Source organism: Barbatula barbatula (assembly GCF_947034865.1).
Source record: "Barbatula barbatula genome assembly, chromosome: 14".
In the NCBI taxonomy this organism is placed as follows: domain Eukaryota; kingdom Metazoa; phylum Chordata; class Actinopteri; order Cypriniformes; family Nemacheilidae; genus Barbatula; species Barbatula barbatula.
The window spans coordinates 7,392,779-7,511,894 of NC_136777.1; the positions used below are offsets into that span (position 1 = coordinate 7,392,779).

Here is a 119,116-nt window from a genome sequence, read left to right on the forward strand (position 1 = left end):
ACCAACCACAAAGCGGAAGTTCACATTTCGCGTTATTGTGAAATGTAAACGGCTTGCCGCATCGTGCACTCGGGTCGTGTAACAACAACAACAAACCAGCTTCACCGATTCCGGAGCAACACACAAAATATTTATTATATTAATCTAGTAGAGTTATTGCAGTGGATTTTCGGTGCTTTGAAGACCATTTATCATTTGCCTTCAATGAAGTGACTGCTTAGCAACGTCGAGAGCGCAAACTCCCGAGCACTTTAAAAAATACAGAGAAAGCGAAGTGGCTCGCGTTCCACGCGTTTTGTTTTTGCTCGTAAAATTTGAACAGCCCCATAAAAGAAACGATTTTAAGAATAAAATGGTAAGTCTCCAACTAAGCGATGCCAAAAGGGAGGCTGCTGGCTTACGCAGAACGTAAAAGTCATATCCAGCTTGTTTACAACCTCCAGATAATTACGTCTGAACTTACGAGCCAGACTTGTGATAATTGCTGTTGTTTTCTTCGACTTTTTTTCTCTCTCTTCTCCATTTATTTGCTGCGATTTAGTTAAGCCCACCGCGGAGTGTTTCAGGCGTGTAATGAATGGTTCCTCTGTGTCACTACGCAGTCACCAAAGAGACGCCAGCCGAGTGTGCGCATACAAAGGACAATGACGAAAACAAACACATGCAGGCCCGTCGCGACAAGGCAAGCAAACCAAGCAATTGCTTGGGGCCCCGAGCTGGCCGGGGGCCCCGAGCTGGCCTGGGGCCCAAAGACAACAACTGGTTAAGAATAAAACGCAACGACAAACTGAGCGCCCCTTTGACAGTCAATGCAGTAAAGTGCAATGACACTTTTATTGGGATCCCCCTCAAGGGGCCCCTTTCGTGATCTCTGCTGCCGGCAAAAACAAAACCTCCGTCGGCAGTCATGAAGCGGAATTATGCTTCAGGATCCCAAAAAAGAAAGAAGAGAAAGGAAGAGGAGGATAAGAATAAACAAGATAGTGGTAAGTGATAAATTACACTGGATAAAATAGCTCTTCTTGTCTTGGTGTCATTTTGCAGCAGGTAGGCTTGCAAAAATATGTTAGCTAACGTTACCTGTAACCTGCCTGACGGCAAATGCTGCTTGTAACGAACAGTTAGTGCAACTTCGGACGGAATATGGTTACATACTACTGTAATATGTTTTTTAACGGGATAAGGAAGATGCAGATCTGTTCCAGAATCACTGTTTATCGTATTTAATGACATGACATTGCTATAGCTTTGTAATAGGTTTTGATGAAAGTGGCATAACGTTAGCATGCTATACTAACTATTCCACCGTGATGATCTATTTACCAAATGCGGGTGTTAGGAAAACCACACAATAAATTCCGTGCATCAAACATTAGCTTGGGATGTTTTTAAGCATTAGTAACCCTTAACAAAGTGTTAGGAATATCTGGTCGTCTATCTATGTAATGTTTATAGATATTTTAAAATGGTTTCTTAAAGGTTTACAAAAAATGTTTAATCATTACCCGATACCTAATATATTATATGATAGATATAATGTGTGTTACAATAAACTGTTAATTTACAGCACTACTAATAATTAGTAAACATATAATTATAATTTCATTGTTTGTTAACAGTAAAAAGACTGTTTGCTAACAGTTAAATGACAGTAAACTAAAGATTAATTAACTATCAATTTACCATCTATTAATGATTGTTATTATTAAGTGTTACCATCTTTTCTTTCTCCCTCAAGGTGCTTTGCTTAAATTTCTCAGCCCTCAGGCTCTTCCTAAGGAGACCTCCACTGATGAAGGTAGAGTGAATTTCTCTCACTGAGCTGAGCTGTTAATAGTGACCTCTTTCAATATGCTAACAGTGAAATGGTAAAACGTACTTCACAGGTAATTTCAGATTTTTTTTTTCAATTATTTTCCCAGCTACACCATCAACTTCATCCTCAACATCAGATGCATCACTTCTCAGTGCTGATGTTTCCTCTATAGCACAAGGTACCACCACAAGCTCTAGAATTACAGCTGATATCCTGCACAGCCCAGAGTTTAAACTGATAAGTGTGTGCTGTCATATTGTTAGAAAAACAACAGTGCAAATCACTATTGAATTCCCACCAAACTGTGTAAATAGAGAAAGGCCAAGAAAGGCTCACAGGACTGGCACTTACGTCAATTGAGCGCGATGTTCGCCAGTCTTTGGACATGGAGGACATTGTCATTGCCTTTGCAGAAAACAAGGCTCGCAAACAGCAGTTTTAGATAATTTGCACGTTTGTGAGAACTGAAAAATGTTAGTGTGTGTGTGTTTTTAAGTATGTTGGATTTAGTTATTGTGCACTTTTTTAATGTATATTTGATTTTATGGTACAGTGGTGTTTTTTGCAAATGGTCAATTGTTGAAAATGTTAAAATGTTATGCACATTATATGCAACAGCAGTATTTGCACTGTAATTTTATTTTATTTATGCACTGTTTATGCAACAGCAGTTTATGCACTGTAAACCTTTTTTATTTATATAAAGTGTGGTTGAACTTAAACTTTATGGCTATGCTGGGGTTCCTGTAGGCTTTGCGTGTGTGCGGGCGGGGCGGGGAGTTGGGGGGGCCTCCATGTCCATTTTGCTTGGGGCCCCCAAATTCCTTCAAACGGCCCTGAACACATGTACCAGCTGCACTGCAGATCCCCAGCCCGCGTCCATTCACATCTTTCAAACACCTGCGGTCACACGCTTGTTGCGAACTGAATCCACAGACCTTTAGATTCTCTGATAGTTCACTTTACACAGGACGCGAGCTGAATTGTCAGTGCAAGTAAAGTTCAAAAAGATTGACTTACTAATTTGAACCCTTGAATGGGTTTTAAATATGTTTATCTCTTCCTTTTTGTTATTGAATGGTTTAGTTGAAATAAAGCATTGTTTTTAAAGTTAAATCTTATTTTACAGCACATGTTGGATGGCGGTCCTTCCTGCTGTTAATCAAACACATGACTACATGAGCACGCAGGTGAAACACTATTACTTACTGAACAGCCTCCCAGTCAACACCTGCTCTGCTGACCGCCCGTAGAAAAGAACATAGCAGTCATCTGCTTTTCCAATCACTCACCTCTTCTATTCACCCTCAGGTCCTTTCCGTCCGTATAAGTGAAGTTCCAGCTGTACGTATCCGAGACGTCTTGTGTTTAGGTCTCCGGTTGCTCTCAAAGATCCATTGCTGTCCCATTATGAACTTATCCTTCGCTCTCTATAATTCACTGCAGATTTATAATGTTCACAGGAAAGCGTCCTTTTATTCCTGTCACATGCATCTTGTGAGGGAGACGTCTGATTTCATTTCACTCCCGAGGAAAGATCGTAGTATTCTCACATGTGTCTCAGAATTTGAGAAGAGAGTTTCAAAAAAAGATGTCCAAAATGTCTCAATCTGGGCCAAGCTTTGCTTCAATACAGAAGTCTGCCGTGAAACGTGACCCTGCCTGTGAACATCCAGCTAAAGTCATTTTCTGTGATTTATTGTATTCTGCATAAAATCATCAGACATAATGTAAAGAACATTCTGTGAAAATATTACCTTGATATCTTTAACATTGACTGAGTAAGGCCATGACAAAGATTGAAATTATAGTGGTTAAAATCAAACTTTGATGGTTGTTATCTCAGAATTAGATTATGAGACTTTATTCTGGATTTCACAGATGTGTTTTTCATCAAATTATTTGAATATTAAACCTGTAAAAAATCTCTGTAGAAATGACAGTATTACAACTAGCTGCATAACTACAGCAAAAAAAATACAGTGTACATATGCTATCTACAATATAGCTCCATACACATACTAAATGTCAACTAAACACTGCAAAAAGAATTGTCTTTGAATTTTTTCTTCAGAACACATAAGTGTAGTTAAACTTAGATATTTTTTATAATGTTCTTAACTGGCCCCCCTTCAAAGACTTGATGGGCGCCAGTGCTGTTTGGTTACTTTCTACAAAATGTATTTTCTTGTGTTCTGCAGAAGAAAGAACGTCATAAAGGTAATAACAGGTTGAGTAAATGATGAAAAATCTGGTTATTTTGTCACTTAAAGAAACCTTGAGCTATAAAATGTCTGAGCAATAAGATGCTTTTTGAGAATTACTTTGGCACATCAAATTATAATAGAATTTATATGTATTTACCCGAGCATTAGCAACACTTCCAGTGTAATTCTGTGTGGAACAGTAAGTTTGTGGCCATTATATGCGTGCTGTTTTAAAAAAAAAATTAACAAAAAATGTTATGTCTGCGCTATGCTGTTAACCCAAGACTTGGTGGATTTACAAGGAGCCCATGAGATCATTTCTACACTTTCCACACTCTTATAAATCACAGACTCTCTCTAAATACACAGCTCCAAATGACTTTACCACAACAATACGCCCACTCCAGCTCTTTTACCCACAAATGAATATTGACTGTCCTTCTGCACTTCAGTTCAGTGACAATGACGGCCGCTCTGGATGTACAATAAAACTGAAGGAAGAGCTCACATTACAGCCTATACTAATTCCTTAAATGTGTTCAAATATCCGCAGGTTTCACGTGATCTACGACCGGAATACGTCAGATATCAACCACATCCTCTGCTTGTTTCCTTCAGAAAGTAAATCAGGCCTGCATGTCTTCGGCAAAAGGAGTTATTAAACAGCCTGTAACTGTTGTCGATAAACACAGAATAGCTATTGTATGGTCACGTTGCAGTAAAAAAAGCTAAAATATTTGCACAGTAAAACCAATGATGATGGTTTGTCAGCAACTACAAAATAACAAAAACAAAGTAATCGTTGTCATAAATTCCATTCGACCAACACATTATGTTTACTATCAGCCACAGTGGCATTGTTGCTCTTTAGTAATTGAAAACATTCAGAGAACACGTTGAAGAAAACACAAGCGATAATGAAATCCAGATGGGTCCGTTATGTTGCAAAACACGGCTGAATTCGCATCATCTAGGGAAAGAGTGCTTCATTTTCAGCACATAAAGGCGCATAGCTTCTGAACAAACAGCGCTTGTTAAATTAATGTTATTGGGGAACATCCCTCCTGATGTGAAATTACCTCTCATTTGTGGTTTAGAAAAACCTAAAGACAGCTTAAGCCACGACTACCAACATGGCCTAAGCCAAACTTTTCTAATCGTCTTTTCACCCCTCAATGTTTGCATTTTAAGTCTTTCCTGCTCTTGTACAAGGTCAAATAGCTTTCCATGCTGTCAGAAGAAGCCGTGTGGGAGGTGCTATTTACTTTGCAGTAAAAGCTGAGGAGGGACACTCTGGGTGCCGTTGGTTTGGCTGTAAAGATGCTGTTTTTGTTTCTTCGACTGAAAATATCAACTGTATCAGGATGTGTGCAGATCGAGAGCAGGGTGACCTTGAGGTGTCTGACTGCTTCAGTCTGCATTAAAATCAATATTTAAAATGATAGTTCACCCAAAAATAAAAATTCTGTCTCCATTTACTCATCCTCTTGTCATTTCAAACCTGTATGATTTTCTTTCTTCGTCAGAAAAAAAAATATTTTGAAGAATGTTGTTAACTGCCCCTATTCCCTTGCATTGCCTTTGTGTCCAATAGTGAATGGGTGATGGCACTGTTCGGTTACCAACTTTCTTCAAAATATCTCCTTTCGTGTTCTGAGGAAGAAAGAAAAAGGTTTGAAATAAAAAGAGATATAATTTGGGGGAAATATCACTTTATTTTGAATAAGAAGATAATTGTGAGACATGCTGTGGATTAATGTGCTATTTTTATTTGTAAAAATAGTTACAGTGATAGATTACATGTGTGATACATCGAAGATCATAACTGTGCTTACACAACTAGCTTATACAGTAATTAGCTCTCAAGTACAAAGTTTACAGTAATACAATGACAGGATCGTCTTTTTACAAAGCCTGTGAAAAAATCATACAAATAAATAACATTAAGTGCGATAAGACGGTTTACCATCTCTGATGTGCTCCGATAGTCTAAAATAAACAGTTTAAGACATTCATGTGCTGCAAATCATTGTGCTGTAGGTTTGTGGCAAAACAGTGAGGAATACTAAAATATCACAAAATATTGGTCCATCGCCATTGTTAATACATTCACGCGTTTGTTGCTCAATATATTGACAGCAGATCCTTACAGCAACGATCTATTACATGTGCTGTATATACAAATACTTGATGTGCCATCCAAAGTCAAAATACTGGTTTCAGAGGGACTCTGTCTAAACAAGCACAGCTTCACAAACAGCAGAGGAAAAAGGCTGTGGTTTGTCATCTCTCCACATCACAGCCATATCTTTGGGTTTCCTCTTCCCATTCTGTTCTCGGTCAATGTGGAGGTAAGACAGCTTGCTTTAATCAGAGCGAGTGCAGATAAAGAGAGCTGAGCCGTGAGCTGCCCACAACCAGAAATTAAAAGGCACTTTACTAAAATTGATTTGAGAATGTCTACCAGCTGGTTCTCCGACGAGTGTAAAAAGCATTTATAAATGAAATACAGCAACTAAAATGAGATATATCAAGTTGATATGATACTGGAAGAAATTGACAAAATGTGTATATTTAGGTTTGCGTAATAGCCTATAGTATTCAAAGCATACATTTTGTCATTTATGCACGTGGTTTGAGGATACATCTACGGTATTAATTTGATGGAATGACTTATATGCATCATTTATCTTAACAAAAACAAAACTTAACCACACATCCAAGGCAAAACGACTATGACTCTGTAAAGGCTATTATATCAGCATTGTTAAGAGTGACAAAAAGATATACAAAAATATAAATCAGACATTGCACAATTAATGAATACGTCTTGCCTATTGCTTATATATTCAATACTTGACTATGGAACAAGTGGTCATACTACTGTCTATCAGACACACACAAAATCAGATTGTTGTTTTCTTCATGAGGAAGCCATTGTAAGACTTTAAGGCTTCATACATGAAGAGGTTTCAGATTGCCAGTGGTTACCATGAAGAAGTGAGATGCTTTGCAAAACTTCCAGCCAGACTTTGTAACAAAAAAGGTACTGTTCCTGAAATCAGAGAAGAATAGTATTCAAAATCCTCTTTAGATTCATCCGTGCATTCAGAAAGTAACCCAGAAAATCAATGCAGAGCAAAGGAGCTTTTCTCAACCACATTTTAGATGAGAATTACTCTGATTACTGTTTGGCTTCTGGACCCAGGACATGATATTGTGACCTAATCCATTACCATAATCATTAATCATATGCATAGAAACAAAAACATTATTATTAATATTACAAAGAACAACTTGTTGTTATAGGTTTCTGAATGCTTCTTAAATGTAAATAGTTCTAGACTCACTGCAGCCAATAACTCACATAATCCGGCCAAAACCACATTCATTCTTTCAACCATATAATTAATAATGCATTCTTGGGATATAATTTTATTCCAATGTTTCATGCTTGAGGTTGAGAGAAAGTCACAAAACCTGTTCATGTTGGCCAGAGTTTGTCTAGAATCTACCAATTGGCCTGTGATTAGCACAAGACTGGCAGGTTTCCTACTTGTCCATGGGCTGAGAGATCATGTGACTTTGTGCACATGATGTGCATCATCACATTAAATAGCCCCACTAAACATTTCTGTATGTACTCACTTTGGTCTGAATCATCCCATGTCGCTGAAGTCTCATCTCCTTTACGATATCACTCACATTAATCTACAGGCACAAAACAGAATTGCACACATTAAGGTGATCTTAAATAACATTATTTTCTTATGTTGCTCATGTTTTCAGATAAACACAGATTAGCTGTGATTCTGGGAGCATTTAAGTTAAGAACTCATTGACTTACACTCAGATCTTTCTCAATGAGACTGAGGATGACGTCAGTGCAGATGAGGACTCCAGCTCGACCAATGCCTGCACTGCAGTGGACCGTGATTGGCCCTTTACAGTGTACGGCTCTCATGTAGCGAATGAAACGCACCAGCTGCTCGGAGGAGTGAGGTGTGCCATGGTCAGGCCATGTGGTGAACTTCAGATGCTTCACTAAATGAATGTCTCCACTCTGGAAAAGACAATAATTTTATCATTATATTAATATTTATTTTAAGCATAGATATTGCTATAATATTTCCGCAGTGTTTAAAAAATCTATTTGACCTGACAGTGCCATTTAAGAGTAAAGATTTTTAAGGTCCTACTTTGGTTTACGGAGTGTCAAACAACAAGTTTATGTACATACACGGTGTGAAAACACTTACATTTTACACTATCAGTAAATATATTTTTGGACAAGACGCATTAATTCCTTCAGGTAAAGGCTCCTAACCTTCTTTTCCACCATCTTGATTATCTTAATGTGGAAATATCCGAGCATCTGGTAGTTGTCCAGGATGAGCTGGTAACGCTCAGTTTCTTTGGGAACACTGAGCTTCTCGGGCCAATACTTGTGGCACTTGACACGGCCGCGTTCCACCTCCTGAGTCATCATAGCGATAACATCAGACTTGTTCTCCCACACCATCTGCCAGAAGTTATCCTGTGTGCCAGGCAGAGGGCCCTGAGAGGAGATGTAGAGGAACTCTTCTGTGCCCACCTTCATACGAATGTAGCTGGCATTGATGTAGTCTTTGTTTTCTCCCACAGGAACGCGTGTCTTATCGTCTGCTTGTTTGAATAGAGAAAGAAAGATAGAAACAAACATTGGATCAATAATATCTGCAATACATTAACATTTGGCAGACACAATATTAATCATAATGTACAGAATCACACCTTGAAATATCAAGCTGTTTACTTGCATGTAGCATATGTTGGTATATTTCACCTTCAACAAGCATGTTGTATTATTAGTACAGCAAACTAGGGCTGTAACCATAATGGAATTTGGCTGACGATTTATTGTCTATTAAATAATTGCTATTAATGACAATTTATTTATTCAACTAAGAAAATCTATACTTTAGAAATGTGAGAAATGTGTAAACAACTAATATTATTCTGTGTAGATGCAGCAAGTCTGGAAACAAAAACATCAACACAAAACTTTCAAAGCTAATACAAATTAAATGATGCAGAAAAGTAATTTGAATGTAACAAAGTGCAGATCAAGGACGGTGATGTAAAATGTAGCAGATACTGCAGATCACCCTTGTTTTCTAAGGATTTACATTCAATGCGGTAATCTCATAATAATAATTGTGATGATGTCAAATAATTGCGATGAGATGATAATTTAATAATTGTGACAGCCCTGTTTGAAAGCCAGTAAATAATTGTATATGCGGCCTCTCCTCCTGTAATGATTTGAGTGCCAACATTGTAAGAATGTTAATGCTTTTCCTTATGGAGTAGAAGGAACACATGGTCCCAAACACAACAAATATGATAATAAAAATCCAAACATTTGCGTAAAAAAATTAGAAGTTATAAACCCTTTACAATAAGGTTGTCATATTACATCAACTTCTGTTAACAGATACTTTCGATTATAAAAACACTAAATTATTAAATTAACATGAACATAGACTAACATCAACAATTTAATTTCATGAAATATCATAAAATTAGTAATTAGAAATGAGTATATTGAAATGAATATGAACTTGGATAAATGCTTCTAAAGTATTGGAAGTTCATGTTAACCAATGTTAACAAATACAACCTTATTGTGAAGTGTTACCAAATCGGTGGGGTAAGAAAAAATTTGTTTTTTTCCTTTTAAATGTTTTACCCTATTGGCAGATATTTTTCTGGTTTAAGGCATAAACTAATTTACTATTATTAGAATTGTCAGAAGACTTTTAGCTTAAAATAAGACTAAAATAAGACTTGAGTTAAAAATCTTGTGTTAAAAATCTTGTGTTATTTTTATTACTAAATAAACATATATTGGTTCATGAATATTTAGATATTTGTACTGGAAAAAAGACCAAAAAACAGATTAAGAAAATCCTTTTTTGCACGGTATAATTTTTAGACCATTAGATGCATCAAGCACAGGTGAAACCACTGAACCCACAGAAATAATAAAAAAAGAATTCCCCAATTTGTCCTTTTGTAACCTGTTTACATGCATGCCCGTGAATCAGCGAGTCGTGTACAATAAAAGAACATGAGAGATTGTTGTTGTATTGTCTCGAGAGGACAGACTCCACGGTGTCTCTCACACGCTAGTAGTGCCTGTAACTCTCAGCAAGGGGCCTTCTTGCAAAAACATGTTCAACAGTTCGGAAGAGGAAAGAGTTTAAAAACTGAGCAAACAGAGAGAAGAGAAAACAGAGGGGGCACATGTGGAGGAGGAAGCGTACGTTATTGGGAGTAGGTACGTTCGTGCAGAGTGGACTCCACAATGGGTGGCATCAGGCTTTCCGGAGGAGGTTGCGGCCCTTGAACTGCATCCAGCAATAACAGTGGTTAAATCCCAGGGGCCTCACACTTTTCAATCCTGGACCCTTTATTCAGGGAACAGAAGCCCAATGAGCTGCCGTGATAATAAACAAACACTCCAGGCCAAGCTAGGGCAGTCTGCCTCCCGCAAACACATGAAGAACTGTATTGTGCCCTCTTCTACACACACACACCCTCTCTTTAATGCAAATACAGCCCAGTCTCCATATACAAACCAACGTAAAAAAAAAATTAAATCACACACTCGCCTGTGACCCCTCACACGAAGGGATGTTTCCCATTACTAGTGAAAGGGGATCGGTGAGTCACACATCTCCTGTTTGACTTTTGCAGCATTATAGGTTATATTTGAAACAGAGAGGCCAAACACACACCACACGGCAGCAAAAACTGGATACCGTAGCCGCAGTGTGAAAACGGCACCACATGGGTGAGGAGGCCCGGAAAGCCGCAAAGAGGTGCCGGATAGAGTGTGAAAAAGCGAGTCAAACATACATCCACACTGGCGCTGTTATCTAACACCCGTCTCTGGTAGGACACCCGGGAGTAAAAAATAACGGATTGGTTGTGTTTCATTTAATTGCTGTGTCATGTGTTCCTCTGTTTACTGGTAAATGTATACAGCGTTTAATCTACTTCTCATGTATATTAGGTACGGAAAGTAATCAGACCCCCTTAAATGTTTCACACTTTGTTATATTGCAGCCATTTGCTTAAATCATTTAAGTTCATTTTTTTCTCATTAATGTACACACAGCACCCCATATTGACAGAAAAAGACAGAATTGTTGACATTTTTGCAGATTTATTAAAAAAGGAAAATTGAAATATCACATGGTCCTAAATATTCAGACCCCTTTCTGAGACACTCATATATTTAACTCCGGTGCTGTCCATTTCTTCTGATCATCCCTTAGATGGTTCTACACCTTTATTTGAGTCCAGCTGTGTTTGATTATACTGATTGGACTTGATTGGAAAAGCCACACACCTGTCTATATAGGACCTTACAGCTCACAGTGCATGTCAGAGCAAATGAGAATCATGAGGTCAAAGGAACTGCCCGAAGAGCTCAGAGACAGAATTGTGGCAAGGCACAGATCTTGCCAAGGTTACAAAAACATTTCTGCTGCACTTAAGGTTCCTAAGAGCACAGTGGCCTCCATAATCCTTAAATGGAAGACGTTTGGGACGACCAGAACCCTTCCTAGAGCTGGCCGTCCGGCCAAACTGAGCTATTGGGGGAGAAGAGCCTTGGTAAGAGAGGTAAAGAAGAACCCAAAGATAACTGTGGCCGAGCTACAGAGGTGCAGTCGGGAGATGGGAGAAAGTTGTAGAAAGTCAACCATTACTGCAGCCTTCCACCAGTCAGGGCTTTTGTGGCAGAGTGCCCCGACGGAAGCCTCTCCTAAGTGCAAGACCCATAAAAGCCTGCATGGAGTTTGCTAAAAAAACAACTGAAGGACTCAAAGATGGTGAGAAATAAAATTTTCTGGTCTGATGAGACCAAGATAGATCTTTTTGGCCTTAATTCTAAGCTGTATGTGTTGAGAAAACCAGGCACTGCTCATCCCCTGTCCAATACAGTCCCAACAGTGAAGCATGGTGGTGGCAGCATCATGCTGTGGGGGTGTTTTTCAGCTGCAGGGCAAGAGAACTGGTTGCAATTGAGGGAAAGATGAATGCGGCCAAGTACAATCCTGGACGAAAACCTTCTCCAGAGTGCTCAAGAGCTCAGACTGGCCCGACGGTTCACTTCACAACAACTCCGTGACTGTTCTTGAATGGCCCAGCGAGAGCCCTGACAAACCCAATTGTGCATCTTTGGAGAGACCTGAAAATGGCTGTCCACCAACGTTTATCATTCAACCTGACAGAACTGGAGAGGATCTGCAAGGAAGAATGGCAGAGGATCCCCAAATCCAGGTGTGAAAACTTGTTGCATCTTTCCCAAAAAGACTCATGGCTGTATTAGATCAAAAGGGTGCTTCTACTAAATACTGAGCAAAGGGTCTGAATGCTTGGGACCATGTGATATTTCAGGTTTTCATTTTTAATAAATCTGAGAAAAAAAATAAACTTGAATGATTTTAGCAAATGAGTGAAAAATGTAAGTGGGTCTGAATACTTTCCGTACCCACTGTATGTTGTCTATAACAATATCTGTTGTTGTGCACTGAAAAAATGCTACTACTCAATTCAAATATATATAAATCAATACATTCCTTTAAGGAACTGTTCACGCCAAAATTCTCCCACTATGGTAGTCAATGGTGACCAAGATCTGTTTGGGTACAAGCATTCTTCCAAATATCTTTCTCTGTTTCCATCAAAACAAAGAAATGGAAACAGATTTGCACTTAAGAGTGTTTTTTTGAAAAAATTAGAATTTTTGCTGTTCCTTTAACAGTACTGTTCCTTTTTATACGGTGACATCATGGTAAACAGGAAATCACAGTAAAATTACACTAATTTGGTTGTATTATTACCGAACGATTTCACAGCAAAATTCTGAATAGGCTACAGTATTTCATTGTAAGAAATCCTGGCAATTTTTGACGGTGTGGTCTGCGGTTTCCAAATGATGTGAAAATGCAGAGCGCAAAAATCCTTTTTATGAGGCTTACAAACTGTAAAATGGCAATAAAAATCCCAACAATGAGAACAACTGTGGAATGAAATGAATAAATGAAAGGTTTTGTGTTGCATTACAGAAGCAGATGTACTTACAGGGCAGGATATCTCTATATCTGTTCTTCTCACGATTTTCAGGGGCTTTTCCAACCAGACAGTTGTCTGAGGGTTTCAAATGCTCTAAAGCCTGTTGGACGAAAAGTAATACAAATTCTCCCACACTTGAAACATTTCACATGCATTATAAACATGACAACAGCAAAGAGCATTTTGTTACGATTAAATAAAAACACCACACAAAATGAATCAGTGGTTGGATATGCAGCATTTGAATACATTCAAATGTTTTCAGTCTAATGAAGATACATACAGTAGACTTGGACCATAAATATACCATAAATTCCTTGATCAGATCTTGCTTTTCCAGCTGTTCGAGAGACTGGATGAGGGCTTTGACCCTGGAGCCAGAGTACCGGCCATTCTTAGGAGGAGATATCACTGCAAGATGGGCAAGCTCCTCTTCTGACACGATCACTTCGCCTTAATGTTAAAAAGTTATCATATGCAATTATAAAATGATGATATCACTATCAAATTAAAAAACGCACAAACTAAGGAATAAATGTTTAACATGCCATTGTAATTTATTTTACATTACTATACATACATTTAATATCATTATAATAATATATACTGCACTTTCATGTACCTGTATGAGGGAGGGTCTCCAGGGGCGACGGCAGAGGCGCGCTGTCATCATCATCCCCATCATCGTCTTCCTCATCACTGCTCCAGCCGTCTGACTGGCTATGCTTTTTCATGGCAGAATTTTCCAGATGCTGCTTCTGGGGGTCTGTCCTGAAGGGGGTACGGGGCAGGAATGAGCAGAGACCTTGACCACATTGCTACGTTCCGGGGCCTGTAATCATGCAAGGCTGATTTTCCTGAGATTTTTCCACCTAAAATGTAAAAAAGCTGCTAATTGCAAGTGCTACGTACTACAACAAATGCGGCTTATAGGTCGACCTGACTAGAAACTAAAGGGGTGATGTTTGTCAGGTTGGTCGTGAATTTCAATAATGACTCTATAGCGCCTCCCTGTGGTGATGTCTTTTGAAAGCTATATAAAAAAAATCTAATAAACAAAGAAAATTTGATATTACACAATGGAGTAGAAACAATCCTCGATTGAAATTGACTTTAAATTAATTACGGATTATTCAAGTGCTGCTGTCGGTGGCCACTGGATAAGGCAGCAGGACTGACACAAATGCAATCATTCAATGACACTCACCTTTCCTGTAACATGTCTGTAACTGATGGGCAACACCTCTGACATGTAGTTGTACAGTTTTGACTGTCCTATAGGAAAACAAAAACAAGAGCGAGAGTGTGCGTGAGAGAAAGAGAGTGTGCGAGAGAAAGAGAGAAAGAAGAGAGAGGCGATGAGTTAACTTAGAGGAAACAGGTGAAAGCTAAAGTTAAGCTAAACTGAAAGCAATAGTAGGCGTTGCCAATAAATTGTATGGTAAACCTTTACATGCTGGAACACGTTTACATTTTTTATGTCTAGTGTGCTGTGTCAGGAGAAGGTTTTATTTTACTTTAATAAGTAACTATTACAAAATTTGTATCATTGAAAGAAATGGTTAGAATGGTTTTAATACCTGCTCACATTCTCCTCCGCGACATTCTGAGGTTTGGAAAGACACGCGATCTGTGTGTGCTGTAACATCTGCAAATGAGACATGAAAAGAGATATTCATGTTTAAATGGTGTTCTATGACCTTTATCAATGACAACTTCCTTGTTAGGGTTGGATAATATTGATTAAAATAAATGTGATAACTTGCTACACAATGAAATATAGAATACCCAATATCATAATAATCATCGCAATGAAAAATAAACATATATATTTATATACATACATGTATATTTTATATACTTTTTTAAGCTGAAAATAACATAAATGTTTCATATTCTCTCTCAGGAAAGAAATCATCATTCCCACATCTTAATGTTAACTGTTGGATTACATATTCTGACAAAAATTGTTAGACATTTCAATAGAATGTTCAGCCCTATATCTTGGTCAACCAATTTATGGCTTTTAGATGGTGGTACGGAAACAATATCTAGAATGAAGCGTGACCAGTGGCTGATATAACACTGATAAGAAAATATAATTGAATGGTAAAAATGTTTTATTTAAAACTTAACAAATACGAATTAATCATATCATTAGACATATCACCAGTTTGTTAATTTGTGTATATATTAACCACATACTTTATCAACTTCTTTGTGTCTTCCACTGTTTTATCTTTCTAGTGATGTGTTCAAAATGACAAAACACCTGACTCTAGATTTGCTGACCTGTAGATTTAGTCGTAGTTAATTTCTGAGAAGTCTCAGTGGGTGAGCTCGATCCAGAACAGGTTGACATGGGCAGGATGTCCCTACATACCGTCATCTGAACGGTGCCCTCTGCTTTCCTCAAAATATCTGCCACTTCACATTGGCCCAGTCCTGACACAATGACGTCATTCACCTACAAAACATAAGAACACCTGCTTGATTATATGGTGTCTTTAAAGCAGTCCATCAAGACGAAAAACAACACATACTGTACCTCCAAAAGGATGTCTCCCACTCGCAGACGCCCATCATGCTCGGCCACCCCTCCGCAACAAATATCCTTCACTCTGAGAACGCTCCCATTGACTCCGCCAACCAGAGCAAAACCCAGCTCACCTCTCTCTGGCTTGGTGAACTCTACCTGGATAATGCAGCTCTATAGAACAAAGGGAAGATCAGAGAAAATAATACAGATAATATAGAATAATAAATTAGATGACTTCCCATGATATCAGCCTAAGTTTAGGGAGAGCGACAGTTACCTCCTGCTCTGATGTCACAGACAGCCTCTTCCTGAATCGCATGGCACCCTCAGCAGCAGGTTTATCTATAAATGGCATAAGAGAGAGAGAGAGAGAGAGAGAGAGAGATTATGCTTTTGTTCAAAAAATCATAAAGGATGACAAAATCGCCCAAATTAAAATCAGTCCTCCTAAACAAAACTTCAAAGAGCACAAAACACATCCCAAACTCACGACTTTCCCCCTCCTTCGCTTCCATTTTGAGGCCAGTTGTGTCGCTGACCTGCTCCTTGCTACTGTAGGTAAACTATGCGCGGCTTTTCAAGCTCTTTAGGACCTCCTGGCCAGCGGTCTCCTAGCAACCCGGATGCCCTCTAGATGAGCTGGCCTTTATTGTCAGACACAAGGAAAAGGCACTTTGATCGGCCAGAGGAGGCCGTGTCACTCGCTAATAATTAATCCTGCACCCGTTGCCCTCTGAGCGGGACATACCGCGTCTGTCGACACATGCAGCTAATGCCACAACTCACAGACAACAGACACGTAGAAACAAAGTCTTTACCTTCTGTAGAGACTGCTTCCACATCAGGTGAGCTGAGATCATGCAGGTGAGGGAAGAGCATCTTCTCCTGCCATTCAAACAAACCTGGAGAAATAGTTAGTAAAATATTGAGCGACTAATACCTTGCTATTGTTGAACTTTATTTACAACAAAATCCCCCCAAAACATTTTTTAATGCCGTTTTGTTTCTCCTCTGCTTTACCTCTATTTCTGCTTTTAGAATGATAAATGCCTTTTAAAGGGACAGTTCATCCCAAAATGAAAATTCTGTCGTCATTTACTCACCCTCAGATTGTTGCAAACCTGTAAAAAATAGTTTGTCAGAATTGTCAGTAACCAAACAGATCTCATCCCCGATTTACTGCCATAGTGGGGAAAATAAATACTATGGGAGTCGATGAGGGACGAGATCAGTTTGGTTACTGACATTCTTCCAAATATCTTCCTTTCTCTTTAGAAGAACAAATAAATTTTTACAGGTTTGGAACAATCAGAGGGTGAGAAAATGACAGAATTTTCATTTTTTGGTGAACTATCCCTTTAAGTTGCTTTGAATAAAAGTGTCTGATACAGTGAATGAATAAATAAAGTGGTCAAGTGAGCAAGTCATTTTTTCTCCATTTAATACAATACGAACAGCAAATGTAACATCCAGTCATTCCAGCACTATACTGACACATGTTCCGTATTATTCAGGCCCTGACAGCGATGGCTAAGCTGTCTAATAAGGGTTGACACTGCTTAAACCGCATCAAAGCCAAGTGAAGCATGCAGTGAAAGGCCGGGCTGCTGCTGACCACCACTCGAGCATTTCTGTCAGTTTAGACCAGACTGAAACACATCGATCACCACCACCCTCTGCAGCACAGCCTGAGCCTTCACACACCCTGAGAAAACACACGCCACAGACAGCCAGAGATGTTGCCCATGGGAAGGTTAAAGACTCTATAAATGACTCATAATAGCAAGAGACACACAAACCTGTAAGACATTTTTCTTTTGAAGAACAAAATATATTTTGAAGAACGCTGGAAACAATTGGCCCCTATTGACTTCCGTTGTATGGCCACAAAACATCCCATTCATTTGTGTTTCACAGAAGAAAGATTTTCCAGATTTTAAACAATGTGAGGGTGAATAAATATTGACTTTTTTATTTAATTTGTATTATTATTTATTTTGTCAGTAAGTAACTGTGCAGGATTTATTTTACAACATGATTCAGCCAATAGATGCTTTCATCGTACACACCCAACTTCTCCAAAGTTAACTTCCGGTTTGTGTTTGGTTATGACAAAACCATTATTTTACATCTAATTTCAATGAATATAAATGAATATTATTATTATTTGTTGTCTATCAATTTATGTTTATGTTGTTGCCAGTGAAACCATAGGAAGACACGGACAGTCATTTCTGTAATTCAGGAGAAAGAACTTCCATAATGGTCCCAATAAAAAAACATACCACTCTATTTACCTTTAGGTATCACAGGTTGATCATCTCTGGAACAAGGAAAAAAAACATTTTATTTGAGAAAATATTTCTTACTTTATAAGGTATTAACCTAAATAAATCCACTCTCACCTCATGGCTTTTAAAGTGACTCTGCGTGGAGCACCCTCACACACTTTTACTGCATCTTCCAGTGTCATTCCCAGGGTGCATCTCCCACAGATGTAAACAATCTTGTCATTGGGCTGGATGCTGCCCTCCCCACAAGCAGGTGAGTTTGGCACCACCTCCAGGACATAAATTCCCTGCCACTTACTGCCAATGCCGCCTGTGAGCTTGATACCTGCACAGGTAAAAGATCTATATTAGTTTTAATTCAAAAGACACCATAGCTAGAAATAAATACCTGAATAAATAAACAAATATTATAAAACTTTTCATAATAAGTTTAAGCCCTTATGTGAGTGATGCTTATTGTGATTGATAAAAGCCCTCTGTCTCATCCAATACACAGCATTTCCTCACCTAGCTGACCGGATGGAGTTTTGGATATGACAATGTCCTGAAGCGTGTCAGGAGGTGGGGGAGGCAGCAGATTTTGCACAGCTCTGCCCAGCACCATGTGCAGTCTTTTAGAGGAGGACCTGAGAATGCTAATAGCCATCTCATCCGTCACATTAGTCACATAGTGGCCGTTTACCTGCAAAACGTAAGATCAATTCATTCTAAACACTTTTGTCGTTTTGCCAAATAAGTGCAATAGTGGAAACTCAGAAGCTGTACCATGACAAGTCTGTCTCCTGCTCTCAGTCTGCCGTCTGACTTGGCTGGATTATCCAGGACACCCTGGATGTAATAGCAGTTGTCCAGTTTACTCCTGGTAATGGTAAAACCAAAACTGCCACACCACGATTTGGTGAGCGAGACAGTCAGTTCGAACTCCTTCATCATATCCTACGACACAATTATTTTGTGACATTGAAACATTATTCAGTATTGCCTTTTTTAAAGACACATTCTACAGACCTACACAACCTGTCTTACTTTTGAGGGATCTTCATCGTCTTCATCTTCATCGTCCCAGCCATTGTTGCCGGTTGAGAGAGCAGTGGACTGGGCAGGTGGTTTAGGTTCTGGTGGAGAGTGTCTTGGAGGTACTTCTTGGTAGGGTGGAGGTGTGCTTTGTGATGATGGAGAAAAGGGTGGTGGAGGAAGCAGATGTTTGAAGACGGGTAATGTGCTGGTGATGGACAAGTATTCCTCACTGGATACGACTCTTAGACCATTGGTTATGAACCCTGCTATGCTATCATCTATACCTTCATGGGTGTGACTGGAAACAGATAACAAGACATACAAATATATTTAATGTATTTACTATATATTTAAAATATATTTACTATACTAGCACAGGGGAAAACCATGTGAGGATTAATACCTGGTAATATTTTTTGACTTTTCCTGATTGGCTGTTATGACTGCTTCAGGAGTGGCCGGAGACGGCTGTGAGGCTGTGTCGATGGTTGTAACAGCCGATGGGGTTGAGAGCGAGGATTTGTTATCATGCTCCTCCTCCACCATGGCAGAAGGTTTGGTTTCTCCGGCTTCACTTGAGGATGTTAGGGAAGGTGGTGATGGAGGGGTCGATGTAGATTTATCCTTCGGCTCATTATCTTGGCTCTCTTGAGTCGCTGGGATCTCTTGGGTTTTCTCTGGAGATGCAGCTTTCTTTGGAGCCATCTCTATTGCTCTCTTCTTGAGGAGTTCACTAAAGTCTGGGGCGACAGACCTCGATTGTAGGTCTAAAGACTTGGATCTCAGTGCACGGTTTGGAGGCGCTGCAAGATTCTGTCAAAGAGGGATGTGTGTTTTATGAGGTTTTTAAATACGAAAAAGACGTTACTAAAAACAGTATTATGTCGAGAACGTAAAAAAATAAATGTTACCTGTGAAGTGTCAATATCTCCCCGTTCATGTGGGGGTCTGCAAACTGACAGCCTAACCTCAGATGGAAATTTCTGGAGGAGGTGCAGAACTTCCTGTGGTATCAGAAATACATGTGTATCAGCAAGGATTGAATTTAACGGAAAAATTTGGAGATTTTAGCGGCATCTAGCGGTGAGATTGCAAATTGCAACCAACTGCTCTCCACCCCTTCCTTTTGAAGCACTACAGTGGCTGCACAGAACTAAGAAGCTGTGGCGTTTTCACTTCTCTACCAAAGGACATAACATATATACGAAACACATTCTGTAGAGCAGTTTGTCCTTTTAGGGCTACTGTAGATACAACATGGAGAATTCCATGCAAGAGGACCTGTGGTGTATGTAGATAGAAATAGCTAATTCTAAGGTAATATAAACACAACGCTTCATAATGTAAGGTCTTTACAATTTATACCGAACACGTATTACCTCATAGGACAGGCCTCTAACAGATTCTCCATTGATAGCCAGGATAACATCTCCCTCCTTTAGAAGCCCACAATCCCCTGCAGGCTGACCAGGAAAAAGGCGCTTAATATGTACCATGCTGCCCTCATCAGGACACAACGACGAAATGACAAAACTGAAGCCCAGGCCACCCGAACTCCTCTGAAGAATCACCTCCCGGGTGTTTTCTGTCACACAGACAAGACAAGAAACACTCTGATATCTTCTGTTATTATTATACATTTTTAATGCACTTGTTTTATTAATTTCTATATATTTGTTATAAATGTTAGACACTTTTTATTATTTATGTCTATATTATTTATAGTACTATCATTTTGTACTGGTATTCGGTAAGGTTTAAAATTGAAAAATTGTGAAAAGCTTTGTTAGGTAAAAAAAACCCATCTTAGATTCTGAAATCATCATGTGGACAAGATCTATATTTGGCTTGATCTTTGAGATATGCGCGTCTGGCGGTTAGCAGAGGTTTGCTGTCAGATTCACTTGAAATGTTTTCTAGAAGACTCTCTCCCCCTCTCCGCGCTCAGTCTCACCATTTGACACAAAGCTGAAGTCCTTGGCCCGGACAGACAAGGGCGTTTCCATGGCGACATGTCTCCTTCGGGGGGTGGGTGTGCTCTGTGTGCTGAGGGGTGAAGGGGATCTCTCTCTTTCTAACGTGGACGAGGCACTAGAAGTGTCCAGTACAACCGGAGGCTCTCTCTCTAGAAGCAGACTCACAACCTGAAATTAAAATCCATTCACACAGAAATGAATAAATGCATGTATGACAAGAACAAGGATCTGGGATGCAGTCATGTCTGGAATAATGATCTAATGCGTATGGGTAGAAATTTACAGTGTTGTTACAGTGTGTCAGTATGGCGACGCACAGCTCTGCGTCATATCCCAGAAAATCTCATTAGCCCCGACAAAAATAACAACCAGCACGCATTGTTTTTCTTAACTTGGTCCTTGAGATTTCTTGAAAGCTGAATAGACAGAAGGGTTGCATTTAAAGTGTCACAAACTAAACACATTATACACCTCTAGAGTATATAAATCACACTACATTGTGTATCTACTGTGGATATATTATGTGTATATTTTGTATATACTACATTGTTCAATTATGTAAATATTTGGTTTTTATGTGTATGTTCTGTACAATGTCCATTCTCTACTATGTGTATACCTTTGTGCATATTATTGTATTATGAATATTTTTATGTACACTGTCTTTAGACAGTTTCCTACTAACAAAACATCAGTAAACAACTTCGCAGACATGAGGATGAGTAAAAGCCCATTTCAATTTTTTTGTGAACTGTGCCTTTAAATGACTGTGACAGTACCTCTCCTGTTCTCTTCAGGCATTCTACCGCCTGCCTGTGGGTGACGCCACGCAGGTTACAGCCGTCCACCTCCAGCAGCCTGTCACCTGTCACACACACCACATCATCAAGAACTGTCAACATCAATTATGAGTCACGTCCAATCGGGATGTTACATATTCATGCTCATTTGCATGTCTGCATCACATTTAAACTGGAACAATGAGTCATTTGTTATGTCATAACCGGATGACAAATACTTACAGAACACACTCACAAATCTCAAATATACTGTACTGATTAATCAGATTTCAAAACTTTAAAACAGTATTTTGAACGTTTCTGGCAATAATCTTTACCGATCTGTATTCCTCCATCTTGATCTGCGGCTCCTCCAGGCATCACATTCTTGATATAAATTCCTCCATGACGTACATTGGTGTTGATTCCTCCCTAAAACCACCAACAGTCAATAGTTTCATGAACCGTGATTGAAAATACAAACAAATAAAGAGAAACTCACAGCGACGCTGATTCCCAAACTGCCGTTGATCTTTCTGAGCTCGATGTAGATGACATCACCTGGCTTCATGTTAAAAGTATTGGACAGCTCATCCTGTGTAAAAAGAACAAACAAGTTATTTTGCTTCGGTCAGGTGTTAACTAGTAAACTGTAAAGTGCAGTAAGTCACACCTGAATGTCCAAGATGCGCACCACAGGTACATGTAGCCTTTTTCCCATTTTGGGAGCCATGATGTTGGAAAGGGTCTCTTCCAGTTCCTCCATAACAGGCCTGTACTCTGCATTCAGGGTGCTTTGGGAGTCAAAGCCTCTTTCCAGCATCATCCCCAGATTGCATGTAGCCAAAGAGGTCTTGCTATCCCGAAAGTCCTCTATCATTAATACATATTTGATTTAGCTGTCAATTAGACTTCACATATTTTTTAGATCCATTGATCAAGACGTACGTTTGGGTTGGGACACTATGAGCTCCACTTCATCTGGACTGTTCTGCAGTATGGAAGCCGCTGTATTAAACGTCACTCCCTCTAGACTGATCTTATTCAGAGAGATCAATCGACCACCTGAATATTCACAAGAGAGAGTGAGTCATTTGTCCTTTGGTGTAAAAAAAGAGAAGAGGGTCAAGGTTTACCTGGTCTGATTCTGCCATCTTTATCGGCTGGTCCGTCAGGAACGATGGATGCGATGAAAACTCCAAGATCTAATTTTCCTGTGTTGTCCTCCCCGACTATTACAAAACCTTCACAGGAACAGTGAACAGTTTCAAGACAATCAAAATATGCTAAACCGTTTTTATATTGGAAATTGATTTACTTACCACAACCAAGCTTGGGATCTTTTTTAAGAGTAACACATATGATTTCTCTGTCTGGAGTTGTTTTTGTGGGAGTGTCCACTGCAACCAATAAAACAATAAAATACTTAAAATTGAATACGTAAAATTACATTATTTTTAAACAAAAGAAACTATTAAAACAAAATTTAAATACTTCAATTCTCAAATTTAATTCTCAAAAAACCCAAATTGCATTACTTAATACAACCCGAATTCCGGAAAGGTTGGGACGTTTTATAAATTTGAATAAAAAGAATACTAAAGGAATTTCAAATCACAGTCGTCTGAGGGTCCGAAGACCACGGGCATCCAATAATGGTCTCCGGCCCTTACGCACAGAGATTTCTCCAGTTTCTCTGAATCTTTTGATGATGTTGTGCACTGTAGATGATGAGATTTGCAATGCCTTTGCAATATGACGTTGAGGAACATTGTTTTTAAAGTATTCCATAATCTTTTTACGCAGTCTATCACAGATTGGAGAGCCTCTGCCCATCTTAACTTCTGAGAGACTCTGCTTCTCTAAGACATCCCTTTTATAGCTAATCATGTTACAGAACTGATATCAATGAACCTATATAGTCACTAGATGTTCTCCCAGCTGAATCTTTTCAAAACTGCTTTAACTTTTTTGAGACCTGTGGCCCGCATTACATTTTAAAGAGCTAATTTAGTGGATAAAAGTGTAAAATTTCTCATTTGAAACATTTGCTATGTTATCTATGTTCTATTGTGAATAAAATATTGGCCCATGTGATTTGAAATTCCTTTAGTTTTCGTATTATTCAAATTTAAAAAAACGTCCCAACTTATCCGAAATTCGGGTTGTAAGTAACCAATTACAGTAATATTTGGCGGACAGATTTATCCAAAGTGACTTCAAGGTATTTTATACACTTTTTACTTAGAATTTTTTTCATACATTTTATAGTAACGTATATGTACCTCTTATAGAAGAAGTGGTAGAATTAGCTTCAGAGTCCTGCTTCTGCAGAGAGACGTTGGACATGATGCGATAGATTGGAGAACTGAAAGTGTCCAGCGGGCTGCGGAAAGAAAAGATCAACCCAACGAGCCTTTAATATGGCTGTCAGACCTTGCATTGCAATTTCACGTGCAGAGCAGTTTATTGTCAGACCTGGTGCTTTGGCTCTGGTCTTTTAGTTCACTCAGACCACTCTGTTCAGGAACGTAATTGTCGGTCTGTTGTCGTATCCGGACTTCGATCTTCGCCGACAGGTCGTCGCAGGACCTGCTCATGGTGTCGTTTGGCAAGGCATTCAAACCAACATTATTGAGCATGATCTCAGAGCAAGAGAGCCTCTTTATCTGATTGTGCCGGGCTCGGCATATTGACGTGTATTTTGCAACGTTGTCATCTAGGGTGAAATATAATAGACTTTATAAACAGTCCAAGAATAAACTCCAAGAAATTCTGTTTATTTCAATCATATAATCATATAAATTAATGACACAACCTTTTTCATGAGTTTGCGGAATTGATTTTAAGGAAATAAGTTAATTTTTCGAGCCAATCAACATTTGCAATGTGAAAAACTTTATACCTTTATAATGATTATATTGTTCAATTATGGTAATGATACATAATGTAATGTAATAATTTATTATTAAATATTATTATTATTTCATTTCAATAATTGAATTAGAAAAAAACAAAAGCCACCTGAGGCCAAACAGTAGGCAAGTTGTCGAGAGGTCATCTCACTGTGAAACTTGTGCTGGCTTGAGCAGAGGTTCAGCAGATATTGTGCGATCTTTGAGCTCTCTGTCACAAACGAATGCTTCTTACCACTCGGACTACACTCAATGGTGAGTTTTCTTCTCTGTGGAAAAGTCAGTGGAACATATGTCAACCTTATACAATGAGATAACTTACCAAAACACACCCCACTTAAACAAACATACAATATACTGTGCACAAACACAAGTGTAAACTTACACTCGTTGAAAGACTGTCCGTCTCCGACCAATTAAATTTGCGGCTTAATATACGACAATTGCTCTTCACTTCGTAGACCATAATTCCTTTGGCACAAATACCCAATATCAGCTCTCCAATAACAGGTTTCCTTTCACGGGCTACTCGGTGAAAGAGGACCCCATACTCCGGTAGCTGCTGGGCAATCTAATAAAGCACAAAAAACATTGACTGTGAAAACATCAGCTGTTTGCTGGTTTTAGAAAAGCACTTTTAAGCCGAGCACCATGATTGGCTTACAGTTTGTCCAACTAAGACCAGAAAACAAGCACAGGCAAGCTTAAACTATTTTTTATAACAAGTCAAATATACCTTTAGAAACTCCATCTCTGCCTCCTCTGGAAGCATCTGGGCATTATTGGCATGCAACCTTGGCAACTCGTCTCTTAAACAGGGCAAGGGCACTTTCTCTATAACTCTCCTAGAGATGTACTGCTCCATCTGGAAATAGTTCTTCCCATAAACCTGGAAACATGATTGTGATTAAAAGAGTATACTGTATGTCTAGCGAGAAGTGAGAAGCTCACAATAATATCTGACTCACATCGGACATGTAATCTCCAAACTCAGCCTGCAGTGCCAGCGCAGCGAGAAACAAAGCCATCTCTTCATTACAATACACTCTGTCCTCCAGTATATCCCTCCTCAGCTGGAGATAGTATTGGTGACGTGTGAGTCTATGCCTTTATTGAAGAAAACAAACAAAATATTAGAGATACTGTCCATGCAACTGACAATCAAAATTTTTTCCATCAAATACTGTAATATAGCAAACGGCAGTACATACAATATGTAGGAAATGTCATCAGGGAAAAATTTGACACGGAGAAATAGGGTAAATGTTGCAGAAGACAATTTCTTCCAGGAATCTGGTGCAACTTTTGAGACTTTTGTCTCTTGGTCCAAAAAGAAATATTCACCATCTACAATAGAAAAACGCAAATCAATGTTTTAATCATCTATGAGGATCATTGCAAAGACAATGATTCTTTCACAAACTGTAAAAACTACATTAAAATCCTTAATTTCAGAGATATAAAGACAAGAATCGTATAAATATATAAACGTTTAAATATATTAAAACAAATCCATTACAATAGTGATTCACAAATGCAAGAAGTTTGAAAACCAACTAGTGATTCATATTATGTGAACATGAATGAACAGTTAATAATAATTATAATTAAAAAATTATAATTTCACCATATTGTTATTCAGAGATGAAGCTTGGACTACAAATTCAGGTCCTAAAAAAGACTGCGTACCATCAATGAAAGCAAGGCCGAAGTAAAAGTGCTCCACAAGGTTCGCATGAGCCACAACCATGTCAAAGACATCTCTACCACGAGACTTGATGTCACATTTTACCACCACACACTGCTCATTCGGCATGATCACGTTAACTTCTCTTTGAGACACAACTGACTTGCCCTTCTTTGACTGTATCGATCGGGAGAAAAACAAAGGGACAAAAAAGAGAACGTGCAACTTTGTATTGTGTGTTGCATATATAATACTGAAGTGAAAATTCTACACAATGTTATTATATACATATATTATAAATGCTAAAAACTACCACAATAGATCCAGGCAGCTCCAAAACAATTTGAGGTTCATCTGTCATTCTGCCAAACTCAGGTCCAAGACTCTAAAATAAAGACATGAGGATAGATGACCAACAACTAAACAAGTGTATTATATATAGCACATCCAACAGTGTAGTAAATGTGGAACTGACTAAACATCAGACACTGAGCACATACCTTGGCTTGCCTTTGAGAGAGGTTGACGGCAGAGTCACTCACAGTAATGCAGGGACTGGAAAGTCGGGCTTCACTTTTATTGGGAACACTGAGGTACGAACTCCGTGACAGCCAACAACTTGTGCTTCGCCTGTGTTGAAGTCCTGGTTGAATTCTGGGATACCAAAGCATTGATTCCCCCTCATCACAGAATGACATATTGTACAGCCGGAAACCTCTTTCAAAAGAACACAACAAAACTGCTAACCTGTTAGGCGAATCCTGGTAGGTTGCGGTCTGACTAGGTCTGCTTCTGAGAGACCAGGATTTCTGGTGACGGAACACGTCTGGAAAAACAAAAGTGGAAATGACACAATGAGTCTATAATGTTTAGCGAAACAGAATTCACTGAATATGAAACCAAATTCCCACCTTGCTTCAGCTCAGAGTCCAGAGAAAGTCTGCGTGTCTCTCCTGTAGCTAAGCTCCCCTCCGTATAACCGGGATACGGTCCGCGCTTACCTGCCCAACAATAAAACCTCATCACTACCCTGACGTTCACTATATTGTATCCGTACAGAAATCCATCTGGAAAGCATCCAAAGCAAACAGCGCTGCAGTCTTTATTAAGGTTTCGCATGTACTGTAAGCATCAATGCAAGGAGACCAATTACTACTTTTTGTAATCCCATGTTGGGTTTAAGTTAAACCCTTAATCCTATTGCGCACACTATTTTACAAGAACAGCGACGCTTTCTTACGCACACGATGGCCAAACCTACAGGGTATTACCAATTTGAGTTTCAGGATAAACATGTTAAAACAAGGAATATGTCTGGATTTGTAGTTAAAAGGTTTAGTGAAGGAAACAGTTTAGGTCAGAAGGGTGACATAGCTGAACACGTGCGCTTGTTATGCAAAGGATGTGTGACGTGCATGTGACACACTGAAGTGCTTTTATACAAACGTGTTACATCAGCTTCTGTGCATATTTATCAAAAGAGCTGCCTAACATGCAGTAGCTCATTTTAATTATTCAAAGATCCATTGTGTAATTTTTGGAGGATCCATTGACAGAAATACATTATGATATAAATAACTATGTCTTCAGAGGTGTATAAAGACTTTACATAATAAATCGTTAGAATGAGCTATTTCTATCTACATACAACATGGGGCCCCTTGAATGGAATTCGGTATGTTGTTCCTAGAGCTATACGGACAAACTGCTACAGAAAGCGTGTTTTGTAAATACGTTATCTCCTTTGGCAATGAAGGGAAAACGCGACGACATCTTTGTTCTGTGAGAGCCGCCGTAGTGCTTCAAAAGAAAGGGCTGGAGTGAGCCGTTGGTTGCAATTCACAACCTCACCTCTAGATGCCGCTAAAATCTCCACAAAATCTCTTTCCAGTCAAACTCAATTTCAGAGATGTTGCAAGCATATTCATTTACAGTTTACTTTATTTATTTAACAACACTTTAAGCGTTCCTACCGTGAAGTCTTTCTCTGATCATCTGACTCTTGCCACTCAACAGCACAACGTTGTCAGTTAAAGCAGCTCGGTCCACCTGGAAATTAAGATCTTGTGATATCAAATTTGATCATTTTGTTAAATAGCTAGTCTTTGCAGTTTAAATGGGTCTCACAGAATCTTGAAAGACGTCCTCCACCAGCTGTTTGATGACTTTATTTGGAGGAGGCAGGAGAGAGGCTTTGTGGTGTGATTCACATGCCTCCAGGATGGAGTTCAGGTTTGCTCGCCGGTGGGCCATGTCCTCACACATGCTCAGGAGAAGGCAGTTCAGAGAGTCACTTAGCTGAATGGGCTGAACAGGCAGATAAATCATTTTAAGCATATTGTCGGAAACTGGTTTATATGATTGATCCATGATGGTAATTATTTAACTGACCTGGTTTTGAGGAAGATGATAATCCACTGACCAATAGAGAGTCATACCAAGAGAATAAACAATTATCTAAAGGAAATAAAACACATAAAAATCCTTATTATGAAGTAGTTAAGGAATTGTTTGTTGACATTAATATTTTTTTGCATTTAAAGTAATTAATGATGTAGATATCACTCTTGTCCTTCTGAAACCTGAAATCTCCATATTTCATGATTTTTATTTTTAAATCAATATTATTAGTCTCCCATTATGGTTGTCACTGGGTTTTGCAAACATCTAACTTCGACTAATTTGGACATTTGTATAGTTGACATGCACAAAGTTTAGTTCTTTTTATGTAAAAAACCATTTGAGAACAGCAAACTCTAAATACCTGAATGTAACTAATGTAAGTTACATTTATACTGAATTAAAAAGTACAATGTCCTAATAATACATGAGGCCTTAAGTCCTAATGTACATGAAATAATAATAAATTCCGTATTTTTCTAATGCATCAAATTAAATAAATAAAAAATGTATACTTTTTTTTCGACCTATGCTGTGACAAATGTAAAATCTCTTTGAAGAACAGCACAATCTGGAGTAAATCACTGTCAATAGGCAACATGGTACTGAATCATTTACATGAGCAAGCTAAGTATCCCACATGATGGCGCTGGAAAGAAAACTGACCTTCTCCATAGCTAGCTTGGTTGAGATAGCCCGGCCTTGCAGCATTTCTGGGGCTGTGAAGGCACAAACCTCATCTGTCATCGCACAGTTCTTAAACGCCAGCGTGCCAGTCGCTGACAAGAGCAGTGATCCAGGAGTTATAATGTTGCAGATATTGTGACCTAGAAAAACACAATCATTCAATATTGCATGGACAGCACTCCAGCACCAAACAACATACAGCAAGGGTCAGTGTTTTACCTTTGTAGGAAAGGTCCACGAGTGATTCTGACGAGCCCAGCAGGAGGGACCAGACCTCGTCCTCCTCCAGCGGTCCTCCTCTGGCTTCCAGCACTTCGGCGAGGGTCACAAACGTGCTGCTCATCCTGCAGAGTCGCAAGACAGACACCTGATAAGGAGACACACACAAGCAAGCTGGCTAATGGAGGAGGAGGGACGGCTGGAAATAAAATACTTAAAGATGGTGCATAAACAAACCTGATCACCAGGGATGCTGACCTTGTGACTAATGATTCATGACAATCGTGTCATAGATTTACACAGGGCATGTTATACATCAAATATAAAGTCTTTCTTAACTTTTTAGTCAATATCATGTACCAATTGTTGGACTTTAAAGGTTGCTGTACACAAAATGTATTTTTGTTTTTGGGCATAATATTTTAAGAATCACTGAACTAAAATTCATACTTGACTGAATTCCTTTTTTTTATATTATCATTGCAATCAGATTTGATTCCACATTTATTTAAAGGGACAGTTCACTCACCCTCAGATTGTTCCAAACCTGTATACATACCTTTGTTCGTTTAAACACAAAGGAAGATATTTGGAATACTGTCAGTAACCAAACAGATCTCATCCCCCATTGACTTCCATAGCATTTATTCTCGCTACTATGGCAGTCAATAGGAGATGAGATCTGTTTGGTTACTGACATTCTTGAAAATATCTTCTTTTGTGTTTAGCAGAACAAAGACATTCGTAGATGTTTGGAACAATCTGAGGGTGAGTAAATGATGACAGAATTTACATTTTTGGGTGAACTGTCCCTTTAATTGTAAATGTATAATACACATATTTTCAAAGATTTCAGACAGATGTTTAAGACAGATATTTAATATATAGTATAGTATCATAATTCATATCTAATCAAATTCATCTTTGCCCTCTTACACAATACATGTGCTTAAAAGAAACAGTTTATGGAAGCAGAAGGGGTGCAGAATAAAAATTTTCATTTTGCACCAAGTGTTGGACATATGGTATGGAAAAAACATTTTAAATACAGAAATGCATTGGATATTTCGAATATTACTTTCGAAGCAGAACAACTGTTCTGTTTGTATCTGGTGTTGCTAACTGTAATTACTTGACATGGAAACAAGGGGGAGCCATTCGTTTTCCAGTCTTCATCGCTTGATAAAAAATTCTACACTTATTTATTTATTTTATGTACCTATATAAGACAAATGTAGAGGTTTTTAAATAAATATGTATAAGGCAATAGAATATTAACTCCATTTGTACAGTTGCTTGTATTTAGGGATTTCATCTGACTGTAATGTTAACATTAAGTACATGAGTTTTATTGTCTATGAATTATTGTTAAAGAAAAGCTGTATAAAAGAATTGTTTATCTGGTATAATAATAAGGGAATAATCAGATGTCCATAAGAAAATGCCAGGACTTGGACAGCAGTCAAGGTATTTCCACTGACTGTGCAAGTAAATCTGCCAGGAGATGCCACCTAGCCTATGTCATGCATTAATACTTAAGTGTCATTATTTATTGCAAGGGGACCTTTATTGTCTCAAGGGAAATAATATTTTGGTGTAAAATGTTACAAGTGAGAATATTTTTAGGTTTCTCTTTGACTCACATCAAGGTTTTTAAGCATCCCAAAATAGAATTAACAGCCTGGAAAACAAACCAAATGCTTAAATGGCTATATAAGTGACTGCAGGTAATTCATACTGAGAATATTCTTGCTTGTTTTGATTTGGCTTAGTTGCCAGATCCAGGTATTTGTGCCCTTGTCTTTTTATACAGGGATTACACAATCTAGTTAATTAGAAGTGAACAGACTGACTTAACACCTGTATCAGCATGACACAGTAAAACTTGTTGACAGCAATAATCTAAATGTAAGAATATATAACATCAGTTTATTATTAAAAGTGTAGATTGTTAACGCAACAGATAGAAGCCCAAACATGGACTAGAAGAATCGTCTTTAGTAATAAGCTTGTACTTCAAAGAGGGTTAATCGGGAACCTGAGGTTGTGTATACATTGGTCCACCATTACAGAAAGCTTTGAGTTGCTTTTTGCGGATTGGTAAAAAAGAAAATGTTTAATTTGGGCTCAGCCAATCGCAAGAGCACAAATGGCAATTCTTAACACCACTTAACATTTCACAAATTGTAAACATTTATGCATTGCTTCTAATATAATCCACCTGCAGCATAGATTAAAGGCAAACTACAATCACAACCATAAATGTCCATCAATCTAAGCGAGCAGATATCTACCTCTACATATCTTTGAATAACCATGCAATATGTTTGCCGTATTATTGTCAATAAGTAGTATAAGCCTACATTTTATCGGCCAAAACATTCTCTGGGAACTGAACCCATCACAATATCAGTTTTCACATGTACTGATGAGATTTGTTTGTTATTTTTAATGCTATGCCAATTTCTGTAGACATTTTTGTGATTAGAAGGGATAAACTAAATGAATATATTAGGTTTTACCAGGAATTTTAAGACAGAGAAAGAGAGAATTGATATCACTGTATATAAACTATATAGTGCAGTGACAATACAGGAAGCTGTTTAACAGACATACAAGACAAAAAGACAAATCCTCCCATTTCCACAATAATCAAAACCGAAGACATTCATATAAACATAGCCACTGTTTACAAATACTTAATAAAAAGCAACAATATTTGAAACATCTATTTTGTAATATTTATCTTTTGGCTTTGTATATTAGGGGCCACCCTTACTAAATAACTCAGATGTAGGCTACTGTACATACAGTATACCAATCACAGCTCAACAAGGCACTTTATAAAACATTAACCAACATTTTCATAGAATCAGCATCAATTTTACCTTTTAGCATTCGCTGTGTGTAAATCCTGATCTTCTCTGTCTCCAAGTCCACACACTGTAATTCAGTGTCTCATTCACTAACGTTACATGTTTCATTTACCTCCCGTTACCAAGCGTTGCATGTGACCCAGCGATGCACAGACATAGGCCTGTTGTACAACCACTCAAACTACTCCCATGTCTGCTCGCTAAGACGCCACTGATGCCCGTGCGGCATCGACACTTTTTATAAATTGAAGAACTATTCTTGGACAACAGCTCAAGAGCTCAAGTGGATTGACGGGTCATTAGGAAGTCTTCGTTTTTCCTCAAATTGTAAGCGCGAGGTGATCCCCTTACGCAGTCAGTATCCGCTCAAAACACACGCTGCTAGATGATGCTGCTGCGTCTCATCCATGTCGTTTAGACTTTCTCCGAGCCTAGTCAAATAATTTACAATGACACCCTGTTAACGATTCATATATTCAAGTTACCTTAAGCAAAATAGATGACAGTGCTGGTTAATACCACGATTTGGTGAAATCTGTTTTAACAGGAAATCACGTAATAAAAATAAAATGTCTATATTTAGCCACCAAGATTAAAACGTGTCATCATATAAACATTTTCAAACGGTGTACAACAAATCTAGCTGATTTATTCAGCTGTGTATATCGCACTTTGCCTGTAGATACATGGAAGAAATAACGCTCCTATGAATAGACTGGTGTGATGGCACGGAAGCGCGTGTGTGGGGGTTTGGTGACGTAGAGCGCATGTCGTCCGCTCCGCAGTGCACGCGAGGCCTGCCCTGCTGCCAGAACGCGCTTTCAAAACGCTGGTGTCATGTTGTCGAAACCATTAGCCGAATAAGCGCTAATATTAACCGATAGATCTTTCAACGTTTCATTTCTGAACAGTCCGGGTACATAACTGGCAAATAGGATACAGGGAGTGCTGTTTATATTTCAATCGCGGCTGGTAAGTAAGCGTTTTAAGGTGCTTTTATAGCGTGGTATTGTTTCGCGTGGGGGAGGGCGTTTGCATACATCACAGCTGATTTTCTTTCCGTTGAATCAATAATGTCACAACGGCGCTGTTTTTGCGGTTCCGCCGTACAATGCGGATCTTTAATGTAGCGATTGATAAATGAATACGGGCTCTGTGGGTTACGTGAGATTGGATACGGTGTTATTTGTCAAACCGCTCGTATGGCCAGGCACCACTGTACTGTAAGTTGTACTTTTAATGTGAAACCTGGTAAGAATGTAAGGAGGTGTATTGTAATGTGATAATATGGCGATCGTCTATATAATATGAATCTTTGTGGTTATATAAACACAGTGTTTATATGCCAGGTTTTTGATTGTTATTGGGTGGCGTCTTATAGGCCTGTAATTTTTGTATCAAATCGTGACTGTATGTATGCTGAATGAGCAATAATATGAACGATTTTGGGGTTTACTTTGTAATAAACAGCTTATTTTCTCATTATATTTACCTTCTATAGAAGTCAAATTCTATAGTTTCTACTGTCTGAATTACAATCCTTTAGATTGCTTCAGGTATACGATTTTTTATTAGTATTGCAATGCACATCTGGTCAAGCCTTCTCTGCCCCAGCGTACGATTTACTACTATTAATATAAGTTTAAACTTCCCAATGGTTAACAGAAACCAACTTGGTTTCATGTTGTAGCCGTTATCAAGATCTAAATAAGATGAAAACCTGTCACTTGACTAACTGGTTTGATGGGCCGCATGCCAGATTGTGGCAGAATCTCTCATAAAGTCTCTCTGTTGCCATGGATTCAAAATTCCATTGGTTCATTCATACATGTTCAGATATAGTTAGCGACACTTTCTGTTATTGTAGTCTCTGTTGTTCTACATGTCAGAAAAATACTGTCCCTGCCCTGATCCAATAGGCTGAAACAATATTTCATCCGGAATGTTGGAAACGCTTTTGTGTTGAACTGGGTCATGCTGTTGTTATTGCTTTTTCGTTAAAAGCCATTATGATCATGGACATCTTGTGCATCTACAGATGCTTGGTGGTGCTTGGTTCTAACCGCTGTATGCTCTATTTATTTTCTTCTTTCGTGACGCAGAGATAAAGCCAAAAAAAGCTTGCGGCCCACTCAGTGCTGCCCTTTCACTTTATCCTGCTGTGGGCAAAAATATCCCCAAAATGATGACATCACAACTGCAAACATTCCTCTGCAATGTAATAGCTTTGTTCGTTTTGTTGCTTGTGGTCTAGGTTTGTAAAAGTCTGCCTCGTTCGGATGCTCAGATACCGACTTCACCATGAACAAAAATAAGCGAGAGAAAGAGTTCCACAGCGTAGATGTCGGCGATTCCACATTCACGGTGTTGAAGCGGTATCAGAATCTAAGACCAGTTGGCTCAGGTGCTCAAGGAATAGTCTGGTATGTTCTGGAGCTCAGATTTAACCCCTGATCAAATCAAGGATGTAACGCAGTCATAACGTCTTCTCATATGTTCATTGCATCCTTTTCTCTTGTAGCTCAGCGTACGACCACAACCTCGAACGAAATGTGGGTATAAAGAAACTTAGCCGACCCTTTCAGAATCAGACCCATGCCAAAAGAGCTTTCAGAGAGCTGGTGCTTATGAAATGTGTCAACCATAAAAACGTAAGTCTGTCTATCATAACATGTGATGCTTGCAGTGAAGCCTTCACCACAGATTCAGCTGGGAATAACCGTTCTAATCCATATCCTTCTGTTTTTGCATTTCCAGATTATAGGCCTCTTAAATGTTTTCACACCACAGAAAACATTAGAAGAATTTCAAGATGTGTAAGTATCCTAAAATACAACAGGCACTGTGAGATATAATGGTTTTGGTCTGCAAAAAGGGTCCCGACTAAACACCCCCTCCATCTCTTTCCCTTCTGTCACATCCAACCGCATGCACGCACACGCACACACCCTCCCCTTTCCCTCTCTGCCCCCTCCCCATCACACCCTCCTTCTGCCCCTCCTCTTCCCTCCCCATCCCCAACAACAGTTACCTAGTAATGGAGCTGATGGACGCCAACCTCTGCCAAGTCATTCAGATGGAGCTGGACCACGAGCGGCTGTCCTATCTGCTGTACCAGATGCTGTGCGGAATCAAGCACCTCCACTCGGCGGGAATCATCCACAGGGTCGGTGCTCTTTAGCCAAAAGCCTCTCGTCCTATACAAAAACACTGCCACACGCAGCCAAGGTTGCACTGACGGAGAATAGCTTTATAATCAGTTAAGGTGAGGGAGGGGGTGGGGTTTCAATCCCCTGGGTTTATTGCAAAAAGCCAGACCTCTGCCTGGCTGACTGCAGCTGCGGCTGTCGACTGCATTGCGCTGTTGAGTCAGGGACGTGTGGAGAGGCGACAGCAGAGAAACGATCAACTGATCCTCAATAAACATCACACTCCTGCAGTCCCGCATGACCTTATTCATCCTCCGATTTATTAGATTGTTGTTTGTTGTAATATTATAAGAGAGATGTCACTTTATTGATCGTTTAGTTTTTGTTTTATTGCACAAGGTCATTATAAGCAGCGACCTTGGGATGCATTAGTTTTATTCCTACTTGTGCATATCCACGCGTTACATGAATAAAAATGTTGTCATTCTTAGAGGTCGACCGATTGGGCCGATTTTTGGGATTTTTTTTAATTAGTCGTCATCGGCAGGCAGGGGGTCGCTGTAAGCAGCTAAGCGTTGTTGTGGAACACGCGACACTGCCTCTTGCGGGCAAAACACTAGCTGCGTTTCGTAAGGCTTCGTCCTTGTGTCCTCCAGAGGCATCATCATCTAAAGGATGCAGTATTTGGAGGATTCTCAACTGGCAGAAAGGGAAAGAGGAAGCACTACGTTGCTATGACAACGCATTGCACTGGCACACCTGTCACATTAATTCAAATGACTTCTACATGATTTTAAGAAGCAAAATGTTGGTTACTTTCTAACCTTAACAATCCCAAAAGAGTTCAACAAATGTAACATTACGGTTTTAAAACATTTAAAAATCACTAAACCTGTAAACCAATTAACTACATACGCCTGTTAAGATAAAAAAAAGTGACACAAATTGTAAACTGTTAACATTTAAACACCACATATTTGATTGAATGTGCAGCTGCTGCAGTTTATTCAAATAACAGACGTTGGCCGACGCAAATAATTGTGGATTATATCTAGCAACGAAGGATACACCTCACGTGTCCTCCAAATTCTTGTGAAAGTAGGTCGCATTAGAAGGGTGCATACTAGGAGTAGGAGTGTCCTACCTGCTTTTATGAAACCAGACAGCCTCACTGCAATGTCCCCCTCTACCTGCTAACTTTTTAACTACTTATAACTTCACAAGAAAACTGTAAAGGCCATTGCACATGGAGTCCGAAATTTGTGTCTGACATTTCCGCAAGTTAAAACAAATACTGTTTCTGTTCCAGATAATTTCACTCCCTCTGAGTGAGATGGAGAAACTCACACTCTGGAGCCATGCCTTGTTAAATGACGAAGCTTCTGGCTAAAACATGCACGTTAACTTTCATACATGAATGTGTCTTGTGGGTCGGACTCTGTTTATACTTCGATCTTTCTATCAAATGGACGAAATAAGTGCACACAATTTACAAATGAACGCGAACAGGGTAGATAAACATACAGAGAGAAGTGTTTTTTTCTGCTCTGACAGGGTTGAGACACGCTAAACAATGTAAGTATGTGTTAGAAATCTGTAATGGACACTTCCTTGGTACGTTTTCGACATTAAACCAAACTTTTAAGTCTTCAAAGTTTAAACCCTGATTTGTTGTTTCTGGTTATGTCCATTGGCGATCTTTTGTGGCTGTTTAAACGCATTCTACCACGAGAGCGTCTACTTTCATGTCAGGCTTTCTACTGTCCTATAAAATAGAAAAAGGCTAAAAGCTAAATATAACTAAAAACGCAGTTATGAGCAGCAGGCTGTGTAACATGAGAGATAATTTTATTTTTGTTTTCACTTAGACTATGACCATTTGACTAATAGCAATGTCTGCCAACAAACATAAACAAAAAGCATGCTTAAGAACAGTTTGAGAAGGTGCTTAAAACACTTAGGCTGCGTCCAAAAAACCCCACTTGCGCTCTTTGCACTTGACCACTTGACGAGTTTCATGACGTATTTCCGTGTTTTCCGGCCAAGTGTTCTAGTGGGCGTAAAGATCCCAAGTGAGCATGTAGTATTTCTAACCCGTTGGGTTTAGGGTTAGGTAACACTACATTTTACTAGGAAATTATATTAAATTATATAGTCAAGTCAGATTTATTTTTATAGCGGTTTATTTGTATTGTATCAAAGTAGCTGTACCCCAAAAATGCAAAAACAAAAGAAAATCACATGTTAGCCAAACAGAATAAATAGATATAACCTTGAAGCGTAGTTGTATAACTTAGAAAGCTTTCCGCAAAATCTTCCGAGACCTGGGCAAAAAGTGATTATATCCAGAACGTGATGCATGATGCGATACACTTACCCTGAATAGCGCTTGGAAGCGGGATTCAAGATAGTGTGGGTTTAGTGTGCTTTAAGGGCACAAATAATGGCACTGACATATTTTAATATGTGTCAGGGAAAGTTATTTCAGTTTAGACAGCTCAAACATTAATTTTAGTCTGGGACTAGTCTTAAGCCTTGTCTGGGATACTTGGTGCTTTATGATTTTAAAAAATGATTGAATGAGCAAATCTTTTCTTTTGTTGTATAAGGGAGTTCGCTCTTCATATACACATTATATGTATTATTTGTATACCTCTTTATTTATCTTCAAAAATAGAGTAAAACCATTGGAATGCAGATACCATTTCAGACCCTGAAACTATATCTACATTTTAGATGAATGTTTAATGAATCAGCACCATAAGTGATACTAAAAATGTTTTTTTCTTTCGCTGACTTCTAAGAGCGCTTTTCCACCATCGCGCCGAACCGTTCTAAGCACAGTCTAAAACACTTACGGTTATGTTTCGACTTGAGCCTGGTTCGACACAGCACGATTACAAGCTGTTCTCAGCTAAGAAGGTTTTGGCACGGTTAGGTGCTAATGAATGCCCGCAGAGGCATTATAGCTCAGTCTCTTGTGTGGCAACGCGTGAAGCATTTGTGTTACATTGTAAAACTTTCCGTTATCAGCCCTGCAGCGGAATATAAAACCATTTACGTACCGGCTGGCATCGATCGGCACGGAGTGGATCGAGTAAGCAACGAGAACGATTCGGCGCTATGGTGCAAAAGCGCTCGAAGACTCTTACGCAGTTTGAAACAGGACATCATTTGAGTTGACACGAATTTTGAAATTTGCATGAAAACCCTAATACTGACTCAAAATCTAACGCTAACACTCCGTCATATGTTTCTGTAGGATCTGAAACCCAGTAATATTGTGGTGAAGTCAGACTGTACCCTGAAGATCTTGGATTTTGGTCTGGCCCGGACAGCGGCCACAGGTTTGCTGATGACACCATATGTGGTGACCCGCTACTACAGAGCCCCCGAAGTCATCCTGGGAATGGGATATCAAGCCAATGGTCAGTGCTGCTGACAAGCTGCAGAATGCCTAGTTGGCACGTCCATTGCATGTTTAATGTCAAATATCATTCTCATGTTGCAGGTTTCATTTCACACTTTTATAGATCGCTTTTTGTGATGCTTTCCTTATAACAACAGCTTTGTGGTTTCCGTACTAACTTTTGTTTTGAAGTAATCTAAATGTTTTTCCTTTCTGATGACTTGCCCTTGACTTGATGTGGTCTTTGAGTTATTTTTCAGCCCAAAGCGTGATGAAGTGCTTATGCAATCCTTTAAAAATACTAACACCCCCTGGCTTCCTGCTTAACCATTTTCTCTCTTTTTCTCTACTGCACGCGATTAGTGGACATTTGGTCTGTGGGCTGCATTTTGGCAGAAATGGTCCGTCACAAAATCCTTTTTCCTGGGAGAGACTGTATCCTTGAGTCGAACCCTTGGATGATTTGTTGTCATTTTAAATGACATCATTTTGTTCACAGAGAAGAGACGTGCAGCATATTATGGCCAATTGGCCACAGTACATGTTCCGGATTCTCAGTATGGCTTAAATCAGTATGAATGTTGTGTTCATCCAAAAATCAGCTTTTTATTTATGCAATTTAATGTATGAGCTTATCTTTTTTTTGTAGTCATACAAATATGTTTGAGGAGGCTTGATGGTGTTTAATACATGTTGTGTAGTAAACAATCCCACAAGCCCTGCATTTTAATTTAGACATCAGCTGTCAATACTCATCTCTTTAATTATTTAAAAAATAATGAATATCGCATGGTATAAATTATAAGAGCTATTTATTCCCCATGTTTCATCTTACTCTAAATAGATTTCATTGCCTCAAAATCAGTAAGATGAGCCACAACACTAGCGTAAATGGCCACGTTTCTGGTTTATTGGAGTATTTGTGTTACATCTGTGCTTCATCTTCCTCGACTGCTCTCTTTCATCGCACACATTTCTGAAAGCGCACAGGTCTGACGTTCCCTGCCAAACATGTCAGATTCTGCATGACGCTCGTCACTTACGCACCATCTGAGTTCTGCTTCATTTTGTCTTTGGTTTATCATTCCGTCTCTCTGTTTGCATGCTAATTTCACTTTCATTTCATTTTTCAGTGGATGTGTGGTCTGTTGGCTGTATCATGGCTGAAATGGTCAGAGGTAGTGTGTTGTTTCCAGGTACAGATCGTATCCTTACATGTGCCTTTTTGGTTTGTTTACCATCCATTCCATTATCATCATTTCTCGGTTACATTATTTTCAGTGTTACACCGTGACAGGTTCTTAATCAGTGTTTAGAACATTTTAGACATTTTTCTTAACCCTTCAATGCTTGAAGATATTGATCAGTGGAACAAAGTCATAGAGCAGCTCGGAACGCCGACCCAGGACTTTATGATGAAACTTAACCAGTCCGTCCGGACGTACGTGGAGAACAGGCCACGGTACACTGGATACAGCTTTGAAAAGCTGTTCCCAGACGTTCTGTTCCCTGCTGATTCAGAACACAACAAACTGAAAGGTATACCGCTTTTGTATTTGTTTTTGTACCCAAATGTGCAGGTGTGTAATACACTTTTATGTGAAACTTATATGTATAAATACATTTACACAAAAAACTATAATTTACAATTCCAGTGCATTTCCAGTGAAAGAGACTGAATAATTTACTGAGGTTGAGGTTACATTTCAGACTTGAGAACAACAAAGCACTATTATACGCATTCTGGGTGTGATTTGTGTTGTAGCGAGCCAGGCGCGGGATTTGCTGTCTAAAATGCTGGTGATAGACGCATCTAAACGGATCTCTGTAGATGTGGCTCTGCAGCACCCCTACATTAACGTGTGGTACGACCCAACTGAAGTGGAAGCGGTAAGCCCATGCGTTGGCACGCAGAAATGTTTTCTTGACCGTTTGTACTTCTGGATGCTTTTCAAAAAGTTAATGATCTGATATTAAGTCACTGGTATATTTAATTTTACTCTGTTTGTCTGAAAAACATATACAACACAACCACTGTTCATTTGAGTATAGTTATATGTGATGATGTTTCTCTGCAGCCACCTCCTCTGGTCTTAGACAAACAGCTGGATGAGAGAGAGCACACGGTGGATGAATGGAAAGGTTCGTCCACTTCGCCACAAAGTTCACTGAAGGAAATTTGATGCAAAGGAAAGTGCCAGGGACGGATAACAAACACGCAGTCGAAATCTTGCCTGCTTGTCACCTGATTGAATAGCGTTAATAGGCCCCTCGGCGTGTCTGACGGCAGTTGCTTAAATTAGAACGATTGATATTTCTTTCAACTCATTGAGGGGGAATGTGTGCCGTTCAACTTAACTCTTGCCAGTTTCCATGACAGGTTTTTAATCTATCAATCCAGTGTTAGAGAATAACTATAAGTAGTAAAGCTTTGTTTTTCGGTAGTGTGACACGGATGTTTAATGGCTGTTTGTTAGCTTGTTTTTTGTTAGAATATTTTTAGCTTGACAGTGATTAGACGTAAAAAAGAAAAAGTATGAGTTGACATGTAGTTCACTGCTATGAAGCGGTTTCTCATTCTTATGCAATAATTTCTTTTTGTCTTCATCAGAGCTGATCTATAAAGAAGTGGTGGAATGGGAAGAAAGGCTGAAGAATGGTGTTGTTCGAGGTCAGCCCTCCCCTCTAGGTTAGTTAAAGAAGTTTCTCTCTGTCTTATATATATGAATTCACTGGCGGAAAGCTGTAATCCATAACTGTTGTCTCTATATCGCATCTCTGTTAGAAAAAAAATAGCAGTTTACTTAATGGACATATCTTTTGTTGGCTTGAGGTCAAATGATGAAATTTTCAACAAAATTGCACCTGACAGTTTCATTTATAAATAATTATTTTGGGCTTACTGTTGCGAATAAGACTAAGAAAAAGAGACATCAACATTGTTTTATATAAACTGTACACTGTCTGGGTTAGCGTTCGCTTTTAGACAGAAAGCGTTTTTTGTTCCAACACTTTAATATTTGCATGGGCAATTTATAACACACCAAAGACACAGAAAACACGTATTCATTTAACCAACAGTTCTGAAACACCATTGACTGCCATAGTAGGAAAACATTTAATCGTAGCCAAAAATTCCACAGAACTGTTTGTTTCCTACATTCCTCAAAATATATTTTTTTTGTGTTCAACAAAACCAAAAAAATACAAAAAATGTTTTCCTACTATGGCAGTTAATGGTGCTTCAGAACTGTTGGTTGCTTACATTATTCCAAAATATCTCTCTTTGTGTTCAACCGAACAAAGAAAGGTATAAATCCTTTGAGTAATTCATGACAGAATTTTCATTTTTAGGTGGAGTATCCCTTTAAAGGTACAGCTTGTAACAATTTTGCAGTGAAATATCCAAAACCCACTAGGCCAGTGTTATACACTTTGATCAGCTGAGTACTTGCAAAATCTCAAATGTTTCCAACTGCTTCGTACTAAATCGTGAGGAAATCACCATTGTAAACAGTGATACCGGCTGTGCAGTCGCCTGTCAATGCGTCATATTCGCATTACCCTTTGTTACCGCCTTTACTGACGTAGAAACCGCATGACAACAGTGTCGTGGACAAATGCGGAAGTAGTATTTTGCGTCTAGCAAGCCAATATCTTGTTTTTTCGAGCAGTCACTTATTTATGGACCACAATTATATGCAACATTTATAAAACGTTTACTTTACCTCATCCGTTAACATGATTTCTCGTTCCCGTCTAATCGATGGCCATCAGTGGTGTAGTGGAGGAAAACAGTTCCCATCATTCCACGCTCGCTCACAGCGTCACCAAGCTACGCCATTGTTGTGGTTTTGATCATGCGCCCTCTAGCAGCATTTTATTACAAACTGTTGCTTTAATTAAAAGTGACTCAAAATTAGCTGTCTTCAGAAAAGTACAGACAGACTGTGTTGTTTTAACACAACAGTTTTTAAGAGTGTACTTGCCCAAAAGTATTTGTATTATATGTTTGTTTTAAACAAACATTAAAGTCCCAGTGAAATAAAAAATTACAATGTCTATTTTTTCATTAAATATTGCAGCGTTTATTGTAAATAGTTTGTCAATGTTGGTCATTGTCTTTTGAAAATTTGTGTGCCCTCATAATCTTTTGTTAAACTCTGAAAATGCAGTTCCTTCCTCTAATGACCATCCATCTTAAATGACGTATGTAAGACTGCTTGGCCGGAGCATCAGTTTACTCCTCCCCTTCAACTGTCGGTCTGCTGCTGATTCCATTTCAAAATGCAACGGCTGTTTTTAGATCAAATCGCAGATTTAAAGCCACGCCCACAATTTTTTTCAATTTCACTCAAAAATAGTAAAAAAAGATAATTAAAAACAATCGCAACTTGTTGCCAGTTCACGGGGACTATAAAAAATGCAGCTGTGTTGTCAAAAAATTATCATCATCATTTACTCGCCTTCAAGTTCTGATGAACACAGAGAAAGATATTTGGAAGAATGCTTGTAACCAAACAGTTTTTGCCACCATTGACAACCATAGTAGGAAAAATTACAATAGTAGACAAAAGTGCCCCCGAACTGTTTGCTTTCCTGCGTTCTTCAAAATATCTTATTTTGTGTTCAACAGAACAAAGAATTTTCTAAAGCCATTTTCCTTCTATAGTTGTCAATAGTGGCCAAGAACTGTTTGGTTATAAGCATTCTTCCAAATATCTTTCTCTGTGTTCATCAGAATAAAGAAATGTATACAGATTCGGAACAACTAGAAGGTGAGTAAATTACAGAATTTTCTTTTTTGGGTGAACTGTTCCTTTATAGATTTCTCTACAATCGAGATCATGATTTAAACTGCACTGAAATGCAGGGCTGAGAATTACTGATATATAAAGGCTGTGCTCCCATCTTACATGCAGCTACACGTAATGTAATCTAACTGAATGTTGTGTTTCACATAGCACAGGTGCAGCAGTGATCAACGGCTCACCCCAGCCCTCCTCTTCTTCCTCCATCAATGATATCTCGTCCATGTCCACAGAGCCGACCGTGACCTCGGACACAGACAGCAGCCTGGAGGCTTCGGCAGGACCTCTGAGCTGCTGCAGATGACTATCACCTTCACCTGGAGTTGCACTCTGTGTGGCATGGTATCAGATTTAGGCCTGTCTAATTCTCGGTTTGGATGTGGCTTTTTGAGTTCTGTTCTAGATGCTGTAAATTATTATACAATTGTATCTTTTTAGCAGCAAATCCCCTAACTGGCTTTACTGAGATATTCAGAGCTCCTTAACAAATCTTTTCTTTTTATAAGCTACAGCTAGAGTATTTTGTCATGTGGTCGTAGAGTGATTTAGGAAGGTAATCTGTAAGAATAAATTGTGAATATATTTTCTCAAATTAATTTATTTTACAATTTAGTTTCTTCCTGGTCATTTTGGTTATTTTCTGAGACATCTGCGAAATCATTTGAATGAAGTTTAAATTGGACATATTGCAGACGACTGCTGTCAGAATAGTACAGTTATGTGAGTACAACTTGCTCAAGGTGGCTTTTTCTGGGTCAGTGTTATCATCATTGTGCATAGCACATTTTATTTACATTTTAATTTGGATATTAATGACAGTCAACATCGAAAATATTTTTATATGTGCGTTGATTTACTTTGCCAGATTATTTTTTATGAATAGTTTTGCTGCTGGCTAATTTTCTGGTGGACTGTGAAATGTGTGGACTTGTGTTTCTTGTTCTAAATGTTATCCAGGAGATCAGCACATTTTTCCTTCATTATTTCACTTTACCCCTTCAAAATCTGCAAACAGAACGAACACTGAGCAAAAATACTACATAGTGATAGCAATATTCCATTCGGCGTTTTTCTCTTCTTACCCTGAACAGATAATGCGAGCAGTTTTTTCTGTGATGCTTGGGTCATAAATTGTTAAAGCTGATAGAACAAATGTTTTTTCCCCATTGGTGTGAACACAGGTTAATTTCTAGCATATTCCATTAGTCATTTAAGCTACTGATTATTTTATTTTTGTAAAACAGTAGAGTGAGCTACATTTGGAAATAGTATATTCCAGATAGTTCTTGGTTTCTTTTCCAGGTTAAGGATAAATGGCACATAATGTGCTATACATGAACGTGACCTGTTGTTTTGGGGATTGACCTACAGTTTGTGTGTGCATTGTGACTTGTGATTTGAAATACTGCAGAGCTCAACTCAATGTTTGATAAAAGATGAAGATATATCAGTGGTGTGGGGCTTTTGAATGTGAATGGTTAAGAATGTTGAAAAGGCCTGACGTTGTGGACTAGAACATGGGAACCTGAGTGTTATTGACACGTGGGGTCTGGCCCTTTTATTTACCTGTGCACGGGGGAAAAATTGAGTATTTCGCAATTACTTTATATTGGTGGCTTTTTGTTGAAGTGCTCTTAACCGTGTCAATGACATTGAGACCTACATATATTTGTCTGGGAGTTACTGCACCTGCAAAAAGAGCAATGTTTCTCAAGCTGATACATTTTAATGACCATTTCAGAGTCGAGTCTGAACTACCTCACGTTGACACCATGAAAGCCCACGTTGTATTACTGTAATATTATTTTAGTTTTATTTATTTATTCAGAAGATGTGGTTGTCGGCTGATATGTTGGGAATATTTAAGTGTCTGTATAGTTTGTAAGAGAGATTCTGTGAAAATTTGTATGATTGTGTGTGTTTATGCACACCTCAAAATGAGTTTTCTTGTTGCCACTAGACCTTTTTTCTTGTTCCAGCTGATGTATTATATAGCTGAAAAATGAACCATTTTATTTCAGACTCGACTATGTGAAAACATTATTCTGTCCATATTTTGCTTTTTCCAGAAAAAGATGATCGAATTATAAAGTGGGGAGAATGTGTGGGCAAAATCTTGCATGACCTGCTTCGCATTTGATTCTTGAGTCCAAATCACTGTACATGAGTTATAAGATCATGGTGCTTGGGGGGGTTTATTAGCCTTCACAAAGTGATGCAGTTGTTTTTATATTAGGGTTAGTCGATTACCATCTCATTATATTTGACTGGAATTCAACTGTTTTCATCGTAACAACTGGAAAAATATAAATAAACAGTTGAAAATGGGTTTGGGTGTTGTGTCGTAATTTGTTTTGTCAGTGGGAATTTTGCTGCTTTCAACATATTCCTATAATTCAATTGTTAGGGTTAACCAATATCATGATTTTTAAAGATCATTATTTTCATCATAAACAGAACATTGCACAGTTTCGATAGCAATCGTGAATTTATTACATTACTGCTAGTCAGTCTTCATATGAGATGTCAATACCCACTTTCTGAAGAGCTCTACTTTGGCACTTTCTGCATACAGTAATCATTCAATGGGAAAAAAGATCATATGCATTCTTAAAAAAACGACTATAGTAACATTCAAGTATACGTCAGCCTTGGTTTCATCATCTACAACATAAGACACTCGTTCATTGAGTGTTTAGAAAACACCACCTGAGAAATAGTTCTAGGTTTACTTTAATAAGCTTAAATAAATAATAGACTTGGCAATCTTGCAGCTGAAATCTTTTCTTTTTTCATTTTATAAAGTTGATTTGAAAGATTGAATAACTTTCAGAGGTTTTTCCATTATACACGGGAAGTTCTCACTTCCTTCAAAAAGATCGTAATCTATAGTGCACTTTTTACCTACAATAAAGGGATTTGCTCCGTAATGATTAGTCTAAATGAGCCAATGACTTAGTTGTTTCTGTAGTGTCAGGCACGGTGTGATAGGATGCAGACTGTATGGTGACTGATATTACATGGTATAGATGTATTAAATAAAAGGAGATTGTGTTAGAGTGTTATCAAGAGTTCATGTGCAGGATTTCTTACACCATGCATTAACAGGATATTCAGTGCTATTGGAATTACCTGTCATTGTGAGAGGCAAAAACAGTCAGGTCAGGAAAATCATGCTTTGGTTTTATCTGTGAATGTAAGATTATTTTTGTAAAAACGGCAAGTAAGTGAACCTCACCTTAAAGGAAAAGTTCACCCCAAAATGACAATGTTCTCATTATTTACTCACCCTCCTGATAAGAGCAGTTTTACACACTTTGTAGTAACAGAATGTTCAGATGAAATATTTCGAAAAGTGAAACCGCTACACACGATAACAGCTGATCGAGTCACCGCAACAAAACATCACAAAATGACCTCTGAATACTCATGATGCACGAGCAGAGAGATTTCAAAATCTATCTACAACAAACACAGATTCTCTGTGTTCAAGCAGGTCAGTTTTTGTTCGTCCTTGTTCCCAAGGTAAGATCTCCTAAAGTGGAGAAGAACTCCTCCATCTCATTCTGAAGCAGGCGGTTTCGGTTCTCCGCGTCTACACGAGCCCGCCCAGAGTTGCGGAGTTTAATTTCCAACATGCGATTCTTTTTCTTCTCTTGGTCCAACTCCTCCTCCAGTCTGTCCATGTGGTTACGCAGAGCTGCACTTGACTCCTCTAGCCTTAGAAGAATACATTATATTAATCATATTATAAATCAAGTCAAAACATACAAGAAATGAAAAAGAACTTGACTATAAATATAAAAAAGCTCAGATCATTAATATGGACTTATTGTTGACATATTTTTATGTAAAAATAGCTTTCAAGCTGCTTAAAGGGATAACCCACCAAAAATTACCCATCCTAAATTAACAGCAAGTTTTAATTTTCATTAAACTAAGACTGGAGGAAGTTTTGTTAAGATGCGATTCTTAACAAAAGAGACAAAGTTACAAACTGCATCATAAAAAAGCTTCACTTTTAACCCTTGTGTAGTGTTTGTAAATATTTTTGTTTGCTTAATGAAATAACGAATTGCTTAAGTTTTATGTTTATTATATTATGTTTATGTGGGTTTATTAGATGTTTTTAAAACAGTAGACATTTTCCAGATCCCCAGCAGACAAATGTACATGTGCTATCTGCGTAACGAAAACATAAACACCACACAAGGGTTAACTTGATGTAGAGGCATTTTGAACTGGCATTTTAGAATAAACTATAATTACTCTACAGAATATGGAGACTTGATAAAAATGTATTATTTATAATGTACAGTCTAGTTTTAAACTTACTTTCGTATTCGTAATTCGTAGCTGATCCTCTGTTTCTTCAGCTCATCCTTCAGCTCAGTCGTCACACTTTTAAGTGCTGTCGTTCTGTTGTCAGTCTCTCCCGTGACGTTCAAGGCACCTTCTGCGTTTCCGTTCTCGCTGCAGCCCGTACTGCTCACACACATCTCCAACGCTTCACTGCTATCTGTGACCTCTGAACTCCTCTGTTCACCCAGTCCTTGGACAGACCCTCCCACCGACCACTCGGCCTTCACGGAGCTCAGGCCTGAGGGGTCACTACTCACAGAGTCGGCCACTAAAATCTCACAGGAGGATGTGGACCAGGGCGTGCTGGCCACACTTGGTACACTGAAACTGGAAGAGGTCACATTGTCGTAGGTGGACAGTCGGTGTGAGAGGGTCGAGTCCTTCCCCATACGTTCTCCTGAAGACGTTCTCCGATGGCTCCGCAGAGAGGAAAGCCCATTCATCAACCAGTTACCAGCAGTGGGCAGGCTGGATACGTCCACTGACGAGCCCCCCATTTTCGCCGTCTGGGCACGTGTGCCCCCGCCCTTGAAGGAGTATTTCCAGGAGGGGAGGGACTTTGCCTGCTTACTGGGGCTTACTGTCAATCCAGATTTTCCCTGAGGTGTCATCTTGGCAGTGTTGAGGGCACCTACAGTAACATCCAAAGATATGGCACTGCCACAGTCGCTCTCCTCCGTTTTGGATGTCTGGCTTGAGCGGTTGAGGATCTCGTCCTCAGAGATCCACTGTGCCATGTTGCGCTGGCCCTGCGGACCACTTCCTGTCTGCTCTGAGGACACGTCTCCCACCGCCCCCGCGTACAGTCGCTCGTGTTCGCTGATTAACACTGTCATCAGTTGCTGGACCTGAGAGGTTCCTGACAAGAGATACAAATATTTACAACTTTCTATCAAATTCTATGTACTTTAAAAAATAAGCGTTTTGTATATAATTTATGAGGAATCGGTTATGAGGAACGAGCATCATAAACATCACTTGTGAAACTAAGCCCTTGTATTCACCTTCCATCATTGATACGGGATCCTCCACCTTAGGTCGGAGGATATTTGGTCCAAAAACTGTTGCAAGATTCTGAACACTCATCTTGTTCTCAGCTGAGTGTGACTGCACCTCATCTAAAAATCTAAAACACAGTAAATACACATTCATCATTCATTTCAGATCATACGGAAGATTACAAAACAGAAATATTATTTGGATACTATTAATTCACTTACTTGCCAATGTACTTTAATAAATTATAATTAGCCTGAGGCAGAGTGTTCACCTGCTTCACAAGCTCATTGAGTCCCTTCAGAAGACACACATGCAATGCAACACATTAGAAATCCAGAAAGCAAGATTTTCTAAAAGGAACAGTTATCCAAAAACAAGTATACTTTCATAATTTACGTACCCTCATCTTTTTTCTGCAGAGCACGAAAGAAGATGTTTTGAACAATGTTGACAACCAAACAACTTTGTCCCGCATTGACTTCCATTGAATGGACACAAAACCACTGAGACATTTCTCAAAATATCTTCTTTTGTGTTCAACAAAATAAAGAGTCAAATATAGGTTGAATGACATTAGGATGAATAAATGATTAAAAAGTCAGTAAACTTCTTATCTTTTGTGATAAGAAACGATATTATTAAAATGTACATCACCCCTCAATGAAAGAACATCACCAGACTCACCAGTTCTTCATCTTTAATCAGAAGCTGTGCACAGGTTAGAAAGTCCTCATATTTATTAAAAGGGATCACTGGCTCGGGCAGCTCCCTGAGGTAGAGCTTCAAGAGGGACGCTACCGTATGGACATCTGTGTTACTGCAAGAGGTCACACACAGGTTAACAGATCCGGCACACAAACCGATAAAATGTTTTCGAATGAATGAGAACCCCATGGCTCTGTGGGCCTACGAGTTTGACCAGCATCAAACTAGCACCTATTTAAACCAATACGTCCCGACACAGAATGCTGGACTTACAAACACTGCAGAGATTACGTTTTACTGTTTTATCAACTTTCAATGAGCGCTCACAAAGCTGTGTGTCTTTTCGTACCTGTCAAACAGAGGTTTATCCCCACAGTCAAATGCATCCTGGAGATCCTTGACAAGATTGGCTTGCCCCGGCATCCTAAACAGACCCTCCTCTTTCAGGCCCTGTTCTCTTATGAAGTCCACACACTGCTCCACCAGCAGCGGGGCCAGCCGGGGTCCAAACTTCCTCTCAAATTGTACTGTATCCTCCAGGTGCTGGCCGAAGATACCTACAGCAACAGAAGCAACACAGCAGACATACTGAGAGACGGATCAAATGTAAAACATAGAGCTCTAACATCCGGAAACACAATGACATTGAGTTACAAATGCAAGGTTGGTTTGTAAGGTTATCTTTTTTACGTATAGACGCATGCTTGCTTATTCGATGAGTTCGATTTTATCGACAAAGGAAATCAAGCGAGTATGCATAGAGAAGCCTATCCATATTTTTGAGGTACCTCCTCCGAAGGGAGCCCAAATGACACGTCTGATGGCTTTGACCCAATCCTCCATGTCATTCTGAGAGTTTGCCATGAGCAGGAAAGCCTCATGGCTGAGGGCCGATCTGTCCTTCTCTCCTGTGCTGCCTATGGAGAAAGAAAAAGAATAAATAATGTCAATAGCTACGATGGCATGGTGTCGCTTTGAGTCCCTGATGCTTTAAATGACAAACAAATACCAAAACAAGAATAATTGTATTTTATCCATTTTTATGGCTACTGCAGATAATGTTAGGACCTAGCATGACCTATTATGGCATGACCTATTATGGACCTATTATTATTATGAATAATATCAGCAAAAGAACAACTCCGTTCAACTACAATAACTTTATTACGCACCAGTTCACATTCAATTTTACTTGTTACTTATTTTATGTATTTATGGGATCTTTTTGAGCACATAATGCTATAAAACACAGCTCTTTGCTGCTCATTTTGGCTTTATAGATATTGTTACGAACTTTTAAAAAATGTACTTTAATAAAAAAATATGGTTTCTATAGCGGCAACAACATAAATAAACAAAAATATAAAATTACAGTTGAGTAGCATTTATGCATTTAATACAAAAGATATACATAAAATATTTATATAAATTCATATTCATATAAATAATAAGCAAACACAAACCGGAAGATACATTTGCCCCACATTTCTGCAAATTTTAATGAATATGTATTTTTTAAGTTAATAAAAGGCATTTCTTTAATACTTACCATGTGTCAAATTTGTATGTACTGCATGCTCTTGTTTTGCAACTCCAAAATATGATTTTAATGATATTAATATGAATATGAAATAAAGCCACTTTTGTTAACACACCACTAGATGGCGCCAAAGTAACTGTAAAATCTCACGTGCTCTGAGCAGGTCGTGTATGACATCATCCTTCTGCCAGACATTTACCATAAAGACATAAGTGAACTCCTAAACGTCATAACTAAACTGAAATGTAGCATTACACCGGCATATGTCACGATGCGAGCTTACTCTAAAAAAAGTGTTTTTTATTACTCTGTTAGGCTATTGTAATGTTTATACAGAGATTAAAAACAGTATGCTAACATTAAATTCCTAACATTATGAAACCCATTGCCCATTTTCCTTTCTTCCTCAAACAGTCCTCCCTCTCCACCTCCCTGAAATATCTTCAGCATAAGTCCGGTTTAGCCTAGTTTTTGTGGATGGATGGTTCCATTATCTGTCTGGAATCTGGTAGTCCCAGGGGCCAGAATAAACCGGGTATTGTCAGGTATCTAGTGTCTGGGTAACATGGCACACACAGATCTCCCACAGGAGCTTTGACTCTATCTGCATGACTGAAGTAAAGTGAGGGTGGATGATGAATTGCCTCCATTTTTGTGCCCGGCAGATGACCTGTCTCATTTGTAAAAGCAATAATCAATAATGTGACTTTCTTTTCTTTTCTTTGTAGATGTGTGAACCTTTTCAGGATACTAATTTTTCATTAGTATTTGCAGATAGAATAACGCAATATTCTGTTGTATGTACAGTATAAACATTTCTGGAAATGCTGAGTTGGCTCTTACTTGCATGAATTGCTAAAGAACTACATCGGGCTTGCTTTGTTCAAACATATCACTGGCACCAATGCAGAAGGCTATTACTGTACCACTAAAAGAGAACTGACACTTATTTAACAAATGATGCATTGCGTGTAAGTTGATCAGCCCTCAGATTTGGTTCATGCTCACTTCCCCAAGACTCCGGGGATCAGCAGGTGCCTGCATTTGATTATTTTCAACTCCTACAAGGCCAAAGTGAAGGTCAAAAAATTATCTCTCCATATCCACAACACGCTCTCATGTCTTCCAGTTCGGAATTCCAAGAGATTCAGATGGCCTTGCTAGACTTTATCTGTTGCCACCCAACCACCCAACAGATCAACATTCACCCAACACGCATATCTCCACTAAACACAATGATTTTACTATGACATTCAGCATATTTTCATGGGAAGGTCGTGGCTATGAACTATTTATAACAGGAAGGACTGAACATTGATGTGCATATTTAACATTCCACTGATGGTAAGACCCAAACAATGTCATGCTTCGCAGCCCATCCTTTAATACATGATGCATTGTTGAAGATAATGCAAGTGCTTTGGAGTCTGTGCTCTTGAAGAAGTCTTGCTCTGGTATAAACAGACATTTCAATGAAAATGTATAACACAGAGTATTTCAATCATTAACATTTAACACTAAAATACATCCTTTTGTTACACTTTATAATAAATCTCCTATTGGATATCTTAAAAACACTGTACTTATTATCATTTTAATATATCAGCAGTGGCTGCAGAGAGAAAGTGGAGGTACAGTGTGTGGTATGGGAGGACATCCAGCACGCAGGCCCTCTGGCTTTCAGATCAAGACGATGATCCAGCATTTTGTAGACACACTTGCCTTTCTGCCTGGAAAATGTCTGCACCTAACGGCAGCAAATCTGAATGCAGAACAATGTGCTTTATATTATATACAGTGTATTTTATGTTTATTATATAAAACTTTTCTTTACAGCATTTAGAGCATAAAGCAGAACATTATGTTGAATTATGTTCAATGCTTACCAGATCATTCAATTTGGTCATATCTAGCAAAGCACTTGTTTAACACAATGCATGTCAATTGAGTTCTTGCAGAGACATTTGCACTTAAAATCTCTATTTCTCTCAATCAATATTCTGCAAACATCTGCTGTTAGTAAATCCAGCCCCTCTGGTTTAGTTCAATGAGCCAACAGACAGAAGGTGGCCTGTGGTGAGCCTCAATTTCCCGATGATACCCCATGAGTCCAACCCACATAAAATCAACTGACCCTCAATAGCTTTTCTATCATCTGACAACCATTAGCTCTTCCTGTGTGTCATAGTCCACTCACTTTAATATCACAGAGAATAGACGCTGTATTAAAGAGCCTAATGTCCTAACATAGTGCTTCAATATATCAACCAAAGTACTGGTCACAATGCTAAGAGAAACACATGTGGCTTAACATTTACCTTAAAAGGGCCTCACAAATTGTGTTTGTGATTATATATGTAATCATCGCATATTTCTTGGGAAAAGGTTGTGCAAGTAACTTAGACATATTTTATTTACGACTGACAACCAGAAAGTAAGCATTACTTTTTGTTTGAACTTTAAAGGGATAGTTCACCCCAAAATTATAACTCTGTCATCATTTACTGATCCTTGCGTTGTTTTAAATTTGTATTTACATTTACATTTAGTCATTTAGCAGACACTTTTATCCAAAGCGACTTACAGATGAGGAAACATTGGAAGCAATTATAACAACATAAGTTCATCAAAACTAGTCCATTAAAGCCTAGCACAGATTTACTGCAAATGTATAGATATCTCTATTCTGTTTAACCAAAAAAAGATGATATTTTGAAGAATGTGTGAAACCAAGTAGTTCTGGGGCACCATTGACAACCATTGTAGCATTATCCCAACTATCCCTTTAAGCAATGCATCTACGGCATACACCTTTCAGCATAACTCAAAAATTACAGGCCTTTCTATTCATGCAAGTCTACCTCACTCATCACAGCCCATTCCAAAAATATACGGCTCATAAAGCCACAGCCTCCCAGTTTCATGCATTTGACACTCCAGATGTTACACTCCACACAAACATTAGCCGCATGGATCCAAAATACATTTACATTAAAACAAACCATCACTCCTCACACAAATCTCCTATACCGACCGCTTCTATACCAACTACATAACTATACGACTCACCAAACACTATTTGGAAAGTGTGTTCTTACCCTTAGCACGAACAGATCTGTGCTCCTGCAACTTGCAGCAACTGAGCCCCATGTTGGCACACGCGAGCCAAAGAGGGCAGTTCTACAGCTGTGCCATGCTAGTTACATCTCTGGCCCTCCTGGAAGGTGAATATGCAACACAGTTGTGTGTCGGCAGCATTTGAAGGCAGTTGAGAGAGCAAAATGGAGAGAAAATATAGTGGCAAACAGAAAAACAGGACATAGAAAGTTTGCTTGTAAGAGAGAGAGAGAAATAAAGGAAATGTGAAAGTTTGGAGAGAAAGAGAACGCAAAGAACCCAACAGTACCATCATAGCCACAAACCCCGAAAAAATAACTTCTTCTCCTGCTTCATTCATTCATTCAAAAAAGAAGTTGTTGTGCTCCTTTTTTCAACCTTCTTTCTTTCTTCTCCGCCCCCTTGGTCTATCTGACTCGCCCTCGCTCACCCTCATGAGCGCAGCCACCACAGTGCTCATCTTTGCCAAACACTGCAAACATCCCCCAAACACAAACAGACCCAGCTAATCAATCTGTGTGTGTGTGCGCGTGCGTGTGTGTGTAGTTGGGGGTTGATGTGACTTCGTGTGGAGGACTGGTTTAACATTTCTGCCTGATGCACAAACCTCTGCATGCTGCCTGGATCTTTCCCCCTATTAAATCCAAGCTTATTAATTAAACCGTTCCCTCTTTGAAGACATTTTTTCAGACCACAATGATCTGATGTGTGTGTATATGTGTGTGATACGCGCGTTTTATTGCAGACTGCCAGAAGGCTTTAGAGCAGAGCTTTTAATGTACCGTACTGCTGCCTCTACAAAGTAGGCTTCGGCTTCTCCAGCGTGCTGTTAGCTGTAAGGACATGCTCAAATCAGACCGCCGCAGTGCAACTCCACTCAAGTCTCTGGTCTTGCTTTTGTGTCAAGAATGGACATAAATAGAGCCATTGTTTGGGTGACTGAAGTGAAATCATTTGTGACAAGCAGGATTCATTTGATGCTGATGACTAAAAAGTAATATGGTTATATGGTCATATGGCAAGAACTAGTTTCCACAGTCTTTACAGAGTATGTCGGGGTCAGTTGTGGCCTGGGGGTTAGAGTAAGAAGGTTGCAGGTTCAAATCTCAGTGCCAGCAGGTCATGACTGAAGTGCCCTTGAGCAAGGCACCTTACCCCTGATTGCTCTGCAGTAATGTGTCACTGTAAAAAAACTACTTGTAAGTCGCTTCGGATAAAAGCGTCTGCCAAATAAGTAAATGTCTAATGGTTTAGATCTTAAGAAAAGAATACAGACACCTTGACCCTGAATGCCAAGTGGATCCACGTGTCTTCAGCTTGAATTTTTACGTTCTACTCTGATTGCCGTAGCAGCAGCTTGTGATATTTACTTGTTGTAAATGCAAGAATTCCCTCATCAGTTAATTTACGACAAAGAGGGAGGTGAGCCTGAACGTTGCTAGGCATCTAAGTAAAACATTCTTGTAAACTAAAAGAAAAATGAAAGCATGTCATTATGCCATCACGAGCGATACCAAATACCATCTCTTTCTTACTTTTTTATAATGCGGGTGAGTAATTCGTAACAGAATTTTCATTTTCGGGTGAACTATCACTTTAATGACTTCCATTATTGAATTTGACTCTTCCCACAGTCACAGCTAACCTTTATGTTTCCTCTCAGAGGACAGCACATGCCCTCTTGTGATAGACTCGAGTAATGAGGAACCAGTGTTTCATTAGTATTAATATGCAGGCTCTGGCCTAGAGCAGTGCATTGGTTATTTGCTTATTTTCACGGTATCTTCCTTATTGAATGACAAGTAAAGCACAACAGTGAAGATAATATATACAACATGCTGAGATTATGCACTGAAAGCACAAACCTAGTATTGACTCGATCAGAAAGCAGAAGATTCAGCTATTATCTCTTACCTGGAACTATCTCAAAGAGATGTCGCCCTGTTTCTTCAGGATTGGCTGTCAGCTCATTGACTTGACTGCCCTGCAGTGGGATACATCCCTGGAAGAGAAAAAGAAGGGGATGTAGAATTTAGACAGATGATGGGAGCCTTCAAGGTCAATCGCGGCATGATATACTGTAACACAACGATGGGAATAATTTTTTTTCCCTAATAAGTTTTAAAACAGAGATGACCACACACATGTACTGTGATACAAAAAATAATAATATCTATTGTAGAGATTGTTTTTGTACATTTTATGTCAGTTTAATCGTATAGCGTGAGCTGCCAACAGGTCAACTGTCAACATATATAATGTTTAAAAAAATAGTTTCTTAAATGTACAGTTCACTCAAAAATGAAACCCATTCACTTCTATTGTATAGACGCTAAACCAAAGCAAGTCAACAGGTACCGACTATTGGGTACAGCCAACATTCTTCAAAATATCTTCTTTTGTGTTCTGCAGAAGAAAGAAAGTCAAACAGGTTTAAAATGACAGAGGGAGAGTAAATGATGACATCATTTAAATTTTTGAGTGAATTATGACTTTAATTATGTCAAAATTATTATTAGCACCGTATGATTACTGGAGACGAATTTTCCATTAAGCTATTGTAATTTGATAATTGATTCGTGCTAGCGATCAGCACCTTAGGGAGCTCACTTTGGGACGGATAAGACAGTGTGAAATGATAGTTCTCTGCTGTGCATGGCCCTATTTTACGCTGTATTCAGCAATGCTGAGTCATGCACAATTAGACCCAACCACTGTCAAATCATAAATTATGCACTGGACTCTTTTAGCTTATCCTTTACTTCACCGCCCCAGCATTGACATAGCAACGCTGCAGAATCTCATCTGTGAACAGAAATTCCTCTCTGCTATTCAGCTTCAGCTAAATGAAATTTCAGAGGGTATGCATTGATAAGGGGAGATGCTTATGGAGTGCAAGCCGAGCACATTTCTGCAGCTCAGATTGAATTAAGATGGGATGGAGGTGGGGCAGAGGAAGAGCAGAGTTTACAGGAGTATGATAGGGATGGATGTGCCGAGGTCACCAGTACCCTGAGGAGAGTCGTGCCGCAGTATAGCAGCGCTGGGGTCGTAGGTCATCTGCTCTGTATCTGCTAAATGCTTTGACTTACACTACAGCCAATACAGGGCAGGCTGTTATCAGATTAGACTGTCAGGCTAACAGCATGCTGATGTCATCCTGGTGTAATGGAGACAGTAAATATATCCACATACTGTACATCCGCACAGCGATGACCCTTCCACTGATACAGGTAGAGCTCTGGGGGGGGGTTTTGGGGTTTAGGGGTGAACTTCTGAAATGATTAGTTATCTCTCTGTCAATGCTTTTAACTCTAAGAGAAATAACATATTGATTTTTCAGAGGTAGCGACATTGATCATACTTGAGATAAAATGTCAAGGTCTTTTAGGATTTGTTTCTTCTATTTATTTAAAAATCAACAGTCAATTTTTACAGAAACAAACCTCAGTGATGGCATGAAGTCATAAAGAAAAACATATTCCATCATATATTTATATTTGAAGTGATCATAAAAATACAAATCAGTATTGTGTTGTTTAAAAATGAATATGAACCTGTGTTGTTTGCAGTGTTCAAGAAGTTTCCGGTGTCAATTTTCTGCAAATAAATACAACTAAAATCAACAGGTTCATATATAGAGAATTTTACTGTTAGTTTTCTTTTTCATGTGTATAATGTCCAAAAAATTTAAATTGTATGAAATAAAACTATTTTAGAAACACGGTCAAAAACCAGTATTTTTGCAGTATATTCTAGCACCCCAGCTGCCGGAAATTTTCATTTTTTTACAGGATTTTTTACAGTCTGTTTTTTAAATATGGTCAAAAGCTTTTTAGAGAGAAAAAATATGTAATTTTACAGCTGCCAGAATTTTTTTAACAATGAATATTTTATTTGGAATTTGGGAGAGATATTGTCCCTACAACACAGAATGAAATAAAAAAGTTATTAAAATGTAAATCATATTGGAGTTGTCTCTTATTATTCTGTATAAATATTCTGGGCTTTTTCAGTCCTTGTCTATTCCCCATTCCAAGTTTACACTGTACCTGTGGTTTGGTTTCTTCTTCATCTTTGTAAAAGTACAGCTGGTCTGATCGGAGCACGAACCAGCGCAGTTGCCAGTTCTTCATGATGCTGCGTTGTTTTTTAAGCCAGCCGGCTTTCAGCGCTCTCTCCTGGAGGCTAGGGGACGACGGCCTACTGGAGGCACGGGAGAGCTCCCCCATGACCATGCTCTTAGACCTAGCTGGAAACGTAAACATAAACACATGCATTTGTGTTGGAGACCATTTAATGTTACATGCAGTACACATTTTCACCATTCTCCAGTTTGGACATGTATACTTGAAAATAAAATGCCTAGACTTAATGTGTTCAGTAACACTAGCAATTTCCCCACCGCAGAAGAAGGCAAGATGCAGCATGCAGACTTTATGCCAGGCTCTTTTGCAATGGCATTGTAATAATGCAAAGGCAATTTCTTTTGGCAAAGCTATGAAATGAAATTCTCCCACGTTGGCCAGGGATAACCACAAACCACAGTAAAGTGGATCAGACAGGGCAGCTGCTGGAGAGGTATGTCTCATGCCTACTAAAGCCCAGTGTCACAAGCAGCTGCGCTGTGGGCCGGAAGGGAAAAATCAATCCTATATTTCCTGTCTGCCGAGAGCAGCAGGAGAGCCGTAAACATGAGCGTGCACTCCCAGCGTTCCCAAGTATTGATTTGATCAGTATTTCTCTGGATTTCGCTCTGAAATTGACTTTTTCAACACCTCCCTCTATCTCTCTCCCATCCCACTGATCAAATTTGCCAAGTCATGTCTGATGTTTCTCAAGCCTCCATCTATAATGGCCACATCATTTCTATTCTGTAGTACATTTTAATAAACAGAATAGAACATTAACCTCTTCTGCTGCTTATTTTTGACCCGAATTTAAAAGAGTGCCCCACCCTCATACATGCGAGTAAATTGATAAAAAGGTCTCATTTTACAAATACCCGTAAATGTTAACACTTTGACAATATTGACAATTATTATGTTACTGTAAAGTGGAAAATCTGTGAACTATACAGTCATATTCTGGAGAGTGAGAGCTTTCATATAATAAATCTGTTGTCTGTTGTAAACATGAAAATAGTATTATTTGTGTGTTCTTTTATGTAACATAAATGTGATAAATGTGTAACTATAGTGAGAAAGCCGATGTGATGATGCAATATTGGACCCACCGGTGGCAGAGTAAAACAAGTCTGAAGATTAAAACGTTAGTTTTTTAAGATATCACAATAAAGGGAACAGAGGTTTTGTAATTCAATATTATTTGTTTTGAGATTTGTTTCGAGATTATTGTCATTTATCTGGTTCCTGCGCAAAAAGGAGGAATTTATTTGAAAATAGATGGAGAGAAAATACATCAGTATAAAGTTGACACCCTGATGTGAGCTACAATTTACAACCTCTAACTCGAGCTCTTTATTTACACATATTTTACAAGATACGCATTTTCAAAAAGTGTCAAAAGAACTGCATGACAGGAATGGCTGAGCTATTGTGCTCCACCTATATCAGTGTAAGAGCTGCACACACTGGCACTCTGATTCAATCACTGTAAGTAATGGAAGCCTCATCAGTGTTAATGTGCACCTCAAAGCCTCATGGGGAGAGTGAGAGTGTACAGATGGAAAGAGAAGGCCTCAGTCATTTGAACACAGTGTCTCTAGGGACACAGAGAATAATGTTTCTCCTTATTACCCATAAACCGACCAGCATGCAGGTTGCAGGAGGAGTGTAGGGGGTGCAGCATCAGAATTCGCCTTTGTTTTTGCACCAATGACAAGATGACAATCGGGATGCGAATAAATATTATTTACCCATACTGTATGAATATTCTTTTAAAATTAAAATTGTTTATTATATTTTTCAACAAATATGAATTTGGGTTGATGAAGGTAAAGTAAATTTAGAATTACACACACATTTCTATTTGGTCCATCTGATTCGGTGCAAATCCTCTCTGAGCGCTGTTGCTGATGAGAACATATCAGAAAATATTAAAAATTAATATCAACTATTAATCTAAGCCTGTAACAATCAGGCTACTTAAAATAGCCTTGTAATAAAGAGAATCAGATTAATGGTTCAATACAGAGCATGTCATCATTTTATGAGGACACCTTGACTATGATAAACAGAATTATAATGAATCTTTTGCAGCTTTTGGTTGGTTTGGATTGCTCATTTTTGCTTTAAGAATAATCCTTTTCAAAACGCCAAGGATTTCAATCCACACCATAAAGTTTCTTTTGCGGATTATAACCAAAAAATAACGCATCTTTTTAAATAAAGGAAAATGTGATTTTAAAAAGGTATTGCCAAGAATGTGTACTACATCAACAAGTGTGCATTGCATTAAAGTATACGTGTAAAATGTTAAAGGACACTTCATAGAAAGACACACAGTTAACTTCCAGGTAATAATACAAAATCGGACAGGCACATGTCTCTCCAGTTCATGATCAGACATTGAAACATATCTGTGGCCCAGGAGCCTGCAAATTACACCCAGCGGGGTCTCAGATCCGATACGTGCTATTTTATCTCCAATAGAGTCTAAAAGCACAGTGAATTAAAAACCCCCATCAAATGTGCCAAGATCCATTCGTGGGGTGACAAATGCAGCGAGCAGCAGACAGACAGTGCTCTTCAAATGCTCTTGTTGGCTTTATGTTGCACAGCAGGACAAAAATCAATCTGCAAATAGCTTTTTACAACAAGACGCTATGGCTGCTGAAGCTGATAAGCCTCCATTGTACATTGAGATGGGACATATTTAAAACAACCATGTAATGCATACATTCTTAAATAGTTCACTGAAAAATTAAAATTTCTTATAATTTGTTCACCCAATGTCTTTACAAACATTTATGACTTTCTTTCTTCTGCAGAACACAACATAAGATATTTGTGTTCCACAAAAGAAAGGGTTATACAGGTTTTGAAATAATAAATTATGACAGAATAAAAGCTCCTTTATGCACAAAGTATTGATATAGATTCTAAATGTACAGTATATACCCCCTCAATAGTACAGTATAGATTCATGTGCAAGCTATTGTCAAGTCTTTTCCGACATGAAGGTGGAACTATATTTGACATTAGCCATTATGATTTATTACCCAATAGGTCCCTTGATTCTAAGTGTCGAAACTACAATTCATCATGGACCAAGAATAGAACATAAGCGCAGTTCAGATATTATACAGACCGTAGGTACATAAAAATCAACGGACCACACCTAAAGCCATTCTGCATTAAATATGATATTAAAAAGCAACGAGAAATCACATCACGAGACAAGAACAGTGTGCATCAATGTTCTTCTGTATCCCATCAGATCCGACCAGCACTGAATCTTTGCTTCCTGTTTAAAGAGCGTGTGATCTGTGACACACAGACCACCTACACTCATTAACCACTAATCAAGCTGAAACATGTTACTAAGCGACCGCCCAGTGTTGGATCACCGCCACGGAGGCTGGGAGGTACACTGTCCACAGCATCCCAACATCCAGCGCTCCTGGCTGAGTGAAAGCCGGTAGGTGCAGCTGAACTAACAGAAGAGGATGGGAGAGGCAGATGGATGATGTGTGTAAAAAAATCTGCAGAAAGAATAAAAGTGCTTACCTCTCCTCGTCTGCCTTATCTTGGGGCTTAGCATGGTGTTCATGACTGGATAACACTGTCCTCCATCCACATGTTGGGATCTTTACACTCTCCCTGAGCCTCGCCCTGTTGCACCTCTTCCGCCTGCTCTGGACAGCATCTCCCTCCCTCTCTCTCTCTCTCTCTCTCTCTCATGTCCCACTGGCCCACTGCACCGAGCGGCAGGCTTCCCGGGGCCCCTCCCACCCTTATCATGCAGAGGCAGCTGGAAGAGAGAGACCTCTTGCACGCGCTCAGATCCACCCTTACCCACAATGCATTATTTATCCCACACCACCCAAATTAATTCCACTCTGGGCCAGCCATTAAAGGCCTGAATGATTACTCTCAATAATTCAGCGAAGCAGAAACAGAAGGTCTTATGACCCCCTCTCTCCCCCCACCTAATTGGCTCTTTAGTCTGGTAAATGTATATACATGTGCTTGTGTGCATATGCATCTCCCTCTTGCTCGCTCTGTTCTGCCTTTAACAGATCCCCAAGTTATTTTCAGAAATAAAACAGTTTGTCATTCATCATCTTGCATTTATTATTATCAACATTGATTGAATTCATAATGCCATTTTAAGCCTACACTCACAGAAAGACATTTTTGTGTTACGCTTTTTATGTGTTATGATGTCATTTTGTGTTGATTGTGAGTAACTGCTAAGAACAAATGGGACAACACTATTTGAGTTAAAAGTGAAATGTGTTGTCCTTAACTAATGAACCGAAGAGAGCGCATGTAACTCCGGTCTTCATCAGGTTACACTGGCTCCCTGTTGCCGCCCGCATAAAGTTCAAAGCTTTGCTCCTGGCCTACAAGACCAACACCGGATCTGCTCCATCGTATCTCCACTCGCTAATGCAGATCTATGTTTCTGCCAGATCACTGCGGTCTGCAAAGGAACAACGACTAGTGGTACCATCCCAAAAAGGAAAAAAGTCACTCTCCCGTACCTTCACTGGATCTGTTCCACATTGGTGGAATGATCTACCAGCTGCTACAAGATCAGCAGACTCGGTTGCCATCTTTAAAAAACATCTAAAAACGCATCTCTTCCGTCAACACGTCGCTGATTGATTTTTCCTAATTGTCTTCCCTTTCCTTCTTTATAAAAAAAACCTCACTAACCTCACTATTCTTAGCTTTTTATACTGTGCCAGGCTTTAATGGACTAGTTTTGATGCACTTATGTATTTCGTTGCCTATGTTGTTATAATTGCTTCCAATGTTTCCTCATCTGTAAGTCGCTTTGGATAAAAGCGTCTGCTAAATGACTAAATGTAAATGTAAATGTAACTAGAAATGGAGGCTTGTTAAAGTGACAGTGCACCAAAAATGTAAATTCCTCTAATAATTTACTCACCCTCTTGTCATTTCAAACCTTTGTGACAAAAGATGATATGATGAAGAATGTTGGTAATTGATCAATAGCCGGACCCATTCGCTTCTATTGTATGGACACAAAACCAATGCTACCGCCATTGCTTGGTTACCAACATTCTTCAAAATATCTTCTTTTGTGTTCAGTAGTAGAAAGAAAGCAATACAGGTACAATATTTGTATAACATGAAATATTGGTAACACTTTACAATAGGACCTCATTCATTAACATTAGTTTCTTTGCAGCATTTTTTATTGTCTCTTCTTGTTAGTTTATAAAAATGGATCCCCAACTATTAGACACTGACTAATGTTTTATTTGATATATATATTTTATTACATTTTGAGATCAAAAAAGATTATAAAATGTTGTAGAGGTTATGTTCATTGTTAGTTCATGTAATTAAATAGTGTCATTACACTGCTCGTTGGAATGCTTGATTCTGATCGGCCAGTCGCGACATTTCCAGGTTCGTTATTCTGAGATTAAAACAGCAAATACATTTTTAACAAACGGTAGGCCGGATGCACCAAATAATTTTTGACAGTTTTTTTTACAAATTAAATATAAATATGTCTTTTAATAACATATATGACATAAAATTTACAAATGATGAATCCAAATAGCCTGTTCGTGACATTTGAACATCGTTTCTTACCGTATAACCGAAGTGGAAGGTCTGCATTCTGTAAAAATGAACTAGTAAAATATTTCAAATTCACATTTCATGTCTAGTTTTTTTCTCATGTGGCAAGTAGCCATATAATGAGCGGGATAATGTACAAGCAGCTGTCTGATATCAGGAAATAAGCCCCTTCAGTGTGGTATGCTGCCTGTACATTATCCCTTACTTAGCGACATGTTTTTACAGAATTCTTTTTTTGTTTCTTCATGTTACTTTATAAAAATTGTTCCCTAACTATTGTGTACAAATGCATGTTTTATTTTATACGTATTTTATAAAATTTTAGGATCGATAAAGCTATTAAATGTTGTAGAGGTTGTGTTCCTGGTTAGTTCATGTAATTGAATAACAAATGAAAACATATTGAAGTATCAGAAAAACTTTCATTGTGTTTCACAGACTAACTTCTACTGTGCATTCAGACAGTATAAAGAATGAACACATCTGTCCAAGCAAGATGACTAAATAAAAAAAAGAAATAGTTACATAATTACCCATCGACCTCCATCGGCTCTTTGGTAGTGAGTATTTATTCATCAGGCTTTTCAATGTTTTCTTCCTGTGTGTAAAATGTGAACCTAACTGCCTCAAGCTTCTGTAAATGTAAAAGAACAACCACAATAAAGAGTGTAAAGTTCAACAATGTGAAATCAAGCTGGAGACTCCCACTCAATGTCTTGTGAGGGGGGGGGGGGTGATTCTGTTAGGGCAGAATGCAGTAAATGAATCTAATAAAGCCACATCTTAAAGAAAAATGTGTTCACATCATCAGAATTGACAAGAGTGGCTATTCCAGTGCAAATGGTGTCATTTGTTCCTCTTGCACAAACACTGATAAGTCTATATTTTTTACACTTGTTAAAGTCTCAAAATATCCGTTCTGATGGGTAATTTGCTAATATGTTTAAAAAAGACAAGATGGTTGGTTGCTTCACAGACACATCTAAGGAAGTGATGACTATTGATGCAGAAGTGAAAACAAAAGTGTTGAAGTCTGCAAGTGTCAATTATTCTGTCCATATATATATATCCTAGCTCAATGTCATCCTAGACAAACTGGTTCGTGTAAGATACCCAAGAGATTTTAAAGCGTTACTCAGTGCATCCTTGCCCACCACCATTACACACAGCTGTATGATTCACCGTATTGCACTGAATACACTTCAGATATTCAGCCAAAAATGAAAATTCTCTCATCATTTATTTATTCTCAGATTGTTCCAAATCTATATACATTTCTTTGTTCTGCAAAACACAAAGGAAGATACACGGAAGAATGTCAGTGACTAAACTGATTTCATCCCTCATGTACTTCCATATAGTAAAAATAAATACTATGGGTGTCAGTGGGAATCGGATCTGTTTGGTTACTGACATTCATCCAAATATTTTCCTTTGTGTTTAGCAGAAGTTAACAAAGGTTTGGGATAATTTGAGGATGTGTAAATGTTGATAGAATGAATTTTTTTTTGTGGAATAGAGGCTATTCTTCCCTGTACATTTCTTATAAGGTAATCGAAATTTTAAGATGTTGTCATCTACATTGAATCAATATTTTGAATGACCCACAAATAACCTTTAAAACAGGGGTGAAAAGTTACAAAAGCACATAAATGCATTTTTCCACTGCCATACAGACAATGATTTTGCTCTGCAGATTTTCCCACTGAATGGTATTGCTGCAGAAAACATCAATGGAAAATTAGAAGACTAAACCAGTGTGGCAGATGATTAATGACAGACGCCCATCTTAAAGGCAGGGCTGGGACTGCAGCATTCTAGTGCAGTCAGAAGTGAAGACGCAATCCCACTGCATTATCTGAAGAATATTACAATTGTAATAACAAATAAAAATGATATTACAAAATTGAAACTTGTAAGCTTTTGTTGTGTACTTGATGGTTTGATTTTCTTATGTGGAACAAAAAAATAACATATTTTGAGAATAGTCTCTTGAGAATTCTGTCCATTCAATGGAAATCAATAAGGTTACCAATGTTTATTACAATATCTTTTAGCGAACAATTCCTTTAAACTGCTGAGGTTTTACTTTAACTTGACTTAAGGCCATTGCACATTGAGTCCAAAATTTGCACATGTTAAAAAATAAATACGACCTCACGGTGTGTCAATCACATTTACACACTTCCTCCAATATTTCCGTCCCTCATAAAAAGAATTTGGACTGGGTTCGATTTTCTGCGTTTTCGCAACCATAGCAAACATTTTGAGGGGTGTTTTGACAATTCGGAGACACCGTACAAACGAGCAGCAAATACGAAAAAAGCATACAAGAATTTCGGTTCAACTTTGAAATCTAAATGTAAAAGTAAACCAAGAAAACGTGTGAATTTATACAAAAAGATTTTATTTATATTTGGTCTTTAATAATAAATAGTAATACAAATACAATTTTACATCAAAAATGATGTAGAATATAAAACTGTAAGTACAAATAAAAGGGCGAAACATCATTAGGATTACATTAGAATTCAATATATCTTGTCAATCAAAGGCATGACGCAGATACTGTCAACAGTGTTGTATCTATCAAGTTGTATCAAACCTCATTATTCCAGCAATTAAAAGAAGTTTGTAAATTAAAGTCACTTAATCTTAAAAGCTATATGTTAAAGGACTGAAAACGTTGCTGGCTTTGTTTCCCCTCAAGAAGAAAATAAATCAATATCGCCAAGCGGTGTCTTTTGGGAGGGCATTTCTGGTTGTACCTGAAGTAGGTGGTTGTTCCCATGGAAATCGCATCAAGCTGTTCACCTAGCAACCAGCTCACCCATATAAGCGAGAGGATGTCGAGCAAAGTCAACAGAAGGACCCAGGCCTCTCTCCCAACCACTGAACCCCAGTCGGAGCGCTGCAGGACTGACAGCTTCAGGTGGAGATAAAACCCAGCACTGAAGATAAAGATGAGGTTCGCCATTATCATGGCCATGATGAAGAAGATGAAGAGACGGTGGTTGTCCCGTCCCACACACTGATTGAGGAAGAGGCAGTGGTGGTCGTAGTCTTTAATGCACACATCACACAAACGGCAGTGTTTGCAGTTGTCCACTTGGACCAGCTGGAAGTACATGACTCGTGTATTTTAGAAATTCGAATAATGTTTGTTATTCAATGGACTTGAATTGTAGACTATAAATAAGTAAAAACAAAGAAAAGCAAATGATAATTCATGAGACCAAACGAATCAAACTAGTGCTGTGACTACTTTACTTTTCAGCAAATGTATTAACACCCAAAGCTGGGTAAAGAAGTGCTCACCTCACAGTAAATACAGAACCTGTTCGGGCTCTCTTTGGCTTCTAGTAAGTCTGTTATGCTGGAAAACCGGGCATCGGTCTCAGCTTTGTTGAGTTGTCCCGGGTTCTGATGCAAAACCTTCCAAAAAAGTCCAATAAGCACACAGAAATGGAAAAGCGCGATGTTTAAAAGGGTATGAGCTGGCCACAAACGTAAGCAGTTAAGGGCAAATCTGAATATAACAATATCTAATGGAACCTTCAAAGTGATTTTAAATAGATGATGTAAGCATTTAGCAAAGGATATTGGGTAAAATTTTATAGATAAAACAGACTGCAGAATGAATAATGCCGGCAGTCAGTGTTCCGAGGTAAATGGGGTTTGGTAACCTACAGGCCGAATAAAAACAGACAAAACGGACATTACTTCATCAGTGACAACATTATTTACATTGTCGTTTAAGCAACACAATCTCCATACATGCGGTCCAAACTATCTAACCTCTGAAAGCTGCTCAGTCTGTGGTATTGTGAAAGAATGACTTTAGCCATAAAAGGAAACAGTAGTGCAGAGAAGATGCCGCCATAGTCCCCCAGAGTTGTAGATATAATGAGAACCGCTGCCCCACTGAGAGATGGCAACATCAGCATCCAGAAGTACATCACTGCAGTAAAAAAATGTTTATAATGAATTCTACAGCCGGTGAATATCATTATACAGTAAACAAAACGAAACACAGGTACCATATGAGTCTTTAGGTATCACATCCTTTTGTCGTCTGCTGAATTGCGTCAACATCCTATAGAGTTGCTGATGTCTATTTCAATACAATAAAAAGGACATGAAATACACATGATATCATTGTGTTTTAAAGCAATTCTATTATTTCCAGTACAAAAAGAAACTATAAAATAACATCAGGGTAGAGAGAAACAACTGTAATAGATGACACACACGGAATCAAAACAGATACATCTAGACTTACTTTTTTACATGGCACCATCCAACCGTTTGGTACATCTACACATCTAGGAATTATGTGATATGGGACTGCTCATCCAGGCTATTTTCCTACTTAAACTGACCATTCTACAACTATCCTGGAGTGGGCAATATACTAAAGTAAAAACCTTGAGAACTAGAGCCTTTACATTTTCCATTGGTTCTCTACAGACCTAAAAGTATTCCCGCGACTACAGAGATCTAGTGGTGTGAGGCCAGTGTGGTTTTTCATGTGTAAAATGTGGAGTCCAGCACTCTTCATCAGTATCCAGCACACCTCAATCATGCCTTTCTCTGCAGCCACGTGAAGCGCTGTTGCACCCTTGTGGTCAACTGCCTCAGGAGTGCATCTCTGGGAAAAGATTTAGAGAAACAAAAAGCTGATTTAGACATAACACAGGTTTCAATACTGTCTACCATGGCGAGGAAAAACTGCTCTAATTTATTTTCTCTGCTGAACACAAAAGGAGATATTTTGAAGAATGTACGAAAGCAAACAGTTCTGGGGCACTTTTGACAACAATTGTCATTTTTCTTACTATGGTAGTCAATGGGGTCAAAGAACTGTTTGGTTAAAAGCATTCGTCCAAATATATTTCTCGGTGTTCATCCGAACAAAGATATGTATACAGATGTAGAATGTGCTCTCGCAGGTGAGTAAATGAAGACAGATTTTTCATTTTTGTGTGAACTGTCCCTTTAATACCAAGTCTGACAGTTACTGTCAGTGACCCCATGGACCATGAACATTGTGCATGCAGTACATATTGTAAATTCAAGAATACTACTATTACAGTATTTATTGTTTTGAGAGAGAACAAAATCAAAAGCCCCTTCATTTCTGAGCCAGGGATATTTTTCTCCACTGTACATTATGAGAAAAGCATGCAAATATATGTCAAATAAAAGCTTACATCTGCCCTCAGGAGATACTGGACGACGTCAGTATTGCCTGTGGAAGCTGCCAAGTGCAATGGAGTGACTTGATAATAATCGGCATCAGAAAAACTGTACAGTCCAGTCTCCCACAGATACTGCATGGCAACACTGATAGGGAGCAATAGACACAAAGAAGAATGCATTCCTGACAATATTCTGAAGTATGCAGCAAACAACTAAATAGAATAATTATTTTGAACAATCCTTGTTTCAGTGTGCTCTGCTTTAATACACAACATGGTTACTTACACACTTCCACCACTGACTGCATGAAGAAGGCATGTTTTCCCTTGCTCATCCACTAGCTTTGGGTCTGCGCCATGTTGCATCATTTTGTGCATGATATAGATATTTCCATTTCTGTTGGTACAACAAGTCCTAAGCACTTTCTGAATTTAAAGCAATGATGCTTTACATTAAATTTACAGACATAAGTTTCTAGTACCTGCAGGCGAAGTGAAAAGGAGTCTGGCCGGCATCACAAGGAATGTTTGGATCAGCACCGCCGTTTAGCAGAAGCTCGGCCATCGGACGGTTTCCATGGAGAGCAGCAAAATGGAGGGCTGTAAAACCTCCCCATCCTGGAAAAAAAATAACTTCAATGCATTTAAACCTAGATATTATTTCTCAGTTCTGGGAAAAGTTTTAAGACTAACTAACAACGAAGGTGAGCATAAACATGCATTTAAAGGTCATGTTTACAGAAAACAATGCATATCAATGTATTTAGAGCTCAAAGTTAAAAGTTTCACAGCAATGTACTATATTGCCTGGCGATTTACCAAAATACAACTATAGTTACTACACAGTAATTGTTATTACTATAAAATAACAGTATGTGTACATAATGCAAACTATTGTGTCCTTTTCAAAAAGTGTAATGCGCATATTTCTGTAACTTTTACTACATTTTATGATAATGGTGACTTTGCATTTCATTCACAGCAGGACACTAGTGGAACATTTGTCATCAACCATAAGAAGACTAAGTGCAGTTCCCATGAAAAAGCCATAGAGGGAACAGGAATGGAAAAGTGCATTACAACTTGTAATAATAATAATACGAAGAAAATGTAGGCTTTTCTTTAATCGATAGTACTCGTTAATATAAAATAAAGAAAACGATAGGCGGGTGAAAAAATATAGGATCGGAAAGGTGAAAGGTTAACAGAAGACCACGGACAGCATGTTTCTTTATGGCTACTGCTAGTGTAACATAACAACCTCCACTGGGACAAAGCACAAGTACACTCACCTTTTTCCTTTAGGAGTCCCCGATCATGTTGTAATAAATGGGAAACTCTATCGATTTCACCGCGTTGAATCGATTCAAATAAACAGCTTCCTGCAGCAGAGCCTTGCAGCATTTTGCCACCAGGTATTTTCCGCCTTCTTCGTTCGGACTAGAGGAAAATGGGCAAATTGAGAAACTCATTATTTAGAAACATATGTCTGTCTTCTATTTGTTTGCATAGCGGAAGCATTTACGTCAACTATATCACTCCGCTATATCAGCAAATGAGTAATCCGATGAGAGCGAATCTGACAACACGCCAAGATGGAGATTTCTCCGCCTCCGTAAGTAGATTGGGTTGTTGTTTAACCATGAACTGGAGCGATAATATATTGTCCTCCAGAGGGCGCCTGGCGGCCCAGAAGCCGTCGACATTTTTAATAATGTTGTAGTACTCGAGACCGGTCTTGGTCTTGGTCTTGGTCTTGGTCTTGGTCTTGGTCTTGGTCTTGGTCTTGGTCTTGGTCTTGGTCTTGGTCTTGGTCTTGGTCTTGGTCTCGAGACCAATTTTGATGGTCTCGTTCTTGGTCTCGAGATTTTATTTCAAGACCACAACTGTGGGAATCACACTAAGTTGCTGGTGCATTTTATCTGATTTATGTGTTAACATTATTCATGTGATTGCTTTTAAAGCCAAGTTTTACACCCATTCACCACTTGTTCCTTGTTTGATTCGTCTGTTACTTTTGTTACTGCTGGTAAGAGAATAATGGAGGATTGTCTTAAAGAAATCTTGTCAACAAAATGAATACACACGAAGACGCACAATATCCGAGATGTGGTTGCAAAAAAGGTACTTTATTTTATAACATCTGATGTGATGTTGATTTTGTTTAGTTATTCAATAAACCTTGAGTTAATAAGTTGAGTTAATTGGCTAGTTCCAAACAAATCAAGAACAAATCTGACTTTTGTGCATTGACGTTTTTGTGTATTATGGATCTTTTGAATGAATTTTGGGAGGGCTGGTCTCAGGCTGCCTTGGTCTTGTCTTGGTCTCGGCCCCTCAAAGTCTTGGTCTCGACACCCTTTGGTCTCGGTCTAATCTTGGTCTTTGTGGTCTTGACTAAATATACACATATTTTACTGGGTATGCAAGTAACCATAGCAACTCACTCTCCAAGCAGGTTATGTTCCAGTGTTAGTTAATTTAAAGGAAACGTTACTAAGCTTCAGATGTTGTCTGCGCATGTGTGCGCTTTTAATGACGTCAAGTAGGCATGGAAGCACAGATTACATAATATATTACAATTATACAGCAATATTACAATTACATTTCCAATCTCACCCATTGCAATTCAGCAAACTTTATTTAACTCAGAAACAAAAGAACACAAAAATCACCACAGTGGTCCTTGGGGAGACGTAGAACAAGAACCTGGTGGAGTTTGCAGAAAACTATTTGATTTTATATTTATGTGAATTTTTTAAATATGTCTGTATAGAGAGACCTATTTTTTATTTGGCGTGGAATTATTAAAGAATGTAACAAGTAAACAACATGAAAATTTCATATAAAAACCTCCATAGTGTATAATTTAATGCAAATTTTATTGACATATGATTCTGAATCATAATACAACTTTCCCACTGAATGATTATCTTACAGCAAAGGTAAAAAAAGTTAGACACACCTATTGTTAAGCCTGACGTCACACCATGTATGAAAGGCCAGGTACCGTTTATGGATCCAAATGCTCTGATTGCATGGACGAACCTTAAAGAGTAACGTTCTGGGAACCAAAAACTAACGTTCGGGGAACGTTCTGGGAACCAAAGATATTAGCTGTGCTACACCTGTTTGAAATGTGGAAACCATCTATGCGACATTTGATCTGTCGGATGCCTATTGCGCGAGTATTTTATTCTTTGTTTAATTCATTTATTGTGTTATTTTGGATTTTTGTTTCCGCGAGCAAGATGTGCTATCTTAAAATCACCACACGGTGTCGCCATTGTTCAATATTGAATGGTCTCAATTTAAACGCCAGCCTGCACCGACACCATTTACGTACTTTCATAACCTCTTTTATGATTGGTTGATCGAAAATGCGAGTTTTTGATATAAAGACTCTAATATTTAAATCTGCGTAACGTGACCCAACTGCCAGCACACACACACCGTCATTACCCCCCTTCGCCAAACACACACAATCTTTATTCTGCTTCTTTCTTTAAATAGGAAGTGAGGCACATGACCAGACGCAGCTGATGTCAGAGTTTCAAAGTCATGTGCAAAGTTCAGACAGCCAGTGCAGAGAGGCATGTCTCAGCCGGTTACTCACTGAGTGCTGTGACATGGAAAGCAAGAGGAAAGCCTTATAAACAACCATAAATCTGAACATGCAAGCCCCGTCAAAGACAAGATGCCGCCCACCAAACAACAGGTATGTTTCCGACTGGCCGATCTGGTAACACTGATCTGTTTCAATTATTGTATTTCTTTATTTTGTGGCTTTGGTTATAGTGTTGCCTGTGGTGTTTTTTCTTTTCTTTCACATGCATTTACACAAGCTCGTTCCGTCTTACACTTCAACACAACGAAGATAAACAAGGAAGATTGACTTCATTTTGTGAATTATGATTTATTTCCCCTTAAACTCTTTCGTTCCTAATTCACTTTATGTTTAAAGTGAACATGTTTTAACATCTAAAGCGTTTAGAATCTTAACCACAACAAGACTGTGTTGAAGTGTTTATATTCATGAGCTGTATTTAGACACTGTGCTGAATGAAGACACTGGCAGGAATGTGCAATGCAGAAATGTAATTTCTTCAGGAATGTGAATAGTCCTTCCTGTTGCAAAACAAGCTTGTGCATTGACATCACAAGATCACGTTAACGTTGAATGTGAACATCAAATTATTTAGGGTGGAAAAAGATCTGAATAGGCAGATAAATGTATGCATTGAAAATGTGAATTGCGTGATGTATTTGCATCATTATCGTGTAAATTAATCTTTTATTATGAAAATTAGCAGTTTGTGGATTTCTTTGCACAGAAGACACATAATCGACATCCCTGTTAAAGTCTTTGTCCTTAAAAATAATGTCTGGTTGTATCATTGAGTGAAGTGATGCTGGTGTATTAATATAATACATTTCTTCAAGGAGTCAGGTAGAGACATGGAAAGAATCACCAAGGATAATGGAGAACTCAGCGCTTCAGGGGAGAGTTCAGACAGCGTAGACCTGACAACAAGTCAAATTCACAGCATGGCAGACGGGATCCTGAAAGCAAATGTTGATCCACTCGTGGTTCTCAGAGATCGGCTATCTCAGCTTGGAACAACATCCCTACAGTCACCAGAACAAAGAGAACAAGAGCTCAATGGACTCATGCTGCTCTTAATCCAGGTAACAGACCAGAACTACTACACTGTTAATTTACATACCACCAGTGGTTATTTTTAACTTATTATTAACATTTCAGACATTTTAGTCTTAAAGGGACAGTTCACACAAAAATGACAATTCTGTGACCCTGAAGTTGTTCCAAACTTCTGCGGAACACAAAGAAAGATATTTAGATATTTGGAAGAATGTTTGTAACCAAATAGTTCTTGGCCACTGTTGACTATCATAGTAAGGAAACAACTACTATGGTAGTCAATAGTGCCCCAGAACTGTTTGGTTGCAAACATTCTTGCACATATCTTCTTTTGTGTTAAACATATCAAATAAATGTAAACAGGTTTGGAATAACTTGAGAGTGAGTAAATGATGACAATTTTAATTTTTGTGTGAACTATCCCTTTAAATGCAGAAATGAAAGCAGACATTTCTATTCACATTTTAGCTTTTTCACAGCAGCCAGTCTGTACAGGAATACATTGCCCGAAAAATGTCCTACGAAACCTTTTGCGCCACATATTAAACTCAAATATTACATTTCCTGTGTCTAAGTTCCAGCAGCTCTGTCCTGAGAGTACTATTGATCTGTTTTGGGACTGTTTTGACAAACATTCATGACCTACTAAGCTGTAATCACACTCACAGACTTAGTGTGTGTGTTCTGGAGTTTACACACGTGTGACTGATTATCACTCCTGCAATCCCATTGGTATTTGACCAACTACAAAATAAAGACTAACACCCCACATTCACTTAGAAAAGTCATGGACTGAAGCATGGAATGTTGGATGAAATACTTTCGTAGTTTATTGAAATGTATTTTTCACATGTTTCTATGAAAACCTTATTTCTGTTGAATGCCCATTTTGTCATGTTCTCATATTTTGTTCTGAATCTTTGATATTATTCAAGCAGAAATGACACTCTTCATTTTTATTAGGTCTCAGAGAGTGACTGCACCCTTGGTGATCTGGACCTCCAGGGTTTGGCCCTGGAAGTCGGAGAAGCCTTTGTCTGTCATGTACAACAGAGTGTGTCAGAAAAGCCTGCAGGTACCCGCATGAACCATACCGATGGTTAATGAATATAGTTTATTTGGGAATCAGTTGCATTAGCAGTGTTTTCTAGGTCAAAGAAAATGTGAACAGAGAGATTCTGTTGGCTTTTTAAGGGAAGTAGCTCACTTCTTCATTTTGCAGTTATGTGGTAAACAATGCAATAAATTGCACTTTTGAATGCATTCAGATTTATATTTAGCCTACCGATTGGAAAAGGTTTGATTTGATTTTGATATTTAGTTTATTTCTTATTCTGAGATTGTAAAAGAAAATGCTGGATGTGAGAGTTTGTGGCATCTGAAACTTTCAGCTGTCTGTTGCGTGCTCGTGAGAGGTCTATAGCTGTATCTGTAACTTTGTCTGTTGGTTTTGTGCTCCAGAGGAAGCCCGATTTGAATTGGAGCAGTTCTTTCAGATGTCAGAGGTCAACACCAACAAAGGATGGCTTCTAACAAAATCAATATGTCTCTTGTCCAACAGAGACCTTGTAAGTTGCCAAATTATTTATCATTCATGCAGTCAGCTTCCAGTGGAGTTAATTTTACTCTCTCCAGAAGTAATGTCATGAAAGACTTTAAAGAACAGTTCATCCAAAAACAAAGATTACGTCATCATTTGCTCACCTTTGAGTTCAAAAATATATTTGGAAGAATGCTTGAATCCAAACCGTTCTTGGCCTCCATTGACTACCATAGTAGGAACATTTTCAGTTGAACACAATAGTTCTGGGGCACGTTTTACTACCACTGTAATTTGGCCTACCACAGATTTGGAACAACTTGAGGGGGAGTAAATGATAACAGAAATTACATTTTTGGGTGAACTGTCCCTTTATGGGAACTAGATACTATGACAGCAATGTTGGAACATTGACAACATTACTGTAAAACATTTTAATTTGACCGCTCAACCATTAAACATAGTGTTTTGGCTCATAACTAGACATTTAAAATCATTCAAATAGGCGAAGACAGAGAAGCATCTGCTGTGTGGTTATATTATATACTTTTTTTTACAGGAGGTTGATGCTATGATCATGACAGGTGTACCTGCTGCTTTAGTCAAGTGCCTGTATCTTTTTGTGGCTTTACCTCCCGGAAAGGTGAAATGTAACTCTCCAGATGACATGGAAGTCAAATGCTCCTTTCAGGACACTCTTATTCAGGTATTTACAGGTTGTGCTAATAACAGCTGGGATGAATGTGTTCCTGATTTTCTTTTCATTCACATGTTTTAGCTTGAATAGCTGGAAAATTAGCTAAATGGATTTAGTCATTTAATATCAAAGCATTCAAAATTAGTGTATAAATGAGAAATACATTTGTGTTAGGCTCAAAACACAAAGATGTTAAAGATAAGTTTGTGTTTACACTCTTCTCAGGCGATCTTGCAGCTGTGCAGGCGGGTATGTTTTGTAGACGTTCTGGTGGAGACGCAGGAGCTCTCAAATGTGATGATCTCTTTGTCCCTCCTGTGGGATCAGTGCAGCCCCTCATGGAGACGACAGGCGTCTCGTGTGCTCAGAGCAGTGTCTGCTGCACAAGCTCCTAACACTGTACCTGCACTGCAAGGTCCACAACTTTCATTCATTCATTCAGTTTTTGAGGGACTGTTGGTAATAATAATTACATTTGTCAGTAAGCAGATTATTTCCAGATATTTTGACCGAAGAGGACCCGACTGTAAACATGTAGATTAAAGTGGTCGTAACTCAGACAGTTTCTGCATATCTCATGTTAATCTTTCAGAATAGTATCGCACCCTTCATATATCGGTAGAGTCTTTTTTGATCCCATTTATAAACGACACATGCAGCTGTACCATAATTTTCCGAAAACATACGACACGTGTGGTTGGTTGGAGGTTGATGGGGTAGGCGGAGCTTAAGAATGTGCGGACCCATTGCAGACTTCAGTTTCACTCACCTTCTATCAGTTTCAAATGATATCCAAATCCAGCGTTATATCCACCGATTATATAACATTCATCACCCAAATGCAGTGAACAAACAAACACATGAACTCGGCGAACGTAGTGCTCTTCACTTGCACATGCTCCTTCTCCCGCTCTCCTTGGTTGACGCGTGATTATGCCATATGCTTTTCCGGGAGAGTTGTCCAATAAGGGACTAAGAAAAGTTGTTACAAAACGGATTTTCATGTTCGAAAAAAACTTTCCGAAACATATACGAACGCTGTGGGAGTGTATCGAGCACAGAAATACCACGTCATACGTCCAACTCTGTTTTTTTACCATTTTAAAGGGATATTTCACCCAAAACTGAAAATTCTGTCATTATTTGTTGCAAACGTGTCAACATTTCTTTGTTCTGATGAACACAGAGAAAGATATTTGAAAGAATGCTTATAGCCAAAGATAAAAAAACACCCATTGACTCACATAGTAGGAAAACATTTCGAAGAATGTAGGACAGCAAACAGTTCATACTTTTGACTACAATTGTTTTTTTCCTACTTTTCCTAACTTTTTCATTTTTGGTTGAAGTATACCTTTAAGGATGAGAAGCCAGCACGTTTAACTTTGTAAAAAGTCAGAATACATGAAACACTGTTGCATCCCCCCTTTAATGATATAACATTTGGTTTCACATGATACTTGTTTAATGCACTCAGCTGTTCCAGACCTCATTACATAACATTGTTTTTAGCTGGGGATCGGCTCTTTCAAATTGGACATAATCTTATTCCATGTCTAAAAGTTTCATTCAGGACATGCCAGAGTCAATTAGAACACATTTACACACTAATATAGGGTATTTTGAACAAAGTTTAACATGGATAATGTTCTATTAATCTCTACAGTGTACAGCGCATTGCATGAGTTGTTTTTTAAATAGATTCTTGTTTCTCTCTTTAGCTAGTAATTGCATGAAGATCTGCATCCAGAACATGCATAACATCCGTGATAAGGTCTCTGGGCATGTTCTAGCTGAGGTGGTCGTGAGTGTTTTCAGCTTTGTGAAGGACTCTTATTCAGTCAACCCTGCTCTTTTCGAGGAGTTTGAGAGCAATGATGCCTATGAGATCCTACAAGCTGCCTTGTCACGGTAAATTCATGTATTTTTTAGACCATTTTTACAATAAATAGGGAGTATGATTATTTAAGTATTGCTCAAATTTAAGATACAAGTGTCTCACACTGAAAGCTTAAACGCCTCTGATGGCTTGGGTGCATGTAGGTGGATTACTACCACCATCATGGAAACTATATGCTTAAAATGATCTTCGGTACTTTCTGTTCCCTTTTGTAACTCAGTTTTCGCTGTGTTCCTACACTTTCTCACATCAAGTGTCACTGCTTAAGTTTTCCAGCTATGATGTATTCGGCTAGAATTCTTTTGTTTTTACTTTAGGTTCTTAGTTTTCTTGTAATATTTTTAGTATTCATGTGAATAGTTTAAGTTTTTCATGTAAATTTTAGATTAGTAATATGTAACAGTTTGTATTTTTACGTTTTATTTACGTTTTAGTTATATATTTATTGTAGTTTATTTTTTATCATTTTAGTGCCTTAACTTAAACTTACCACACTTATAATAATAATAATAATTTTCTTTAAAGTTTAAAAGAATACATTTTTTATTTATACCTGGTTGTCTCTTTTTTTCATAATGTGTTTTTTATTTGAGCGGCTGCTTTGTAACAGTTCAATATGGCAAAACGCTATAGACTGTTTTATCGGACGCACGTGCGCTTGACTCCCAGTTAACTTCTGTATTTTATTTGGCTAGTGTCTAATAATAGAACTATTTATATTTAATTTAATTTATGTTAATATTAATTTGTGTTATTATTTCACTTTATAATAATTGCATTAAATAAACGACTTAGTTGCATGTTTATTTTATTAAATAAACAATTTGTTGAATGGTTCCCGTAGTTCGGTCGCATTAAAAAAAACAATGGTAAATTGACATCTAGCCGTTGAGCTTGGTATCGGAGTGTAAATTCAAAAATTTCGAGAGACAAGTTTAGCCAAGTAACGGTTCTTCATGGTTTCTTTTGATTGATATTAGACACAGGCACTCTATTGTTTGTGAATGTGTACCGGAAGTTCAGTTGGGGTCACAAAAGTGCGCATGCGGAGTAACCTTTGTTTATGTGTTGTTAAGATGAAACCGTCTGTATAGAACTAAACTTGAATTGATTAAATTGACCGAAATGTTTAAATAGTTTAAGTTTAACAACGTCAATAACCTGATTTGTGAATGTCATCTTTACCAAATAATATTTTAAAAACTCTTGTCCTGTAATCCTAAACGACTGATAAAGTCATGAATAGTGTTAACGTGTGGAAACATCGCTAGAACTTATGGCACTGTCTAAGCTAGGCCTGTGTTCTGTATTGTGTTTATAACAGTGTCTATAATGCTGTGAGTTATTTAGGCTGTTATCTAACGTTTAAATATTAGCATAAAATGCCACAAACTTAAAACAAAGTATTTTTGTATTTTGCAGCTGTGAAGAGGAAGTGATAGAGGAGCCATTCCTGGCCATTCAAGACCTTTTAGGCCTCATCGCATCATTTACTCTTTTTGGCAAGGCTGAGTTAAAAGTGGCCATATGTGTTAATAACCCTCAACCGCCTGGTTTTAGGTTCGACCCCGCCCTTACTAAAGGTAAACCTACACGACAGACTTTGAGTGCCACACTGCATCTCTGCACTGCCACCTCAAGTTAACGCCACAGAAAAGGCAATTATGTCCAGGATGATGAAGTGTAGCTCTCCTCACTAACCCAGTTAAGACACCCTGCATCCATTCTCCTCATCCGCATTACAATCCTCCATTCATCACCACCAGAGCACCTCACTCCTGAGAGAGAAACGCTTTTATAGCCTTATTTCATTTGGCCTTGATGTGATTTTAATTTTCTGTGATTCAATCTTATTACCCTATGCAGCTATATTTATTTACCATAAACATCAGTGTGTTTTTGTCCGAGGAGCCAATCGGTCTTTAATGTTTTGGCATAGATCTAAATGCGGTTTACTCTCACTCTCAGTTTGAGTCGGTGGAAGTCAGAATAACTCAATACAGATGTAGAACTAGGTATTTGCATGAGACCTTGTGTTGTTCATAATGTCATGATATGAATAATGTACTTTGTGAAAGATGGTTACAAATATCACATGAGAACTATTCTATGAATGTCAAGTCAATGTAAATGCAAAATTATATAACTGGAAAAAAATGCACATTTTTTATTCCTCATTAATACAATGGGAGAATTTTTCATGTTTTTATAATTGTATTATTTTCTACTTTTTGCTAAGATATTTTTCAATTTAATTAAAAAATAATAATTGAAATAACTCTTTATTAAATGTATAATTTTTTTTCTGTCATAACACAAGTGCCTTAATCTCCAGGTTCATCTGTTAAAAACCTCACAGCCTTTAAAATCATCCAGTCCTGCTTTCTGCACTCCAGCAACACCGTGATCTGCAGCCAAATCCTTCGCACCATCCAGATGATCTGGTCTTGGGAAAAGGCAAACTTCTTCCTGTTGGAGTGGTCTCTACAGTCTCTGGCTCAACTGGCTGAATCCATCTGGCAGAAATCTCCTCCCGTTCACCTCATTTTCTTTGAACTGCTTGAGACGGTCATCTTCCAGCTCTCTTATATCCCACATGAGACCATCAAAAAGGTGCAGGCAGTGCTGAAGCAGGGCTGTTCAGAGGCCTTCAGCATCACAGCTCTGGAGTGTTTCTACAGACTCATCATGAATGGTGGATTGTTGTCAGATGTCCTGAGTGATGGTGGACTGATGGAGCAACTGTTGTCTGAGCTTAAAAGAAGAGCTAAGATTCTCAGAAAGGCTGGTGTTGCTGGTGAGGTTTACACTATATCGACACATTACGGTAGCAGGTACACTGAGATGCATAATTTGATCTGAGACTTATGTGTTTACAGTAAACGAAGAGGACACTGATGACCATGAGAGGAGGTTGACCACCAACATTCTGGATGTAGTTTCAGCTCTTGCCATGCAGTCGATCAGAAACACTGGTTTGTTGAATTAGTTGTTATTATTTGTCATTCGTCTTTTTGTGCTGGTTTTGATGGGAAATCTGTGGAATGGATCTATAAAAAAGGTTGAATTTGTTTAAAAAGCAAAAAGTGCTACATTCTGATTGGGGGCTTGAAAAATAAAATGATAACATACACAATAAACATGTGAATTAAAGGCATTCTAATGCTGTGTTTTACTCAAAACGCAAGTTTAACATTAAAGTTTAAAAAAGAGAATGAACCACAATGATAAACTATTTACAATAAACGCTGCAATGTTTCATGAAAAAAACCAGGCATTGTAATTTTTTATTTCACTGGGACTTTAAACTTTGCAGTTAAAGGAGCAATGTGGAGATTTTAGAGAGTGAGGTTGTGAACTGCAACCAATGACTCACTCTTTCGCAACACTATGGCGGTTTTCACAGGACAAAGATGTCGTCATGTTTTCGCTTCTTGCCAAGGGGATAACGTATTTATGAAACGTGTTCTGTTGAGCAGTTTGTTTGTTTAGGGCTACTGTAGAAACAACATGGTGAATTCAATGCAAAGGTTTTAAAAAGCTCATTCAAATATAATATAACTGCAAATGTTTATTTTCTGTTATTCTGATGCTTTTAATCACATGTACCACTTAAACCAAAGAACAGGACACAGCTAACTTGTCACATCTGATTGTTCTAACAGTGCTCATCCGGGATTTGGGGATGATTCCCTATGTGAAGATCTTCATAGACGTCGAGCAGTTCCGCAGTCCCACTCTGTGCATTCTGGAGCAGCTCTCAGAGGTGAATCCAGAGGAATACATGAGCACGGCCATCGGAGCTCTCTGCTCGTCCACGGAGAGTGAAATCAAACTCAAACGGGACCTCCTGCAGGTACAAACGACATCATCTTTAGATAAGCTTCTTCCTTATCAGACGTGTACTTTATCTGTATTTCTGTTCTTTTGCCATTTGAATACTTTTTTTACTTTTCGGAGTCACAGTTCTTTTCAAGCAAACTGATTTTAAAATAAAAGCCACAGTTGCAAGGCACGATGGGAATATAATTACAAGGTCTTCTGCTAAAACTAAGCTATGTGTTCATGTGGTCCCTACCTGTCCGTAAATGCAGCTTCCGTTCCTAATTCTAACAAATTATAGCCTGTTTAAAGCATAATGAGCCAGTGAATTTATTACATCAGCTTTTGGGAGCCCGATTGCATTATAGCCAAATTCAGATTGATTTGCTAATATACACTTAGCTGTTAACTCAAGCTTCATTCGATTACGCCTGTAGCCGTGTGGTGCGACACTGAGAAAATTATGAGCAATATCAGATCAGAGAATGTGAGAGAAATCCAATTACGCATAACTACATTATTCAGTTACTGTACACGTCCATTTTTTAGATTCAAGCACAGGAATACTAACCTGCAGACCATTAAAGTGTAACTGGGTTATGGTTGCTTGCAATTGGATTCGCCCCTAGCACTCTGCGAAATGTGTCAAAGCCATTCTGATTACTTCTATTGGTGCTAATTAGGTTTGGGCTTCATTTTATGACACATTAGCTGTTTGATGTATTAGCATGCTTTATTGAATAAGGGCTAATGCATTTTGTGCCAGACTCTTTGAAACGGGACGCCCCTCCTTTCTCCTTTTTGGGGTGACGCATAATTTCTGAAGTGAACAGATAAGCATCTATGGTTTCCTACGAAGTCACGTGATGGAAAACTGAAAAATTAAGTTTTTAATTCTTTTGAGACTGAGAAGTTGCATAGTGGCGCTTGTAAAATTCTTATCTTTGCATCTTGCCTCACAGTCTATTATGAAAGTTCTGGAGAACCCGAATACTTGGAATGCCTTCCGCACCGCAGGGGGCTTCACCGGCCTTCTCTCTATTGTTGTGGACATGGAGGGAGTCCTGCTGGAACAGCCGAAGGGAGTATGGGCCTCGCTCAGTCGACAGAGCATCGTAGACCTGCTCCTCCTCACCTTACACACCATCACCCTCGCCGTGCATGTGAATTCGGTTAACAGCCACTTCTTCAACACCACCGGTCTCTGTGAGAAGTTGGGTGAGGCTCTGTTGCAGCTTGGCTGTTTTCAGAAAGCGGTCCGTGTAGAAACAGATAAAGTCGACTCGCACTGCAGGAGTTTCCAGCAGTTTGTGCAAATGGCGGAGAGGCCGGAACCTCAGCTGCCACCACCTTTACTAGACTGTGTGAAGCTGCTGGGATTCCTGGAGCAGTTTGCTACCGGTGTGAGCCTGGTTGCAGATTCATGTGCAGGCCCGCAGGATAATAATGAGAGGGATGAGAGTCAGATCACAGTGGCGGGTCAAATGGAAGCGGGGGTGTCCAATGAGGACGAGACCAGTGTGTCTGTATATACAGAGTCTGGACGGTAGGTACTTAAGATGAGTGTATTTTTTGCCTAAATGTAGAATAAGTGTGTTAAACACAAATTCCACTTTTCCAGGGTTTATTGTGACCTCCCGATTCTTCATCCTGGAGCTGTTAAACTCCTCATGACTCTCCTGCCTAGTATTTATTGTCCTAGTGACCCTCATGTGAGTTTGAAACATTATATGTCATATCTTAATCATTTTAAAAAAACAGTTCACCCAACAGACCCATCGAGTTGTTCCAAATCTGTATATATTTCTTTATTTGGTTGAACACAGAGAAAGATATTTAGAAGAATGTAACCACTACCATAGTGGGAAAAATGACAATGGAGGTCAAAAGTGCCACAGAACGGTTCGCTCTCCTACATTCTTCAAAATATCTTCTTTTGTTTCTATCAGAACAAATAGATTTATACAGATTTGGAACAACTTGAGGGTGAGTAAATGAAGTCAGAATATTAGTTTAATATTTTACACACTTCATACATAATATGTTTTGATATGTACTTTGTAAATAATTGTCATCCCAGCTAACAGAGAACTTTGGCTAACGTTCTCTAAAAAGTTCTACATTTATTTTGCTGTGTTAAGAGCTTTTAGCAGTGACATTAATGTTTTTATAGCGTTTGAGCAACATTATTTTATCCGTTGTTAGTGGAACATAAAAAAAAAAAATAACGTTAAAATAACTTAACGGGAATGTTAGTAAAACGTTATTTGAACATATTTTTAGTTTTAGAAAACATAAGCAAGTGTTCATTTGGTCTGTGCGTGTATTACAATGTATGGCATTTCTTTCTTGTAGTTGTCTGAGGAGCTGCAGTTGTCTGTAGCTCATCATGTTCAGACTTTAGTGAAGTCAGAGAGAAACAGACAGATCATGTGTGAGTTTGGTCTGCTGTCCACACTGCTGACTCACTGCAAACACATCCTCATTGACAAAACCAGCTCACTTTACCTGCCTGTAGTTCGGATCCTGGAGAAACTCGCTTCACAGGCCATGGATCACAAGGACCTCAGGTGTGCATGAGTTTGTTGTTGACATACTTAATAGAAAGTTCAATAATAAAAATTGTTAAATACTGTATATGTACGTTTTTATACTCTTAAATCGTACCATAACAATTGTGTGCTTTATCTCAGGCAGTTCCTGTGTCTTGGAGATCCTCTGATGTGTAGTGGAAACAATCAGCTTTCAGTCTCCTGTGAAGAGGCCCCTTGCACACGTATGCTTCTGTTCTTTCTGGCTTTTTTTGCTTACTTCCGGTTTCAAAATCATTATTTTGAAGATTGAAATATGCCTGTCGATGACATGTTCTGCTATCGATTACACAGACAAGAAAAAAGAAACCGAAGAGGATGAAAACAAACCTTCTGAAAAGACATTGAAACGAAGTTTTAGCCTATTGAAAACATCTTCAGGCAGCGGGACAGTAGTTCCTCTTCACAGAATCATAAGCCTCGTCTCCATCACTTCACCACGGAGCTTTCGACCGCACAATGTCTCCATTACTCCTTCTTTTGTGGAGTTTGACATGACAGACAGTGGCTATGGGTGATACACATTTGTCCTTTTCAGAGATTATTTACTTTTAAAGGTCCAGTGTGTGTTTTTTTGGAGGACCTATTGACAGAAATGCATTATGATATATATAACTATGTCTTCAGAGGTGTTTAAAGACCTTACATAATGAAGCGGTATGTTTTCATTATCTTAGAATGAGCTATGTCTATCTACATAAACCTCGGGTCCCCTTACACGTAATTCACCATGTTGTTTCTACAGTAGCCCTAAACGGACAAACTTCATAAATACGTTATCTCTTTCGTAAATACGTTATCTCTTTCGTAAATACGTTATCTTCAGCCAAAATGTGCCGACATCTACGATTTGTGTCAGCCACCGTAGTGCTTTGAAAGGGAAGGGTTGAGTGAGCCGTTGGTTGCAATTTGGAACCTCGCCGCTAGATGCCGCTAAACTTCACACACTGGACCACATTCATGATTTTTTAGTTTTCTGGATTGTCTATTCCTTTAAAGCTGTCCTATTTAATGAGTGAGAACTGTTCTCCCTCACAGGTGTCTGTTTCTGCCATCTCTTGCTACAGTGAAGGGTGTCAGTGCAGACTTTATCTCCACTGGCGGCTTGGGCACCGGTAAGATACATTCAGCAACATTTGCTGCTTTTATGTGCTTTTAAATCACAAAACATTGAAATTAGACATATTGAACATTTCACATTGGAATGATGTATGATAAACTCCCCCAGAAGTCACTTCTTAACATAAAACTATACCTAAACATTCACATCTTGTTTACTCCACAGACTGCAGAGGTTTTCCTCCTTCAGCCGGCCTGTCGTTCTCCTGTTGGTTCATGATCTGTAGGTTCAGCTCGGCTTGTGATTCTCACCCTGTGCGTCTGCTCACCATTGTACGGCACATGTCTCGTGCTGAGCAGCAGTTCAGCTGTCTGTCTATCAGTATATCTGCCACTGACGGCTGCTTGGTGATCTCCACTGAAGAGGAAGCTTATCAGTTTTTGGGTAAATGTGATTTTTACATTAAAGTGAGCTTTATGGAATATGTATCAGTGCATTAATAGGTTGGTTTACACTTATAGACTAGTTTAGACATGGAGTGTGTCATTTATTTGTATCTTTTGTTGGACAGATATGATGGAACCGGAGGTACAGTCTCCCAGTACGCTGTCTTCCTCAGTGCGGTTTAAATGTTCCCAACACTTACTATCTGCTCAGTGGAACCATCTTTGTCTGGTGATGGCCAAAGGAGTCAAGAAGAGCTGTTTGGTCACGGTTTATATAAATGGAGCAGCAATCGGAACAGCGAGGGTTGGTAGTAGTTCGCGCAAAAGTTTTCGTCTGCATTTATTTACCGTCATGTGTTTCCAAATTCTCACATGTCATATGTGAGAACCAATAGTATTTCACATGTGTTGATCTCTTTAAGCTTTCATAAATATTGTGCACATGTCATTTGGACTACTTTTAGGAATAACTGTCAAACTATACATGGCTGTGTGTCTTTCTTTGCAGATGAAATATATTCAGCCATTTCCTGGTCCGTGCATCTCAATGGATCCCTCTGCAGTCATTGACGTGTGTGGCATTATTGGTACTCCATCAATATGGAAACAGCACGCTGCTCTGGTCTGGCGGGTCGGCCCTACATACTTTTTCGAGGAAGTGTTGAATTCTGAATATGTGGAGACCATATATGAACAGGGCACCAACTACATTGGAAACTACCTTGCTCTTGATGTTCAAGGTGAAAAGTTCACCTCTCTCTGTCTTGTATGGAAATGCTCAACGCAGAAAGTTGTGGAAACGATTTTTTGTCTTTTTTATCAGATGGGAAGGCAGATGATGTGACGTCGCGTATTAGAATCGTCACTCCGGAGAGAATTTCCTTTGCCATAAATCCAGCGGTATCCACCATCACAACAGTTGCAGATATAAGAGACCAATACAATGAAGTGGATTGTCGCATTATAGCTAAAGAGGTACAGTTACAATTACATTTTAATGATTTACTTAAAGGTACACTTAGAAGTTATTTGTTTATTTGCATTGATCTCTAAAAAGTTTGTAGAAATGTGTATTTCCCAGTAATTTATTAAGAATTTTGGTAATTATTATTTGGATGGTCATGTGATCATGCTGGTCATCACAAGATGACCTGCTTCATATACTGTAAAGTAAAACGTTTTTTATTAGTCAACTGATATTTCATGATTCAAAACTTGTTTTTTTCTTTATATATACACAATAGAAAAAAAATACTCACTGCACCTTTTTAACTTGTGATTTTTATATTGGACTGTTATCTTGATTTTGTATGTTTTAATAACTTATTTCTTCATACACAGATGGGGATTACATCACGTGATAACTGTACTCCCATCTTCTTGGCCCATAACATCAGTCAGAACCTCAGCGGAACTGCTCGGTCAATTGGGGCAGCCCTGGTTGGTTGTTTTGGTAAAAGACATAAATCCACTAACTATTATTTTCAAGCGCCTTCTCCAAGTCACAACACTGACTGCAGCATCTGTAGTGTTACTTCTGTCGGGCTAATTTTACACCACCTTGACTTCCAGGAGTAAGAACTTTCAAGTCATGCAGTGCTGCTAGTAGCATGCAGTATGTTGGTGGACCTGCTGCCGTTCTGAGCTTGGTGGCGATGGCCTCAGACGATGAATCATTGTATGCTGCTGTCAAAGTTCTTCTCTCTGTTTTGAAAACAAACTCTGTGATGGAGCAGGAGATGAAACGAACCAATGGCTATAAGGTACTGATGTCTAATGCACTTCATCATAGATTGCCATGCATGAAATCCAAGCTTGACTTGTTTTTTGTTGTCAGCTATTGTCCTTCTTGTTGAAGATGAAGTCTCAGATGATCAGTAGTCGAATCTTTAACCTTATTCTGGCCATTGTGGGAAGAATGGAGCTGGGCAGTGATGCTTTTCACATCCCGAACATCAGAGCCTTCCAGGACGTCCTCTGTGACTTTGAGGTCAGTTTTAGATTGGTGTGATAGTCAGTCTTTCCTTACATAATGTAAAACATTAAGTGCAAATTTTATTTAATTGTGTACTTGGAGATGGTTGGTTATTTTTCTTTTTTTCGTAGGTGTGGCAGAAAACTCCAGAAAATCTCGACCTTCGTGTTTTAAACCATTTAGCTGATCTTCTGAAGTCATCAAGGTATGAAATACTGATGTGTTGAGTCATTGTGATGTTTTTTGTTGGGTGTTGGGTAAAGTGAAGTGAAACTCATGGTCCGCTTCCTGTTATTCAGTCATGAATAAACCTTGTTAAAGGAATCAAACTTGACTGTGATGATACATCTGTCTCTTCTTAGTGGGAGTCAACAGAATGCTGAGGTAATGCACAGACTTAACGTGATGGGCAAACTTCTGATCGTGCTGCATGACTCTAGTGTGACCCGTAGGAAGGTGTTAATCATCTGTAGCATCATTAGATCCCTTCTTGAGGAACATTTCAACATAACAGACATCAAAAGGCATGACAGCTCTTCTATTAGATACCCTATGTTTAAAGGGATAGTTCACACAAAAATTGAAATTCTGTCATCCTGTAGTTTTTCAAACATGTACAAATTTCTTTGCTCGGGTTGAACTCAAAAGAAGATATTCTGAGGAATTCAGGAAAACAAACAGTTCTTTGAATGCCCCAGAATTTTCAGTTACTAGCATTCTTCCAGATATATTTCTCTGTGTTCAACCAAACAAAGAAATGTATACAGTTTTGGAACAACTTGAGGGTGAGTAATTCATGACAGAATTGTAATTTTAAAGAAGAAAAGTTTATTTCCGTATGCTAATCCCATGGTCTAATGTAATCTTTTGACATAAAAGTGTATTATGCAAGGAAAACACTAGCTACTGTATATATATATATATATTTATAACTCAAAACTCTGTTATTGAAACTGACATGCAAAAATGCACAGGTTGGAAAATTGTTTTAGTAAACAAAATTATGCTTGTGTTAAGTGCCAAGAAACTGAGGGAAAACCTCATTATGGGCCTTAGGGAGAAAAAAAATGATTCATAAATGTACGATATGATGCATTGTTATTAATAGCATTTTTTGGCTTTTGTTTCTTATTTAGGCTTGGACTCTTCATAGTTCATAGTCTTTTGCCTCCCACTTTAAATGAAAATGAGACTTTCTCCGATTTGGATTTCAATGATCAGTCACAAGGTACTCATATTTAATAATTTAGTTGCAGAGATGAGCTATATTCTCAAGTCATTGTTTATTTCTCAGAAAATCACTTTTTTGCTGAGGATAAAAATATTTGAATGACTTTGAAATGTAGGCTGGAGTCAGACACCTGGAAGATCGGTTTGGATCAGGAATCAGTTGCTCTCTATGCTGTCTTCCCTGATCATCTCAAACACGTCTCTGTTTAGCAAGTGAGTAAAGTTTATTAAAGAAATGACGCAAGGTTCATGTCATCTCAGTGACAGAAATGCATGTATTCTGGTATTCTAATACATTATGTTGTTTCAATGGCAGTAACCTTGAAGATGTGTTCTTCGCACTGGGCTCCGACTGGTTCCTCCTCTTCTTACAGGCCCACATCCACACCAGCACAGTGCTGCTGGCTCTCACACTGCTCACTCACTTCCTGTCGTATCCAAACATCCTGGCCACGTTCAAGGAGGCTGTTTCACCAGGAACATTAGTGGGGACCATGGAGATGCCTACAAGTATCACAGGTATGTCCAAAATGATGCAGATAAGATGCATTAGATTTAAAATCCTGTTGCATGACGTTTTAAAAACAACTTGTTGTTGCTTTCCATAGATAATTTAAGATCTCACTCATGGTCATATGAGTGTTTAAGCTGCATTTGCCCAGGGTTTGACATTCTGCAGAAGCTTCTCATTACTCATATTCACCTGCCTCAGATTTACGGGTCTCTCGCTGCAATGCTTTTTGGAAAATCAGACTTTCAGGTTTCTATTGAGCAGGTATCCGCATTATTTTCCCTAATTTGTTTTTGTGGCCATGTATATTTATTTATATGAACTTCCTGTGAAATGATTCAGCTGTCATGGATGAGATGCATTTGGGTTTGTAATAACTTTTCGATGGCAGGAATCTGTTGACGTGATGCTTCAGAGTCTGATTGAAAGCTGCAGTGATGGAGCCGATGGGGCTAAATTGTGTGCAGATGCAGCTTGTGTTCTATTAGAACTGATCAAAGTTATCATTACTAGGGTAAGTGTTTTAGTTCAGAGGTTGTTAATATTTAAAAGGCGTTATAGTTGGGTAGATTTGTGGCTGGATCTGAATAACAATACCAAGTTATTTTTAACATTTATAAATGATATTTATTTAGTAAAATATGTTACAATAGTTGTAAAAGTGTAAATAGGAATAGCACAACTTAGTTTTCAGAAATATTCTGGATGATACCCAAATAGATGCTTTTTTATTCTGTCATTGATTCCATTTTATTTACATTTAACAGGTAAAAATTCAAGTTCTTTAAAAATATTATCCAAGTCACCTGCATATTTATATTGTATACAAGTTTCTGTTTGTGCATTTCACTGGAAAAATATTTTTTCAAATTTACATTTAAATATATTTATGTAATCTGGAGGATGATATACTGAATTAGATGTATTTTTTAGATGACAGGAAGATTATCACCGTTAATTCAAACAGTTATGTGCACTTATTGCAAACAGGTTGCATAATCATGTAAGCTGTGTCTGTTACAAAAGCCATTGATGCAAGGCCAGTAAAACCAATTTCCTCAGTCTATGTGTCATTGTATTTTTCCATAAGCCTGTAACAGGGTGTACAAATGGCTGGGAAGTCCAGTACCCCGGTAGCGTGATGCAGTTCCTCTGCCTGGTGCACAGTCTGTTTCCTGAAGATCCCCTCTGGACCTCCCCTGATTTTCTCACTTCACTGGCCAGTGCTGTTTTCCCCTTTGAAACTTCTGAGGTGAATCTTTTAGGGGCTCCACCTAACATTTGTTTTGCCATATACCCAAGAGACGTTTTATTACCCCGCTAGACATGTGGTGTAAGAGTTTACAGAAGTGATATTATGCATTTTATCTTCTCATAGAGCTCTACAGGTGTTAAGGACACCAAAGAGATTGGTCATGTGGAGGAACCTCTCTTGCTCCGGTCCTCCCACCCGGGCAGGAAGCAGGTGTGTGACTTCATCCGCATCCTCTTGATGGACAGCCTTATTAACATCTCTGCAAAAGACGGTTTACATCCTTTAATACAGCTACTAGAGGTGAGCAAAAAAGTTTAAGTAATAAATTCATTTTAAGTGACACTTGCCAGTTTTCCCGCAATGCCATTCATTTACAGTTGCTTATATTCTGTGACTGGTTACAGGGGGTTGCTAACTAAAAAAAGTGTTTCTATAATATTATTTCCTCTTAATTTACTTCATGTTTCTTTATTGTAAATCTACAGGTTTTTTCGCATGTTTACTCATTTGTCAGGCAAACATTTTATAATTCTTTAATGAGCTGCTTTTTGCTCTATTAAGCATTCTTAATAAAAGCAAACACTACCAAACATCATTATATGAATTTGTAAAAATTAATTGAATTCCATATTGTTTATAATTTGCAATATAACATAATTTTTACAAATTCATATAATAATGTTATATTGCAAATTATAAACATAATATACAATTACATACATTTTTACAAATTCATGTAATAATTAAGTTATATTGCAAATTATAAACATAATATACAATTACATAAATGTTTCTAAATTTTACAAATAATACAAATAAAAATATGAAAATCAGTGCTTTACAATATATTATAATGCTGGATTTATACTGTAGCTGTTAAATGAGAATCTGTTGGTCTGAAGTATATCTTTCATCCATAAGGTGCCACTCTTTGCTCAGTTTTGATGGTACTGCACCAAATGCTTGCTGGATGGGGGTTATTTGCGCTTTATTAAGCCTAGCCAAAGAGAGCGCTGGTGGACCACAGTACGAATTCCTTCCAAGTTTATATGAACATTCTGAATGATTTGTGTTCAGTTTTCTCCAGATAGTGTTTGTCAAGAGCAGAGACAGAGCTTTCAGACAGAACTGCTGGAGTTTGTTATGGACATCATCCACATGACAGGGCAGGAGGAGGGCCACTCCACACATGTGGCCAGAGATGGTAAAATATATGACACTACATATCTTTCTAAATATATACAAGCAAAGTCCAAAATCTGCTTTTTTCCACTTAAGCCGGTAACGGTCAGTTGGAGAACGTTGTTTATAAAATTGTACTTCATATTTTGTGAAAAATGTAATGCATATTATTTTTTAAAATTTTATATAATACATCTTTAACATTTATGGCAACTCCATATCCCACCAAATCTTCTCCAGATCCATCCAAGTCCAAGCCGGATAGAAAAGCTAACATTTTGATTGAGAACGTGGCATTCTTCAGTAAAACGCTTGTGAAGAAACTCTATACTGGCATGTTTGTGGTGGATCCAGAGACCCTCCTGGACTTCATAGTAGAGCAGATATCAGTAGTGAGTTTATCCTCTGATTTCACCCATATGGTATTTTTGTTACACGTCTAGATAAACAGTTTATCTGTACTGTGTGTTTGTGTTGACATCAGGCATTAAAGAGAGGTCAGGGTCGCCGGGAGATGATGGTCGGTGTTTTGTATAAAAGCTTGAACCGAGCCCTGCTTTACTTCCTGTCCCGACCCAGACAGACTCCGACTGAGCAGGAGCTCATCATTCAAACCCTTCACGTGTTGCATCAGAACTGGGATGTCGTCATGGTAACCTACAATGCTAATGTCCACTTCCTGAGCTGTCTGTTGCACTGCCTCATGATCATCCGCTCTGGCAGGTGGGCTTTTGGTTTCATTGTTTCAAAAATTTCGAATAGGTTTTGATAAATCGAGTACTGTGAACATTTTTTCACATATCAGAATAATATTTTTTAGCTTTTTTGCCTTTACCCATTTGTATCGTTCAGTTTGTTCATCAAAAGCTACATTTACAAATAATCTATAAACCAGAATGTGATTTATTAATGTTTGTAGCTTGAAAATGTTCAACCTGATTTACTTTTACAATGTAACATAAAACAACTTCATCACGGGGATCACACCCCTTCCCTTCAATTTCACTTGTTATTTTAAACTCTTTTATATCTTCTCTATCTAAAATACCACTAACAACTTCATGATCGAAGCTTTAAAAATATTGCAACCGTCTTCCAGCTTTCTTGATGGTTTCGGATGTGAAGTTAATAGAAAACCCTCAAGAAAAACGTGGAGGCACCTCTTTCCATACAAGAGCAGCACGGGGAAGTCACAAACCGATGTGAATGATTCAGCAGAGGGTCAGTGTTTCTCTTTTTTAGTAAAAAATAGATTGTGCGTGTGATGAAAATTGAAAACAAAGGTTCTTTTGAATGTGGCTGTGATCTTGTAGTGGAGTCCGAGCTGATGTTGCTTGTGGAAAGCATGTGGGGTAAAGTCATGCAGGAGAGGAGACAGACTCTAGAGGAGGCCTATAAGATCGACCTGTCTGCTAAGACTGCTGGGAAAGAGGGACAGCTTTCTATGAGCGATGTGAGCCCTTTGTGGGAGGAGACGGCGATGAAAGCTTGGCAGCTCTTTACAGGTCGGTCAGTGCTAATATGCTTATCACCTCAGTGAAGTTTCACAATCCGCTTGGTTTTTTTAGTCAATTCGTATTAAGTTGAGAAAATGCAAAATGGAAGCACAATCACTATGGATTTTGTCTTTTCTTCATAGACTCCCAGAATAAAAAGGTAAATAATGGTCACCAGAAGAGGGCAGGACTTCTCAGCAGTGCACTGCAATCCGTTCAGAAGAGGTTCGAGAAGGATCCCGCCGGCAGTTTTGAGGTAAGGACCCTGACTTTATTTTAGAGCATGTCCAAAACGGCCTTGCTGTTGCTTGTCAGTCCTCCAGCTAAACCTCTGCCTTTCAGTGAGGTGCGCATCGTTTTGCGTATTCCTTCACAGGTGCCCTCACGCCATCCCAATGTCACCACCACCGGAAGGCACCGTCTCCATTCTCTAAATCAATTTGGATTATTACAGCTGAGTACACCTCAGTGGGCAATGTAATTGATATTTGTTAATTTTTTCCATGGGAACACTCACTAGAACACCGCGTTTGCTGTTGAAGGTTAAAGACGCTGTTATTGTTGTTTTTCCCCCCCGAAACGCGGCCCACATCATTAGTTCCCACAGCAGAAGACGTCGCCATCTGGAAAAGGATGCACAGAGATATTACTCAGGCACGAGGGCATGAAATTACTGTTTCTTCGCAACTGCTGCTATCGCCGTTGCCGCCTCGCAAACGGGCCGGTAATTATAGGCATTCCTGATCTGATGAAAACATTCATTTCGCGTATCAGATCAGTTTGTGACAGCCTATCAGATGTCTTGATGAATTGGCCCCCTCAGAAACCGCATGGTTTTAAGAGCTTTCTCCTTGTAAATGTCTAAATTTATAGTATAAGGTACAAACGTATATGCTTCAACCGGGCCTTCATTTCTCAACAGTACGGCACAGCGCAGGGAAACATGGATTCATTTCAGATATATGCTACGGACTAATTATATCTTCATAATGGAAAGATAATTAACATAGCTAATGATCAAGTTAAGTTTATTACACATTCGCCAACAGGCTAAAATGAAGCCGACATTATGTTATGTTATCATCAAAGGTAGTCTTTTTCGGTGGAAAGTAATTAAAATGGAAATCAGTGTGATGATAATTGCCGAGAGGATGCTGTTTAATGTGGCGCTTGTACAGGGCCAATAAGTTTGCTGTTTGCTGGTAAATGGAGTAATTAATGCTATATATTACTTATGATTCTCTAAATAAAAGAATGCGATTAGGCCATGATTCAGTGTTTATCTGTCGAGACAGGGCCATAATTGCTCCTGTGAACTTCTTTGTAACGCTTCTTAATCCTGACATCCATTTGGCACACACAATTGTCTTTTTTCATAGTTTTATAACTTGTCACTGGAGTTGTTTTCCTCGTTGGCAGTTTAATGCAGTTTTGTTTTTGAAGGACATTTTTCTAATTTAGCTGTGGCGTGCAAGATATCATATAAGCTTAGTAAATTAAATATATTTCTGTAAAATAATGGATATGTTTTAGAATTGATTAAAATGCTTTTCCTGTTTTTGGGAGAGGAATATTTAGCCTTGGATTTGTGATCAAATCCGGTGGAAATACTCTTAGTGTATTACATTTATTACAGTAAACGTTAGGGGCTGCACAATATTCAAGAAAAACTTGATTTGCAATACAATCAAAAAAGTAAAAAAAAAAAAATCCATTCTATTCAATTGATAAAAAATGAAAGACATGATATGAAAATGATATAACCAAATATGCATGTCGTAAAAAAATAATTCAAAAACTTTTTTTTGTTCTCTTTTGATATTTTGCCTCCCTGGTAAACATTCAGTTGATATTTATTCATTATAAAAAGCATGCTTCATATATACATTAAACATATCGATGCCACCATTTTTATTATTAGGCACCCTTTACGTTGCACAGGATTTTGCTAATTTCTAACCAATAAAAGTATTAAAAAGAGCTGATCAACATAAAAAACACAGTATTTAATCATTGAAAAAGTAGAGTAATTTTTCCATTTCCTGATAAACGAATTTGAGCACACAGTAGGACAATGAAAATACTTGGTTAAGTATTCTGCCATATTTATCTGGCATGATCTTTTAAGCAACAAAACATTAAAAACAGTTCTAACGGGATGAAGGTTTTATTGGCCCTGTATAGGTCATTAGGTACACAGTAAAATCGGCAGTGTTAAGAAAGGCCAAATTAACTCTCACAGTGTTATATAATCCACACTTTGAGAGTGTGGATTATATATACTATACACTGTGAGTGTTGATTTAAAAAAAATGATTCTGGCGATATTGATGTGTAACACATGTGCTCGGTCAAAGAAATGTTACGATTTTTTCCATGTTAATCAAGATTCTCTTGTGATTTTCTGGTGGCTCGTGTCTTAATCAATAGCTCTCAGTCTGAGTCTGAGTGCTAACAGTGTTGGATAGTGTTACGGTTCACCTCTAGTGTCTCTGATGTGCAGTGAGTGTGGCTGTTTGGCTGGTTCTGAGAGGACACCACTGAGATGATTGCTTTAATGAGCCTTTAAGTAAATCTAGATATGAGCAGGTCGGCGGTGAAGTACACAGGCTTCCTGAAGCGCTAATGCCTATCAGTACAATAAATCAGCAGGACACAGAGCGTGGCGCAGGGCCAGCAGTCACCTCACACTGCGCTTATATTATACTTTAAGTTAATTAGAGCACACCCAGGACTATAAGAGACAGCTTTATTGTATGGTTAAATAGCCACCAGCTTGTTTTTCCCGGGTGAATGCAATTTGCGAAATGTTATTGTAACTGTGTGCAAACCTAATAGCTACAGAAGATCCTTTACATGCATATAACTGTCGCGTTATTCACATTATAATGCTCCTTTATGTATCTGTGTGTGTGTTTTGTATTAAAGGGGTTTGTTGCTGACATGGAGGCACATTGGCAAACTTGTGAGACCATATTTGATGGCATGTTGAGGAACCACACACAGGTCTATTATTTTATTTATTATATTTTGTAATATATATTCATGTATAATTCATCACTGTGTTGTGTTTTCTGTGTAGATGCTTCACAGTGAGAATGAACGGATGGCCGGTCAGTGGATGAGAATAGAGGAGGATCTGCTCAGAGAGAGGGGTCTGTTCGGCCCCGGGCCTGGTGTGTTTCTCAAGCGAGGATGGGTGCAGAATACAGCGGAGGGCCGGAATCGCACACGATCTCGAATTCGTCGTAAAGAACTACGCCGCTCCAAGAAGGTGAACTATTCCCGATGAAACTGGGAATAATTATGCTTACCCAGAGAATTGTGTTAGCTGATATTCAGTATAAGCATAAAAGTATATTACAGTGGACAAATGTAATGGCGTTCTTTTCCAATTTTGTAATAGATGACTTCAGGCCTCATTCAGAAAAATATAATTGAAGAAAGAAAGGCACTTGAAGTAATTGAGGTTGATTCAGGTACTATTCTGTCTTTTCTATTGAGCGTATACGCTACAGGTCAAACGTTTTTGGACACTTCAGTGAAATATTTCTCATTATTTTAAAGAACTTTTGATATGAAGGTGTATGGTTTCATTTCTGAAATTAGTTTAGGGAGCACAATTATAATTTTGCAAACATGCAGGTTTTTTCATGACAAAAAAGCATTTTTAAAGGCAAAAAAAATATTTGAAATGGATGACTTTGACTAAACAATGAAAAGAAAAAACAACCAAAAAAGCTCAGAATAAATGGAAATGTGTTTAAAAAGCATCTCAGGGTGGGACTCTGCTAGAGAAGAAGAATCTGCTAAAAAATGATAAGAAAACATTTTTGCAAATTCTAGTCAAAAGGTGACTACTCTGAAGATGATAAAATATGCCATGTTTCCCATAGTTCTCTTTGTTTTATTTCATAATTTTGATGTGTATTATTATTATTATTATGTAAAAATATTAATATAAAAGATATGAATACATAAGTAAGTAGGTGTCCGAAAACTTTAGTAATATAATATATTACTTAAATCTATGCATGACATACAAATAAATATAAACATTGAATCACTTTCTCATTCCTTATTGTTTTTCCACATTAGAATAATAGTAAAGTCACGTTTGGAATAACACAACAGTAACTATTGGAAATATGTTGTGACTAAATGCATCTAAAAGAAATCAAAACTGTTATATTATAGCATCTTCAAAGCCGCTAGGTACTCTCACCTCTTAACTTTCTTTTATCAGACAGCTTCTTAAGGCCTCTTATTGGATGCTATTTATTATATTGTACAAAATGATAAATTAATGATAAAAAATGAATATGCTGATACAATTATATTTTATGTACAAATGTGCAAACACCTTCAGATTAAGATTTTTAAGATAATTACAAACATTTCAGTTTAAAGATTCCAAGCTTTAAAATATTAGTGTACATATAATCTACTGTATATATAATTCTGTATTATACATAATAAGACCGATTCTAATTTAGGTGTCCCACATAAAATACCAATACATGTGCTCTACCTTCCAGGCTACTTCTCAGACACTCAAATTGCATTTTTTCATAAATTCATCTAGTTACATTACTGGTGTGCAAATAGCCCCCCTGTGTGCACACAATCAGTCCGTTTTTATCATGGCTTTTATTATTGTTTTGTGCAGCTGTATCAGTGCTTTAAAGTCTTCCTTCATCTTAGAACCCAGGATCCTGTGTGAGGTGGGACAGGAGATTGAGGAGGAGCCCGGCTTGGACTGTGAGCGTTTGACCTTCTTTCCCGTGTTGAACGAAGGTTCTCTTCTGAGCGAGGATTTCTCCGATCAGTGTTCAGACACACAGATTATACTGCAGGAGCTGGTGCCCAATGAAGAGGTGCGGTGACCCTGATACACATCTGGCATCATGTTGTCACAGTGCTTCGGATATACACTTCCTATTTAGTTATAATGTGAAAACAGGTTTTAATACAGCCGCGTGTTAAGCCTGACAGGACTCGTCATATTAACAGGGTTTGGTGTGTCTGACAGAAGTATTAATAAGGAACAGTAGGGGGTGGTGTGTGCTGTCTTGTATTCATTCAGTAGGTTGTGTGTCCTGCTGTGCTGCGTGTCAGCTGAAGTGCCCTCTCCGTACTTATTAATATCAACATGGCCTACGTCTGCATTCTTCATTTCAGAGACAACATGATGGCTGTAATTTACAGGCGGCAGATCTTGAGTGGTTTAGCTTTTCATTATTGCTGTGGACAGGAAATAACTTCACGGATACTGTATGTAGATGCAATATTATTAATTTTGCTTGGAGACATTCCCTAGAAGTCAGAGCATGTGCTTTGTTTTCCTGTACCTTACGTTCTATAGTGGTATTATTAATTCATTTGGGGGGGAAGGCCAAAATGACAATTAAAGAGAGAGTTTTCCCAAAAATAAAAATTCTGTCATCATTCACTGAACCTCAAGTTGTTTCAAACCTGTGTAAATGTCTTTCTTCTGTTGAACCCAAAGAAATATATTTAGGAAAATGTTAGCAAATGCTTCTCAATATTGTCTTTTGTGTTCAACAGAACAAAAAATATATACAAGATGCGTTTCTCAACAAACATTTTAAAGGGATAGTCACCCCAAGAATACAAATTCTGTCGATACTTATTCGTTCTGATGGGGTACAAAACCTATATCTGACTCTTTTCTTTTGTGGAACAGAAAATATGATATTTTGAAAAATGTCTCTGTGGTTTTGTGTCAGTGGAAGTCAATGGGACGCATGGTTGTTTGGTTACCAACAATCTTCAAAATATGATCTTTTGTGTTCTGTGAAAGAAAGAAAGTCATACAGGTTTGAAATGTCATGAAGGTGAGTAAATGATGAAATAACTTTCATTTTTGGGTGAACCGGAGCATAGATTCTCACAGACACTCATGTTTCTGATGTAAACTCCCACCTCATGAGAACACATTCTCCAGCAGGCTTTAAGACCCGACAGAATAAGAACAGACTCAGGTCAGGGCTGATCCGTTTAATGCCCCACCAGGTGGACCATATATTTAAACAAGGCCTTAATCAATTAGCATGTTGCTATTGTGGTTGTGTCATTGATTAATTCTGGTAATAAACAGCGAGGCCTTCGCTCGGTGCTGGTGGGGCGACGCTCGCATGGAGAGGAGGCTCTGATTTGATTTGTATTAATTGTATAGCGGCTGGCTGTGCGGCTGGACCCCATATGTTTTGTGGACGCGCACCCCCGGAGCCCGTATCCGCCGTGACTCAGGGCTGAGGCCAGGTGCAGCTGCTCGCTGTGAAATGAAGGGAGACAATACGATTAGCTACGCATAATCGAGAGGTTCAGCGCGAGCTCTGCCCGCGGAGGATTGGCCCCGTTTCCCGGTCACACCATCCATTCGCCGTCTTTCCTTTTTTGCCTTTAATTTTAGTTTTTCCACCATGTTGTTTAGATAATGAAGTGGTAACAGTGATCAATCAAGACCAGGGTGGTGTTTCTTTGACATGTTAGCCGCAGGGCACAATTCAGAGGGCTGCAGTGACATTTGTGCAACTGTTGAAACTTGGCTTAATGTTGTGTTTGCTCGTTCATTGAATTTGGCTGCATAAAGGAAATTACAGCTTTATTTTAAATCAGTACGGGTTTGTGTATTCTATGCTACTTGACACACGTGTGATGTATCTGAATCTCAGGTGAAAGCAAAGCACTGTGTGGTGGTTGTCAGTGGTCATGTGGTGTCCGATGGGGTGCTGTTGTTTGGTAAAGCTGACCTCTACATGTGTGAGGGCTTCACGTTGACCTCCACAGGAGATGTGTGCTGTAGACTTCATCATCAAACCAAGTAAAGTTACTTTTGTGTCTTTTAAAACAATTCAATATATATAGGAATTATACTGTATATACTTTACAGCCACTGAAAAAAAGAGAGCATTACACTTTTTTTATTTAATCAGCATTTTTAGATATCGTGGTTATTCCAGGCCAGTGTCTGTTGAATTTCAACAAAGTCATCCAATGGAAAAGTGAAAGACTGCACCATGACAAGATTTTTTTTTACTTTTCCTAAATACATGTAGAAATATTAATGTTGTATTGCTTGAAATGAATATGAACTTGTGTTCTTTGCGGTATTTGAGGTCTGAAAAATACATAGCAGATTTTCAGTTTGACGTGTTTATCCAGTTTTCATTTTCTGCAAATAGGAGCAATAATTTTTGTTTGATATTTGGGAGAAATACTGTTTGTGGTTCACAAAACTAAAATGATCATTTAACCTAAACACATACCTATAAATAGTCAATTAAGTGAAAATGGTTTCTTAATTTTTCTGTGGCTGTATATAATGTGGTCCAAATGTCAAATGCTGAGACCGAAAAAATAAATAAATCGAGTTTAATACAACTGTTGTTTATTACATGTGATTTACAATATAGAGTGTATTATCAGCATTATAATGTGAGAATGTACATGGATTTCAAATACTGAGTTATTTTTTCTGCATTTATTGTAGTGTGAGAGACTCATATATTTGTAACATGATGAATAAAGAGAAAAGCCCAAGCCCGAGCTGCAAACGCTGGTCATATGATGTCATCAAAGAAGCAAATTTCATGCGTTACCTGCTTGAGGTAAAAATCATACAGCCCCTATACTATAGTAATTTCACAGATTATTTGGTCATGTGTACTCATATCTGTGCTGTACATTAATGTTTAATCTGCATCTTTGGTTTTGTTGTTTATCGATACTTCAGGACAACGCCTTGGAGATTTTCCTGAAGAATGGAACTTCTGTGTTTCTCGTGTTCTTCAACAATGACCATGTCAATGCTTATAAAAGGTAAACTGATGTTCAGTTGTTCAGGTGAAGTTTTGTGCGTGTGAGGTGATTCAGATCAAAATGATTTCTCTTGATTTCCAGACTGTGCTCTGTGGTCTCCTCATTAAAGGCAAAAGGACCAGAGACTGTATTTAATGTGAGGTGAGTGTCAAAGCCCTTAAGAGCAAATTACATCATCATCTACCCATTCTCACAGACAGCTGCCACTTCAGCGCGAGAGACTCTCGTACTTTTATATTGAAACGGACCGAGTTCTGTGGTTTTAAAGTTTCCAGAAAAGCCATTCTCATCTGTGTGTGGTTTAGTATTGACAGGAAGACTTTCAATCCCCTGAACAATATCCAGCCATTACACTGAAAATACAACAACTGCATCTTCAGCACTTTCTACCAATTAAAACGGCCGCAGTAACTTTTCCAAGTCATAAGCATCTGAAACACCTCATGATTTTATAGTTGTTAATTGTCTGCAAGGGTGCAATAAGAAGGTTTCCTATTGGTTATTTGGATTTTGTTTTAGTTTCAATTGCAGTTTTCCTTTACTTACTGTTTCAATTTTCTCTAAATTTAGCATCATCGTGTTTAGTTTTTCTGAAGAGATAATGGCCTTGAAGGAACAGTCCAACCCAATATAAATGTTCTGTCTTCATTTACTCACCCTCGAATTGTTCCAAATTTCTATAAATGTCTTTGTTCTGATGAACACGGAGAAAGATATTTGAAAGAATTCTTCTTTCAGTTCTTGGCCACCATTGACTACCATAGTAGGAAAATATCTCTATAATGTTCTATAAATCTCTTTGTTTTGTTTGAGACAAAAGAAGATATTTTCAAGAATGTAGGAAAGTGGCAAAGTTCTGGGGCACATTGACTGCTATTGTCATATTCATACTATGGTAGTCAATGGGGTCCAAGAACTGTTTGGTTATAAGCATTCTTCCAAATATCTTTGTCTGTGTTCGTCAGAACAAAGACATTTATACAGATTTGGAACTCGATGGTGAGTAAATTATTTTTGGGTGATGAACATTTTTGGGTGAAGTGTCCCTTTAATTCCAAAGTTGTATTTTTACATCAGCTTCATAGCCAAAATTGTGTTGGTCTTTAAAGGAGTATTTCAGCAAAATATGAAAACTATGCCCAAATGTTTAAGATTTTATTTGTTCAGTTGAACACAATTTGATAATCTGAAATTTTATAAAATGTAAACATTTATCTTCTAATATGGGAGCCGATATGTAGATAAAAAAAAGCCTAAAAGCACAATTCTTTTATCCAATGTTATTAAAAAAATCTAAAGTCTACTGAAGCAAAATTAAACATTTGTAAGGAATAACTTTTAATATTTTAAGATAACTCCGGTATCGAGATGTCGTATCTGTGAGATACACAAGAACCAGTGACGTTTTACATGCGACATTACTCTTTATATAATTTTGGTGAACTATTCCTAACATGCATTTCCTAATCCAAAGTTTTAATGTGGAGATTTAAAAGTTAACAGTTGTCCATAAAAGACCCTTTACTGGTATCTCCAGCAGGTCTGGCTTGTCCGTTTTCAGATTTTTGAGGTGAGATGAATGTCTGTTGCCGCCATATTTCTTGATAACCCCGCGCTACTGAGTTTGGCGTGATCAGCCCTGAGAAATGACTCTTCCTTTGTGACCTGTGATCTGACGACTTATTCTTTCTCAGTCTTTGCCTCTCCTCCTTACACCTCTCTAGACAAGGTTGACACAAATCTCTTTCTCTGACCAAATACAGACCTCCCGTCATCTGTAGAGACTCACAGCCGTTTCCGTCTAGTGTGTGAGTCACAGGGTTGCGTTTGGTGTTTATCTTCCTTAGTTTGGGCAGCACATGGATGTATTCGGGTACCTCCGTGAGCAAATTATCAAATAGACCCAGCTCCGTCAGGTTTGTCAGGGCAATAAAGGTGGGGGGGAGAGCGGTCAGGCGGTTCATTCCCAAATTCAGAACTTGGAGGTTCCCCAAACCTCCTATTTCAGACGATAAACCAGCAGAGTCTAGATTGTTGTTACAGAGATTCAGGTAGACCAGAGACGCCAGGCGTCCGATGCTCTCCGGCAGCTGCTCGATACGGTTGCTGTGAAGGTCTAACCAATGCAGACCACTGAACTGTCCGATTAATTCTGGGATGGTTTTCAGCTTGTTCCGGCTCAGGTCGAGTTCCTGTATGTTTCTTAGTTTGAGGAGGCATTTTGGAAACGTAGAGATGCCGACGTTGCTGAGATCGAGCCGTAGTTTGCCGTCCGGAGTTACTCTCATTGCGTTTTTGGCCATTTTTAAGGTGATCTTGGTCCCTTTGGCTCCACTCTCTCTCTTCCCCTTTGCCATGGAGCTGCACACACACACACACGCAGAATAATGGTTAAGTGTTTCTTTAGCATCAATCTGATTAAGTCTTAACCCGAGTCGTGTAATTATTATCTCAGGAGGACCTTGTAGCTTTAAACACGTTTAACTTAATGACGAGACAGTTCAGTTGTTTGCATAGGGAAGAAGGTGTCATGTATACCTCAAGGCTGTATTCGCAGGCCGTGAATGTGTCCGGGGAATCAGAGGGGTGTAATGTTTACACCCAAATCACTCACCCGGCTCACCCTAAAGGGATGCTTTAAGAAAATGCTATTCTCTAATTAAGGCTAAAAGCAGATAACAGTGGGTACAAAAGCAAAGCTGTTGGTGTTCCAGCTGATTGATCCAGGGTGGCACTAGCAGTCTGTGTGAGCTGAGTCAAATCAGTACTTTGATAAATGACACTGGAAAAAGATTTCAACTCGCTCTCCTCATATCTCCCCATTAAAAAGGAGGAGTGGCTGCATTGTAAGCCCTTTGGCGACTCATTAATCACATTGGTAGATGGGCTAATACGGTGCGTCCTGTTTCTATTAGACCTTTTGTTTTTGAATCTGTCGCATCCGAGAGGCGCAATTACACCGAGCTGACCATCGAGATGATCCATCTTAATGTTGTTTGTGATTCACTGATTCTGAACACCTCCGAACCCAGAGAAAATTGAGCGGCGGTGGGGTTTTGTGACATGTGGAATATAATAGATGTCAAAGCTACACGATTTAATACCCGGAATTGTAACGGAGAAAAATATGTTATTGATGTGTCGGCTTTCGGAAATCTCTGTCGATTGTATCAAGTCTGTTTAGAGCAGTTGTTGTCAATAAGAGGCTGTAGACATATCTGAAGAATACATCTTTAAATAGTATATTTCTAATTTCATTTCTAAATATGGTTCTGTATCGTTTATGAAAACAATAAAAAAACGAATTATGGAAGATGGAATATGTAAAGTTAAAAATATGGGAATTTTAAAGTAATAGTTCACCCAAAATTTAAAACTGTCCACATTGTCTCACCCTCTTGTCATTTCAAACCTTTATGAATTTCTTTCTTCTGCTGAACACAAAAGAAGATATTTGGAAGAATGTTGTTAACTGGCCCCCATTCACTTGCATTGGTTGTGTGTCCATACAATAGAAGTGAATGGGGTCCACTGCTGTTTAGTTTCCAACTTTCTTCAAAATAAATATTTTTGTGTTCTGCGGAAGAAAGAAATTCATAAAGGTTTGAAATGCCAAGAGGGTGAGTAAATGCTGACAGAATTTTTGAGTGAACTATCACTACATTTTTATCTCTTTTAGTGCATTTCTCTAGATCTTTTAAGTTTTACTCTGTAGTTCACATCTGTAGTTCAACCAATAGCATAATTAAAAAGGTTTTTCTTTTTTTAACCCTCGGACGATTATGTAACGATGTTTACTTAAATAGTTCTACTAAATCAGTATCCACACAGTTTGTGTATTCACACTTTACCTCATTTTCACTGTTAATCTGTAACTGAATTGATTCTTTACTTAAGCTGCACAACTTCAGAAAGGCTCAAAGTGAAAGGATTGTGCAATTGTTTGTAAAAACCATCAGTTAACTCCAACCAGCTTTTGTCGGCCAGGATTCATTACATCCCCTTTTCAGTGAAAGAATACTTAAATAAGTTTCGCTTACTCACAGTTTTTAAAGAAGGTCCATACAAGAGAATTGCTTGAGAATCAGGGAGGATCTGTAGTCCAGGAGAAGCTTTGTACTGTTTAACTTTGTAACTAAGCAACGGCTTGCACAGGGTGCCAGGAGTTTTATTGTCCTGTGACCGAAGCCCACACAAAAGAAAGAGGAGAAAGAAATGTAGCAGTAATATTGTTTGTACACTCTCTCACATTACACTTCTATAAGGTTCTTTGACGTACATCAACCACGATCTGAATCGTCTTACTCTAACGTTGTTACAATTTAACTTCTGAATATACAGTATCCTGTTCTCTGTTCTATATAGAAGTAGTAAATGTTTTAGATGTTATAAAGTTTTACTAGTTTGTGAATCAGCTGTGATTTTACATGTCACCTGCTGCATTAATCTGTTTTAGACTGGTCTTGCAAGTTCATCTAAATATGTATCAAAAAGATCAAACTATTGAGAAAAAGTAAGTGTTGCTATGTGGCTTAACTTTATCTTGTGCTTTAGCAAATTTGAATCTTTGGTTTTTATGAAGGGGCAATAAGGAGAGGATGAGTTTTCAAAGAACATTCAAACCTACTGGAAGTCCTGGATAATCCATTTCCTTCTTCGCCTCGTTTTTGTGTAAACCATTGACGGTTTATGAGACTGACCGATTTATTGATTCTTTTATTTACTGTATTCCAAGTGTTTTTATTATTATTTTCATTTTCACAAAATGTTTTATTTAAATAGATTTAGCAGCGTTGTAGTACTCTAAAATTTATATTTTCAACAACTGAAAACTGTGATGAAACGCCCAGCCATTTCCACAAACCATTCACTTACCAAAGACAACCATGAGCTTTTTTCATGTATCAGTATTTATCCATTTCCTAAAAACTAACTAAAGTCAGTGTCTTAAGATAATGGCTATGTTCATATAGCCGGCTCCTGGATTATAGTTATTTTAAAAACCTGTAGATGGCACTATTTACTTTTTTTGACATGAAACTGATAGAAGAATAGTTGACCCATATTTCCAGAAGGAATTCTTCGTTTTTTATGACCCTTGTCCAGAGCCTCCGTGATTCCCTAACCTGTTGCCATGCAACTACATCCAACAAGTTAAAAATGTTACGTTTTCTTTAAGTGTAAACCAGTCAGATACATTCACACTTTTTTTGCTGTGTTCATACAGAAGAGCAGCTGGGGTTGAAAAGAATGTCCTTATGAAATGGCAGGTACTGTGTGCATTTATAAATTTACTTTGCTCTGAAAACATGCATTCTACTGATAAAGTAATATAATAGACATAATAGAGAAATGTTCTTGTTTTGTAAAATAAGATGTATTTCATGTTATGAGATGTGTTTATTATTATATGTAATATATTTTTATTTGTTTGGTTTTTTATTGTGTTTGGACTTTTCACAGAGGGGAGAAATCAGTAATTTTGAATACCTCATGCATCTGAACACTCTTGCTGGACGGACGTACAACGATTTGATGCAATATCCTGTTTTTCCCTGGATCGTTGCAGATTATGAATCTGAGGTAATAAATTGTGTTTCATGCAGACTTGAATCTTTTCAATTAAGGGACTTTTTAATAGGCTCTTGTTGTTTTTTTCTGTTGTGATTTATTCAATGCTTGTTAGACTTTAGATCTGTCGTCTCCCGCAACATTCCGAGACCTCTCCAAACCAATGGGAGCTCAAACAGAAAAAAGAAAAGAGCAATTCATTCAGAGATACCTTGAGGTGGACAACAATGAAGGTAAAACATAACTCCGATGCTCACCATATCTAGACGTTGTATTTAGATGTTGTATTTTACAGTGTATGATTGATACAATTTTCTCGGTCCTGGAGGTTCACATGAGTGTATTTCGGTGGTTTATTATTTCTTATTTAACCCTGAATTTACAAATCTGCTTTATTGAATCAAGTCAGCGTTGTTATTTGGAACTCTAGACATTACATAAAAAAAAATGTAGTGACTGATTATTTGTTTTGTGAATGTTGTAGGTGATCTGTCTGCACAGTGTCACTACTGCACACACTATTCCTCAGCGATCATAGTGGCCTCGTACCTTGTGAGGATGGAGCCTTTCTCCCAAACCTTCCTCTGTCTGCAGGTAAACGTCTCACCTGTGTGACCAGCCTTAGATACATCACACTAAAGGAAGGGCAAGTAGTGCTATAAAAAACAAAATAAATCATCTGCCTTTTTCTTCTTTGTCAAATGAAGCACAAGACACATTGTTGCGACAGAATGTCTCCTTTCAAATTAATCTTTTTCAAATAAGCTTACTTGATGAAATAAGCTTCATTGTTTTGGCCTTGTTTGGCGTAAACAAACCAAATTAGGGTACGATTTTAATATGTATGCAAATAAATTATTTTGCGTCACTTGCATGCAAAACCACACTTTGTTTTTAGAGAATATCTCATTTATACACAAGGAACCAATTGATTAAAATAAAATGCCATGCATATTTGATAGGCGGTATAACGTAATACAGACATTAGGATAACACTTTGCAATGATATTTGCCTCACTTGAGCAGCGCTCCTCCGTACAGTAATATTCATAATCAGATTTGTGCCACTAACAGTATATTACTTTCATTCAATGAGGGCATATTCTTTTACTGCAAATTACATAACTTCTCCAGAGATTTTCATCAGGATATAGAAATTCCCTTGAAAAATAAAAAGGCGGAATCAATTGCTTGAAAACGTCTCAAATCTAAGCAATTGTTCTGTGTGAATATGATTCATATACGCACATGGGGCTGTTTTAGGCTTGTGGAGTTCTCAGTGGCTGGCAGTGGAGAGTAAACAAACACACACTGTATCATGACTTGTCTTTTATAATTCTGTGTTTCATTTTATTACTTTATTGTCTCCTCGCTCTGAATTTGGTTTATATTGTCTTTTCCATTGTACCACCCTCGCTAGACTTGCATGCCCAAACTTTTGTGCGTTCAAAACTTGTGTTGCAGGGCGGAATGTTTGACGTTCCGGAGCGGATGTTCTACAGCATTCAGAAAGAATGGGAATCGGCATCTAAAGACAACATGAGCGATGTCAGAGAGCTCATTCCTGAGTTTTTCTACCTCCCAGACTTCCTTGTCAACTCCAACAACTTTGACTTTGGTGAGCCATCTACACAACCGTGCCATCCTAGCATAAATGTAGTTTTTTTAAATGCCCTTGTTTTGTTATTTTACTAGTATAAGCTTTAATTACCTCTCCGTATTAATCCAATTTATGAGCCTGTAAAATTTGCGTTGATGATGTAGGTTGCATGCAGGACGGGACAGCTTTGGGTGACGTGGTGTTGCCACCGTGGGCCAAAGGAGACCCGCAGGAGCTCATCAGGATGCACAGGGAGGTCAGTCCCTCTACGACCAGCAGTATTACAGTGTACTTTCACCCTCTCAAATTATACACGAGATGGACAATAAGGGTCAGCGCCATCACAGAACACACAGAGTTTCATGAAAATAATATCAGCGACTCCACGGCATTCACATCCAGCTGAAGTTAAATAATGTTTAGAGCTGCTTTATTTCTCGCGTTTATTGAGATAATAAGCACTTGTTGAGTTCATCAAGAAAGCCCCATTGCTCTGTTTAACGCCATTGTAATTACAAGATAACAGGGCCAATTCAGCACAAGTACAATATCTGCACTCTCCCATAACTCCATTACTGAAGCCTGCTGGTTATTGGAATGAATGCTTTTGTTTCTCACTGTTCTGCCCGCAGGCATATAAGGACCAGGCTTTATCAGTTCCCAATCTACAGAGCAATATTTGTATCATTTCCAGATGGCAGAAAATGAGCTCTTCTGTCTGCTTGCTTTCCTTCATATGCAAATGAAGGCTAATATAGGGATCTTACACAATTTAGAGCTTGTGGCGTGATTATTGTTGTAATTTTAAGTGTTGCTTTTTTTACTCGAAATACTCAATGTTTGGACGTTTTACATTTTTCTTTCTATTTGAAAAGAATTGGGACAAAGTAACTTAGCAACACAAAATTGGAATACCAACTTTTAGAATGTAATACTTTAAAGATCTGATTGTTGAAAGGTTACCATAATGATTTCCTTCGTACTGTATGTTTTTTTTAAAGGTATTATTGTGCAATCTCTTTGATATGTGTAAACCCAGCTTTTCTGCTTACAGAAATAAAAGTTATGGCATCACTGATACTGTGTTAGTCCCCGTGCAGATGTGCTGACAGTCTGTGTTTGCGCTTTCTCCGCAGGCTCTCGAGAGCGATTACGTGAGTGCACGTCTGCATCTTTGGATTGATTTGATCTTCGGCTACAGACAGCAGGGTCCGGCCGCCGTGGAGTCTGTTAACACATTTCACCCCTATTTTCACACTGACAAATACAACACAGCAAGCATGAAGGATCCTGTGATGAAAAGCACAATCCTTGGCTACATTAATAACTTTGGCCAAATGCCGAAGCAGGTTTGTGTATTGACTAAAAGTAATCCATCGAAAATATTTTCTGTTTTCGTGCAATTTAATGTTAGTTTGAGTCACATTGATCATGAAATTCAAATGATCTTAATAGTTATATAAGACGAGTTCTCCCCTGTAGTGTTATGATTATTGTGATATGTCAAATGGCACGCTAAAATGATTTTTGTATTTCTAGCTTTTCACAAAACCGCACCCAAGCCGCACATCTCACAAAGGCTCTGCGGGAAGAGAGACGTTGGTATCCAGTCAAATCAGCCCGTTTTTCTATAATCTGGACAAGCTCAAGCTATCCAGCCAGCCCATTAAAGGTAAAAGGTTGTTCAAAAAACACAGATCTGCGATACAGACCCCCCCTTATTTAATCATTCATAGTCACCTTGTTATTTTATTCCATTCCTCAATTATTTTTTACAAGATGGGGCCGAGTCTGTGGGGAGCAATAGAAGCCGCGAGGCAGAAGATGCTGGCTAGACTTTTCACAGGCTCATTTTCTCAGTCATAGCTCGGCTCCGTTCTGCTCTTGCTATTTGTTAGGCCACTCTTGATGACACGGCCTCCGAGGCTTATTTAATAATCCGAATATCCCAAAAGGATCTCTCTGGAAAATTAGATGAATCTCTTTCCATCTCCCACTCTATTGTCCCTCATTCAATATCTTGTTCTCACATCGGGTGTTACTTTATCATTATGATCGGTAAATCCAACAAGGAAAGATTGAAAAGGGCATCTTGAGAGACATTTGCAGGCGTCTCACAGGCTGCGTTAGGATTTCGGTTACTGTACTGCTATCTGCAAATGGGACGGATTGGAAATGTGTCCTGCTGTACAGAATAGATCATTTGGACATGGTGCCTGAATACGGACCTCATCCGGGACTTGACTTTGGCTTTACAACATATTTTGGACATTGTGAAATGAAAATATAAAGGAAAATGCCTGGCTGTAAAAAGTGCAAATCACTTTTAAAATCAGAAATTGCCAGAACTATTCAGTAAAATATAATTTCATTTTAAATAAATTGTAAAAAAAATCCCTTTAAAAAAACGACATATTCCAGCAGCTGGGGCACCAGAAACATACCGTAATAATAACATAGCCCCCATAAAATTACATGTTTTTCTGTCATTTTTACTGTATTTTTAAACATCCGTAAAAACAGTAACATTTTGGACATTATATGTGAAAAAGTTAAAAAAAAAATTAATGACAATAGTAAAATTAAATTTATTAACAGTGTAGTTTATTTGGAGATATAATTTACAAGTATAATACTTTATTAACGTAGAATAATATCTAACAAATAACATGTCCATAATTTGTAACCTTAAATCAGGTTTAAAAAACATAATGCCTATTTCTAGAAACTTATAGTTGACTTTATTTGCAATATAGCCTAATGGTATTCATTATCTGAATGACAAACATAGTATATGTTTCAATAACCGTGTAGTAAAAATGTTATATCGGGAAAGCCGTAACAGACTTTGAAAAGTACAAATATTCAAAATGCTTAATTTACACAATGTATACAGTACTGCTGCGTATCACACTACAAAATAAACTTGACAGTTGATGAATCTTCCTTTGTTCTCCGTTTGTCTCTGTAGAACTCTTTTTGGGACCTGTGGGTCAGATAGTATGTAAAGAGAAGGACGTGTTGGTCGTGGAAAAAAACAAACTTCTCATCCCTCCACAGTGGAACACATACTTCTGCTGGGGTTCATATGACCGGACCTGCTCTTTTGGGAACTACACAGCCGAAAAGGTTTGTTTTCATACTTCTAGATCTATTCGTATTTCATCTCACTTTTGCCTGCTGTGTGTAACTAAATTTTCAGAATTTTTTCAAATTCTGATTGGCTGTTAAAGTTTGGTGTCTTTACTCTCTCTGTTTCAGAGCTTTGGAATGTGTGAGAGCCTGTCGGACTGGGGGGAGACTGTGTGTGCTACCTGCCCCAACAGCAACACCATCATCACGGCCGGGAAGAGCACTGTGGTGTGTGTGTGGGACGTCTCCATCACCAAAGACAAACTCAAACACATGAGACTCAGACAGGTCTGGAATAAAGAGACATGACTGACTTTATTATTATAAAAGGTGGTCAGTATAATTTCTAACAAACACCGATCCTGTTCTTCCTCCCAGACCCTGTATGGACACACAGATACAGTGGCATGCCTAGCAGCATCAGAAGCTCACAGTGTGATTATTAGCGGCTCACTGGACCAGACCTGCATCCTGTGGGACCTGGAAGACCTCGGCTACATCACACAGTTATCAAAACATTCCTCTGGCGTTTCTGCCCTGGCTATTAATGACCTGACTGTGAGTATCAACACACAAAACACAGAGGTCAGCCTGCATTTTAGCCCCTGAGCCTCTATCCGTCCAACTCACAGACATGTAATAAATTGGTTAGTGTGGTGGTTAGTTCAGCCTGCGCTGGTGTGCGGGTGACGGATTGTTTTGAGTGTGTCTGTGGGTGGTTGTTGAAACTCCCCTCGGCAAGATGTGTGAAGGAAGGGTGGGCATTTCCTCCCCTTCAGACCTGTTTTAATACTTAAAGCCCCTGCTCGAGACATACCTGCTGCTAAAACCCCAATTGATTTAACAAAAAATGAACTTCGGTGGAACACGGCAAAGATTGAGAAATGTGGGTTTGTGCGGTTATCAACATTGTTATGAATCCTTAACTGCTTTTCTTGTTCGTCTTAGGGTGAGATCGCATCATGTGCAGGCACCCATTTGTACCTGTGGACCATGAAGGGGCATCTGCTGGCATCTATCGACGCTTCCTGCGGGCCCGAAGCAAACATTCTGTGCTGTTGCTTTATCCAGAAACACGAGTGGGACCCCCGCAATGTAATCATCACCGGCTGCGCAGATGGCATCGTCAGGGTACGCGTCGAACTTGAGAATGGGCCTTTCTTCGCTTTGACTGAGCTGACGGGTGTAGTGAACTTTATAATGAGAGCGTTTAAATGAGAAGTCTTCTCTGAAGACTACACCTATATGTTTAAGCAATAAATCTTCGCTGTAGCGTTTCCAGCTTAATAGTCAGGTAATATAGCAGCAAAATATTAAAATATGGTAACTGCGAGTCCCTCAGGAGTCCCTCAGAAGCATTAATAGTTACATGTGCTCACTTTAGATGAGGTAAGAGCAGTTATTAAATCAAAATGCTTCTTAAATTAGGCTTCAATTGGAGCCCGGACCTGCGACATCAGTGGCCGGCAGATTTGATTTATGAATATGGCTTCAATTGCATTCGTTTTTTCTGGGTTTTTTTCATTAGCTGTGTGGTTGTGTTGCAGATATGGAAGACTGAATATACTAGAGTACAATTACTTGGACATGAGAAGCGCTCAATGTCTCAAGGGCACATTTTGTCATCAGCTCCTGAAGAAGCAGGTAACACTAATACACTTCACCTTAAGTCGAAATTGAGCATACAAATATGCGTTTGGTTTGTAGTTGCCTACGGCCACGAGATTCTTATAACCACAAGCTTTCTTAATGGCGAAGACTTTCTGTGAATATTGGAAAACGCTGTGCTTCGCGACATCAAAAGAGTCGTTATTTTCTAATATACAAGTGTGAAATGAAATAGCCCGAACGAATACTAGACATCTTTCAAACAAGCGGTGTGTATATTGGATTGCGTCCGTTCGTCGGCGCGGGCAAGTATAGCTAAAGGTTTTGAGCGATCCAAAGAAAAGTTCATAATGATGCAGTGTTTCGCACGTCGCATTAGGGCTAGCTGCGAGGAATTACAGGGCAAAGTTATTAAACATACAGCCGGTAAACACTGATGAGCAATTTTGCTGATGTAGGCATGCAATTTAGAAAGCAATAATAACCAAATCCAATTTGGTACACGTTGGTTACAGCACAGCGTCAGCGCGTGTAAGTATCAATGCGTTCAAATTAAATTGCGGGAACTTGTAACCGTGAAGGCTTTATATTAGATATATTTCTCTCAATTTAGCAACGTGCTGACCAGAAATAATCTGTCTCGTATCTCACTCTTCTTTTTGTTTTTGCTTTACGTAGACGACGGTTCGTGGAAGTGGGAGAGACACTTGGTGCTCTGTCGAGAGTTAAACCGCAATATGTCGGCCTTGCGTCGACGGGGCAAAATGAACCCTGCCATCACTGCTCTGGGCATATCCAGGTATTGACAAACCGCCAGTCTCTCAGATCAAAACATATTTTACTGGTTTGATAAATCACTGAATCCATTCAGAGAGGATCTGCATCAGTCAAGTTGTATGTGCCAAAAGGATATTTTTATTCAAACATCATTTTAATACACGTGTCTGGCCATGCATGTTTGTAATTGCAGAACGCATGGTACACTGCTGGTTGGTGATGCCTGGGGTAGGGTGCATGGCTGGTCCTGCGAAAACTAAAACCAGACCGTCGATCAATCGTCTGTCAGTCTGCGTTTCAGACACGCAAACACAGTCCGGCTTAAGTGCTGCCTACGTATGCACTTCACGCTCACCACTTCCAGCAGGACTGCTGACTACAGGAGAGCCGCTCTGGGTCTGCTGAATTACAGGGATGACGCATTCGTCTTGGACTGGGTGAGGCTCGCTGGCCAGGGCCGGAAACACAACCCTGCTTTTTTAAGAAATGAAAGACTATACGTAAAAAAACATTTGAACAGTTTTATTGTAAAGCAGCTCCGACTTTCTGACAGTCTACTGGGAGAAACAAAGTAATGTTTATTTTATAAACACCGGGTATGCTGAACTTATGAACACCCATTGTTTGACTATATTTTAGATTTTGGTTTTAAGTACATTGAATGGATGTGTGTAACTGGTAAAGCAGCGGGCTTCTGCTTATTCTAGTCGTGTTATGCTGGAAACACGAAAATGTTTGAGAACATGTTGCATAGCAACGTTTCTTGCGCAATATTTTTCATTGTATTTTTTTTAAAGCTAATCAAGCAGATTTTATTGGTTAAACCAAATATTGTTTAATTAGATATGAATAAAACAGTTTACTCTTACTGTGGTACTATTTCTAGTTTGAAATAACATTCGTCTCAAACACAAGGGAAAACTCTACATCTAAAGGGCTGAATCAACCCTCCCCAACCAATTACAGAGGAGTTTCCATTGGCAGTGTGCCCCGGATTCCCATCAGGGAGGGAAGAGCTGCGTTTTGAATACTTGCACATTCCACGATCAGGAGAATTCTGGAATAAATGCTACTAAATGACGGTCTACACGGTGACATGCTGTTTTAACTGTGTGAGGCATTATTGTTTAATATCACATTCCAAACTCTGTGGTCTTAAAGAGCAGTAGTTTTAAATACATTTAAAGGTTTTTACAGGTTATTATAGAAAGTCTATTGTTTTGCACTGCGGTTAAGGGCTGGAATTAAAAATTCCTTGTTGTTTGGTTAAGTTCTTGCGGAAAACATGTTAAGGATTTAATTTGTTTTACCCTCAGTTGCAGGCCAGAATCCTACTGAACCACATTCTAACATGATCAAATCATGTCTCATTGCAGTTGTTGCTTAAAATGATCAAATACACATTTTACCAGATTTGTTATCTTGAATATTTGTTAAACCCACTGATGTATATTTAATTCAATTTCATTTGAGAAATTACAGGCACCTCCAGCGTTATAGTCGTGTAGCATCATCTGTTAAACATGCCAGTTTCCTAATGATTTTTATGATTTAAATAGCATCATTTAGATATGACCTTGAAAGACACGTCTGTTCGCATACAGAACTATTAATAATATCCAAACATCCTTCATGAATCATGAGCGGGTGTGTTTATTCCACAAAAAAACAAGCTTGGTGTGAATTAGCCGTTTTAGCATGCATTCTTCTGGCAGGAACCAGCAGTTGAGGTCATCTTTGGGTAGTTGTCAGGGCTACTGCAGTAGTAAAATCCCCAAAATTAAGTATGACATGCCTTTACTCTTAACATAATTGTAACATTGAACTTTACATCACAACAAGCAAATAAGGCTGCTATTTTAATAAACCGTACACATTTATTGTATGATCAAATTAAACATTATTTGAAAATAAAATGTATATCATTAAATATGAGCAAAATAATATTTTGATATCCATTATAAACGGAACATTCTCAGCTATAGCCCTGGACTGGAAGCACTGACACAGCTCAAAAGAATAAAAACAATGTCTTTCCATGCTTCTGCTGTCCAGATGTGTTGTGTAACTTGACTGTGTACTGAGGGGCTTTTTGGCACATAAATGACGCTCAGTCTGCTCCTCTCAAATATGCAGACAGCAGGGGAAAAGTGCAGATAAGAGCTGTGATTACTGGGAGTCCCAGCAGGCCACGCTTCACTTGGTTCTCTGGGGAGGGGGCTAATTGTTGCTCCCCTCCAACCTTTGGAGGCCGCATGCTTCTAATAGCTGTCATTAAGCAGCATGAATAATCCAGCGGTGGGGGCCGGACCATAAAGAAAACGAGGATGGGAATCTGAGATCGACCCTTCTAAAAGGTTATATATCCTGTGCTTTGGTGTGTACGGCTGTCACAATATAAAGAAAGGTTTGTTTTGTGTCAATGCATTGTGTCTGCGGTGAGATTTGAATGAATAGTTCACACAAAAAATAAAGATTCATCACTGTGCATCACATGAATGATGGTGATGGATACATTTTTTTACTGCCTTGAAAAACACACAGAAGACTTCCTTCTACACAACAACACTTCAGAAGGACTATGGCCACGAAGCTCCAATAAAGGTTGTTGTATAGTTCACATACAGTTGTCCTAAACTAAATCCTTAAACCTTTTCCTAATAGATTTGATGAATATTCAGTACCCTAAAATGAAAATTCCTTCATCATTTAGTGACCCTCAGATGGTTCCAAACCTGTATAAACTTCTGCTTAACACAAAGATATTTGGAAGAATGTCAGTAACCAGATTGCACCCCCCATTGACTCCCTTAGAGTTTATTTTCCCCACTTCGGCAGTAAATGGGTAATGAGATCGGTTTGGTTACTAACTTTCTTCCAAATATCTTCCTTTGTGTTCATCAGAACAAAGAAATGTATACAGGTTTGGAACAATCCGAGGGTGAGTAAATGATGACACAATTTTCATTTTGGCGTGAACTGTCCCTTTAAGGGTTTTCAAAAAGTTATCATTGGGCAATATACTGTTATACTGCACTATACAATATACTGCAACTGCCATTGCACAACAAATCTGAGATTTCTTTTAAGATGTGTTTGGATTGGAACGACAGGAGGGTCAGTATTTTTTTATCATTGATAAAACTTTGCAATTACAAAATCTTGCACTCTACGGGAAAACATTTTCTTCCATTTGACCATCTGCTATACATTTGTCTGAGTGTTGTTCAAAACACTCAAGAATTAAGAGCAGATGAATTGATGCTGTTTTTGATGAATTCTCAACTTGCACGTTTTGCTCCAGTTTGTGGTACACTCTGATGTGGAGCTTTCTCCCTTGAGAAAAGCCAACACTCTTTGTTCTGGCTTTTGTACTTGCGGCATCTGCACAAAGCTCCACACACAAGAGCACAGAGGTCTCTCTCAGAGAAGAAGATCCTGCCGAGTACAAACAAAGCAGGGCAGCAGAAGGTTGTCGCGGGTTTAGACGAGACGCGCAGACTTTGATGGAGAGCGAAGCTGCGTGTTTATGTTTAGCGTTAATGTCTCCGAATGATCCAGAGCTGGGGGCCGGAGGAGACCGCGCGTAGGCTATCCGTCCTCTGTCGGCCCCGAACGCAGCGAGGAGGCCCCTCTGCATCTGCTTCTTTAATATGCTGCGTGACCACAATGAAGAGGGGGGTCGCTCTCTTTAACCTTTGTGCACGCGGCTAATTGTGCTAAGTAGAGACGCTTAATAGACTGGAAAATAATCACCATATATCTCACGGAGAGAAGCAAATGACCTTCTCGAAAGACAATAGCCATCTCAATTTGAAAGCATCGGTGAGTTTATGATATTAAATGTCAAACCATTTGGGCTCCTCTGAATAATTAAATCAAATAAATTATAGCACCTAGGCAGAACCATCTTGTAGCCTAACCCAATTATAATGCACTGTAAAGCTAATTATTAAGCATGATTACAATTAGTATGATTTTAATAAATGTAACCATTAAAGGGTTCATCACAGTCACTGACGTTTAGCTGCGTGTGGGAGAAATGAGTGAGCGCTCATAAACTCACGAACGGACGGATTTAACCTGTGCGCGAGCTCAATAAAGAAGCAACAATACCAGTGACAGATTGATCTCAAGAGATCAGAATATAAATGCAACAAAACCACAAAATAAACCACCATGCCATTGTGAACCATTAGCATTTTTTTCCGAAAGGATTAATCGGCGTTTTATTGATTTTAACACGAGCGAGAGTTTATTCGCAGTTTATACAGACGCGGTGTGGCGCAATTCGCCTGTCGAAAATATCTTACATCTTTAATAACTCTCAACAGCTTTAAACAACCGTCCAAGTTATAGGAATATAGGAAAGGGCACTTTATTTACACGCCGCTCCCTTCGCGGGCTTCTGCTTCCTGAGTGGACGTTTGCCTACCAGTGGCGGCTGGTGAAAAATATTCTCGGTGGGGCTGTGCCATACTTTTTTGTTTCCGTAACCATCGCAATAAAATTTAACACAAACTGCAGGACAGCAGTGCTCAGTGAAATAGTCAGTAATTATTTAATGCCAATATTAAAAAGTTGAGGCATTCGTACACAAAAACATAAACATCATGATGCACAAACACAAGCCTTTTA

General features: G+C 38.5%; 6 protein-coding genes across 15 annotated transcripts; 3 read left to right on the forward strand and 3 right to left on the reverse strand.

Annotated features, from left to right (window-relative positions):
* Window positions 1–898: 898 nt before the first annotated feature.
* Window positions 899–2,462, forward strand: LOC306904190 (uncharacterized protein). The gene is made up of 3 exons (XM_079473941.1): window positions 899–986; window positions 1,739–1,798; window positions 1,923–2,462. Exons 1-3 carry the CDS (start codon window positions 908–910, stop codon window positions 2,174–2,176), a joined length of 393 nt encoding a protein of 130 aa, XP_079330067.1. The 5' UTR covers window positions 899–907; the 3' UTR covers window positions 2,177–2,462.
* Window positions 2,463–5,771: 3,309 nt separating this feature from the next.
* ptpn20 (protein tyrosine phosphatase non-receptor type 20) lies at window positions 5,772–29,786 on the reverse strand (the record flags this gene model as incomplete). Its single annotated transcript, XM_079473433.1, has 47 exons — window positions 5,772–7,078; window positions 7,672–7,734; window positions 7,871–8,086; window positions 8,351–8,685; window positions 13,162–13,252; window positions 13,460–13,605; window positions 13,775–13,923; window positions 14,360–14,427; window positions 14,733–14,800; window positions 15,445–15,619; window positions 15,701–15,862; window positions 15,969–16,033; window positions 16,510–16,593; window positions 17,337–17,396; window positions 17,989–18,014; window positions 18,097–18,307; window positions 18,490–18,664; window positions 18,748–18,918; window positions 19,009–19,297; window positions 19,403–19,812; window positions 19,911–20,003; window positions 20,379–20,584; window positions 20,954–21,143; window positions 21,755–21,840; window positions 22,093–22,186; window positions 22,257–22,349; window positions 22,428–22,627; window positions 22,703–22,819; window positions 22,891–22,998; window positions 23,077–23,154; window positions 24,040–24,140; window positions 24,233–24,473; window positions 24,779–24,938; window positions 25,055–25,240; window positions 25,406–25,558; window positions 25,638–25,776; window positions 25,881–26,016; window positions 26,359–26,533; window positions 26,670–26,741; window positions 26,857–27,010; window positions 27,104–27,182; window positions 27,268–27,357; window positions 28,330–28,405; window positions 28,484–28,663; window positions 28,748–28,813; window positions 29,423–29,583; window positions 29,663–29,786. The coding sequence occupies 47 exons, from the start codon at window positions 29,784–29,786 to the stop codon at window positions 6,971–6,973; spliced, it is 6,630 nt and encodes a 2,209-aa protein (XP_079329559.1). The 3' UTR covers window positions 5,772–6,970.
* Window positions 29,787–33,195: 3,409 nt separating this feature from the next.
* Window positions 33,196–46,236, forward strand: mapk8a (mitogen-activated protein kinase 8a). Of its 8 annotated transcripts, none has more exons than XM_079473348.1 (13): window positions 33,322–33,510; window positions 34,793–34,961; window positions 35,060–35,189; window positions 35,296–35,354; window positions 35,566–35,704; window positions 38,950–39,115; window positions 40,230–40,301; window positions 40,453–40,635; window positions 40,862–40,986; window positions 41,175–41,238; window positions 41,708–41,785; window positions 43,838–43,874; window positions 44,061–44,161. In XM_079473348.1, the coding sequence occupies exons 2-12, from the start codon at window positions 34,840–34,842 to the stop codon at window positions 43,840–43,842; spliced, it is 1,143 nt and encodes a 380-aa protein (XP_079329474.1). In that variant the 5' UTR covers window positions 33,322–33,510; window positions 34,793–34,839; the 3' UTR covers window positions 43,843–43,874; window positions 44,061–44,161. The 8 variants fall into 8 exon arrangements, with proteins under 8 accessions (XP_079329467.1, XP_079329472.1, XP_079329471.1 ...); XM_079473347.1 differs by having other exon boundaries at window positions 44,066–44,158; XM_079473341.1 differs by lacking the exon at window positions 43,838–43,874 and having other exon boundaries at window positions 33,196–33,510; window positions 44,066–46,236.
* Window positions 46,237–46,379: 143 nt separating this feature from the next.
* Window positions 46,380–71,189, reverse strand: LOC306903894 (rho GTPase-activating protein 22-like). Its single transcript, XM_079473434.1, has 21 exons — window positions 70,870–71,189; window positions 70,060–70,195; window positions 69,864–69,974; window positions 69,590–69,722; window positions 68,849–69,027; window positions 68,417–68,490; window positions 68,175–68,337; window positions 67,980–68,062; window positions 67,695–67,885; window positions 67,040–67,494; window positions 66,083–66,094; window positions 64,910–65,010; window positions 58,683–58,882; window positions 56,545–56,632; window positions 50,762–50,890; window positions 50,323–50,530; window positions 49,953–50,085; window positions 49,490–49,563; window positions 49,274–49,395; window positions 48,243–49,128; window positions 46,380–47,627 (listed from the first exon to the last, which is right to left on the reverse strand). Exons 1-21 carry the CDS (start codon window positions 70,979–70,981, stop codon window positions 47,405–47,407), a joined length of 3,813 nt encoding a protein of 1,270 aa, XP_079329560.1. The 5' UTR covers window positions 70,982–71,189; the 3' UTR covers window positions 46,380–47,404.
* Window positions 71,190–73,138: 1,949 nt separating this feature from the next.
* wdfy4 (WDFY family member 4) lies at window positions 73,139–115,347 on the forward strand. 3 transcript variants are annotated; one of them, XM_079472713.1, is made up of 63 exons: window positions 73,139–73,295; window positions 74,021–74,266; window positions 75,204–75,315; window positions 75,702–75,808; window positions 76,340–76,486; window positions 76,703–76,892; window positions 78,199–78,388; window positions 79,800–79,960; window positions 80,713–81,174; window positions 81,257–81,352; window positions 82,043–82,233; window positions 83,162–83,745; window positions 83,821–83,911; window positions 84,555–84,769; window positions 84,893–84,975; window positions 85,085–85,304; window positions 85,829–85,905; window positions 86,076–86,294; window positions 86,422–86,438; window positions 86,508–86,600; window positions 86,805–87,036; window positions 87,120–87,271; window positions 87,638–87,749; window positions 87,869–88,059; window positions 88,134–88,286; window positions 88,403–88,476; window positions 88,634–88,795; window positions 89,408–89,499; window positions 89,618–89,714; window positions 89,818–90,020; window positions 90,110–90,276; window positions 90,404–90,526; window positions 91,103–91,264; window positions 91,391–91,567; window positions 92,345–92,471; window positions 92,690–92,841; window positions 92,934–93,172; window positions 93,549–93,670; window positions 93,763–93,954; window positions 94,089–94,201; window positions 96,874–96,951; window positions 97,028–97,219; window positions 97,352–97,424; window positions 98,650–98,822; window positions 100,644–100,792; window positions 101,462–101,579; window positions 101,705–101,790; window positions 101,872–101,931; window positions 107,018–107,060; window positions 107,254–107,373; window positions 107,477–107,594; window positions 107,846–107,955; window positions 108,826–108,979; window positions 109,126–109,217; window positions 110,098–110,310; window positions 110,501–110,633; window positions 111,933–112,090; window positions 112,223–112,381; window positions 112,472–112,651; window positions 113,042–113,224; window positions 113,641–113,737; window positions 114,380–114,500; window positions 114,672–115,347. In XM_079472713.1, the coding sequence occupies exons 1-63, from the start codon at window positions 73,275–73,277 to the stop codon at window positions 114,736–114,738; spliced, it is 9,441 nt and encodes a 3,146-aa protein (XP_079328839.1). In that variant the 5' UTR covers window positions 73,139–73,274; the 3' UTR covers window positions 114,739–115,347. The 3 variants fall into 3 exon arrangements, with proteins under 3 accessions (XP_079328839.1, XP_079328838.1, XP_079328840.1); XM_079472712.1 differs by having other exon boundaries at window positions 86,422–86,600; XM_079472714.1 differs by lacking the exon at window positions 73,139–73,295 and having other exon boundaries at window positions 74,132–74,266; window positions 75,704–75,808; window positions 86,422–86,600.
* Window positions 103,287–104,177, reverse strand: lrrc18a (leucine rich repeat containing 18a; the record flags this gene model as incomplete). Its single annotated transcript, XM_079473400.1, has 1 exon — window positions 103,287–104,177. The coding sequence occupies exon 1, from the start codon at window positions 104,145–104,147 to the stop codon at window positions 103,287–103,289; it is 861 nt and encodes a 286-aa protein (XP_079329526.1). The 5' UTR covers window positions 104,148–104,177.
* Window positions 115,348–119,116: the final 3,769 nt, after the last annotated feature.

Excerpts from the sequence above, each read along its gene's own strand:
- LOC306904190 (XM_079473941.1), top strand. The coding sequence starts at position 908 with ATGAAGCGGAATTATGCTTCAGGATCCCAAAAAAGAAAGAAGAGAAAG. Across the intron at positions 987-1,738 it reads TAAGAATAAACAAGATAGTG|GTGCTTTGCTTAAATTTCTC; the intron begins GTAAGTGATAAA and ends TTCTCCCTCAAG. Across the intron at positions 1,799-1,922 it reads GGAGACCTCCACTGATGAAG|CTACACCATCAACTTCATCC; the intron begins GTAGAGTGAATT and ends TTATTTTCCCAG.
- mapk8a (XM_079473341.1), top strand. The coding sequence starts at position 34,840 with ATGAACAAAAATAAGCGAGAGAAAGAGTTCCACAGCGTAGATGTCGGC. Across the intron at positions 39,116-40,229 it reads AATGGGATATCAAGCCAATG|TGGATGTGTGGTCTGTTGGC; the intron begins GTCAGTGCTGCT and ends TTCATTTTTCAG. Across the intron at positions 41,786-44,065 it reads AGGTCAGCCCTCCCCTCTAG|GTGCAGCAGTGATCAACGGC; the intron begins GTTAGTTAAAGA and ends CACATAGCACAG.
- LOC306903894 (XM_079473434.1), bottom strand. The coding sequence starts at position 70,981 with ATGCTGCAAGGCTCTGCTGCAGGAAGCTGTTTATTTGAATCGATTCAA. Across the intron at positions 68,491-68,848 it reads AGTCGCGGGAATACTTTTAG|ACATCAGCAACTCTATAGGA; the intron begins GTCTGTAGAGAA and ends GTATTGAAATAG. Across the intron at positions 50,891-56,544 it reads TCTCTTTGAGATAGTTCCAG|GCAGCACAGGAGAGAAGGAC; the intron begins GTAAGAGATAAT and ends CTTTCTCCATAG.
- wdfy4 (XM_079472712.1), top strand. The coding sequence starts at position 73,275 with ATGCCGCCCACCAAACAACAG. Across the intron at positions 92,472-92,689 it reads CACACATGTGGCCAGAGATG|ATCCATCCAAGTCCAAGCCG; the intron begins GTAAAATATATG and ends AATCTTCTCCAG. Across the intron at positions 101,932-107,017 it reads GAGACTGTATTTAATGTGAG|AAGAGCAGCTGGGGTTGAAA; the intron begins GTGAGTGTCAAA and ends GTGTTCATACAG.